The sequence below is a fragment of the Thalia democratica genome, chromosome 6, assembly GCF_965202585.1.
Source record: "Thalia democratica chromosome 6, ktThaDemo2.hap1.1, whole genome shotgun sequence".
Taxonomy (NCBI): Eukaryota; Metazoa; Chordata; class Thaliacea; order Salpida; family Salpidae; genus Thalia; species Thalia democratica.
The window spans coordinates 13,631,109-13,768,349 of NC_139170.1; the positions used below are offsets into that span (position 1 = coordinate 13,631,109).

Consider the following 137,241-nt stretch of genomic DNA (forward strand, 5'->3'; position numbering starts at 1 on the left):
TAAGCATCGACATGATATTTTTTAAGCATTTGCCTAAGTAAAGTACAACTTTGTACACGACTTTAAGATCTTTGTACACGACTTTAGGGTTGTAGCATGGTAATAGGGTAAAACTTCGGGATAGGTAGATAGGTATAATTGTATTAAAACTTATATGTTTCGGTTTTATTTAGTGTTCAAGTAGAATTTTCTTAGCAAAGCTTATTATCAATTATGGGATTTAGTTAATATTTTAAGTTTGAAATTATTAAACTTAATATTCAGAAGTCTTTATACAAATCATAAGGGTTCAACTAAACTTTACCTTAAAAAAAATATTTCTATACCGAGAGGACATAGAGAAAGTTAAAATTTTTTTGTTTATTTAAAAACATAAGTAGGCAAAATAAAACGAGTCGATAAGATGTGAAAAATTACTACTATATTGTTGTTGTTTTTTATTCATATTGTTTGCATAAAATAATTGAAGATTTTATAAAGTTTGTAATTTTCTGTTTGACACAACATTACGACAAAGTTTCACAAAACTACTCTAAAATTAACTAGCAACTTAACCTTAAGCTATAAACACAGACTAATTAAATTGATAACCTTAAGAAAAAAAATTAAAATCACATTTATTTTTTAATTCTCCTGCAAAGCTATGGAGAAAAGAAAGTAATTTACCTTCAAAGTTTTGTATCATAGAAAGGTTTGCAAAACTAACTACGTATTTTTAAGATACTAGATATACTTTAATTGATATAAGATTCAAAAGCTTTATAGCTCAAATTCAAATAAAGTGTAGTTATTTGATTAAGAAAGAGAACATATTTACAGACTTTTCGGGCGCTAAACACCTTACAAACTTTTAAAAATAGAGAACGTTTTTTTTTTCTGTTTTCCCACAATAGCTAAAAAGTTTTATACGAGTATTAAAATCATTTAGATTATTTTAAATCTTTATTTTAGTTAACCTTTTTTTTTAACCTTATATGTTTTTTTATAATAATATTTTAATTACGCTTTGAAGTGATTATCGTTTTATTATAATCTGATGTCTTATTTTAAAATAAATTACGCAGAATTTAATTACTTGGGAAATAAATAATAACTTGAAAAATTCATTACTGGTTTTAACCATATAACAAATATTACTTGTACATACTAACTTTTATTACTTAAAAGAACTTTTTAGTACTTTTAATAAACTTTTTTAACAAACTATATTGAAACTGTTATTACAAACTAATAAATTAAATTAGTTTACTTCAAACTGCATTAAACAATTATAAACAATTATCCTAATTAAAAATATATATATGTAAATAAACATGATAAGCGTCTAAGGATTAAAAGTTTACTTAAGCACCTATAAGACAATAAGATACAGCTTAAAATATCAAACCCAACACTAATTAATTAAATTAGTCTTATCACAAGTATATACGCAATTTTCGGATGACTCAAATGTACAATTAAAATCAGGACTTGTACGATGTACATACACTATGAGTTTCAAGTTCACATATTTGAAACTTTTGAGGTTTATTATACTTGTTCAATTCTAAGGAAAAATAAAAATTAGTCCAGGTTTTTAGTTTTTTTTAGTTGTGTTAATTATGGCTTCTAACACGCATATTTTTTTGATGCTCGCTGTGACTATTTTTTTACATAAAAATTTTATAAAGGAAGATTTTTTATAAATCTAGTGGTATTAAGTTAATGAGCTTTTTGAATGTATTTTGTTTTTATTTGTTAGACATATGAAGTTTGTTGTTTTAAAGATATTCATTTTTAGAACTAAAAAAAATTATATTAATATCAGTTACGGTAAATGTTTATATTAATAAACAATAAATGAGTCAAAGTATTAAAGTTTACTTGAACTCATTTAAGCCCCTAGTAACACAATACGCTACAACTTATAAGATAAAATTTAACACTAAACTAGTTGTATTGGTCTTATCTCAAGTATAACCAAGTCTGATGAAACTCGTTAACATTGTGTAAGAATGTAAGGTAACTTGAGTATGCAAGTGGAAAACCAATCAAGTAGAGTTAATAAGCACTGATGTAATGTTTTATAAGTAGCATAAACCTTATATATATCTTACCAAAAAAGTGGTAGGAGTTATTTGAGTAAACACTTTTTGCAGACAGTTGTAATGTTCTTGTTAAGTTCTAGTGATTTAGTTTATTGTTAGTTTGTGGATGTTTAAAATATTTTTATAAATAAAATCACCATAAAAACTTCCTTTTTTTTTGATATTTATATGTATTGATTTTTAGAAAACAAATAAAGAGATCCCAACTACTAGAGGAGAAATAAAGAATTTATTCTTTCAAGACTTTATTTGACAAACTAAGTTTCGGTCAAAGATCTCGTCAGTGCTTAAAAAAATCTAAAAAGATATGTAACAGTCATGGAAAATATCATTTAAACAATTAAATAAAAACAGTTTTTTACTTAAAATGTTTACTTGAAAACAAAACAAGTTTTAATACTAAGATTGAAACATAGTAAAGTTTAAATTTTTGTCAAGTTTCAAAATCAATATAACATTAAGTATAATAATAAAAGCTGTATGTAGCTTTCTTTTTTTTTTTAGTTAATTTTCAAAGTAAACATTGCTTAAAGCATGTTTGAGATGCATCTCAACTTAAAGCTCGCTTAAAGCACCATTAACTACATTTTTACTTAAGCAATGTTTACTTTGAAAATTAACTAGAAGAAAAAAGAAAGCTACATACAACGTTGAAACATAGTAAAGTTTAAATTTTTGTAAAGTTTCAAAATAAATATAACATTAAGTATAATAATAAAAGCTGTATGTAGCTTTCTTTTTTTTCCAGTTAATTTTTAAAGTAAACATTGCTTAAAGCATGTTTGAGATGCATCTCAACTTAAAGCTCGCTTAGTACCATTAACTACATTTTTACTTAAGCAATGTTTACTTTGAAAATTAACTAGAAGAAAAAAGAAAGCTACATACAGCTATTATTATTATACTTGATGTTATATTGATTTCGAAACTTAACTAAAGTTTAAACTTTACCATAAATTTAATCTTAATAGTAAAACTTGTTTTTTCTATAAGTAAAATTTTTGAGTAAAAATTTGTTTTTATTTAATTGTTTAAATGCTAATTTCCATGACTGTTACATACCTTTTTAGATTTATTTAACAGGGTTGCCACTTTACCTGGAACCATTGAAAAACCTGGAATTTGACAATTTAGGCAAAAAGAACCTGGAATTTGGGAAATTAAAAAAAAAAAATCTGGAAATACTTGAAATTTTGAATAAAAATAATTTTAAAAACCTGGAATTTTTTCAATTTTTTTATGTTCGGTAGTAAAATTTCGATTTGACTCAAAAAATCTATCATATGAATAAAAAAAATTTGTAATCATCAAAATTTTTTTTTATTAAAAAACATATTTAAAGTAGCTTTACAGCATCTTTTCAATGTTTTTAAACTATTTAACGCAGTTTCTTATCTTAAACTTAACTTTTAAATAAAAATGAACCCAAAAATGTGTACTTTTAGAACCTGGAAAAGTTTTTGAAAAAACGAGTGGCAACCCTGATTTAAGCACTAACAAGGTCCTTAACCGAAATTTTATTTTGTACAAACAAGTCTTGAAAGAATTTTTTTTTTTTGAAGTATAAAAATTAAGTACAGTTTAAATAATAATTTTTAAGTCATTACTACACACATTTTGGCTTTAAAAAATTATTATTTTAAGTTGAATATGAAATAACATTATTGATAAAATATGTTTAGATATTTATACAGAATATGGACTAAAATATTATATTTTGTCATAGAGTTATTCAAACATAACTTTCAAGGTTGTAACAGCACTATGATGAAATTTAACAATTTTAGCCTAATTAGCTGTTATATATCTTTAAAAATAAAAAATACTAGCTTATAGTTCAATCCATATACCCTAGTTATTACAAAAGTTAAATGTAACAGTAAATATGTTTCAAACATGACACAAACTTTTTTTTTTGTTTTTGTATAAAAACTCAGGCAAACATAGTTTGAATATTCTTTAAACCATTTAAGTAACTTTCAAATTTTTCTTAAATATGTCAGATTATTTTCATTTTTTTAAAATAATTTATATAATTTATGAATTATAAAATAATAGTGAAGCTTTTGGAAAATTTACTAATTAAAGACTTGCCACACACCCAGGCCAAATCAGGCTAGTTTGAATTTGTGATGCTCTATAAAAGTCAAGGTTGACAAAAGTTTTTTTGCAAATCCGAGACGATTTTTTTTTTTTGACTACTTTTATTTTAAACTTTACTTTTTGTTCTTCAATTTAAATTCCTTTCTTTTTATTAAAATATCTTTAGGTTATTAAGTATTTTTAAATGTAATTATTTCATATTTTATGCTGTTACTTTTACTTTTGTTAAACTCAGGCTGACTTAAACTTGTTTAACTAATTAAGTAATTCGGGCTAGATTCAAGTTACTTAGGCTGTTTTTTTTCTTTAAAGAACGGCAACCCTTAGTTATTTTTAACCTTTTCATTCAGTAATATATTTAATTAAATTGCTAGCCTAGTAGAAAAAGTAAGTTAAAATGTTAAAAAAATAATCAATATATTTTATACAGCTGTATAAGTCAATCAAAAAATGACTATACTAAGGTAGATTTTCGCTCACATAACATTATAGTTTTTTTTAAATTAAACTGTTTAAGATATCATACAAAAAAAAATATATTGAAATTTTTACTGGAAAAAGTTTTGTCACTTGAACTTTTATTTTTAATGACAGCTAAATTACTAAAAAGTTTTTAGTTTTTTTTTTTTGAACTTTTTATATATCAGTTAAAAGACTCAATTGAAACTAACATTGTCTGATACTGATTAAAATAAGAGATTTTAGTTTTGTTTTGATTTATAAAGGTATATTGTTAGTTTCAAAATTACTCAAAATTGTAATGAGACTTCACTCTTGAGTAATTTGACTCTTTTAGTTTTTAATTTGTTGAAAAAAGATTGAGTTTAAATAAATACATAAAAACTAGAAATTAGTATTTAAAAAATAAATACTAAAATGAGAATAATATACAGATGATTTATAACGGATGTTTTAGCCAAAAATATAATATTTTTATTGTTATTTTATTTTAATATCCTTACTTTGCTGTATTCTCAAGGGTGGTTGTTTTTTTTTTGATACTTTTATAATATATACAAATATGCGTGATTGTAAATTTCAAAAACCTTCAATTTTCTAACGGTCACTGTAGCAAAAAAAATTTTTTTTTTTTTTTTATTCACTTAATTATGACTATTTTAAATGGTCCGTGGTTTTTTTTATCTAAACTGTTTTTATGTAAGACATAACACATGTACATTTTACTAAAGTTATGATTAATTGAACATAAAATCACTTACATTTCTTTTATGAGGGATTTTATGTTCAATTAATGATAATTTTAGTAAAACATACATGGGTCATGTCTTACATAAAAAAGATTGGATAAAAAAAGCGTAAACCTTTTAAAATAGTATTAATTATGTGTATAAAATAAGTTTAAACAAAAATTCTGCTACATTGACCGTTAGAAAATTAAAAATTTTTGAAACTTACTATCGAGCATATTTGTATATATTATTAAAATATTAGAAATTAGGACAAAAAACCACGACCCTCGAGAACACAGCAAAGTAAAAACATTAAAATAAAACAAAAATAATCACTATTTGTCTGAAACTTAAAATTCCAAAAAAAAAACATTTTTTAAAGGGACCCCATTCAAAAATTCGAATCGCTATCCAATGGATTTTTTAAATTAAAGGCAAAGGAGCGTTCTATAGAATAAAAAACAAACTTAGTTAGCTTTGAAGATAAGGAAAATAATTTGATCTAAAGCTTGAACATTTTTTAGATTTGCTAAAAATGCTAATCGAGCTAAGTTAACGCTCGTAACTAATTAAACTTTCTGACTAAAATATACCGTATTTCGGAAGCTTCTTTAGTTTTTAGAAAGCGGTAAAGGCAAATTGTTACTTGTTAAAAAACTTTTTACTCAAGTAAAGATTTTCCCTCTCTAACTTTACTATTAGCTTAAATGTTTAGTTTCTTTTGATAACTAGAAAGTGGCCTAAGGAAATAGAACATTGTTGTTGTTTTTGATAAGTAAGTGTCTAAATGGCAAAAAAAAAAACGGTTTAAACATAAAAACAGTCAATCGCTCTTGTAATTTGTTTAAAATTTTTGTTTCTTTTTATTTTGTGTTTCTACCAATAGTTATTAACTGTAACTATAAAAAAGTAAGCTAAACATTTAAAGTTTTCAGGCGTATTTTAAAAGATATGAAAAAGTTACTACTTGTGTGTTTGATGCTAGTTGCACTAGCGACGTGCAAACCAATCCAAATAGCCAACAGAAATGTTGATTACGCGTTTGCAGATCCAGAAAATGTAGGAGAAGGTGTAAATGCTCCTAAAAAGCTTCCAAAAGAGTTCCATCATCTTTACAATGTTGAGGATTTCAGTGTACCATCCAGTCCTCCTAAAAATCTTCCAAAAGAACTGCATCATTTTTACAATGTTGAGGATTTCAGTGTACCAGCCAGTCCTCCTAAAGATCTTCCAAAAGAGTTGCACCATTTTTACAATGTTGAGGACTTCAGTGTACCAGCCAGTCCTCCTAAAAATCTTCCAAAAGAACTGCATCATCTTTACAATGTAGAGGATTTCAGTGTACCATCCAGTCCTCCTAAAAATCTTTCAAAAGAGTTTCATCATCTTTACAATGTTGAGGATTTCAGTGAACCAGCCAGTCCTCCAAAAAATCTTCCAAAAGAGTTCCATCATTTTTACAATGATGAGGATTTCAGTGTACCAGCCAGTCCTCCTAAAGATCTTCCAAAAGAGTTCCATCATCTTTACAATGTTGAGGATTTCAGTGTACCAGCTAGTCCTCCTAAAGATCTTCCAAAATAGTTGCACCATCTTTACAATGTTGAGGATTTCAGTGTACCAGCTAGTCCTCCTAAAGATCTTCCAAAAGAGTTCCACCATCTTTCCAATGTTGAGGATTTCAGTGTACCAGCTAGTCCTCCTAAAAATCTTCCAAAAGAGTTCCACCATCTTTACAATGTTGAGGATTTCAGTGTACCATCCAGTCCTCCTAAAAATCTTCCAAAAGAGTTGCACCATCTTTACAATGTAGAAGATTTCAGTGTACCATCCAGTCCTCCTAAAGATCTTCCAAAAGAGTTGCATCATCTTTACAATGTTGAGGATTTCAGTGTACCATCCAGTCCTCCTAAAGATCTTCCAAAAGAGTTGCACCATCTTTACAATGTTGAGGATTTCAGTGTACCAGCCAGTCATCCTAAAAATCTTCCAAAAGAACTGCATCATCTTTACAATGTTGAGGATTTCAGTGTACCAGCTAGTCCTCCTAAAGATCTTCCAAAAGAGTTTCACCATCTTTACAATGTTGAGGATTTCAGTGTACCAGCTAGTCCTCCTAAAGATCTTCCAAAAGAGTTCCACCATCTTTACAATGTTGAGGATTTCAGTGTACCAGCTAGTCCTCCTAAAAATCTTCCAAAAGAGTTCCACCATCTTTACAATGTTGAGGATTTCAGTGTACCAGCTAGTCCTCCTAAAGATCTTCCAAAAGAGTTGCACCATCTTTACAATGTAGAAGATTTCAGTGTACCATCCAGTTCTCCTAAAGATCTTCCAAAAGAGTTCCATCATCTTTACAATGTTGAGGATTTCAGTGTACCATCCAGTCCTCCTAAATATCTTCCAAAAGAGTTGCACCATCTTTACAATGTTGAGGATTTCAGTGTACCAGCCAGTCCTCCTAAAAATCTTCCAAAAGAGTTGCACCATCTTTACAATGTTGAGGATTTCAGTGTACCAGCTAGTCCTCCTAAAGATCTTCCAAAAGAGTTCCACCATCTTTACAATGTTGAGGATTTCAGTGTACCATCCAGTCCTCCTAAAAATCTTCCAAAAGAGTTGCACCATCTTTACAATGTTGAGGATTTCAGTGTACCAGCTAGTCCTCCTAAAGATCTTCCAAAAGAGTTCCATCATCTTTACAATGTTGAGGATTTCAGTGTACCATCCAGTCCTCCTAAAAATCTTCCAAAAGAGTTCCACCATCTTTACAATGTTGAGGATTTCAGTGTACCAGCTAGTCCTCCTAAAGATCTTCCAAAAGAGTTGCACCATCTTTACAATGTAGAAGATTTCAGTGTACCATCCAGTCCTCCTAAAGATCTTCCAAAAGAGTTCCATCATCTTTACAATGTTGAGGATTTCAGTGTACCATCCAGTCCTCCTAAAGATCTTCCAAAAGAGTTGCACCATCTTTACAATGTTGAGGATTTCAGTGTACCAGCTAGTCCTCCTAAAAATCTTCCAAAAGAGTTGCACCATCTTTACAATGTAGAGGATTTCAGTGTACCAGCTAGTCCTCCTAAAAATCTTCCAAAAGAGTTGCATCATCTTTACAATGTTGAGGACTTCAGTGTACCATCCAGTCCTCCTAAAAATCTTCCAAAAGAGTTCCACCATCTTTACAATGTTGAAGACTTCAGTGTGCCAGCCAGTCCTCCTAAAAATCTTCCAAAAGAGTTCAACCATCTTTACAATGTTGAGGATTTCAGTGAACCAGCCAGTCCTCCTAAAAATCTTCCAAAAGAGTTGCACCATCTTTACAATGTAGAGGATTTCAGTGTACTAGCCAGTCCTCCTAAAGATCTTCCAAAAGAGTTCCACCATCTTTACAATGTTAAAGATTTCAGTGTGCCAGCCAGTCCTCCTAAAGATCTTCCAAAAAAGTTTCACCATCTTTACAATGTCGAGGATTTCAGTGAACCAGCCAGTCCTCCTAAAAATCTTCCAAAAGAGTTCCACCATCTTTACAATGTTGAGGACTTCAGTGTGCCAGCCAGTCCTCCTAAAAATCTTCCAAAAGAGTTCCACCATCTTTACAATGTTGAGGATTTCAGTGAACCAGCCAGTCCTCCTAAAGATCTTCCAAAAGAGTTACATCATCTTTACAATGTTGAGGACTTCAGTGTACCAGCCAGTCCTCCTAAAGATCTTCCAAAAGAGTTCCATCATCTTTACAATGTCGAGGATTTCAGTGAACCTGCAAGTCCTCCTAAAAATCTTCCAAAAGAGTTCCACCATCTTTACAATGTTGAAGACTTCAGTGTGCCAGCCAGTCCTCCTAAAAATCTTCCAAAAGAGTTCCTCCATCTTTACAATGTCGAGGATTTTAGTGAACCTGCAAGTCCTCCTAAAAATCTTCCAAAAGAGTTTCATCATCTTTACAATGTTGAGGACTTTAGTGAGCTTGTAAAAGATTATGTACCGCACAATGATCAACCTTCCATTGATGTTAACGAACCTGAAGCAGATGAGATGGTACAGCCAACAGGTAAGAGTAAAGCTTCTTAAATTTAAAATTTATCAGTTTAAAGTTTTAAACTAAGTTGTAAAAAATATACATGTTGTTAAAAATAGAGTTAAGTTCAAAAATTTTAGATTTTATTAAAACTAAAAGTATAGCAAAATTTTCCTAGTCTTTAGTAAACTTAATAATTTAAAGTATTAGTGAAAGTTTCTATATGTTTGTAAACTTAAAACTGTTGTGAAAATTTTTACATGTTAATGAAATTAAAGTTATTTTTAAAGTTCCTAGATGTTAGTAAACTTTAATTTTTTGCAAAACGTTCTTGTAGTTGGTAAACTAAATAAAGATGTTAAATTTTTAGATGAACCTGAGATTGATGCTTCAATGAATTTTGAAGTTCACGTTGTTGAGTAGAAGAACGCCATCAACTCTTTAAAAAACAACTGTTGTTTTAATAGAAGCGTAAAAATCTTGAATGATGACTAGTTTTAATTTTGATGTAAAATAAACATTATTGACTACTTCTTTGTCTTTATTATGTAAATAGCACTAACATGTTTTTATTTGCACGCTAATCTTATCAGTTAAAGTAAACTTTAGAAATAAAATTAAGCTTATTAAATGTGTTTTAAATAGTTTTATTTATTTATTTAATAACTTTAAAAATAATTTTATTTAAGTCTATATACTTCTATGGAAACTAAAAAAAAGTTTATCTAGCTTTTAAAGTATGAAATTGTTTCTATAAAGATTTTAAGTAGTTTTAATATAATATCAAGCAAGGAATGGACTATATTTATTCCGGCGGTCAGTTTTACCAACAAAAGTTGCGGAGTGGACTTGGTGAAAAAATATCAAAAACGTATAGTAAGAAAATATTATACTCCACCTCCTATTTAAGTAAAAAAGTGTAGTTTTTAAGTATAAGTTATAGAAAATTCAAAATAGTATGCCATTAATAAAACTCAAAGCAAAAGTACGAGTACTTATATTCTTGATCGGTCTAGGAAAAAACTAACTTGAAGTAAATTTTTGGGTATATTAATCAGCAAAGAATAACAATTTCCAACAATGTTTTCTAAATCTATTTATAATTTGTAATGTTGGAGTATCGTTTTTCATAATTTTAGAAAATTTTTCTACTGAAGCTGATTATATCATTAAATTTAACTATACTTCAGACTAAGTATCTTAGTACATTTACCTTTATGACAAAGAAACTTCATTTAATCACATACAGTTATAAATAGTCATTAATTGACCATTCAAACATTACTAAACAAAGCATGAAGATATTGACCAACTAATATGAATAAGTTTTATTATTTACCCTTATATTTAGGTAGTAATGTTTGACAGATCAGTTCATAAAAGTTTTATATTTTATTGTAATGATTCATTACTAAGAAAAAAAAAACATTTCATTTCGATTACTGGTTAAAATAAAACAGTCATGCTGATTAACAAAAACTTTGGCGAAACTCGCAGAGCAGAATCCTGGACTTTCGTATGCCGTGAGAAAAGTTCAATAAAATATTTTTAAGGTTTCTCGGTTGTGACTGACTGATGAGTCCTTATCAGGACGAAATTTAGTATACCGTAGGCTTGTGTTCTGATGATCGAATTAATATGATCAAAATTTTGTCAAGCTAGTTTACTTTCAATAAACTAAATTATTTTCATAGTTGAAGTTCAAATATAGTCATAAGAATGAAATTCTTTTAAATTAAACACAATCTTGAAATATTAACGTATCTAACTGATAATAAATACAACGAACCCATTTTTACCAAAGTGTTTAGAAACTTCAACAAGCAGCTATAATGTGTTTAAGTAGACTTATTTTTGTCTGTTGTTTATTATCTTGGAAAATATCAATTTACTCAAAAACAAAAACGTTAACATAAACAAAACGTACATTTATAAAGGCAGTTTTGTCTTAGAAAAGTATAGTCACTTTCCGCACCTTGCTCAAAATCCAAAAGTGCTTTTTTCAAAAGTACTTGTCTAAAGTTTTGATATTATTTTTCAACGTTTTAATCACGAAATATCAATTCTTTATTGATACTTGTTTTACATATCATTATTAAAATTATCCTTAAAATTATTTCATGTTTTAATGAGCAAACTGACTCACTCTAGTTTTATGTGTAAAAAAGTGAGCAAATAGCTTGACCTTTAGTTTGAGAGAGAAGTATTTGTAAACCGTACTTAAGTATCAATAACATAGTACTAGTTAAATAACACAGTATTTACACTTAGTTTATTAACAACCGAAGTACTTTGTGATTATTTAGTAGAATTTTTTTTTTCTTTTGCTTTAAAATGTCTTTTGTAGTTATTATGCTTTCTGATATTAATGCATATTTTTGATAACTGATAATAAACTTTTTATCTCGTTTCCTTGTTCTAGAGTCTCGATTAGTCTTAATTTAAACTCATGATTAGCTTTTAATGTTAGAACAAAAAACGTGAAAGACTATACAATTCACTAAAAGTAACTACAGTAGAGACATCGATTAATACACTCCTTAAATACAGGCAAAGGTAAGTGCCTAATAGAAAATTAGTCTTTGATGTGATAGGTTATATATTTTTTTAAAGATAAAGTTACAGTGTACCTTAGAGCTATCAGATTGTTTTTATTATTTGCATAATCATGTTAAAGTTATGTTTTCATGAATTTAAACTTATTCGTTTGAAATCGTGCTTTAATACGTTTTCTTAAATTTCTTGATTTTGATCAGATTTTATATTTCGTATGTATTTTTTAAAGCGCGTACCTTATAGATGTCCCTACTTTATATACTAGCTGCTACATACGTACCTTTTAGAAAAGTAGTTTAAACTTATCTATATATGTCTACTTTTTTTTTGGGTTTTAAGCTTTGAAATGCTTAACAACAATGTTTTGCAAGAACTAATGAACCCATACTAATCTTAACCTCACAAACAAATAACAAAATACTACTTCCACTTTGTTTAATTGTTCTCACTAAATGTAATATAATAGGGACAAACTTAAGTACTGATCAATTAATGATTCTCCCTTCATTTTATTGTGCCATTATTTAAACCTTAAGAATCATTGAACAAAACAAACCAAGTAATAAAAATTAAAAACATTTGATGCAAAAAAAACGTGATTTAAGCAGAATGCTAAACCAGTTCGATAGTTTTACTAACCGTCATGTTGTATGAATGTAGGGCAGTGGTTTTTAATCTTTTTTTCATGTTTTACCTCCTTTTTGGAAATTTTTTACAATATTTACATAAAATATACAAAAAAGTATTTCATTTTTAAGGAATAAAATTAATTTTTTTGAACTTTAAGGCTATTAGATATAAAAAATTGTAACATTTAAAGAGTTTTTTTAACTTTTAAAAAGTACAGTTGTTTATTAGTTTATAAATCTAAAAGAAAAAATTAATTTACATAACTGTAATAAAGATAATTTATCCCCTAAAACAAGTAAATCTACCCCAAGAGGTAAATTTATGCGGATTAAAAATCACTGATGTAGGGTAATACATTCGAAATTGCTGCTTGACTTGATCGAACAAACTTATCAATTTATCCAGAGTGTTTAAAATGTAAGACTTGATTCACGCTATAACAGTTACAAGAGAAACTGAAAGAGTTTAGCCGTGTAAAAAGGTAGATATAGTAGTACACAAACAAGCTATCGAAATACAAGACATGAGGAATGTAAGTTCCAGTGATCAAGGTAATAAAAACGGTCATAAAAAACCAGTCGATGACTGAAGGTTGTGTGTTGATTTGCAATCCGCTGAAGGGTATCAATCTTTTCAATAACAGTCGGGTAAATACTTTTATGTTTTACATAGCTTATATTTTGTTTGCTTTTAAGAAATTTTTACAGCTAGTTGTTAAATACAAACTGACCAAGTACAGTTGTCTTTAATATGATAACTTTTTAATAAAAAAAATACTATCATAAGCATTTAGATACTTTTAAAATTAGATAACTTTAATATGTACTTAATTAGAGTTGTTGTTTTGTACATACTCTATTATAAAAGCTTTAAGACTTTATTAATAATAACAACTAATACTACAACATGATTTGTACTTGTATTTTTTTCCATATTGCTTTACAGTATATTTTAAAATTAGGTGTAAACTTGCTTTTTGAAGATCTTTAAACAAGACTGTTTATTTGTTTAAAAACTTTTATTTAAAACCTAAGTAAGAATAGTTTTAAGAAATCGATGCCTTCTGACAATCTCTAGTTATTTATAAATTGTGCAAAAATATTCCTTATGTTACTTATTTTTGCTAATAGATAAATTGCTGCTATAAGTGATAGAACTAAAGTTAAAAAATTGTAATTTTGAAATACTGTAACGATATAAGCGATGTTACTTTACAAATTTTATATATTTTGAAAACATATTTTAGCATTACTATTATTTGTAATAAACTTATGTTGATAGCGTCTTACTTAATACTTGTCTTTAAAATAATACCTAAGATCTGTTTTTTGGTTATAATGGCTTATACTTTAGTTGGTTGTTAAAAAAATTGTGTTTTATGAATATAAAAACCAGCAAAGTTGTGATAGCAAAAAAAGTTCTTTGCATATATTTTGTTACTAAAGGACTTAATAAGCATTATTAAGTACTATTTATTAAAATTTTATTTAGAAAATCTACTTTGAAGTAGTATTTTAAACTATTTTTTGTTTTATCTATACAGATTGGTTTTTATGTTGGGAAAAGATTGCTAAAAAAAATGTTAAATTTTATAAGTTTTATATCTCCAGCTAATAATTTAAAATGTGTTAGAATATTTTATACTTTTCTTTTAAACAGTCTCAAAATAAGTAAATACTATAAACCGTGATTAATTCAATTGAAAATCTAACTTTGTTTTTATAAGAAAAGCGAAGATTAAAGGTTTTACTAAAATAAGTGATTATTGTTAAAGATATTAAGAAAACTTTAACTTAAAATTTGACATTTGAAAGTTATAGTATTGTTTATTGAACGATGAAAAAGCGCTAAAAAACTTAGTCTAAGGACCTAGTGTATAAAGGAACCTTACGGTCATCGAGTCGTACACCACATGCTTATAAAGTTTCTTACGAACTATTACACATAATTTTTTTTGTCATTTAAGTATTTAAATCTCTAGTAATAAAACAATCAATTAAAAGAAAAGAAAATAAAACTAGACGATAATTAACTGAATTTTGTATTTAAAAATGTTATAAATACTTGTTTAGTAACATAACAACTGAAAAAAAATTTTTTAATTAACTTATAAAAGGAGATAAACAATATTTATAGCAAACATTTGAATACTTGAAATATAGGTTACAAACAACCTGTTTAAAAAAATTAAAAATTAAACACGCTGAAATACGTATATTTTTACGTTAAACTTTATCAGTATTTTGTACTAAAAGTGAATTTTAATTTTATTTAATAATTTCACTTCAACAGTAAAAATAACTTTACTTTTGAATAGATAAATAAGCTATTTTATAATTTTCAAATAATTTTAAAGAAGTAATTCTACCATAACTGAACTTAAATTTTATAAGGAAAATATAAAGATAAGTACTGTAAAATTTTTGCTTTTAATAAGAAATAAAAAGAATAATAAAAATAAAAATGACAATTTTTTTTCTTTTTTAAAATATACTTTTTTATATTTAGAATATTTGTCTAAGTCTAAAAATGTTATGTTAGAAAGCAAACATAAAAAAAAAGAGTTTTTTTTTTGATTTCGACAGAAAAAAAAGATTTTTCAACATAAGTTTGCATGAAACAGTTATCTCAGCTAAATATTCAAATACTTAATTTTATGTTAAAGTATATACATATAAAACTTTTTTTTTACATATGCATGCTAAAAAAATAATGAACAAAAAAGTTATCGTCTTATTTACTATACTACTAAATCTTTTTTAATCAATATTTTTTTCTTTAGAGAGTTTTGAAAGTACTAAGATGTAAAAAAATGTTTTTATGCCTCGTAATGTAAGTTTTTTGACCCACTCTATAAAATTTTATTAAAAAAAACAATTATATAAAATGTTAAAAGAGTCTTCAGGAGCTCTTTAATTAGATAAACTAAGACGCTTGCCATACAACATTCTACAGTTAATCAAGTTATTATTGACTAAAGGTGTTTTTAAGTCGCTTCATTGTATGTATTTCTTGTTGATAATTCACTTATGTTTTAAAAACAGTTGTTTAATATTAAGCTAAAAATATTTCAAATAAAAAAGTGGTGAGCAGCTTGATGGCCGAAAGTAATTTTTTACACTCTTCAATCATCTTATAACGCGGCGATGAGAGCATATAAAAAAAGGTACTTGAGCTTGATTTTAAAGAAAAAAACAGACTTTTTTTTGATGTTTAGTTTCAAATTTTTTTCTATGGAAATCTTTGGAAGCATGATGGCTCTTTGACTTAAATGCTGAAAATGAATCGATTACAGTGCGTAAAAAAACTTAACTTTCTTTAGATTAAAATCATACTTTTCTTCAGGACGGATATATGGATCACTACTTGATACTAGCTTAGTATAAATTCATCTCTCTCCTGATTTGCGGTACAACATTAGTTTACTAAAACAAACTTGTTTGTGTTTTGGCTTAGGTGGTTTCATGTTTGTAGAAAACTTATTACATGTGATAATCAATGAATGCTACAAACAAAATCTATGACATAACACTAGAAGTATTATATAAGACATATACTACAAACAATTTTATATTCTAAAACATGTGAAAGTAAATATTAAGTTAACTACAGTTATATCTTTATACATTTATATCTTACACCTATTATATTTATATGTATGTAGTTTAAAAAACTGCATATTTTTACTTATAAAAACATTTGAGGTACTTTAAACTGTTCAACACCCTCTATGATATTGTCATGCCACTACTGCTTTAAATTTATTTAATCAGTTCATTTATTGTCATTTTAGGCTTTCTCAAAGTTTAACATATACATTACGAAATTGTCAGGTATAAAAAGATTAAAAACAAATGTTTTCAAAAAGATTCTATATACTTTGATTTGGTTCCTGTAACTTTCTTTCATATTTATAAACTTGAAATACATATTGTTTATTGAATAACAAAGATAAAATTGCTCAAAATAATTGGTCCTAGGACATGGTGCACAAAAAAACCTTTTGGTTATTGAGTCAAACACCACTTGGATACCTTTTAATGTCTTGTCCAGGAAATAGTATGAGACTTAATATCTCTCTAAAGTATATGTAAAATATTAAAAAGTTTAGGAATCTTTTTGAATATGTTTGTTTTTAATGTTTTTATATTTGACAGTTTTGTATTCTGTAACAATGTTTTACAAACTTAATTATGAACACATACACAGTCCTTAAACTATTTAATTAACAAATTTTTACTAGCAAAATGGAAAAAATAACTGACTGAAACTAAAGACTGAAAAGTGAAGAGTTTTTATTTTAAAGTTAGTGATAAACTGCAACTTGGTACTTTTTACCATGTAGTTTTTTTTATTGACAAAAAAGTTTTTAATTTTAATTTTTATCTGGTATTCAAGTATAAATTTATATATGTTATTTTTTTATAAAACATCCATTTAAGTTTATAAAGTGTCTTTTCATACTAGTTAATTTATGTTTATGAAGGAACAATTGTAGTCCTATCACCGCTGTTAAAAAGAAAAAAATAATTAAAACTATTATCATATTAAAAGTAGGTTTATAACTAAGATAAAACTAAAGTTAGAAAGATATATTTGTAACAAGCAACTTGTACATTCTTGTAACATAATCCTTGAGTTTCTAAAAATATCTTAAATTGCATGGTGGTTGTTCAGACTGTTCACTTTTCCATAAAATAAATAGTTAAACTACAAAAGGTAAATTTTGCATTAATTTATATAACTTGAATTTAATTTAAAGAAAAGTTTATGCTATTCAAGTGATTTTTATAAAGTAAATGCTCTATAATTATTATTTGCGAAATGCTCTTAAGTTTTTACTTATAGTGCACAAATTTTAAATTTAAATTTTTAATGTTAGAAATAAGATTAAGCTTTTTAAAACTTTACTTAGAAAAAAAAAATTTGACTCAGGATTTTTTAATAAATTTGTTGAGTACCATGTCTTTAGAAATTTTACATATGATGTAAGTTTTATACATTTCTTTGTTAAAATTTATGTTTTTTTGAAATAAATATAAATAATTTCATAGTATAAATTTTGTGTATATATTTCTTTGTAAACTGTTGAGATCACAATTGTCAGTTGCAAATCTTCATGCATTTGTCAGTCTGTTTATAAAGTAGAGTTGTTATAATACTGTTTCTCTAACGGTAGCAGCTTAAAAACTTTTTTCTTATCTTATTATTATTTACTAAATGCCTAGTTATAGATCTAAGTGAAAAAAACACAACATTTACATACATTATATTTACAAAAAGTCAACTTATAGCAATTTTTATTTGAAGTACAGTAGTCAATGTTTTATTAATATTAGTTGTGGATAATTGTTTAGAGCAGTGGTAACATAGCAGCAAAAGTTATAAAAATATCTCTAAGTAGATTTAAGTCCTAAATCTTTATCCTGATGTAAAATTACTATGAAAAAACAAATAATTGTGTTTAACAGTCTGGAATAGTTCCAAAACTACTGAACTAAAGTTTTCAAAAACAAGAAAATATATCTGAAAAAAAACAAGTATAATAGTTTAATAAAATACTATAAAGCATTTATTTCACTACAAAGGTTTATCATAAAAACTTAAGTGTTTATATCTTGGAGTCTATTAGTTATACAAATTTTACTTTACTTTTTTTGATCCACATAGATTTTAGTTCTTAAGTTTAACAAAATCAGAAATAATTAAAATACTGTGCACAAAAAGCTCTACTATAAATTGACTTAACTTTACCAATTTCATTTTAGTCAAATCTCATTGTAAGATCTGTTTTAATTTTTTTTTTATTAGTCTTTTAATATTATTGTGCATTAAAAATATGCAAAGTTCAGCTTATCTCTAATAGTTTAAACTTTTTTCCTTATATTTTTTGTTTAAAAAAAGAGTTCAAGATGTTTTCTTGAGTTACTAATACATAATTTAAACTCACATATTGGAATGCTCTTCAAGAAGCATTTTGGAAAGTTGATAATACATTTTGTCTTATTTTTAAATATGAGTTGAAAATGCATTTTCTATACTAAATATGCATAACTAATATATATTTAATGTGAAAATAATTATATGGCAAAATAAGGTTTGTTCTAAAAAGACAAAACCTGAAAACTTGTTTTTCGAAAACTTAACAACAAGTTTAAACTATAAATTAATCACTTAGTACTGTTTTTCACATTTAAAAAACAGCTTATCAAACTTAATTTATATTTTGTAACAGGTTTAAGATAAAGTTGCATAATGGAAATAAGTATATAAAGTGAAAATTTATGGAATTTTGCAACTAACATTTCATTTTATTTCAAGCAGCAACATTTAAGTTTACATTATAAAGTAAGTTTTGTTTAAAATTATAAATTAATGCTTAATTGTTATAGATATTTTAAATGATGTTTAATTAACTACTTGCAAACTTTATATAAGCTTATATTTTTTACTAAATATTTATTAACCTAAAATTTTAAGGCATATTTTAAACTCTATTCTTTGAAAAATTTTAAATATTTAAATTATTTATTTTGAATTATAGTGACAAGTGTATAAAAATAAAACTTTGAATTTAGTACTCTATACTTCTTTTCCCTCATAACTGAAGCGTTTTTGTTACAGTTTATCCACATAGTTTTTTTAGAGCATAACACAGTAGACTGAGGATTAAAACGGACAAAGACTTTTTTGTTGACCTGAAAATAAAATCAAGTGTTACACATAGTTCCATTAAAAAAACATTATTTTTAAAAGGGTTTTGTTTCTTATCTCTTTTAAGTATTTCAAAATATATGTAGGTTTGAATGCAACTAGTTTTTCCGTTAAATAATACTTAAAAATTTTAATAGATTTTGTTAAAAATTGGTTCCAAAAGCTCCACAAAAATACCAGAAATACTTATTGAAAATATTTTTTATCAATCATGTAAAATTTGGTATTGTGTTTATTGAAGACTATATCTTACTCATGTAAATACTTTAAAATATAATTTAAAATATAACAATGAAAAATATAAATACACTAAAATGAGTTACAGTTGAATAATGGTACTTCAAAAAATATTAAATGTAAATCATAATTCAAAAAACAATAAATGTTCTTTGAAAACTCAAATTTTATTAGGATAGTTTTTGAAATATTTTATTGCTTTTTTCCAAACAAAAAATAAGTTGGCTTCAAAATAAAAACAAAAAACATGGTTCATAAAAACAAAATAATCTGTGAATTTATGCAAAATCTCCCTAATAATACTGCTCTAACCTGGTTTTACGTTTTGAACTTATATTTATTTCGCAAAATATTTAATTTGTTGATTTAAAAATTGAAATGATTTATAAACTGAAAATAAAAAGTTTATAAGCACATTTTCACTTTTTTAGGAACTTCATCTTATACTTAAGAAAAATAGTAAAAAAGGAATTTTTGCTTTTGTGTAGTTTAATAAAGTCATGGTTTTGAAGTAAAGTTAGGAAATATTTTGTGGATAATTTTTAAATAGAAAAAAACAAAGATAGACCACACTTCAGCTAACTTCTAAAATCCTTGGAGCAAAAATAATCAGTCTAGATAACAAAAAATCATTTCTATCTAACTTTGAACACTTGTATTGATTTTCTAGTCACCAAAAAAGTCAATTAGGGCTTGCAAGCCCATTGTGAAAAAGTTTGTCCCACATTTAAACAAATGATAAATTAAATTGAGTTTTATTAATTTAAAATTCAATGCTTAGTCATATGCACAGAACTTATGGAATAATATTCTTAAAATTTTCTTTTATACAAAAGTTTTTTATGTAACAGAGTTTGGTTATGTGCCTTAATATATTTGAACTTTAGTCAAACAATTAAGTTAAACAAAGCTTCTCAATTAATTCTTTAATAGTTTCTTCAATTGCTGTTTTCACATTTTGCAATACTTTATGATTAAGATATAATTTTACTTTTTTATATTTTTTTTGAAAGAGGTTAGATATTTTTAGTTTTTGAAAATAATTGTTTAAGTAGCTTACCACCATAAACTAAATACAGGGCTTCCTTGCTTAATGATTATCTGCTTCAATGATTAGCTTGATTAATGAAGTGAATTCACATGATAGTGATTTGACTGACGAATCACTTCTAATTGCTTCATTGAGAAATGAAGTATGCCATTCAATGGTAATCACTTGGGAGGAAATTGTAGAAGAGACACTAAATGACAAAGTTCTTTCAAGAGTATCCAGGTGTGTTGAAGAAGGTCGAAGCTTGAAATATGATGAATCTTTGTCAGTGTATTTTAGATACAATGATGTATTGTACTTAAGTGATGGGGTTATACTTTACAAGGACAGAGTAGTAATCCCCGTCAGTTTACAGTATCGGGTCATCAACAAGTTACACTTGGCGCACCAAGGAGTCACATCAATGCATAATCGTGCCCAACAGATTGTCTTCTGGCCTGGTATTACACAAGACTTTGTAGCAATTCAGGCCAATTGTCAAAACTGCAACCGCAATTCACCTTCTCAACCATCATTGCCACAAGAAGCATCTGGTCCTCCTACAAACCCTTTTGAAAAAATATTCAGTGATTTTTTTCAGTTTGCCAAAAACAATTTTTTGGTAGTCGGTGACAGGTTGTTGGGCTGGTCAGAAATATTTTCCACACCCAGCGGATCCGAGTTTTGTTTTCCAGGTTTGGAGTACCCGAGGAAATATCAAGTGATGGTGGACCAGAATTTGCAATCAGTGCAACAAAGGAATTCCTTAAAACCTGGGATGTTACGCATCGAATATCTTCAGCTTACTATCCAAGATCAAACAGTAGAGCGGAAGTAGCCGTCAAACAGGCAAAAAGGTTGCTAAGATCAAATGTTGATGCTTCAGGAAGTCTGGACAATGACAAGTTTTTAAGTGCAATGCTCCATTTGAGAAATACTCCTGATAGCGATTGTCAAGTGTCTCCAGCCAAGATCATATATGGACGCAGCTGCAAGATAGTTTCTCATTCCTGAACAAACATGACAAATTCTCCAGTCCTAATGTGCGATCCATTTGGAGAAAAGTATGGAAGCTTAAAGAAGAGGCGCTCCGTACAAGATTTGTTAAGAATTCCAAAGTACTTAACCAGAGAGCCAGGGATTTGCGACCTCTCTATGTTGGCAGTAGGTGTCTACTACAGAACCAGAGTGGCACTCATCCACGTAAATGGGACAGAAGCGGAGTTGTAATGGAGGTGCTTCCACATGATCAGTATGTAGTCAGAGTTGACGGTTCACGGAGACTTAGTCGGAGGAACAGAAAATTTTTAAGGATGTACAACCCAGCCTCAACAAACATTGAAGCAAAAACTTCCCAAGGTTGGAGCAGTAATCTACCAAGCTCATATGAGTGCAATGTTGATCATCAACGTTCTGATTCTTCTGTAAAGATTACAGAGGATTCCAACGGTGCCAATACTGGTAAAACCAGTGAGGTTGAAGCGGATCATGAAGAGGTTGAGGGAGAGTACATTCCTGCTTCTGCCAATGAATTGGCACGTGAGCTAGTGTGTGACAAGTACGTGGTTTAGCATCATTCTTCAAATGTATCTCAAGTGGAGGCCCATTCATTTGCTGGAGTAGTTTATGTGGACATACATTAAATGTTGAAGCTGCGTACCTATGTAAGAGCCAATCACGCATTTTGCTCACATTTGTATTTGTTGCCTCAAATGGAAGTTTGTTTGGTCGGTCTGGCACTCTACTCCTTGGCGGGCAATCACAGGTCACATCTTTATGCGAGTCCAGTCTATTCGGATCATTTTCATTTGAACTTACAGCAACTTCAGAATGCTGATGAGGCAGTTGAGATCCAATGGTGGGAAAATCCTTATTAATAATCAGGAGGTCAACCATGGTTTCATAGGAGAGAAAGAATCCAGTCACTGAATTGCTTACATAAACAATTCTATCACATCTGATAACCTCCTTCTTTGGAGACATTCCGCTAAAAGTTGCTTTGAAAGCCCCTAGAATGTTAATAAGAATTTTATTGGCAGCCCGAATTGTGATGGATACAGGCATTAAATCCTTCTTACAAAAACCAGCCTCCTGAAAGTTTTTCACCCCCAAAGGTTCGACTGTGCTCCAGTATCAGCTAAAGCACTTACCCATGCAAACTTGTTTGTGCCATGTCTAGCAATCTTGACTGATGCACAAGGATGATCAGTTGTTGCCTTGGCTTTACTCAAGGACTTCTTGCTGAATATGGTGTTATTCAACATGATTCTTTTACTTGCGTGTAGTGACATTATTTGGGTATCTTGTTGCATAAAGTCAGAACGATCAGCTTGGATTTGTAAAGCATTAATTTTTTTTTAAACGCCTACGCCAACATAATAAACAGTGTCTGAAAGGCTTTTTATTTTGGTTACCTTTTTTGCTGAAAAATAGAAAAGCTTTTTACAGTTCTGGCAAGAAACATGTTGGGACTTATCTCCTATGTTGACACGTCCCTTCATCTGACGTTGAAAGGAAGAGACTGCAGATATAGTCCGCAAATTCTCAGTTGCATGGCTTCCCATTTCTTTACTTTCAATAAATAAAATTATATCAAATGATGACCTGGATAAGATATCTTCAGTACTAGGAACTTCTCTTCTTATGTCATTGTCCCCAACGCCAGCGAGCATCACGTCTTTTATTGCTTCTTCTGTGTAACTTGTCACATTGCTTTTCTCACAGTCACACCCACTGATTGTAGTGAAATTGCAGGTTTCTGCTTTGCTTCGTACACGTGTGGCAAACGTTCTAAACGGTTCATCATGATCCTGATGTAGGTTCATAAGTTCTGCTCTCTTTACACCAATAGCAACTTTTATGACTGCAATCGATTCCATCAGTTTAGCAATGTAACTTTCTGATTTGGCCATCAGTCGAGGATCACTTGCTAACATAAGATCGCCAAGCTTGTCCTGCGCACACTGAAAAAGCTGTATGCTTGCATTTTGGTTGCTTATATTCAAACCAATCTTGAATGCCTCCCAACTCCGAATGAAAGCAAGCCATGTCTCTTGGCTGATCCCCCAGTCAACCTTTGGTCGAATCAATTGAGGTGCATTTGGCATTACTCCATTATTGGATAACCCAGAATCTTGCTGATGCTCCACTTTGTGGAGGTTGAGAAGGCTACTCACTACATCACTGGATAGATGGCGTCTGGAACTCGCATCCACAGATTGGGCACTTTACTACAACCATTTTACTTTCTCAGATTGTTGATAAGATTTTACATGAAGAATAACTCCTTGTCAATTTAGTTTAATAATTTATTAACAAAGTAAAATCTGAAATGAAAACAAGTATAAACATAAACACTAAAATGAGCTATAGTCTAATTATTCTACATGGTCCTTACTAATCCAGATCCTTACTAATCCGACCAGTTTTAGTTGAGAAGTAGGTTTATTTAATTCAGCTAAAATCAATGTTTTACTATAAGTATATGTTTAGTTTTGTTTCTATATTTAAGCAAGCAGTTTATACTTATGTCATAGTTCAAGTCTTGTTCAGCATCAAAGTTTTGTTTCGTTTTATTTTTGTCTGTTTTAATTGCTTGTTTCATTAAAAGACTAAAACAAGCTAAAAGAAAATTCATTGTTTGTGTTATTGTATGCGTCGCATAATATAAAAGGGTAAATAGATTATTAAAACAAAAAACAATGTTTTGTTCCTACACAGCCAAAGGCTAATCCTCCATGATTAAAAAAAACTTGCTAAACATGGCCAGATAAGCGAGTAAGCACTGACTGTACAAAAAAATGCTATAAACTTTATGGCACAAAATTATTTGCAGATCTGTAAAATGAACACAAGTGAGAACAAGCTGACTTTTTTCGCAACTCTTCCAGAGGAAAACTCAAATCAGCGCAAAGGCAGCATCTTTAATTCGTTTTTGAAATTATTTTCTGCAAACTCTGGTTGGTATACGTCAATGAATAAATAAATTAGTTTGCTTCTTTCTTTTAAGTTGATGAAAAAGTTTCTAAATATTATCTTAAGATCTACTTAGTTATTTTTTGTAAGCAGTAAAAATTAAAAGTATTTAAAGTATTAGATTTGTATTTGTTTACAGGTTCATTTTAAAAATTTCGGGTCGGTTTGAAATCCTAACTTTGTGTTTATACATATTTATACTAATATTTTTTTTATTATACATTTATTTACTTTGTAAATTATAACTTTAATATTTAATAATAACCCTACTTCATTTTTGTAGTTTTTCCAAAAAGTTTCAACAACCTATTAATAAATTTAGCCTAATGGATATGATAATAAAAGATGTTAAATTAGAGTTATTTTCTTAATACTGACTAGAATGTTTTTACAAAATTTTTTCAAAGTTCAGACAGTTAAAAGGTTTAAAATTTTAGTTAAATTAACATTAAATAAATTTATAAACTATACAGTTGTATAAAGTTGAAAAAAAGCTGCTCTCTTGTATGATTTTATTCAAGTTTACAGAAACTTTTATAGCATAGAATATTTATGCTACACTCAATTTTAATAGAAGTTTAATTGTAATATGCTTAGATCGACTTAAGAAAAGTTTATTGAAATAAGTGAAATTAGTGGTATTTATTTAAATTAACACTTATGTAATATATTTCTTCTCACAACTAAACTAAATTTTTATATTTCGTTAAAAAAAAATCTATATTTTATGTATAGAAGGTTTATTAAATTTTAAATATACTAGTCATGAAATTTTTTTTTTGCTTTTTAAATAATAGTTTTAGTTTTCTTTACAAAATTTCTGTATAACACAGTAACTTAAAAAAATTATCAACAGCAAATCAAAACGAGGAAAGTTCAGCAAGCCAAGATCTTTCAGCTGGTAACTTTTATATTTTGAAGTTAAATTTTATTTATTTTTAATCTGAATTCACGATTGCTTAAAAAGCAGTTTTTAATACAAAAAGTGTTGTTTCAAGTAGACTTGAGAAATTATTTTTACTTTAATTGAAAAAAAAGTTAATATTTTTTTCTGTTTTGTATGCAAGCACAACAATGTATAAACAACGTTTATAAGTGAAAGATGATACAACATATTTTTTTAGTAGAATTTTTGTATAGAAATAAACGGTTGAACACATACAGGTTTCATTTTTTTAAATGTAAAATATATTTTTTTTTTTTTTATTAACTCTACTACTATTTGATGTTATTAGTTCTTTGATATATATACACTATTTCATTTAGACATACAAAAACTTTGACATCTTAGTTTTTTTGTATTATGAAAACTTTCTGGTTTTTCTTAAACTAAGTATTGTTTCGATTTGTTAAATATGATTTTTTTCAATGTAAAACTCTTTGGTTAATATTTTTATAAGTTGTTTTTAATATGGTTTCAAGGTGTTGAATAAAAAACACTATTAATATTATTTATAATTTTTGTGGCAACGTTTTAAAAAGCGCAACAAAAAATTAACAAGTACTTATATATATATATATATATATATATATATATATATATAACACGGATACATAGGAGTTTTACAATTAAAAAAATAAATAAATAGATTACATTGGAGAGGGTTTGGATGACATACCACAAGATGCCTTTTTATCTGGAAGTATTAACGTTAGTGGAAAATGTGTTTAACTTATATTAACACAACTTTAAAAAAGTTGTTTTATTGTTTTGAGAAATTTATAAGCGTTGTGATTTGTAAACAGTTTATTTAGCTATTAGTTTTAGGTGTGATTTTTTGGGTGATAAGTTTTTGATAAACAATTAAGTAGCTAAACTTTTATAAACAAATTAAATAGTTTTGTAAATTGTTCCAAAAAAATTATTATACAATTTACAGAATTTCTGGTTATTGTTTATGAAATTTTTAACTAAAAAACATATTTAAAGCATGTTTAGCTCGGTTAGATTAAACATTTAGTAGCTAACAGCTTTGAAATGTCTTGCTAAATGTTATTTTTTAGAGAAAATTTTAACTATGCAGTTTAAGATATTTTGTTGAAAAAAAAAGTTTTTGTGTTTAGAATTATTTCATACAAGTATTTAAAGTCACAGGTAGTCATATCATTTGAATACATTCACTGTTTTAAGTTAAATTAGGTATGGTACATGCTTAGATAAAGGAACGGATTTGGTACACAGTAAGTAAGGAAATATAAACTTTTAGATATAATTAATTTCATCTTATTATAAACTGTAACCTTAATAATATGAAGAATAACTCCTTGTTGAATAAAGTGAATTTAATAACAATGTAAATATCTGAAAAAAAAACAAGTATAAACACATAAACTAAAATGAGCTACAGCTTAATAGTTCTACAAATAATCTAAGTTTTTAATGAGTGTTAAATAACTTTGATTTTAGGATTTACACTAGGGTAAATTACACAGTTTAAAAAAAAATCTTTGCGTATAAGTAAAACTTGGATCAAACATATCAAAATGATTGCTATAAGTATGAATCGATACATTTATTTATTGTTTAATTTTAAATTAATGTTACTTCTTAAACCTTTTAATTTTTGAACCCTCCTTTTGGTAAGTCAACTAAATTTATGGTTATGTATATTTTCGTGGGATTTGGTATATTTATAAATCTGGTCATCTCATAGTAAGCTCTGTATACTGTTATTGGAATATTTAATTGTTTATTCAATTTAATTTTAATGTGAACAAATGTAATAAAAATAGTTTAACAATCTGTTTTAGGTTTTGTCTAAACGAGAAAATAAAATATTCTAGTTTTTAAGAAGTACTAGAATTTACAAGTTAGTATTTTTTGAAGACCAGTAAGAATACTTTACTCAATATAAATGCTAAGCCTTAAAAATACTTATAGCTCACAAGTTTTATTAGAATTAAGTTTGTATTATTAATTTTTTAATTTTGAAACATTTCTACTTGTTTTCAGTTTAGTGAATACAATTGTAAATATATTTAGCTTGTGCTGTTTACTGCATGCATTTTTCTGACTTTACCAGCATGTAGCCATGTTTTTTTGCAGTCTTACACCAAACCCCCGTCAATTGAATATGAAGAAAAAGTCACAACACTTGACAACTCAGTAAAAACGCGAGTAGACAGTGAGAAAAGCCGAAAAGTTTGTGCTCTGCTTGAGTAGTTTTATTTGGCTGTAGAATGGTTTTGTGCTGCTTATGGTACAGTATGGACTTTTAATGCTTGAATTTAATATTTTATTAAAAGTTTGTTACAATTTTTTGTGACTATCTTGGAAATAAACATAGATAGTTATACTTATCAAGTTGAAGCTACTATAAAAGCCAACAAAACAAGTTTTAATTATTTTTTTAAAAGAAAATTTCATAAACACTTGTAGCAAAATGACAAGTTGTTTAAAAACGACAGTAGACTCACAATTAGTTTTAACACCTTCCACCAGAGCAGCGTGGCGTTGTCGCAGCAAGACATGCGCAAGTACTGGATGCCGGACAAGCAGTGCAAGGAGTGCTATGAGTGCGGGGTGGGCTTCACCACTTGGAGGCGACGCCACCACTGCAGGGTGTGCGGGCACATATTCTGCAGCAAGTGTTGCAAGGAGCAGATCAGAGGATGCACCGTGGGGATGGCTGGTTCGTTTGCGGGTTGTTGTGTTCCGTACTTGGTGCTTGTAAAATTTTGTGTTTTGTGGTGATAATTTTTGCAAGTGTAGATACTTAATTCCAAAGTGAATTAATTACAATTTTTATATTATTTTCTTTACTTTTACAAAATAAGAAGATGTATGCTGTTTAACAGTAGAAAATTAACAACTTTAATAAAAAGTTAAAACGCAATTTTCACGGTAGCTTCATTATTAATGTTAATTATGTTTGTAGGCATTTTGTTAAAAGAACTTTGCTTTTATACAAGTCTTTTGTTAGTAACTAGTTTTTTGTAAATATTGTTTCAGGTATGGTAAGGTCATGTAAATACTGTTTTGATTTGATGTCTTCAAATTCTTACATAAAACCAAGAAGCTCAATACAAACGACTACGAATAATCATCAAAATGGTGAAATGTCTAACACTGTAAGTCTTTGTTTATAGTTTTATATTTTAAGCACCTTTTTTATAATGATTTAAAAGTATTTTTAATTAAACTCTGATATGTTAGTATTACTTTATTATCAAACTTTATTCAATAGTTAAAACTTAAAGCTAAAAGTTTTTACTAATTTATTAATTACTCTACTGATTAAGAAAGTCTGAAATATAAGCTACCAAAATAAAATTAAAAATTCATATTCATGTTATACAATTTAGTTTATAAACTATTTAAATTTTTGATATTTTAAAGTCATAGCTACCATGTTAAAAAAAAAAAAAGTTAATAGAAATTTTACATTTATGTATATATATTTTTTTTGTTCATCACTATTTTTTAGAGGAGCAAACAATATATTAAATTAAAGAGTTATAAGGTGTCTGTTTGAATAATAAAATGTATTTCTTAGCCGCTAAGAAAAAATTCATCTGGACTAACTTTGACACTACCTTCAGACACAAGTTTGATAAGGAATAATAAAAGGTTTGTTTAGTTTCCTCTGTATATTTTTAATTTAAATATATACTTATTATTCTGCAATAGAAATCTTCTGCAATAAGAGTAAGTTTAATGTAATGAATTTGTTATGTAAAACCAAGAACATAAATCAAAAGTATAAATTGCAGCTTGCTTCAGATGTCAATGACTTCTGAAGATTCCAATCCATCAACCTCTGTACCCTCCTCCCCTCTCATGGTTAATTTTAATTATTCGTATTTATTTTGCATTGAAAGTTTTTTACGAATGTGCACATGAAAAAAAAAACAGTCTTTAGGTCAGTATATCTCAAAGTGTGCATATGTGATATTTTACTGTACTCTAAAAATTGTTTAAAGTTAAAAAAATGTTGAAACAAGTCTATGAATTATGAAATACAAGTTTAATTATTTTTCGTTAATTCTAAATGAAAAAAAAAGTTTAAATTAAACAACAAAGGTAGTTTTTTTGGCTACAATAACATGTTTTATTATGATCTAGTATGTACGACTTTTTTCTTCGATGATTTATTTTGCACAGTGTTATTACAGTTTGATAACCACTGCTTTAGGTGGTTTTAGTTTTATAACTTCCTTAAAATCATTAAAGTATTTAAATTTAATGATGATATTGTTTGTTAATTTCTGATTTAAATATTAATATCATAGTTTGATAACCACTGATTTAGATTATTTTGTTTTTATACCATGCTTAAAATTTCTAAAAAATTTAAATTTAATGTTGTTATTGTTTTTTAGTTTGTGTTCTAACTATTATTTATAAAACTTTAAACTCTACCTAACCTTAAAACGTTTTGAGAGCTGTTAATATAATATTAAGCTTTTTTATTTAATATATTTCCTTATGTAAAGTTTTAAATAAACCTTTTAATTGTTGTTAACTTTAAGATTTAGTTTTTAGAATATCAAACATTTGTTTAACAATAACTAGTTCAAATGTGTTTTCCTTGCTAGTATAGTAAATGTAATGTTTTAATATATAACTTGTCTTTTAAAAAGTTTGAAAATAAATAAAGTATTGTAAACATACAGCCAATCTTAACTTCGTAGCATTTCATAAGACATTTCATATCAATTTATATGTAAGTTATACATATTTTTTTGTATATTTACATGCATCTTATAATTCTTGATATGTTTTTCTAATTTTTTTTTTAATTTTAGCATTTTTAATCCATTATCTTGTACTAATATTTTAACAAACCAAAAAAAAACTTTAAAGATGTTTTCAAAATACTTCAATAAAATATCTTATTAAGGCATTAAAACCCTTTCAGTGTTTAATACGATGTAAAATATTTATTAACAGTAATGCAGTTAAGTTTTTGTAAATAATTTTTTTTATTTTAAATAACTTCAAAGTTTCAAAAAAAAATCAATTTAAGTAAAGTTTTACAGTAAGTTTAGTTATTTGTGAATTAGTAGTCATAAGTACTACGCTTAACTTGATAGTTTATTTATTATACTGAATCATCGGAAAAAATTTAAACTTTAGTGTTATAATTTTAGTTTTTAATTACAACTTTAAACCTAAACTTATTTGTTTTGAAATAAAAAAAACATTTCTAATTAATTTTTTTTTGCAAAAAACAATACTGTTAAGTAGTTGAAAAAATTTAAACAGTAAACATTTTAAATTTATAACTATTAGAAAAGTACCTTAGTTTTAAAACATATATCATAAATTATATACCTACATGAGTTTAATAAAATACAACAAGTTCTAAAAGTTTTCCTGTATAAAAAGTTATTAACAGTTTATATATAAATAAATAAGAGATTTTATTATGTCCTGAAGTTTAATCATTGAAATAATTAAGTAAACAGAAATTTAAAACATTATTGCACTGAATTTTGATTAAAAAAAATATTTTTTCAACCAAATTACATGTAGTATTAGTATTATGCTAATATTTAGTATAAATACTAATTTTAGTTTACGACTTAGTTTTTTTAAAGTCTTGTAATATCTATTAGTGTGTTTATTTTATATAGCTAAATTTTTTCAGATTAACTTTGGACACGTTGTTTTCAAATAAAGAGTAGTGTTTTAATTCTAAAACTAACTTTCGATAACTGTAAAACAAGTTTACATAAAATGTTAGTATAAACTAATTGATTATGCTATATTATAATTTACTATAAAATAAATAGAAAAATTGATCACTATAAAAATAAGTATTTTTGACCAGTTAAAAACTTTACACTTAAAGTGTTAATTTATGTAGTTTATTTAAACTAATTTTTTAAACTATTGTTTTAACTTTGTTTAAAATAAAATTTCATGATAAATATTAAAATTAGTGTCTTATGCTTGTCGGTTTAAATTTCTCAAGTATTTATACATTTTACTGAATTTATACTGTCTAATTTACTGAACGAACTAATAGTTTAACAATATACTTCATGTGTATATTCTATCAGCAAACAATTAATACTTAACAAAAATAATATTTAATTTCTAAACCAAATATTTCTGTGTTTCGTTTTAAGATTAAACAATAGAGTTCAAAATGTAAATCGATTACAACTTTTTTAAATGACATTTTGTATTTTTTGATTCACATCATCATATTTTGTTACGTCACAAAACAGATGAAGTCACCGATGGACGTGTTCGATGGTGAGTTGCCAAGCAACAACATGGACCAATTGGAAGACGTTGATGCGCAACTCATGTTGCCGCTCAGAGAAGTTTGGAACAAAATTTGTGGGAAAAACGGTGTCAATTTCAGAGATTACAGATTTAGGTTTAACAGATTGTTTAAAAAAGTTTTAATTCATTAACTTTTAAAGTATTCTTTTTTTTACTTTTTGTTCTAAAGTTTTTCATGTATAGGCTATATTTGTTTTAATTTAGTATCATTTTTTCATAAAAGTTTTACTTGTTAACTCACAAAAGACAAAACATCATTTTTCTTAACTTTTATTAGAGGCTGATGAAAAATGTAGCAATACTATTACTTTTTTAAAAAGCCAATATAGCACAATTTTAAAGCGAATGCAGTTTGTTAGCATTTGTCAAGTTAAAGTTATTGCTTTTCATTACCTAAATCATTTTGTTCTAAGAATAACAACAAGTTAGAAAAAAAAAAGTTTTAGTATTAGAGTAAGATTTTTCAACTTACAGACATGACTTATTATATAACATTACAATCTTATTTGACATTAAGTTAAACAACTGTATAAGTTGGTTAGAGCAGTATTAGAATCCTTTGTTTAAAATATTTTCATATACAAATCGCTTTAAAAATTAATGTAGTTTAAGTTGAAATTCTCAAGCAAGTGTTCTAAAAATTTTCCAGCAAGTTTAATTTGAGTAGGTTCAATACATATAAAATATACATGTTTTTAAATGTGATCCGTAAAACTACAATATTTTTGTAGTTTCAAGTGCGGGCGGCAAACCTTGTTGTAACCCATAATATTTCTAAAATAGTTTCTTGGAAACCTTTCAGAAGTCTAACTTCTACTTTTAAAGTCAAGCAAGTTTCTTCATAGTTTAAAAGATAGTTGTTTTGAAGCAATGACGTAAGTTATTATGAAAAATTTATTTAAAATTTTTATATTGTTTTATTATCGTTTACAGGCTGAGGAAGATAGCAAACACTTGCACAGGTGTCGATCTAGTAGACTGGTTGGTAGAAAACCACCAGTGCAAGAACAGGGGTCAGGCCAGAGAAATGTGCCAGGCGTTGTTGGATCAGAAGTTTATCAGCAGCATAAACAATGACTTTGTGAGTTGGCTTTGTTTGTTAACATAGTGTTAAACTTTGTTAACATACTGTAAAAATTACACAGTATGTAGTTGTTATTCTTTAAAGTTTTCTTAGGCATTCTTAAGCTACCGGACAAAGATACTTACAGTTTAATTTAGCTGTAATTTTAAACCTTAAAGTTCTTGGAATAATAATAAGTTTACAGAGTAGTGAGAATATCAGGATTGCCACAAGGTCAGGAAAATTAAAGAAAAACTAAAAAAATGACAAAAGACAGGAAAAAATGGGGGTTTTTGAAAAAAGTCAGGAAATTTGACAAAGTTTAATAAAAAGTCAGATTTTGTCAGTTTAAATTTACAAAATTCCTTATTTCCAAAGCCTTCAAATGGTAAAAAAATGGTTAAAAAGTTTTAAAAGTCAGATTAAAATTTAAAAATTTTCTTAGAAATTTACAAAATTATTTAATTCCAATGCCTTCATCTGGTATAATTAATAAAATATCCTTTATCAAACTGAAAAGTTTTTCTATCAAAATATTGAACAACTACCATAATATTAACAAATTATTCAATTTTAAACAGTTGTAACTTATTAAAATTATCGTGTAAACAAGTCCGAATGAAAAGTTTTTAGCTTAACTTGGTCAATTTTCTAAGTAGATAAGCAATAATAGATTGCTTATTTTTTCATAAAAAAAATTAAAATAATCATTAAAGCACTAATTATTTATGAATACTTTTTTAATCAAAACATATTTTAAAACTAAATAAAGTACTATAAACTTACTAAAAGAATATTTAAAAAGTTTGTTTTAAGTTTTATTCTAACATGCTACCAACTAAAATAACCAGATGATCAAATAAAATTAATAATAATCTTTTTTTTTATGGTAAAAGTAGTTATAAACAGATAGAATACTTGATAACTAATAAAACTTTTGATTACTTTAGTATTTTATTAGAAGTTTACTCAGGAAAAAGACATAACCTGACAATTATGCACAAAACCTTAGTTTAATGCACTATTTTAGTAGTCCAAAAAGAAAATTAAAAGCGTAATGAACCATTAAATGTAAAAAAATGCTAACGAGCTGATTAGCAAGTTGCTATGGCGATAAAAGGGAGTAACAAGGGCATGTATAAAACAAGGGGCGTGATGCAAATAGGTGTGTTAGGGGCACGTATAAAAGGTTGTAATCGAGATTTATTGGCGTTTTTTCTAATTAAGAGGCGTTTTTAGGGTCGAATGTTTAACTACAAGGTGTTTTAGAGGCTTGATTTTTGTAGTCATGCATAAATTGTTCGTATTTTGTGCCCTTATCCATCATTTATTTTATGAACCATTAAACTCGAATGACTCTTAAATTCTGTTATATAAAAATAAATCTAAAGAGATCAAAATAATAGCTGTACTCTTAAATGAATTGAAATAAAATAATTTAGCATGTCTAAAATACACCAACCGTCTTAGATAAAAAACTAGTAACAACTAAGTTAACAAGTAAAAAAAAAAAAGAAAAGTCTTAACTATTATACCACTTAAACATTCAAGCTTGTTGTAGTAAAAGGGAGTAATAAGTACACAAGTGTGTTTAGGGGCGAGATATACAAGAGCTGTGTTAGGGGAAGATATAAAAAGGTGTGGTAAAGTTTATGGGCGTATTGTAGGCTTTGTTTTGATAAGGGGGCGTAATTAGGGTTGAATGTTTTAATCAAGGGTGGTTTAGGGGCCCGGTTTTTGGTTGAGATAAAAAGTTTTAGTTGGTTGGATTCCTGTTTTCTATAGTCAAGTATGAACAGTATTGTTAAAAAAATAAGTTTATCTGTTCCGTTAAATAAAGACAGGTAATGTTTTTCTTATAAATGTAGTTAAAGTCTAGGTTGAGTATAAGTCACCCATAAAAGTTGTTCTAATAACTTAGTATTGCTGTTTTTGATAAGTTTTCGTTAATTACATCAGTTTCAATTTATTGTATGGATGATTAAAAGTATAGTAAAAAATGTTCAAACTTAATTATTATTTAAACTATTGATTTTTAAAAAAGATTAAAAGGACTTAAAGTAAATGAATTTGGTGTGAGATAGGAAGGTTAAAACAATAAAGTAGGCGTTTGGTAGATTTACAAGGGACTGGTGTTATCTGATAGTTTCTACAAGGCATGTTAACATAAAAGCAGTTTGAAACATTTAAATTTGGTTTTCAAGCTTGACTTATCACGATTGTTTTTATTATAATGCCAAAAAAAGTTTGTATATTTAAATAGTTTTTTTTTCAAAATGTTTCAGCATAACTTTGTATTACTTGCTCGAACAATTTGTTTGTTTTTATATTACGGAATTCAAGAATCATTTTAATTGCTTTAAGTTTAAGGGTTCATAAAATAAATGATGGATAAAGGGCACAAAATACGAACAGTTTATGCTTGACTACAAAAATCAAGCCTTTTAAACACCTTGTAGTTAAACATTCGACCCTAAAAACGCCTCTTAATTAGAAAAAACGCCCATAAATCTAGATTACAACCTTTTTATACGTGCCCCTAACACACCTATTTACATCTCACCCCTTGTTTTATACATGCCCTTGTTACACCCTTTTATCGCTATAGCAACTTGCTAATCAGCTCGTTAGCATTTTTTTACATTTAATGGTTCATTTAGCTTTTAGTTTTATTTTTGGACTGACAAAATAATGTACTTAGTTAAAGTTTTGTGCATGATAGTCTGGTTATGTGTTTTGTACGAGTATTGTTTATAAAAAAAAACATGGCTAAAACTTACCAAAGTGTTTCTCTTTATTAACTATTTTATCTGTTTCTAATGACTTCATCATTCAAAGTAATAAGAGCAATAAGTTTTGAACATTAACTTTATTTAATATATTTTAGATATTATTTTAGATATAAACTTGATGTAAACTTTTTGAAATAATTTCTTTGAAGTTTGTGAAACTTAGTTTACTTCCAAAAAAATTGTATTTTCTTGAATACCTTTATTTCAAGGAAATGAACAATATTATGAAAATTGTCTCTAAACTTTTCTTGTTTGAATTAAAAGCTTAAAGTTTATAAAAAAAACTTCTGTAGTAATAAATTGGTAGTAGCCTTATAAAAACAATATGTATCTTATAAAAGTCATAAAAAAAGTTAGGTATGATTTAAATATGCTGTGAACACTTTTTCACTTTTCAGATCTATAAAAATTTAATACTTTTTATTAACGTATTTCCTTATTAAGATAAGAAAGTTTCTCAAGTATACAAGTGAAACCATTTTAGGTTTAAACAAAAAAAAAATTTTTTAAGTATAAATAATAAGATAAAATAATAATAGGAATTCAAAGATGATTTCGATTGTTGGTATCAAGGAACGTTTTCTCCCAAAAATTCTCAACAAAAAACCTCCCCTAGCGAGCTTCAAATTCCGTTTGTTTTAGGGGAATCCCCAATTACACGGAAAATATCTCAATGGGGTGCCTCCATAAGAAAATCAGCAAGTAGCAATAATTTATCCAGGTTTGTGTACTAAACTTAAATTGTGTAATATACTTAGTTGTAGTATTTTTTATGTACTTTTACTCATTAAATTTTATTCAGTTTTATTTTCTACAATTTTTATCTTCTAGTTGCCTCTTCCCACTTAAAACTTTTTTTTTTCAATATTTTCTGAAAAAAGTGAGTATTAATTGCTTTTATAAGCTTAGTTTGATTTCACATAGCTACTTTTTATAAGTAAGTTATGAAATACATTTTTTTAACCTGAACTCAATTTAAAGAAAAAAAATCTGGTGTTTACTTTGCAAAATCCGTAGAACTGTCTATTTTCACGGAAAAAGTGTTAGACAACTAAAATACTAGTAGCTCTAAGTAAGTTTTCGCTATCATACAATAAGCACTAAATTGTATCGTACGACCATCAACAACAGTCTAGCGACATTTTGTCCTCGTTAGGACCCATGAGACTAATATGGTCGCTATGAAAAGTTTTACTCAATCGGTTAAATAAACGTTAGTAAGTACACTAGTACTTAAACGTCTGCTTGTTGCTAGATTCAAAAAATTCCAATAATATTTTATAAAATAAAATTACATATTAGCTGAAAGATTGTTTATCTATTAATATTCAACCTACCAAAGTTAATAAAAAATATTTTTAGGGAACTTTTTGGTTCCGTTACCAGGCAACAAAGGTGGAGGAGCACGACTGACGATGAAGCTTGTGATGACGTCACAATACGTAACAGTGACGTGACAAACAGCGAGGACCCGTTGTGGGTGCAGAGGTTGAAGGATGACAGTTTGCTCAGCGACACGGACACAGTTACTAGTTTCGGTTGGTTTTTATTTTATTTTATTTATGAAATTTTATTGATGGATTTTAGTAATGCTTCTTTGTATAGACGTTATTTGTTTCTACTTTTATTAGTTTAAACATAGAGTACAATTGTTCAAATTTATTAAATTCTTTTCCACTTTGAAATAAAATGCTGGATTTTATTTCAATGGTTTATTTTATATCTCAAAAACATATAACTTCATTTTATCTATTTTTATTACTAAGGAGAAGTATACTAAACTTAGTAAAAGATTTTGTATATTTAGATCTAAGTAGAATAAGAAGTTTAATGCATTTCCTAAAATGTTATTAGCAATTTTTTTACAACCAAGAGAAATAAAATTTATATAAGTTGTTCGTTGTTCTACGGGTATTCTTCTTGCTTTAGGTGCGGGAGGTCCTGAGATTTATTATAATAAATTTTATTAATTGTTAGGCTATAAGTTTCAGTGCCAGTTGATAAAAGATTCTACAATTGAATAAAAATATTCTTAGTCGTATGTTTAATTTGTTGTTTTTTACTGTTTTTAATTGATTCCGCATAACTGTAAGTTAGTACCGGTGTAGTAAAAGTTGTCTCCGAAAAGGCGATGTTCATTGTAGAGTATTGATAATGTTGTACAATTTGTTTGTAAACCTTCAAGTTTTACTTTTTTTTTTGATTAATTTTTATGAAGTAACTTATAACCCTAAGTAAAGCCTTTTACAGTCACTGTTGAAAGAAACTTCCGTTTATCTTGAAAACTTTATACTATTCAATTTGTTTGATACCTTTCAAAAATGAATTGAATTTTTGTTCCAAATTACCGAACTGCTTATAGATTAAAAAAAAACATTATATTTCTAAAAAAAACTTAATAATATCAGGCATCACTGGACTGGAGAGGTCGGCATCGCATGATCATGGCCATTTCAACAAAATGGAGCGTGCTGATTGGTTGTTCAGATCACGTGAGTCTTCCACAAGCCAGTCATCAAGCGTGCAGTCCACCATTGAAATGGACAACAACCAAATAAAGTACCTTAAAAAACCCAAGTTGGCTTTCAATCAGATTTGCTTGTTAATTTGTGATTAGTGTTTGAAAATTAACTTTTCTGGTTCGTTAAGTAACATTAAGAATTATTTTTTAACTAGAATTGCTAAACATTTAAAAATATTGTACAATAGTCTAAAATTCGTTTTTTACTTCTTCAAGTGGTTTACTACTGAAAACTTTAAAAGTCTGCAAAAGTACAAAGTAGAATCTCAGTTTTTATTATGCTCAAGACTTTAAAAAACATAAAAATACAAAGTTTCAGATGTCGTAGTTTATTTGCTTGACGAGATAATATGTTAGTTTAAAAAAAAAAGTTGTATATTTATAGGATACATACTAAAGCTTAGATCAGGGTATCTTGGAGCCCATTACAGATATTTATAGGGCCATAAGCAGCAAAAGGTACAAGGGGGAGTTAATAAAAGGGGCTACAGGAGGGCCATGAAGCCTAAATTTGAAACTTACACTAGACATTCTGGAGTTGTTAATGAAGAGCAAATAAAAAAATAAGGTCTTGGGTGTTTTTAATTGTAGTTTTGAAAGTTACACTAGATATAATGGTAAAATTTTAGAGGTTCTAGAGGCCATAAGCTGCAAAAGGGGCAGCCACAAGGCCATAATTTGAAACTTACACTAGATAATCTGGAGTTGATGATGAAGAACAAAAAAAAGACCTCTGGACTATTTAATGGTAGTTTTTAGAGAACTATTGTCAGAGGGGCCATAGCTTTTTTATTTCTTTAAAGGGGACTTCATAAAAAAAGTTTAGGAAACCCTGGCCTAGATTCAAAAAACATTTACTTATAAATTGTAGTTGTACTTAGCTAGTCGGTGGTTCTTTTGTAGAGTGAACTAAATTTTTTTGTTTTTAGGTTAAGAGTTTTTAATCAAACTCTATTATCTGTTTTTCTAATGAAAAGAATATAACAAATTTTAAAATTTGATCAGTATTAAATATATATCAGCTTCGCTACTAATTTTTTTATAGACATTTGTTAGTAGCAACTTAACACTTTTTTTATAACTTAAAAAAAATTGTTTTATATAATTATAATAGTTAATTTATGATGATATTATTAAATTAAAATAAACCTTAAGATTTACAAAAAGATTCAACTTTAAAGTGTTGTTAAATTAACAAATAAAATTTACTACTTTGTTTAATGTTTATTTAAATTTTAGTTTAGATTAGATACAACTTGTCTTAACTATCCACAGAAGATTTTAACTTAGTTGATTATATAAAACTAAACTATACTACTTAAATTTTAACAACTAGTTATACGTATATTGGTCAAATTACAATTTCAATTTTACTTCCAAATTTAAACTTCAAAAGCAAACTCATTATATTAACAGATGTTTAGATTTGTTTTTATGGAGATTAGCTTAAAACTACGTGAATGACTAGCAAATTTACTCCTAATAAATTTTGATTATAAAAATAAACTTAGACTTACTAACCACTTTTGAATGATTTAAATTTTAGCAAAAATTATTACTAACTGTTTAAGTTATTTACTTAGATTTTAACACGTTTTGATGGAAAACAACTTTAAAGTTAAAACTAAGCTAATAATATTTTTATTGAAAATTAAAGATATAAAATATTATACATAGAAATAATACTTAACTATTTACAAAAATTTTACGAAAAATTTCTGTTGAAAAGTACATTTAAAATAAGCTTTACTTAGTTTTATTTTTAAATTAAGTTTGTTTATTTGTTGATAAAATAGGTTAAAACTTTACTTTGTATATAAGAAACCTAACAAAGCCTCTAAATTATTAATTCAATCAATCTATTTTAAGACTTTCTACTTGAAAACTGATGTTTTTAAACAATTACAGATTATACGAAGGAAAAGTTGTATCTAACAATGATGATTTAATGCCTGGTCATTTTTGTGATGCTGATATCAATGAAATTAATGCTGATTATATCAGAAGTTTGTTAACTAGTATAGTTTTATTGTTCCTTTAAAAGTCTAACATCGAAATCGGTTCAAAACACAGTTTATACTTTTTACCTTTTGTTTAATAAAAATTAGTTGTTTTATATAAAATTAGTTGGAATAAAATTAGATTTAATCCTAGAGTAATAATTAAATGTATTTAAAACTGGTCTAAAAATTAAACATTTTTAAGGGTTTCTTGTATGGAATGGGAATCAGTTGAAAGCTGAAATAAATCGTAGCAATCAAGGATGGCATAATAAAACCATTTCACAAATTCCTTATGAACAAAAACAAGTGTTTCAGCTGTTAGTTTTATTATATCTAACTGAGTAATGATAGTTTTTGAAATATTGTTTTAGCTGTTGTAGTTTGTTTTTGAATAAGCTCTTTAGATCTCTTCTACTATAGAATTTTTTATAAAGAAAACTTGTATGCAAGTGTTAAGCTTATGTTTTAGTTATTTGGTGAATACTAAAAAATACATATTTTACTGAATAAAAATACTTAAACTATATTATAAGTTGCAAAAACACATAAATACAACATATCTGTTTATGAAGTTAGGTTCTTAAAACAATAACGAATTTTATTTTCAAATGATTTAGTTGAAAACATTTTCTAAATTTCTAAAAATATTTACTTGACAGTTTATTAAGTCTGAGTTATGGTAAAATAATTGATTTTCAACGACTTACTTTTTTTGCTCTAGGTTGAAATCGATGCAGTTTGAGCATCTGTTAAGATATTTGAAGCAGCAACTCATAAAAGAAAGCTTGGATCTCGGTTGGGCGCACATTTTAGTTTCACTTATCAAAAAAATATGTGATTTCACACAAATTAATGTGGAAACAAACATCGATGTTTGTCACTACGTGCACGTCAAAAAAGTGCGTTGTAATTGATAATTCAAAGTATTTCAAAAGAAAAGATAGAATGTTTCCTATAAAAAAAGCTATTTCACATTTTTCCGCTATTATTGCTTGCTTTTATTATTGTCTGTTTAAGAATTAATGAGCTAGATTAACATTATAAAAAAAAAGCTATTCTATGTTTGTAAGAAATCAAAAGCAATATAAGAAATACGAGCTAACAAACTCAGGTTTAATGTTGTTAAAACCTTTCAAGCATAAAAGCAAATAAAACAGATAATGGACGACGTGGCGAGCAGCAGCAGCTTGGTGAACGGAGTCGTGTTCACTGGCAACGTGGTGAACAGCAACATGAGGTCGACTGTCGACAACCCGTTCGTCATGCTCTTGTCGGTTCCACTGGAGTACCAGCGCGTTCAGCACAAGTTCTCTTCCATTGATCAAGTTGGTTTTTGCTCAGAAGCATTTTAGTTTAGGAATCCAGTAAGGTTTTAAACACAAAGTAATTTTCAAAGTTTGATTGTTTTCAGAAAGATGATTAATCTAAACAGTGTATCGCATGCAAGAAATTTAGTTATTAATTTATAAAATCTTATTAGTATAATTAAAAAAAATTTTATTATAATAAAATTTTTAATTTTTATTTGTTCATAAAGTTTTTATTATTGTTAAAAAATTACATTTAGTTTCTTTTTGATATTAATTTTTTTTTCTATATACATTTTGAAAATTCACTGTGGATTTATTACAACAACTAGTCAGTAAATAATACATGTTTTTTACATACTTTAATACATAATTAAGTTTTTTTCGAAGAAAGTTTAACTTTTGGTCTTAAAATAGAAAAGTCTCGTGTAGTTTATCTATTTTTATATGAGGATCGTAAAAAGAAAGCATGTAATTTCGGTCTTTTTTTTTTGTAGTGTTTTTAAAGACTTTTGTATGTTAGATGAAATAACTTATTTCTAATTATAATTTTTTTAAATAACAAAAAAGTATTAAGAAGTTAAATATACTTTTGTATATCTGTTAAAACTTATTAAGCTAATATATATACATATAAAAAGACAGTAAAATTTTAAATAAAATAAAATAAACACAGTATTATTCAACAAAATATTAATATTTAAGAAAAACTATTTTGCAGATAGTTCGGCAGGCGCCTGATTTTTTCAAACATTTAGTATCTAGGATTGTAGTTAGAAATCCTGACGTCATAATTACATCAAGTAGCGTTTCTCACATCGCAAGAAAACTACTCATGCAGAACAACATATCACTCGTCATCAACTGCAAACTGGTTTGCTTTTATTAAAGTTCAAAATATCATCAGACCACTAACTTTCGGTAGACTGAGGTCTCAGTCTACCGAAAGCTTGTGGTCTGATAATCGAATTGGTATGATCACCCCTTATGTCAAACTTGAGCTTGTCTACGAAAGTCCAGGCTTCTGCTCTGCAGACTTTAACCGATGTTCTTGTTGATTAGAAATAATTAAGAAACATTTATGTGGCTGTTTGAAAGGGTATTTATAAAATACCCAACTTTTTAAGTACTATCAAGTTAAATTATTCAAACTAATAGAATGTTTGAGAAGAACATTTTAAAAATACATATGTTTTAAAAAGCTCAATGTTAGTTGTTTGGCACTAGTTTGTTCTCGAAATGAAAACTACGTATCATGCCTAAGGTTTCTGCTTGGCGACCAGCTAATTGGCCGTACGTTGCCCGTTCCTATGCTATGTTCTAGAGTTAATAATTAATTAAAGTTATATAAACATTTTCTGGTTTGTTAATTTTCAGTTCATTTAGCTATGGTATATTTATAACAAGGGTGGAACAACATGCGGCCTGCAGGTAAAATCCGGCTTGTGATTATGTTATTTTTTAATAACAATAATTTTTTTAAATAACAATTAAACAAATATTTGAAAATGTATTCCTGCTTGAACTGAAAACCAATACTTGCAAAAAGAATGATAAAACTACATAGTCGATAAAATTTACAAAAACTTGTCAATTTCATAAAAATCTTAACCGAAACACCATTAGAGTTAATACTCTCTAATTTAGAGTCATTAGCTGCTTAGCCAGTATAAAATTTTGCTACTTTTACTTAACTTGAACAAATAACCCTAAGTTTGAAAGTTTATAATCTCTACAAATCTCTGCAAAACTATTTTCTTTGCTATTAAAGATACTCAGCCAATTTACAAATTTAAAGAGGTCAAGGCATAGTAATTCATGTCTCATGTCAATAAACTCATTAAAAACGTTTAATATACTTGTTTTCCTGCATAAAAAATTCATGAATGTAAAAACATTTTATACAGTACTTTTACGTCTATAAAGTATTCTGTAAATCTTAAAGATTTTTAGTTTACTTTCATATTTTAATTTTGACTGTCACAAACTTCAAACTGTTTTTAATGTTCAAGTAAGATTCGACAATTTATTGACAGATACAATACTGAAGTTTTGTTCAATAATTATTTAAATTAGTTGTTTTAATTGGGTATTTTAGCTTTTGTTTTACTATATCCGGATTTTTTTGAATTAAGATCAAGCCGAATCCGGATGTTTTTTCAAACTAACATCCGGTTGGATCCGGATCCAGAAATTTATTTCATATTAAGATCCGGCTGAATCTGCAAATTATTTTCAAACTTAAATCCGGCCGGATTCAGGTGTAAAGAGACAATATCCGGCAAGATCCAGATCCTGGATCCGGTAGATTACTAATTTAAACACCTCAAACCAACGTTCTTAAATATAACAAAGCAATATATCGCTTTTTGTGATCTCTAAATGTATTTATTAACTTTTTTTAAAATGTTTGACTAACGTTTTGTAACAACACTGAGATGATATTTCATTATTTAAACAGTTCAGTTGAAGTAACAGCTAAATTACATAGTTTTTTTAGCCATTAGCTAACTATCTGGTAAAAATAGAAGTAAACTATACTAATGTGTACTATAAACTTTTTAAAGTAAGTAACTCAAATTTTATCAAAAAATATTGAAGCGATACTTTTATTTTTTTTGTTTCGATGAGATTGTAATTCAAGGCTATAAAAAGTTTAATATTGTTAATGAAATTTTTAAATTATTGAAATCACGAAAAAACTTTTAAACACTGTAAAAGTGTAAGCTAATCAGAGTTGCCAAAAAACATTGAATCCTGGAAAAACCTGGAATTCGACAGTTTATGTAAAAAAACCTGAAAAACTGTTTTTTTTTAGAAATTTCGTAAAAAAATTAAAATTTTAAAGAGTTTATACATGTAAAATAATGAAATTTTGATTAGATACGAAAAATCTATTAAATAGAATAAAAAATTATCTATAAAAAACATATAAAGTAGCATTACAGTATCCTTTAATGTTGTTATACTAATCAAAACAGTATTTTTTATTTTACATCTAATTTTATACTAAAAATGTACCAAAAAAACATGTTCTTAAACTTCTTATTGAATAATTTTAGAATTTGAAGGTGTAAACTAACTGATAATATAAACTGAATAATTGTAAAATGTTTTATTTAAGAAAGTAAAAGCGTTTGTGACATAACTGGTGCTTTCTAATGCATTAGATATTATAATCATAAATTAAATTTGTTAAAAGATTTTAAATGTTTAAGTTTTACTTCTTTTAGTTAAATATTTAAATTTCCTAAAGTTTATAAAATTTATAACCTGTTTTTCTTGTAATTTATTCAAACATAAGTTGTTTTGGTTTTATCCTTTTCTCTGTTTTTTTGTAGTCACAAGTACGTACAAAAACAAGAATTATGATTTTTTATCTTATTGTAAATAGTTATGTAATTACTACACAGTTGAATTATTTTTAATATTTGCTTTCAAACTGCATTTAGTTCACTCAACAAAGTTACCTAAGAACATGAAAAAGTTGTTTCAGCTTGAAATCCCAGTTAAATAGTTGTTAGATATGTACAGTCTTTGGTTGAGAAATTTATTTATCAAAAGCTAAAAAAACGATAAGGTATAAAATATTATTCCTCAAAGAGTATTTGAAAAAGTTTATATTGTCTAGCATTGTTAGTGAGTTTACTTAAAGTTTTTTTTTTAATATTTACTTTCAAAAATCTTTATTTAAGATTTTACAATACGTGTAAACTGCTTTAAATCACTATTTTGATCGAAATCTCTTTGTAACAACAGTCGGTAATGGAGAGGTTGTCGAGATGTACGAACGCGGACATAGTGAGGTCGATCGATCAGCTGCAAACAGCGAGGCTGGGCACTTGCAGCAGCTTTCAAGTTATTCAGCACAAGCACGGCACTAGAAGCTGGTCGCAAAACGACGGAATTCTTCAATATTACAAGTAGTACCTAAAAGTTTTTTTTTCTGAACACGTTACAGCATTAAAAAGCAATATGTTATGAATATTTATGGATTCTAAATATTATAGTTTTTGCAATTACCTTTTTAATACTTAAAGTAATTTATGTTTAAAGTGTAGCAAAAGCCAAAACGTAAATTTCATCTTATCAGAAATGCTGGTAACTTTACGGACAAGTACAAATCGCTCATCCATGTCGAGGGTTGCGACCCTAGCAACGGGTGCACCGTGTTGCTGAGAGACAAGATTCACAGTGACGTCACAGCGAGTTACGAGAAGGCAGCGAAGCGTGACAACCAGGCGCTGCAGAGGCTTGCGAGGGTTAAGAGGGTTTTCATGTTCGCGGTTAAAATGGCGTATCACCAGAGACTTGAGGTTTGAAGATTTTTTTCCAATATGAGGTCTATGATGAAGTTGGGTGGTAGTAATTTTTTTGATAAGTTTTCTTTTAATACAATATTTTCTACTTTTCTTTTAGGATGTTATATCTAACTTATAATTTTCTTACTAAACTAGTAATAAGTATTCGAAAAGAAGTAAAAAGTGCGTGTGTAGGTCTGATTAAAACCTACAAACACATTGATTTTGTAAAACAATAATTTTTTTTGAGGTTTGAATAAAACAAGTTTTGAAATATAGTATTTCAAAAAGATTTAAATTTAATTTAATAACTTTTTTTTTTCTTTTACAAAGAGATTTTTTAATAAGACCTACGTACGTATTTTTATTTTTTTCAAAGATCCATTCCTTATTGAGTTATGGTTGTTTAAACACTTTTTTGAGAGTTAGAAGTGTCGGAATTTAAATATTCATGTGTTCATTTTTTGTTAAGCTATGATTTTTACAAATCATAAAACTTCTTTTGAATATTATGAATTTTATTTATTAGTTGTAATATCACTAACAAAGTCTTTTTAGTTTTTTGTTAATACTTATTATACATTTTTGACTAAATAGACAAGTTTTACAAAGCATAGTTTAGTTAGTGTTAAAAATAGTTTGAAACATTAAAAAGACACGGATTATTCTTATGAAGTTTTCTTTTCGTTAAGATCAAAGTAACTAAAAAAGATTAATTTTTTAATTAAAATTATTTTCTCAGTTTAACCTTTAATTATTCTTTTAGCTCAGTTATTTACTGGATCAACAAGATATGTCGACCTTAAACTTGGAAAATACAAAAGAAAACTTAAGAAAAGGTTGTTACTAAATTAATAAAAGTTGTTATTTAAAGTTTTATTTGTTTTAGTTTACCTAATTTTACAACTAATAATAACTTAAATATTGTTTAAAAAATTTTATCTATGTTTCTAAAAAGTATGAACTACTAACAACTGCTTAAACTGTTCTTGAATTTAAGTTAAACTCTTAGTTTATATGAAGTTAGCTAAATTCGTGGATTATCTACAAAAATGTATAAGTTTTTTCTTTTGGACGTCTTTATTGACCAAAGTTTTTATCTAGGTAATGATTAAGCATATTACTCAAAAGAAATCGAATTTTTTGAACACTTTTTAAATTAATTGTTTTAGCAACAGTTTATAAGTGTTTAAAATTCTAGTTTTTGATTTATTTCATAACTTCTCTGTTAAGATTTTATTTTAAGACTTATAAGGAATGTTCATAAGGTGATAGTTCTATTAAAAGTGATTAATCACTTAATTTGTTTTCAATAAATGTTTGTTTTTTCACAGAATCTTCTGAGAATGATGACATATCTTCAGATTTTGATTCAACAATGAAAGACAATTCAAAATCAACAAATTATCAGTTGGATTTGTTTAATTCTGCTTTCAACAAACTTTGTTTTAGGTAATTTGTATTTTTTAATATAAATTTTAACTACTCTGTATGACAAATTTAATATTTAATAAATTATCAATAAATGGTGACACTTATCAAAAGACTAAAGTTAAATATAAAACAAGTAAAAAGTTGACTGTGCTTTTTTTTTTCTTGTAATATTTTAATAAAACAACTTGTTTTTAAATACTGTACTTTGAAAATGCTTATGTTTCTTTGATACTAGCATGCAATCAAAAACATTTATTAGTGTACAGAAGTTTTGAGTTATGCTTTAATTAAAAAAACAGCACATCGTTTCTCGTAAAACCTCAATTGCCTTTTGTCTTGTCTGAAACAGCTGGGAAATCGGGCATGAACGAATATTTCAGAAAACCGTTTTACTGGTCTGCTAATTTCTCTATCAGTGTTGACGAACAACAGGTAAATTAGTTTTATTTCAACAAGAGTTTTGTTTTTATACTCAAACCATGTTTTTTTTCAGTTTAATGGAAGTATAAGTGACAGTAGCTATCCAACAAGGTTTTTGTTTGTTGTTTTTTTGTTATTAGCTTGTTATATTTACTATTATTCTAGTAACTTTGTAGTTTAGGATGAAAACTTGAAATTTTTTTAATTAATGTCGGTAATTACACTGAAATTTGTATCAAAAGACAAAAAAAATTGATAAAAAAGTTGTTTAAAACAAATAAACTTTGATTTTTTAACGTTTGTATAAAATTATTATTTTCAATCCACCGTTAATGTGGAACTCAAGTTTTTACTCATAAATTTAAAGAGTTTTGTTAAAGGGTTTATTTCTTTAATACTTTTTATATTAATTTCTACGTGAAAAAGTTATATAAAGATTAACTTTCTTTTACTTGCTTTTACTCACTAAAATTTAGGTTTTTATTAAAAAAATGTATTTAACACATACAATATTTTGATAGTGATTCAGCAAAAACAGACAAGGTACAATTAGTCAAGCCTGTTTTTCTACCGATATCTGTTGATCACACTGAAGAAAGAATTCTTTCTACAAATAGTCCAAACAAAACTCCTATTAAAAGAAAAAGTCCAACCATTCAATCTAACTTAGTTTGTTGTATTTTAGAACTGATTGTTAAAAATATAATTAGCATTGAATAAATTTAATTAGTGTTTGTTAACTTAACTACCAGTTTTATAAAAATGCAATAAATTGTTTCAATTTATTATCATTAATATTTTAATCAGATTTAACTTTTTTTTTGTTTTTGATCTATATACAGTTTTATATATTTCTTAATATTTTTAAAGTTTTTTTTTTTAATTTCTATCTACTGTCAAAATCAAGCTCAAATATTTAGCTCATGAGTTTAAATGTCTAAAAATAGACTACAAAAGATTGAATCCCTCTTTCTTAATAAAATACTCTGGTAAGCTTATATACGTAGTCTAATATACACCTATTTTACTTGAATAAATTTTATTTTTATTAAGGTTCTCCAAATTGAAAGTAAATTGGTGAGTAAGCATCAAAGAAAAAGAATAGTACTCCCTTCATCAAATAAAATAAAAAAGCCTATTTTATCGTCAGAAGTTAATACAAATGAATTTGTTTACAATACTGATAAAAAATGTTAGTTATTATTATTTAATGTTAATGAAAATAATATTATTTTTAAAAGGTCAATTTTTTTTTACTAACTATGTATTTAGTTTGTATTCTTATTAACTCTTTTTTTTTGAAATGTGTAGTTGTGACAGTTAAAACTAATTAAAGTGAATGACAATATTAGAACTACATAATATTTATCAAACAATGAACAACTTAACCTGAAAACAGTTCTTAATGAAGTCAATCTCAAACTCTTATTTTTTACTAAATTACTTTGATCAGACAAATGGTTTTGTATAAAAATTATTTTTTTAAAACATAAGTGAATAAAAAAAAGTTTTAGACTTGTTAAATACATTCGAAACTAATAATTACAAAAAAATAGTGTTTGTGTAATAATTATTATTACTATGAAAAAAATTAAAACAAACATATATTGTACAATGTACGTACATATATATCCAACTATACCAGGGTTTCCCAAACTCATTTTCATGAATGCCCCCTTCGCAGAAATTAGAAAAATAAATGCCTAATTTATTATATACAACCTACTAGAAAATTTCCCATCTACTTTTCGTCGCCTTACTAATTACATTTCATGATAGCCAAATTATTGCACACTTTGGAAAACCCTGTGCTATACTTTTTTCAAATTTTAGTTAGAATTAACACAAAAAATTAGGTTTGAGATTTGTATCTTTTAAAATATCTTGTACTAATTACAATTAAAATTATAATTTACTTTAATGATTTAGATGTAAAACAAAAAGGTGATAAAATAATATAAAACCTGTTAGTTGAATTGCTTCTTAAAACTATTCAAATTAAAGCTATTCAAAGGCAAATAGTTCAAACATGGAATAAAATTCCATTGCAGGTTACAGTAGGAAAACAGAGGGGTTGAGCGTGTGGGAGTGCAACCTGATGAAAAGGGTGTTCCGTGAAGTAAGTTACCACGACAACGGCAAAATGCACATGACAAGCATCGACGAGCATCAGAAAGAAAATTCCCCTTTCACGCAACCGGAGGGCGTGTCGAACACGTGTGCGAACGACGACCTGGGGTGGAAACGTGGCAGGAAAATGGACATTGTCAGGGACAAGATTGTCAGGAATGTCAACCACTCTTCTGTCAAGGATGCCCTCGCTGATTTCAGGTTGTTATAGTTTTTTTTTTTGTTTTTAATAATTAATTTGTTAGTTTTGTGAAATACCTTATTAGCTGTTTTTCAAGTAAGAAAATAATAAATAAATTAAATGTGCATTTTTTTATATTTTCCAAATGAAATTACTAATTTTGTATAGTACTCTAGTTTAAGTAAATGTTTATACATAAGAAAATAAGTATAAGTTATTTTGTTCTTATTAATATTATTGTTTATTTTTGCAACTTTATAGTTACTTCTTTACTTACCTAATTTTTTTGAACATTCTGTGCTATATGTCTAGTCTAAAAATACTTTTTAATTCTACTTTGCTTAACTTTATAATAACAAGGGCTTTTAAAATTCAACTATGATAGAAACAAATTAAAAGTAAGTCTTTTTTTTTAAGCACAGCGGAGTTTTTTAGAATCTTTACTGTACAGTTTATTTTTTTCTTTCGTATAAAATTCTATAACCAATTGAATCTTTTTACCGAAAATTAAATAAATAAACTTTGTTAAATACTTAAATGTTATATTTCACTTACTAAGCAAACTTTACGATTAATAATTCACAAATTCGGTTTATAGATTCTGTTTGATTAGTTTTTATACAAATGAAAAAAACTTACAATGATAAATTTAAAAAAAGTAATTGAATATATTTGAACTAAATGTGCATCTTTTTTATACTAAGTGTATAAATACTTATTATGTATGACTAAAGTTAAGCAACTTGTACAGAGCGTTTGGTACGAAAAGACGCAAGCCAGCAAGTGAAGTTAAAATGTCCACAGAAACCCCACCTCTATCGCCATCTAGCAAATCGAAACTGAAACCAGTGCAATTTGTGGCGGGAAATATAAAGGAGTGTGATTGGTTGTTAGATTGCATGGATTCTACAAACCATCAACATGTGCATTTGCTATTTAGCAGGTTTATAAGAAAATTTGTAACTAAATTTATTTTTGTAAATTTTTGAAATGAGATTTTTGTTACCTTTTTTTTTGTATATAAACCTCTTTATGATTACGTTTTTCATTAGCATTTAGTTGGTTTGGTTTTTGTTGCTTAAAGTAATAAACCTTTTTTATACTGTCTTCTAGGTAATTTATTTACACTAGTTACTTTGAAATTTAATTAAGTTTTTTTTTAGCGTTATGTTTCTTTTCTAATTGTTATACAAAATCTTAACTGAATTGTCTACTTACTTTACTGAATCTTACTTATTTTGGTAGTATTATTTTGAAGTTCCATACAGCATGTAATACTTTTAAATTTTTTATTAATTTTTTTTATTAAGCTTAAATTAATTTAAATCATCACTAACAATTGCCAAATTTTTAAAAGTATGTTTACTTTTTAATAATAGTATCAAGTTTACAGACTTATATTTCATTAACATAATTTTATGTATAATTTGAACAGTCACAGTAAAAAATCACCAATCTACCCCTATCATTGTGTGATGCCCTACGTAGTAGACATCGACTTCTACTCTTCAAATGATCTCACTTTAGGGGGATTCCTTGACAGATTCTGCTTCAGAACCAATTATCCGTGCAGATCTTGCAAGAGACCCATGGTAGAACACGTTAGAAGGTTTGTCATCCTCTTTTTTTTTAAATTATTTGTCAGATACTTAATTAAATGAAACAATAATCAATACTTTAAGCAGAGTACTTTACTGTTTTTTATATAAAAACTTTTCATATCCGTTGCTAGTTTTTATCATACGCCTTCTAAATGGCAAACAAGAGATGAGCTAAAAAGCTCTGCAATTATAAAAAAGCAATTAGTATATAAAATGCACACAGTTAACTTTAAAGAAATGCTTAAAAAATGTTTATTGAAAAAATATTTAATACATTTTTTCTCTTAGAATATGAATACATGAAATGATTTAAGGATTTTTTAAATTTAAAATGTAAAATAATGCTTTACTTATACATTATATGCAAGATACTAACTTTTAGTTACTAGTATTAAAAACTTCATTTCAAAACATTTCTATGTGTCTAAGTAAATCAAAATTGCTTTTGTATAAAGAAGTGCGAACAAAAACGTTTAGGAGTTGTAGTTTTCGTTAAAAATATCAAAATTTACTAAGGATAGTTCATGTGCTAAAAAACTGGTCTTACTCATTCTGTAATGTATTTACTACTGAACATATTTTAACCTTTTTCAGTAAAACTAAGTCGTTTTTATTAATTTTATTAAAAATTATATACAATATGATTAGGAATCCAAAGTTTGTTACCAATAGTAATAACTATAGTTTAGGGCATTAGGGGTATAAGCTTTTTTTGGTCAAAAACAGCATATGGACTTATGTTTTTGCAAATCTCATAATCTTTCACATAATGTTTTTGGATTGGAAAAATATCAAGTACTTTTTTAAAAGTTTGTCGAAATGGGTGTCAAAGGCATGTGTATGTTTAGTTATATAATCAGTAGCTTTGATTACCAATATTTCTTTTTTAACTTAAAAGTCAAGTTTAAAATTGAAGAAAACATAGGTAAAATGTTTGATTTTAGCTTTTTATCTATAAAAATAGCCGATTATGTCTACTTTTCTTTTAACTCACGATCATTTCAAGTTTTTCATATCTATCTTGATCGTTTTAACATGGTACGTTTTAACTTAATACTTTCATACTCGATTTATATCTAACTTGATACGTTTCTGAATTATTTCTATATACGTTTTTTCTATTAGTTAAACATTAATAACAGTTTAAAATTAAGTTAGAAATAAGTTTAGACTTAAGAAACGAACCAGGTCAGAAAAGAAAAATTTTTGAAATTAAATCTGTTAAAAAGTACAGTAATGTTAAAAACTTTGAAGTTACAAATGATGGTAAATCTATTAAAACAGCTTGAGTTGATAATAGTTATAATAATAAATAATTATAAATTAGTTTAAGTTTACAAAGTTTATATATTTACAAGATTTATGATCTAGAATCTTTATAAGTGTTAGAATATTTGCCAACACAGTGAGTTACAAGCATTGAACATAGAGATAAAAGCAATTAACAAAAACATAAAAAACTTAAACTATTTTTTATAAAATAGACACACTGGTTTATAAAAATAGCTTTTTTATTTTGTGCTAAAGTATGATAGTGTTAACAAAAATCTGGTTAAAATGTTATTAAAAAAGTAGTTGATCTAGCCTTAATTGTAAGTAAATGCAGATTAAATAATAAAACCATTAAAAAAATAAAAGCATATAATTCAAAATTAAATGCTAATTAGTATTTATTAAGTTTATTTTTCTCTAAAACTAATTGTACTTGTTCTATAAATTAAAAAAAACTGCAGTTCATCAAAAGTTGTTCACTCTAATGTCATACATGTAGATAAATAACATACATACTAGAGTTTATATTTTTAAATACTTAACGCATAATAAGAATAGTTTGTAGAATTAACAAAAAAAAGTAATTAAATTGTTTTATACACTATGGAAGTATAAGTCCACCGTGTAAGTTAAAATCGCTTAAAAAGTTATAAAAAAATATAAAACAACTAAAAGAAGTTTTGGCTTCAAAAATTTAAAAAAGCATCTAGAAAGAGGTTAAAATTATTCCCTATCTTCTTTATCTGTTGAGTAATTCGATGACTCGTAAGACTTCACAACCTCCCTTCTAATCGGCTTACTCATTGATTCTTCGAGAAAATCCTCCATTTTCGTCTTGAACTGCCTGTACGAAGAATCGTCGCATTTTTCTTCCGCTAGGTGAATACACTGCTTGGTGGTGCGAACTTTTCGCTCGCTTATCAACCGCTTCAGCCTGTTCTTTGTCTCCATGTCGTCCAATGACTGTGAAAGATTTTAGGTTTCAGATGATTTATACAGCTTTAAACTTTTTTTTTTTTAAAGTGATGCCTTTGCATTTACCAGTAACAATTAACTACCAAAAGTATTTTCGGAAAAAATAAAAATATCAGCATGATGATAATAGCTAAAAATATTTTTCTGATAAGGGGTGGACAACTGTATGTGTTGATATTATTTGAGTAGTAACTGTTATAAGTTTTCCAAAACAATTTATTTTGTCTTATATCATCTTAGATAAAAAAAAAGTTATTTCGACTTTTCAAGTGTATTTGAGTATTCAGTTTAGTCTTATCGGTAGTTTTTATCTAAACTTTTTTAATTTTACTAATGAATAAGTCAAATATAATACAAAACTTTTAATAATACCTATACATGATCGCCCAAAAATCATATTTATATAACATAAGAGTGATCAAACTTTGTTTAAACAAAGGGAGTTGTAAGTTTATAAATATATTAAATTTGTTTATTTAAAAGTTATAAATTTTGACAACTGAATTTCAATATCAAGTTTTTGTGAAGATTATGAAGTTACAGACAAAAAATTTAAAGCTCCAAATTAAGTTCAGCATAACTAATATTAATTGATCTGTTATGTAAAAGTAAAACTTTAAGTTTTGAAAAATCTATTACAAGTTTATACTTTAATAATAGAAAAAAAGGGTGTTATTTAAAGACTATTAATTGCTATCCGAATAAAATTCAACAAATTACTTTCATAGGGCATTGCAAACATTGATAGGCTTTTGTCAGTTCTTCCAAAGCTTTTGCGTGAAATTCTATTTCTATGTTGATGTATTTTGAAAATATTTCCTCAAATTCTTTAATACTCACTTTACTCATGTTCACATATCTGAAGAACGTTAAAGCCATTAAAGATCACTTTAAATTTTTTCTAACGTTCTAAAGATATTTTTAAACAAATGAAAATATTGAAGTAGATAATGACAAATTTATAAATATATTTCAATAGTTAAAAAAAACCTTTACTTATTACAAGTTTTGAAAATTCATTGCGCTAAACTTAACAGCAAAAAAAGCAAAGTTTTATATAACGGTTGTTACATTCTTACATATTAGACTAGGAGTTAAGTTGGCGGGACATAATTACCAGAGTTTTTTTTTTGCGAGCTGTGAGTTTTCAAAATTTGTTAAATAAAAAAAAATTTAAAGGAAAAAAATCTAATAGTCATTCAGTAAAACTACTGTGTACTGAAAATCAAATTAAGAGCTTGTTTAAAAATATTTGGTTTTCTGATTTTGTAAATTTTATTGATTTGCACAATCGAAAGCTTAAAAATTGGTCTTAGACTAGAGATTTTGTTGGCAGACCGGATTTTGACCGCGGGCCGTATGTTGCCAACTCCTATCTTAGATAATAAGTCATAAAAAAAAACTGTTTACCATTTAAAATATTTAGTCTAAACTAACTATAGTTAAGTGAAAAGGATAATTTCTAAAGCATTGTTTTTGAACAAAAGTCATCCAAGGCTATTTTCTTGTTTATCAAAGAACAGAGCAATTTTAAGTTATTCATAAAACTCAGCAGATTTTTTATAATACTTTAACACCTGACACATAATTTTTGAGTTTTTTTCTATTAATTGTTTTTATAACCACACCCTGAACAAAGGAGCTTAAAAGACTGTAGAAACAATAAAAAAAAATCTTTATTTAGCGCATTATAGAACCATATACAAACAAAACGTTCATGAAAACTACACACTATCCAATGTTATAACTTAATGTGCTAACTTGTTCATGACCGATTGATCTGCTTCCTTCCTCAGTTTCTGCGCTTCATTCAGCTTGGCGCGTTGCGTCGATTCCTTCCAAGTGTTCATGCTCAGTTGCGCTTCTCCAGTGAACTTCCCCTGCGACTTGCGCTTCTGCTTCCTGGCCCGCTGCACGAACCCCGACACCCCTCCTTCCTTGTCTCCTGATAACTCCAACATAACTTGCTTGTACCTGGAAGTTGTAGAAAACAAATCGGTTTAAGATAAGTCTTAGGCAAATACTTTAAAAAACAAAGACTGTTTTAAATGCTGTGGCTATAAACAATTTTTTAGCTTACTCAAAACTATATAAATATTTGAACCTTTTCCTCACTCGTTTTTCCCGCTGTTTGCAAGTGTACGCCTCCTTGGCCACGGCTTTCAATATGGCCCTGTGCATCGCGTTCCTCGCCTCCAGTCCCTGTCTGTACGAGTTGCTGATCTTAGCCACCAGCCTGTCCACTTCAGCCTGCCTGAAGTTCTCCAGCAGATACAAGTGCCTTGCCATGGCCCTGGTCGTTGTCTGGAACAATTCCAGCTCTTCTGCCGGCTGCTCGAACCTGCGCTTCCACAGCGACGTTGACTTGTAGTCCGAATATGCAACGATGTCCTGCAGCATTCCCAGGTTGGCGTCCATTTCGCACCTCTTGGCGCGGATCATCTCGGTAAAGTTATCCATGAAGTCAAGCTCTAGTTTCCGTTCTGCGTCGTAGTTAGCCAGGATGCAGGTTACCCAGTCCTCGTCCTCTTTGCTCATCGTGTCGTCGTAGTCCAGCTTGGAGCTTTCTGCTACTGGGGCAAGCTGGTCTACGATTTGTTGCTCTAGTTCTGTTTCTTTTTCTTGGCTCTTGGTGTTTGAAACTTGGTCTAAAAAGCTGTTAGTTCTCAGGCTCATTTTGTATTTTTTGTCTTTGCTGATTTTTCTAAATTATAAAGTAAAACTTGAACATTAGAATTTTACGTTTTCATATCGGCTTTATAATGTGACGTAATATTTACTTTGCTCTTTTTTTTTTAATTAAAATTTCTTACTGTTACAAAAATCACTATTTTGTACAACACTTAAAATCCTTTCGCTACTTTTAAAATCATTGAACTATAGCTCGAATGTCGTGCCTTTTTTGTAAAACTGAAACTTTACAATAAAGAAAACGGTATTTAAGGTAATTATTAGTCCTTAACACTAGTATAATTGAAAGTTTTGTGTTTAAAATAAAATATATGCCTAGTTATACTAACATACAATAAAATTAGTTTTTAAAATCATAGAAAATGGCTATTTTAACTATTTTAAAAAACGAAAACAACAGATTCAGAGATCGTTTGTTTTATTTTCAATTCTTTTCTAAATAGAATCTTAAAGAATTCTAATAGGATATTTGTTAATAATGTTTGCTAAAAAAAGATCCAACTGAAACAAGTTTGTTGTAACATGACTACAACAGTTTAAAAAATACTTAATTTATTAAAAACTACTTACGTTTTTCTTTGCCATAACTAGCATAGAGAATATTTATTATTTTTTGATAACTTTATTACTAGTTAAACCTGAATTAAACGGTATTTTTAGTTTAGCAATGTTCTGTATCAAAACATAACTTTTGTGTTCTTAAAGTTGTAAGAAAACTAAAAACTACTCATATAATTGCACATTTTGTAAGCAATAAGTGTCATTAAAAAATTTTATTTATTGATGAGAAAAAGTTTATTTTACAAGTCAGGTGTTTAACTATGTAGAGTGTATCAAGCTCCGACTAAGCTCAATCTTAAAATTTCAATGTAATAGTTAAATGAATTTGTTTTCAACTTTAAGATGTAAAGCTTAAAAACGTATCATCAATAACAGAAGTAGAAGGTAAACAGAAATATAACTAATTTTTTCGCTAAATATCAATTTACTTTATATTAAATTGCATGAAGTTTGTTTGTACAACAGCAAGATGTAATAATTTTTTTAAACATATGCTAATGAAATTAAAAGTTAAAACTAACTGTTGATTTTTTTTTTTGGTGTTTGTTAGTTTTTTTATAACTGTTTTACTAATAAGACTAATTAAAAACTTTTAAAACTTGTGTTTTAATAGAAATGAGTTTTTAAAGTCTATAAAACTTATATAAGAAGTGTTTTTATATTACTGATATAAAACAAACTTACTATATTATTAACAAAAAACAAGCGATTAATAACTTAAAATTTACGTTTTTTGGTAGTTTAACATTTTGTCGAAAGCTAAATCTCCATAAACTTACTAAAAACTTAAGTGAAACAAAATATATTATTACTTATACTATTCTAATCATGTAGTTAACTCATTTAAAGTTTCTTTTTTTACTATAGTCAAACAAAAGCTTGTTAGTTTCAACAAAAACTTATCTCAAGGCCATCATAATGTTAAAAGCATCTGTTAAAAAGTAGTCCACTAACAAGTGGCTCGTTGTGGCTATGATTCTTGCTTTGGGTGCGAGAGGTCTCGGGTTCAAATCCCGAACGAGCCCAACCTTTTATTAGTTTTTTTTAATTAAACTCTAGTGAAAATTGAAATTTATTTAGTTTTTATAAATTTTTTGTAATTTAAAAATCCTTAATTTAATAAAACCAAACATTGCACATATATTATCAGGATTCGGCAAACTGCGGCCCGCAATTTTTTCTAGCTAAAATCATCTTTCTAAAAAAATTTTTGTGGTTAAAACTTACAATTAGGATCTTAGTTTAGAAAATAGTACTTTATTGTTGCATATTTTGTAATATTTTTAGTGTAAAACTGAACTTTTATTAATTAGTTCAAATTACTGCGGTTCGCAGAATTTTTTTTATACAGTGCGGCCTGCGAGCATTTTTTTTTAGATAACTGATCCGCTACTTATAAAAAGCTGTAATTTCAAAAAAGTGTAAATAAAAGGATTTCTTTTTGTAATTGTTTTGCTTAACGCGATCAAACATTTAAAATAATTGTTGTATTTTTCAAACCCTTAATATAATTTTCCTAATAAAAATTACAATTTTATAACTATATTCTTAGCTGGTTTCATAAAATGTAAAAAATAACAAAGATATTTACCAACCATATTAAAGAAGAAACTAAAACAGCTTTAGATTTTTTTGTTTCTAATACAACTTAAACTTCTTATTTCCTAACATAAGGTATAAAAATAAATTTTTAAAACATTTGCTGTTGCATGCACATTTTTTATCAAGTAAAGTTAAGCTTTGTATTTTACTAAAATGAACTGTTATTGAGTTAACAATTTTTTCCAACAGTTTTGTTCATAATGGAGTTGTAATGAAACTTACTTTAAAGGAATTATCAAAACCAGTTGAATTATCTGAAGTGATTACATGGTGCTTGGATCCTATTACTGAAAAATCTACTGGTACACTTTTAGATAAAAAAGATCCATTTTAATTCTATAGATTTAAATAGTTTACTACTCTTTCTACGTTTTAAAATCTGACGTAAACATAGTCTATAAAAAAAATTGTAAAATATTAAAACTGCAAAATAATACAGTGTAGGTATGTACAATAAACATATCTTAAAAAAATTTTATTTTACTGCTTTCAAACAAAAAGCATTATTTATTTGTATGTAAAAGTAATTTATGGTTAACAAAAAAAGTTACAATTTATCTATAAGTAAAAAGAGTTTTTTTATATAAAAATTATTCGCAATACAGATATAAAAGTTTTATCAAGAGATGCTTCGAATATTTCATTCGCGAAATTTGTTGAATTGAGACTAAGCAATTTTACTGGTGATCCAGTTGAACAAACTTCTAATAAAAGAAGTGCAAGTTTGGAAGAAACGGCCATAAGTCAGCCTTTCAAGCAGTACCAATATTTCTTACACAAGTTAGTTATATTTTTAACTTATACTTTCAATCGAAATTTTTAAGATTATTTTATGTTAAAGGCTAATATATTTTTTTACTAAAAATGTTTAAGTTGTTACTGCAGAGCTCTTGTTTAAAAGTTACTTATTTAATTTCGATTATTTTGTAACCAAATAAGAGAGCTATGAAATAGAATGAATAAAACTTTATACCTTCTAAATTGTAACTAATATATAATTAAGTGGTATTAATAAGCTTTTATGACTAACGCTGCAAATATTTTATTAGTACGCTGCATTAGTTATAAGCTAGCTTTTTATAGAAGTTTGTTTGTTCTTTTTTTTACATTTTTGTAACTTGTGAACTTAGTTTTTTTCAACAATTTCATATTGACTAAAAACTTATCTTTGTAAAACTAGCACAAATATTTTCTTAAATAATTTACAATTTAAACCAGGAACATGGTAGCATCGTTCAAGTGCAGAGAGGTGAAAGTAAATGAAGTCATGCTACCACCCAGCTGCATCAACATAAGCGGGAGAACTTCGTGGATCAGGAGAAAAGGTGAAGGATCTTCCATGTACGAGATCATCAGTGAAGAGGCAGCCCACGTCTCAGATGTTTGTTGTTTGCCGATTATAAGTCTAAACGGTTTTAAATATTTTACTTTGTATTGTAAATTGGTGATCTTAAGCATTTTTCAAAAGCTACGCACACTAGACTATAAAAATATGAATTAATTACAAATTATTTATAAATGTTATTGTTAGTTTTTTTTCATATGTTTTGAGTGTTTTAATGTATGAATAACGTGCTAAGAATTTTTAACTTGTGTTAAAATTAGATATTGACAATAAAAAATACAAAACAAGCGTCTTTTACTATCATTTTCCCATTTTACAAAGTTTTTAGTCCGCGCAGTAAAACAGTTTCTGCACACACAGGTATTGTACGACACGCTGGAGCAGATAAGCAAGGTGATCAAGGAAACCGAGAAGAACGTTCCTCCTCAGCTCCTCCAGCAACCTGCCAGCAGTCAGGAGGATCCTCCTTCCCAGGATGACGCGGACGGGGTGAAGGAGTCGCGGGCGAGGTGCATGGCGGAGATGAGGAAGGCGTACGATCAGGACTACAACGAGATGAGGAGCGAGATCGACGCGGTGCACCTCAACCTGCAGAAGATCAGGATCGGGTTGGTTGAAGTTTTTGTTTTGTTGTATGTTTTCATTGGTGGTGTTTTCCGTTATGTAGGTTTAGTTGAACATTTATCTAAACTATTTTTGCCTCGTAAATTAAAAAAGTTTTACCAATTAATTAAAAAGAATAATATTTTAATGTTGTTTTCGTAATATTAATTTCTTGGAAACCTAAACTTCTTTAATTGCTTTAATACACGCTTTTTTGGAAATTGTTTTTTTTTTTATTTACGTATGACGATAAAAATAAATTAACATTTTCTATGTAAATAAGTAAATAAAAAAAGACTTTTATGTTCTGAAAATTTTTCTTAAACATACATTTGGAACATTTTGGTATTAACACGCACGCATAAACTCAAACACACTCATTTAAACTCTACTTAACATGGTTTTTAAATATTTTTTAATTTGTTTTAGACACCAGGAAAAAACAAAAAGTGAAGAAGTAGATCTTAGTGAAATCCAAATATCAGAAGAAGAACAAATTAAATTACTTAATATTCTTCTTGTAACCAGATATCATATCTACAAACTAGTATGTCGATGGAAGGATACTTTTAATCACATTAACAATCAGGTTTTCTTTCAATTTTTTTAACTTTAAGGAACAACTAACTTTTTGCTAGTTTTTAATAAAACTTTAATGAAATAAATTTTGTTTAAAATTTTTTGCTTTACCATAACTAAAATTTAAAATCTTCTAAGTTAAAAACTTGTAAATTTATTTATAAACTTATCAACGTAGTAGTTTAAGACTGGTAGCAAAAATTTAGATCTTCGTTTAAAACTTAAGTTTGGTAACTTTTGGTTGTTTTTGTTATTTTCAAAACTAGTTCATGGTGGAAAAATGTATGTATAGTCTCTGTTTAAAACTTACTGACATTTGGTATACTATTTCAAATTACTTCAACAGGATCGTCAATTGAAAAAGAACAACAAACTTAATCATGGTGTTTACACAACATCTAGTAACTATGACGTCCTATCAAGACAAACATCGATCATGACTTCACATAATCACTCCATGGATAGTGTTTGTATGGCATCGCAAACTACTGGTCCTTTGTCAAGTTTGTAAAACAGTTTATGAGTTTTGCTTTTTCCCTTTTGGTCAAAATAAAGTTATTAACTTTTATATGTCTTTTTTTAATTAATGTACTTTTGTTTAACTTCATAGTATTTTTAAGTATTTATATATTTTTTTAGTGAATTCAGCTTCACCAAAACATATACAAGATGACGTTTCATCTTTAAACTTCAACACTGAAAATAGTCAGGTTATTTTTTTTATTTCATTGTACTGTTCCTTCAAAGTTTCAATTTAAGGTTTCCTTTATTGGCTCTGCCTACATTATTTTTTCAATTTGATACCTTCATACATAATGACAAGAAATCTAAGACTTACATAACGCTTTTACAAACATCAAACTTCTACAACTTATCAACTTATTTCAGGCATCGTTGGCAATACCGGAGTCAGTTAGAAATCGCTTGAATTCAGAAAGTGAAAGTGGTTTGTACTGTTTTGACTTTATTACTTTCTTAATTAACTATCATCTTTTTAATTACTACTAAATTAAATAGTTTGTTTCACTGTAACTCAAAAATAAGGTAACGATCATATACCATATTTAGTACAGTTTTTAAAAAAGTATTTGATTCTATAGTTACTTAAAACTTAAATAGCTAGCCTTAAACTTTATTTCAAGCTTTCCATTTAAACAAATGTCTATTCTGTGATAAAATTTGTTTCTTAACTTTGAAAAACTTTTAATCACGTAGATAGTTAAACAAAACTAATGTTACAGTTTTTTTAAATATTATTGATATTTTAGTGTTTACTAGTGGCAATTCCCCTACCTCCATTACAGCTCCTATAACAAACTCAAAATTTCTCAAAAAAGCTTCAGATACATGTAAGTTTGAAGTTACACTACTCAATTAAAACAAAAATATTGTAAAACACAAATTTTATTAAAGTCACTGTTTTTTTAATTTTATAACACTTTACTTTTTAAAGTGAAAGTTGATCTAGGTTGACCTTAAGTTAAAGCTCTGTTTAATTGTAATATCTCACAGATTATAAAATACTTATTTATTTTAAAAATGAAATAAAAGTTAAAAGAAACTTTGAAGTAATTAAAAAGTCATATGTTTACAGTGCAATCTTTAATTCGACCAAATTCGTCCATTGAAACCACATTAGAAAATCCGTTTCCTGTAGAAGAACATTATGAGCTTGATCAGTTTACTAAAACTAACATATTGGTTTGTAATTTAGATTTTTAAAAGAGTATACATATTATTATGAACTATTTATAAAATTTTATAGAGTTTACCAGAAAATTGAATTCATTTATATAGCAGTTTATTAATTAACAAGAAAAGAAGAAGAACTCGAATACATTTTTTTCCTTAATTTAATATACTAATCTTAAAAATAAAAATAATTTTTTTATACTTTATATTTGTTTTTTTTAGAATTCATGTTAAAACAACTTTAGTAATAGTTATCTTAAAATCTTATTTATTAGTAAGCGCTAAACTTAGTAAATACTGATAAAAATCTATGAGTATTTACTCTCAAAGTTATTGAGTATTTACTGATTATGAAAAACAAAGTGTTATAAAAGGTTATCTAGCACTAATCAAAACTTGTAATTAAGTAAAAGTTATTTTATAACCCTATTTTCGTTTTTAGTTTTGTTCCCTAAATTCAAAATAAATATTTTTATCTAAACTCTCGAATCAGACTTTTGAAAATTGAAATTTTTTTTTCAAAGGTTCACGACGACGAACCCTCCTCATTCATCGCTTACACGTTGCGTAGCAACAAGTACCTAAACTACCTCCGCTCCTACTTCGGAGGAACTTCCGTGGATGAGGAGGAGCAAGATGACGATATGACTACTATGACGTCACAAACACTGGATGATGACATCACGATAAGGTCCCAGTCCCCACCACCGTTGTGCCACGATGACGAGATGACAACTTTCGTCAGAGTCGATGACGCGATTGTCGACTGTGTTACGTCACAATCAACTTGCAAAGAGGATTCGACGTCGCGATTGAACGATTTAGACCAATCAGAGCAGCCAAGGCCCAACTCTCCCCACTTGAACTTGGAGTTTCAGGGAAACGATTTCCGATTTTATTGCAAAGTTTACCATGTAATCGGATTCAAAGACCTAAGAAAACTGGTGAGATTTTACTTAAAATTCTTCTACACAACTTTTTTCGATTCAAACTATTTTCTTATCTATAAAATAAGATAATACTACGTGTTAGGTTTGCATGTAAGGCTAAAGCTTTGTATGCATTTTGTATAAAAAAAAATGACAAAATAAAAGACTTTCTAGTCTTTAAAATATTATTTTACACGATATTGTTCTAACGCATAAAAGTACATCTTAACACTATTTAAAAAAAAATCAGATACTGTCATGCGGTGAGGACAAGTTCGTGTCGTCGATATCCAGGTGTCGCAGGTGGGACGCGAAGGGCGGTAAATCGGGAATGTCGTTCTACAAGACGTCGGATGATCGGTTCATACTGAAGCAGATGAGCGAGTCGGACCTGATGACTTTCGAGAAGTTCGCTCCAAGTTACCTTGGATACGTCACTGAAGCTGTGAAGAACAAGGTTGAATTGTTTTTTTTTACAATTAAAAAGTTAATTATTTTTTTTAACAGTTATTTACAAAAATAGAACTTTTTTGTACCTGTTTTATTTTCTAAAACGTGTGGTTGATAAAAATATTAAAAAAAAAGATAAATCTTAAAGTGTTTCGTGATACTATAGAAATAAATGTTCAGAAAAGTAATGAAAACATCAGTTGTCAATTTTTTGAAATAATGAGGTTAAGTGACAATAAGTTAAAGATGAATTTTAAGGCAAAAAAGTATTTAATTTATACTTATCGTAAATAAAATATTTTTTAATGTTTCAAAATCTATAAAAAGTGTAAAAACAACATGGGGATGTTTTTAGTATGTTTGAGTTATGTTATCTACCTCTCAATGTCTTAGTTCAAAGTATATTCTTTAAAAAGTTTAGAATGTTGTATTGTAGATATCAGCAAATTAAATTTCAAAACTTATATAAATCTGATTTTCTAAAGCTTTATTAAAGGACATTTTATCAAACAACAATTTTTGATAATATCAACTTCCTTTTTTATCTAAAGGATTTTAAGTCTATCTTTAGTGGGTGATAGAATTTTACCAATGATGTATAGTGGTTTAGGTTAAAAAACAAACATATAAGATTTTTTTTTCTGTTTTTAACTTTGTCCACGAAGTTTAGTTTTAAAGTTCCAAGCCTAATTCGTAGGCAGCAGAGTTTTAAATTAAATAAAACTTTCGTTCCATGCTTTTATCCAACAAAAGCTTTTTTCAAACTATAATTAAGTTTTAAACACTATTATTTTATTTGTAAACGCATCTATTACATTTTCATAAATAGATAACACTCTTTTTTATATAGAAATTTATAAAACTTTCTTGAGTAATATAGTGTTTAAAATTTTCTAAAATTAAAGTTCCAAAGTGTTGTTAAATTCATTATACCAAGATTAGTGACTTATCGGATCTGGATTATGTTTAAACGAGAATCTGACTTCATTCTGTGTAATTTTCAAAATTTCCTCATAATATCGAGTGTAATTTTCAAACTTATTTTATACTATCTAGTGTAATTTTCAAAACTCTCCTAACATATCCTTTGGAACTTTTTTAAAGCACCCTGTAAAGACCACTGCTATAGATTTTTCTAAGAAATGTAATAATAACTGGAAAGAGTTTAAACGAGTAAATTAAGTTTAGTGATCTACCGGATAAATAAGATTAGGATCCAACAAAATCCAGATGTCATTTTTAATTAGTATCCGGTTTGATCCGGATATTATTTTCAAATTAGAATCCTGCCGGATGTAAAAATGCAATATCCTGTGTGATCCGTTAGATCACTAGCCAAGATTAAAGTAATTTAGTTACTACACCTTTTTATCAGTCAGTTAAAGCTCGTTTAAAAAAAAATTGTAATTTGATTAGCTGTTATAATTGGTTTACTAACATTTCCCACCCGCGAACAAATCCCACCCGCATGATTTACACCCGATCAATTCCCACCTGAATCAATTCCCTCCCAAATCATTTCCCACCTGAATTAATTCCCACCCAAATCATTTCCCACCTAATTAATTCCCACCCAAAACATTTCCCACCTGAATTAATTCCAACCCGAATCATTTCCCATCTGAATCAATTTCCACCCGATCAGTTCCCACCAGGGGCGTAACGTAGGGAGGGACACTGGCGCATGCGTGCCACCCAAAAGAAAAGAAGTAAAAAAAGAATGTTATATCTTTATCCTTTATTGTTAATTTTTCTGCCTAATTTGCCTTTTTTTAACTATGTTTATCTAGTATTCAAAAAGTTAAACGAAATTTTGAATACCAATTAGTGACAAGTTAGGAAATTACCCAATATACTGATTCGGTGCGCAAACGAAAATGCGCACCGATGTTGATGAAAAACTCCATAAGGAAAAATTTTATAACTTCATTAACTTCATAAGAATTTAGACTTAAAAAGTACGCAACTAATTGGTGCACCGCTGTAGTATAACCTTATGGCAGATTTTTCTTCAAAAAGTTTACAAAAATACGTCACGCTTGAAAGAAAATTAAACAATTTTACAATTTTTTTTTATGCTACAATAAATTTTAAGACTACTGCTAGTTTTCTGAACTTTATTTTTGTAAACATACAAGAAAAAGCGTGTCGGCCTATGAGAAATAAACTTTGTTTGTGATTTTTATTTTAAACAAATACAATTAGATGAATTAAGTTTAAAAAGTATACTTTTAACTATTTTACAAAGTTGTAATAAATTGTAATAACAGTTATAAAGTTTGTCTATTTTAACTTCTGTGTAACTTTATTTAAATTATGTGCAATGAGGTGTTGTTATCACTGTTGTATTGTATATTAAAAAGATTGATTTTTTTTTTCGTAAATAAAACAGTTACTTTCGTTTTATTGAATATATTCATTTATAAAGATATAAAGTTTTCTGTAAGTAGTAAAAACAATTTTAATTAAGTAAGTTTACATTTGTGCAAGTATAAGTAATTCTGATGAAATTAAAAATTTTTTTTTTAATTGTTTAAATTTGTAATATATAAGTATTTTTTAAAACAGTTACTTTCAACTTATTTTACTTTATGAATTTTTTTCAATTATATTACCTCTAAAAAGATCTTTTTATAGCTAATTACAAAAGTTTTAACTTACGGAATTTTTTGAGAAAAAAATTTGCGCACCCCCTGACCAAAATACCACGCTACGCCACTGGTTCCCACCCTAATCATTCCTGTGTGATCCGTAGGATCACCAGCCAAGATGAAAGTGATTTAGTTATTACACTTTTTTATCAGTCAGTTAAAGCTCATTTTAAAAACGAATGTAATTTAACTAGCTGTTATAATTGGTATGCTAACATTTCCCACCCGATCAGTTCCCACCCGATCATTCCCACTCGATAACTCCCACCCAAGTTGTTCGTCACTTCTGCAACGATCTTTTTTTTTTTTTTGCAGGGCGTAATTTTTATACGGTTTCATTTTTTCACGAAGCGTCATTTTTGGACGAGTATCCACTTTTGCACAAGTCGTCACTTTTGCACAGATGATATTTTTGCACAGTTTAAAACTTTGTTAATATAAAACTATATTTAAAACAAATTAAACTAAGTCAAATTCGGGTGGGAATTGTGCGCGGGTTGGAACTGAGCGGTTCTCGTTATAATTTTATAAATATTCTTATAGATAAGATTTTTAGATTAATGCAAAGTTTTAAAAGAAAAGTAACGAATTGTTATCTGTAATAAATAACATACTTACACGAAATAGTCGCAGTGACGTAACAACATCGAAAACATTATTGCGCGCTTGCAAAAAGTATAAATACATTTGAAATTGCTATAATACATCTTCCATGCAAATGACGCATTGATCACCAACCTTTTGTGCGAGCAGTAAAGCTTGTCGCACTAATTCATTAGCTTTTAAAAACTTAGTTTAAAAATAAAGTTTAGTTGAATTATCAAAATGCTTTTGATTGACACATAAGTGTATTATTTTTACCCTATAGCTTAACATTTTATTTTGTAATTGTTTCTTTTGTATGTAGCCACAGTTCCTAGTCATATTTCCATGCAAAATTTTGATTAACTTCTATATTAATATTTTTTCTGAAAAATTTTAAAGTATATGTTGTTATCAGTGAATATCTGTTTTGTAATTTTATTCTGGGTAAACTTTTGTTTAGGATTTTTTTAAATTTAAGTCCAACATTTTTTTAACACAATTATTATATGCTTTTATTTGAAGCTCAAATTTTATACTATAAGATACTTTTCATATAGCAACAAAAAAACTCTTATAAGTAAGTTTTGGAAAAGCGTACACAATAGAAATTTTTTATGGCCGTTTTCTAGCAATTAAAAAAAAAGTTTATCTCCTTCGTTTTTCTATCTATTATCTTTTTACTTCTATTTTTCTGAAATTCTTAATTTTTTTTTTTGCAATTTAGTTCAAGTCTTAGCAAATATTTTTTTTAAATTAAAAAAAAACTTTTGGGAAGCGATGTTTCGAAAATTAAAATGAAAAAAATAACAGCATTAAAAAAGTAACAACTATTTTGTTAACTTTTATTTAGAATACTTTTCGTAAAACGTTAAAAATTATGCACTGCAAGTTTTTTTAATTTATTAGAGATTCAAATGAATTTTTTTAAGGCTTCGAAACTGTAAGAGGGTAAATATTTTTAGTGAAATACCCTACTTTCGCCTTTTTAGTTTGCGTCTTTCGCTAGGATGCTGTTGAACTCTTTATTTCGATTGCTTATATCTCAAAAGTAACCTTGAATTATTTAAAAAAAAAAAAAGTAAAAACAACTAGTAAATCAGTTTTTAATGTATTAAATATGACTAATTTTTGAAAAAAGTGGCTTACGCCCCTATGATGCTATTTTTATTTTTAATAATTGCTCATGAAATAATTTCACAGCAACCCACAGCTCTTTCGAAGATATTGGGAGTTTATCAGATCAGTTATCTGAACAAACTAAACGGAAGAACATTCAAACAGTGTTTGCTTGTGATGGAAAACTTGTTTCACAAGAGAAACATCAAGCAGGTTTACTTTTTTGCACTACTTGAAATGATATGTTAAATTCATTTTTATTAGTCATCCACAATTGACTTTTGAGTAGAACCTACTTTAACTGCCTTTAGAGGTAAGATACTGTGATACAAAAATTATTAAGTTAAAAAAATGTATTAAATCACAAGTAAGTGCTGGAGCGTTTAACAGTGCTAAAACATTTTAACTTAAAATATGAAACTGTATAATAATGTTGTTCTCTAGTAATAAGTACTACTATCTTTCTTTTTGAAACCTAAAACTAATTTTTTCATTAAAAATGTTAAAAATTACAACGAAACTGATAGCTTTCTGGCGGAAGTATTTTTTATTAATGCAGTTTGTTTCACATGTATTATATATAGATACAAAATACATAACGTTTATTTAGCTTGTGTAGCTTGTACCACCGGTCAGTAACTTTTCTTTTTTTTCTTTTAGCTTTTTTTTTTGTTTTTTTATATATATTTTTTTCTGTTTTTTTTCAAATCTCGTGCAAAAATGACGCTCTGTGCAAAATTAACCTTTGGTCCAAAATTGTCTTCGTGCAATTTTGATCCGTTTTCATTATATATAGATACAAAATACTTAAGGTTTATTTAGTTTGTGTTGTTCTATAATCTATATGTAGAAAACTTTAACAAATTTGTGTTCATCAAGGTGTACGACCTCAAGGGCTCAGTGAGAAACCGTCACGTGAAAACCGACGACATTATGACGTATGATGACGTGACAATGTTGTCACCTAGCAACAAGACAGTTGTGTTGCAAGATGAAAACTTCCTCTGTGATTCAATTGACAATCCCTTGTATGTTCACGAACATGCTAAAGTTAGTTTATTTTTGTATTTAAATTGTAATTTGTTTTGATTGTTGTAAGTATTACTTATTGAGACTACTTATTAGATCTAGTTAAACTTAATAGAATTCTAAAAATTAGCTAAGATGTTTACAAATTTTAAGTAAGAAAAACAAGTTTTATGCTTACTATTTTATAAACAAAAATGTGGCTACTAACTTTATAAAAGCTTATTTATTACATAAGTAGTGAAATTTATTGACTAACCCCAGTTAAAATTAATAAAGAAGCTTGCATATTTCAATTACTTTTCATGATCATTTTTATTCAAACCGTTTTTTCAAACAATTTTTTTTTTGAAGAGCAATGAATGATATATTAAGTTTTATATAAAATTTTCATTTAAATTAAAATTTTTTTTTTTTGCAAGACAATTTTAAATTCCAAACGTAATTAGTTTTTATACATTTTAAAGTAGTAAATATTTGTCATTAAAAAGACTAATATATTATTCTGCAAGCTTGTTAGCGAACACTTTCTAAATTAAATATTCAAGTTAAACAGATTGCTTCAATGCTTTTATATTTAAAACTATTTTATATTTACTCAGTACAACATCTTACTTACTTAATGTTTATGTATGCACAGATATTAATAACATCGGCCTTCAAAAGAGACGCAGAATTTTTGTCAAGACACGAAATAATAGACTATTCGTTGCTAGTTGGAATTGATGTGGATAGTAATCAAGTTGTTATCGGAATAATTGGTTGGTTTATCAGTGTGTATTTTAACGTGTATGCTTGCTTTAAAATTACTTTTTACAAGACAAACTTTAATAACAGTATAAAAGTGTTTCACCTTTTAGCAAAATTTACTTAATTTTTTATATCTTTTTTAATGAAATTATGACTAAAATTTTCAAGTTGCTAGTGTTTTTTTAGCAAGGTAAATACTAATAGTTTTTGATTTACTTTATGCTAATATGAAAGAAAACAAAATTTTAGAAAAAAGTCGTACTTTTTCTTATATTTTATAAAATTTGATTAATGATTTTTTTGTAGATTAAGAAATATGTGGAGAAATTTTATAACAATTAGCTTATTGTGTATTATTTCATTTGTAATATTTTATTTCAAGCAAGCTTGTTTATCACAAACCACTAGAATGCCACTATAAAACTGTCCTAGCTTTATTATAATATTATTTTTATAACTGTGTTTTTTCTTAAGATTACTAGTTAAATAAAAATATAAAATATACTTTTTGTTTTCATCTGTAAAAAGTACTAGTATTTAAAATTAGTATAAAATAAATTGAATAAAAAAAGTTATATGCTTATGTATATAAGTCAAAAATTTTAAAGTTTACACAGTCATGGAATTATTGGGTGTTACCGGTTTTAACTCGTTATAAAAATTAGATAACTGGTATTTTTACACCATCCATCAAAAGGTTCAAATTATAAAGTTTCTACAAATTTTGTTTAAGTTTAAAGTACTCTGGAGTTTAATCTCGTCGTCAGTAAACTTCTAATAATTTAAATACTGAAAGTATTTTACAATTTGAACAAAATAAGGAAAAAAAAGTATGAATTAGTACTTCAAAATTAATATACATTTAGATTATCACGTAATAAACTTTTTCTGATTTTAAAAACATATTTTACATAAAAGTACTTCTCCGATAATTATGAAAAAATATTTGCAACGACAGACTACATGTGTACTTACACTTGGGAGAAGAAAATGGAAAACATCATCAAGTCCAACCGACTTCTCAGCGGTGGGAAAGTACCGACGGTAGTTCCCCCCGACCGATACAAGACGCGGTTCGTGAAGGCCATGTCCACGTATTTCCAGCTGATGCCGTCACAGTGGCACGAAATGATGAACTCGCTGGATGGCGGTAGCGAGTGATGGTTGCTTCCGTTTCGTAAACGTACAAATTTTTCCACCATATATTTAGAATGAGAATTTTTTTTTTCTTAGCCGATAAGTCGTATTAAATATTTTTAGCTATATTTTTTCTCTCTAATGAGTTATTTTGCATAGCTCATAGTAATCATAAAATATTATAATATTTCACAATTTTGCTTTAAACTGTACATTTTTTGGTCACTGAAGAACTGCTGTGTTCTTTTTAAAACTTATGTCTACTTATATCATTTTTATATTTTGTAATTTTACTTGTAGTTAGTTTTTTTATGGCATTACAAGTTTAGTGCAAGTTTTAAACAATTTTAAGAAAGGTTTTGGAACAATTAATAAATTTTAGACGAAAGTTGATGCCCTTAATTTTAGAAAAAACGAGTGCAAAAGTAAATAATTAATTACTGTTTGCTATAGTTAAATCACTTTTCTTGTTGTTTTTCTATATTTATTTTAAGTTGATTTACAGTTTTTAATGAGTTTTTAAATTTTATGGCTGTGCAATAAACAACTTTATAAAAGCATAATTTGTATAACATGGAAAATTATTTTTTTACTACTCAAACTTTTTGTGTTCTTAATTTTTTTTGTAAAGTCTTCAAGTTTTTTGAAAGTCAAATTTTTTATTACGTTGTCTTTAAATTTTATACATTTGAATCAAAAATACTGTTGTCTTAAAAACTTTTACCTAATTTGTTTACTTTACTTGATTTTATTTCCGTAGCTGTTTTTAATTTAAAAAATTTATATGACAACTTAAAAGTGCCAACAGTGTAATTTTTATATTAAGAAAACTTTCAAAATATAATATTTTTAATTTTTTAGTTTCATATGGACAACAGTATATGCTCTATTTTTTTTGGTATTATATTCTGATTTTATATTAACTTAAAAATTTTACTTAAAAAGTCAAATTATTTTTTATTTATTAATTAAATTTTAAATTATTAATATTTAAGCTAAAAAATATATTTCCGAAGTTCTTACATTCCTGTTTCTTATATCTCTAACGTTTATAACAACTATAATTTGCTTAAAATTTTTTGCTTTAATTCTAAAAAAGGTTTTTTAATATAAGTTAAAGATTATCCGAACTTTTTATATTAAATTCTAGCCACAGTTTTAGGCGTGATTGCTAAAAGGTGCAATATTAAAGTTTTATAATAAAGCTTTTTAAGTGTTTTTACGTGTGTATGATATTGAAATAATGTAAGAATGTAATAAAATAACTCGTTTTAAGTTATTTTTCAATATCTTGTCTAAAACTTAAGCACTACATTGTTTTAAGTAGTATATTATCGGACAAAAAACTATATTCACAGTACTTAATTTTCTTAGCATATACTAAATTTAAATCAACAAGTCTAAATATTTTTTTCCAACAACCATTTTTTAATATTAAATTTACAAAAATTTTATTTACATAGTTGAAAAATAGTAGATGGTATCGAATTTATACAATACTATGAAGTTTTTTTTACTCCCATAACTAGTAAGATATTTTGGCTGTTTTTAAACTTTAGTTGACTACTTTTTAAGATAGTTCAATTCATACACAAAATAACACCAAGTTATAAAGTTCTTTTAAAAGTAATTGGTTTTTGAAAGAGTTATATTTGTAAAATGAACTGTTTTTTATATTTTTAGTTAATAAAATATTTTTTCAAAGAATACATTTTATTATAACTTTCCAGTTGTTATACAATTTTTTAAATAATTACTTATTTTATTTGTTGATTTATGCAGGGTTGCCAAAAAATTTTGAATCTAAAAACAAACCTAGATTTTGACAATTAAAGCAAAAAAAAACTGGAATTTGAGAAATTTTGAAAAAGACTAGAAAAACTTGAAATTTTTAACTACTTTTACATTTAATTTCGATTAGATACAAAAGTTTTATCATATTGATAAGTTATTTTTTGAATCAGTAATTTTTTTTTATAAATAAAAAACAAACTTGATGTAGCTTTAAGAATCTTTTCAACTTTTTTTTGCTGATTATGACAGTTTCTTACCTTAAATTTTTTTTTTTTACTAAAAATAGACCATGAAATTTGTTTTTTTTTTATTGGAAATTTAGGAAAGAAAAACGTTCGCGGTTTTAGTTTTTAATCTTTACAACAGAATACCTAGTGTAAGTTTCAAATTTTTATAAAACTTTTTTTCCCTTATTTATAACCCCAAAAATATCTCGTGTAAGTTTAAAACCTGTCTTTTGCAGGTCAAATTTTCGCATGTCGCAGACTTTACCTTTCATAGGCTCATTCATTAAAAAAAGGCGAACCAAATTTTGCCAAATCCTACTCGATATTTTGGAAAACTATGATCCACAGTCAACTATATGCTTAAAAGAATATTACATACAACCAAAAGTTAGTTTTTTGTACTAAAAATTTACAGTAAAATACGATTTCAATTTGGTTACGAGTAAACAGTAGTGCTGATTTATTAACTAGTTGTTATCATTTTAATTTTTTATTCTGATGTATAGTAACAGAAAAACATAGTCAACTGCTAACAAACATTTATTTCGTAACATGTAAGGAAAACTAGTAAAACGCTTATAAGTTTTCTACTAGTTTGCTACTTGAAAACATAAAAGTTTTTTTTTTTCTTTAAACATAGTTTTTGTACAAGTTTTTCACACTACATATACACCATTGAGGCTGATATGAAAGTATAGACCAGAGTTAGGTAGGGTTTTACAAGTCACGGTCGAACTTCCTAAAAAAGTTGTTTATGGGCCGCACTGTGTAGAAAAATTCTTTCGCTAGTTATTTGTAATAGCTGTAGTATTCAATTAAATATAAAAGCAATATTTTTGATTAGAAAACTGATTAAATAACCAGCAATAAAGTACTCACACTTGATAATTTTTAAATTAAAAGCTTAATTTGAAGATTTTACCACAGTATATTTTTTCAAGTATTTTTATCTAAAAACTACTTAACGGCCCGCAATTTGCCGACCCCTGTTTCAGACCATTTTCATAGCATTCTTAAGTTTTTCGAGGCAATAGACAAACAAGTCACCGACTAACGATTTTTCTGCATTTAAATGATCAAATATTTTGAGTTTCAGACTATTGAAGAGTTGTCAAAAATTTCTCAACTGTATATGATAGTGTTCACAATGTTTATTATATTTTTTCTACCATTTAAATGTGCAAATAGTTTTTTTTTTCTTTACAAAAATTTACAAATGAAAAATGTACGTGAAACAAGGATCGACAGCCTTATATGAGAAACGGACCCAGTTTACCAAAAAAATGTTTTTTTTGGGCCATTTTAAATCGAAAATTTTACAAACTTTAGTTTAATCAATCATATTAGTACAAACTAAGTATTTTATTCTCTACCAGGTTTCGGTGGCAAAAAAATACGACCTTGTAGAATATTATAAAATACCGTTCAAGTATAATAAAATTTAATAAATATTTTTTGCCACCGAAACCTAATAGTAAATAAAATGTTTAATTTGCACTAATATTATTACCTAAACAAGCTCTTTACATCACAGTAAATTAAGTAAAAAACATAGTTGAGACAAATAACTATGTTGCAAACTTTAGTATAAATTCCTAAAAATACATAACAGGCTACATAAAAGTAACTTATATTTTAATTCAATCTTTACTGCGTTTTATTTTCTTTAGTATTTTTAACTAATTAAATATTACACACCTATTCAAGGCAACAGTTAATGTGTGTTTGCTTTAAAAGTGTTATAAAAATAAAAAACTTATATAACAGTCTATATTAGATCCAAGTATCCGGATACGGCCGGATCTTAATTTGAAATTATTATCAGGATCTGGTAGGTCACTAGACTTTTTATACCGAAGTTACTATTTTATGACTTAGAAAACTCCTAAAGAGGACCTCATAAAAGAAATTTAGGGGGCCATTAGCAGAAATTGGGCATATTATTATTGCATATAAAAAGAGTTCAATGCACAATTCTTATTAAGATAAGTATTTTAACAACTCAAAGTACGTTCTAGAAAGCAGTGGTCTTCACAATAACTTAAATATGTTCACACTAAATAAAAATAAAACAAATCTGCCCATCCCGATCTCAAAAACTACCAAAGTGTTCAAAACTAACTTGTAATATCTAATATAAGTTTCAAAACACTCCTAAAATATGCCTAAGACATTTTTTCTATCAGAAACTCAGGAGTATCTAGCGTTAGTTTCAAAATAAACTTCGTGCACCCTAAAATAAATTTTGAGCACACTAGTGTACATTGATTTGCCCTACTTAGAAAACTGCTAGAAAGTATAAGAGCTAGTATTTTATTTGCTTATGTAGCAAAATGATTTTTAAAAAACTGTTGTTTTGTTTACGCTATCCTTTTAATCCTAATAGTACGCTTATGACGCCGCCTGAAAAAATTCAACAACAAAGCTTTTTAAAAATGTTTGAAATCAGTAACAGTAACAGGACTTTTTTTTTAAAGCTCAAACGTTATTCTTATTATGAATCGGTTCATAAGGCTACTTAAATGATAAAATTTTTTAAATTAGTCTTATAGCGGTAATTAAAGTTTAAACGATCACTCCTATTTGAGTTTTATCATTAAAATTATCCATAATATTATCTATAACAAGTATCAAGTTCAAGTTCAACACTTTTGTTTGAAAAGTTTACTTTTTTATGAATTATACGAAGAAAAACCGTTTAGACTTTTCAAACTAATGCACTTAAAACAAAAAAGTAAATACTTAGCTTAACATAAAATCAAAATAACAAACAATTTAAAAAAAGTAAAAAAAAAGTTATAGCCGTCTTGTTCTTGTAAATTCACCATAACATTGTTTTCCTCCGTTTTGTCGCCTGAAAATAAAAAATAAACTATTTACGTATAGAGTTTCATGTGTGAAAAACAAACAGTTTTAAATTTAGACAGAATACATTTTTAAAAATATATATATAAGCTCTGTATGTTTTTTAAGTAATATTTTTGAACTAAACACGCAACGCTAGATTGATTTTAGAATTTATTTTAGAAAAACAAACTAACAATGGTTTGTTGCAAAATCTTGTTTCTTTCACATAATTTGCACCTGATTTTATTGGTACCCAATCAGACCAGCCTCCGTCGAGTAAAAGATCAGAACTTATTTTGTTCCTACAATACCCGTTCACACACACCTATAAAATTATGTTTTAAAAATGTGCTTACTGCTCTATAAGTGCCTTAGTCTAAACAAAATTCATGTTACAACTACCCAACAACCAGTATATATACAATACACTAATTAATAATTCAACAAAAGAAATCTACTAAAACAGCACAAAATTAAAAAAAAATATATATTGTCTTTAACATTTTTTCATGAGTATCTAATATTAATAAAAATACCCACAGATTTATGTCCACACGTTGTACCTTCCAATGGAATGATTTCTTTCGCCTCAGTAACATTTGCTACGTTTTCACAAGTTACCACCCTACAACGGTCTGGCTGCCGTAAAACAGTTTAAGTTGAAATACGAATTAAAAGGACTTTTGTACACTATTAGTGAGCTAAACTAACTTTACTCGCGTACCACTTTAGAGAGTATTCAATTTCAGGCTGTTTGTTTTTAAAAATAGATCGGCATTGCTGTTCGAAACTCAACGATGTTTTTGCAGGTTCCATTCTCAACGGCGAGGAATCAACCATCAAGCTCTCGTGGAATCTGTAACAAAAAGTTTAATCTTCTCATGCACACTCTAAAGTTATGTTTTAAACTTCCTGCAAGCATAGTCACCATTATGGCTATAAATGTTTCGCCACAACTGGGTCTGTTTTAAAGCAAGGAAGTTATAGATAAGACTTTATTAAATCTAGCGGTGCTGTACTTTATATCATTTTACGCTCAATTTGTTAACAATAAGTTTATGACAATGTAACGTTTAAGAAGGCAAGCTACTGCAAAGGCTAGATTTACAAAACTTTATAGCAACTCTGCCTGCAAGCAAAAATATCGAACTGAAGATACCTGAACGCTTGAAGAGTTTGATTTTGAGTGCCGGTACTCCAGTCCACCTGCTTGTTTGCGTCCACGTTTTTGTACTGTCTGTTTCCAGTCATTATGTACTGCACGTTGGGACTCGCTGTGTATTCTTTTCCGTGCTTTTGCCGAATGTTCTCAATTCCCAGTCTAACAGTTGTAAGGTATGTTTAGTAGTATGACGTTTATTTTTCAAAAAAAAAGAGCAATAAACACTTTAAAAGACCAATTAAGTAAGAGTTTTAGCAAATTAAATGTTAAGCTTAAAACTACTGTGGTAATTTAGACTCGTAACCATTTTATACTTTCAATAAAATTAGTTATTTCAGTATTAAAACCTCAACCTTGTAGTTACTTTTTCGTTTGTGTCTATTATCAACATCTCATTGATTAAAAATTTCAAAAAGCAAAAAAAAAAATTGTGTAACTTAGAATTCAAATAATTTACTTACAAATGAGACACTTCTCTGGCAAGTAATCTGGAAGACTCTTCAATATTTTCAAACCCAACAACCAACATCGACTTATCTTTGTTATAGATTTTTCCGAAGTACGAGTGAGCTGTCGTTTAAAAACTTTTTTAGTTTCATATCAACATTAAGTTGTACAGTAAAAGAATTTAAAGAATTACCAAATTGGTTTCTTATTCTGTCTCGCAGAAGAACAGTAATGTCTGTTGATTTCGTATCTGATGTTTTTCTAAACTCCTTGTTTGTTTTGGAAAATTGTTTAAGCAAAACAAGAGCTCTTCTATCATTCGTGTTTCTTAATTTCTTCGACTGTGTTTTTTAGTTTTAATATTAGCAAGAATAACTAAGTTGATAAACTTAAAAACTTTAAAAACAAAATTTACTATCATATCTAGATGATCTTACTGTATTTCTAAGAACATTACAAAATTTTTCAATTAAGGATAAAAAATTTGGAAACACGCAATGCAATGTTAATAAAACTTATATTTATCATTTTTACAACAAAAGATCTTGGTTTGAACAATTAATGCACACATTAAGCTAATTTCTGTGAAGAAATAAAAAACGAACAATTAATGTTCGTAACAGAATCTAACATTTTTGTCGTCTAAAGTTTGAATTCCATTGACGAACAGTTCAAACTTGTGACCTCGACTAAATCTTGGAAGAGAAAAGTAGTAATTTGCCTATAAATAAATAATCAATAAAAATGGTAATTACAATTGCTTTGCTTATAATTATTATATTCTATAAAAAACACTTTTTGTCCTATTTTTGATTTAATGTTACTATAAAAACAGTAAAAAACTTAGTTTCATAAAAAATAATATTTTTATGGATGCTGACTTGAAGTTAAACAAAATAACTGTGTTTCAAATTGCAATTATGCATGCATGTACTTGTTTACTATTATCACATACCTGTTTAACAATTGAGTGTACAAAAGTCTTATATGTTGGTCCTAAACGCTCTACTAAGTTTTGATCAACAACAAAAGTCACATCCAAACTGAGATTTATTCTATCACTAGTATGAACGGAATTAGCCAACACTGATTTTGGTATTGCTGTTGCATAATAAATTTATGTTAAATACATGTTTAAAGAAAATAAAGCGAAGCATCAAGGTGTAAGTTTTAACGTATTAGATGTTAAAAGCTCAGCTAAGTCATAAAAATTACAGTAATATATAGTTACATACTTAGTCTATTTAAAGTTAATACGATTATTTCTATTTTTTATCAAAAAACTTAGTTTTTAGTTAGAACTTTAAACACATATACAACAAACTTATTATCCTGAAAATACAAATTGACTTATTAATTAGCTTTTTTTGAAAAATTTTGAAAACTAATTGATTTTTTTTCAAATATTGACAATAAAATTTATTTAAATAGGTATTTATATTGTCAATTTGTATCAAATTACCAGGTAAGTTTTCGTCCTCTCTAGTCCGGTAGTTTGAGTCAACAAAAATGCGTTTGAAATTGTTTCGCACTAGGTAAACCACCTATTTGAAAAAAAAAAGTTTTTTGTTTTAGTTTTGATAAAATAGAGGTTACAAGTGCGTTTTAATTTAAAGTTAGTAAAAGCCTTAAACATCAACGCAAAAACGAAAAATTCTAAATACTTAATTCATAAAACATTTTTTATAGTAAGTGTACTTATGTCGATAGGAAGTAAAATAAAAATTTTTAATACACTCTAACTTTAAGCTTGTATAAACAAAATTCTTTGTTGTTTCAAAGTTTCAAGCCAAAACAGAAATCATATAAGTTATAATATTTAATGAAATTAAGTTTTTCGATTATCTTCTATTAACAATACAGTAAAAAATATTAAACCTCAAAGTTAAAATACGTTTAACTCAAGGAAAACTTAAGCTTTTGGGTTTTTTTTATTTCGAGCAACAGAGAAACCATTTACTGTTACTTTTAAACTTAAGAACCGTAAATTTTTATAAATTTCACTACAATAAGAAATTAAATTTAAAAAATAAAAACAAGTTCAAACTCACCAAAAACCTGCAAACCTCCAGTCTCACTTTCAACCCTTTCTCGTACGCGAGCCGTCCCGTGTACTTGCAAGATTGCTGGTCGAGTCGCTTGTACTGGTCGGACCTGTTGTCGGGCCAGTCCACCTGGTACACGTGTACGGTGCCCTGCCCCCTACCGGACAGATGTTGCACTTTTATGTACAAGTACTGTTTGAAATTAATGGTAATAAATGCGTTATTTTAACATGTTGAGCTAAATAAGTTTGAATTTTTTTTTTAATTTTTTTCTTAGTTTGTGTCAGTTAACTACTTGTAAATACTGAGCTTCACCACACGAGTATTCACGAATGCTGTTGTTGATGGTCGTGCGGAGAAGATCATTATTTATTTTTGATGGCGCGAAACATCTCAAACTTGTTTTATTATGGCTGTAATAAGTACTGGTTAGAACTGTAACTATCAATTCTTATGGGGTAATATTTGTATAGTTTAGTTTAGTCAAACTAATTTTAAATTCACTTGTACAATATTTTTTACCTCCTAAGCTTGCAAGTAATGTTTTTTTTTTGTAGTTTAGAATGTATATATAAATATATATATATATGTGTTTAAGCAAAACTTAAGCTGGTACAAATATATTTATTACGATTAAGTTTAAATATTTTATCATAGAACTAAGTTTATTATATTAGCATAATGCGTGAATGCTTACTTAATCCTTTATTCAAAAACTGTTTTAAAAAAGTTCCCTTTTTGTTTTTTGAAAATTTTTAAATGTATTCGTGTTTTTCTTAAAGCCTCAATAAAAATTCAAATTTTGTTTTTTTATTATTCTTAACTTTAGTTTTAGAAAATCAATACATTAAAAATGTAATGGTTTTTTCTTAAAATAACTTGATTTCTATTCAGTAGTTAAGATGCTGTAAAAATTTTTAACCTTGTTGATTTTTTTCATCACACAACTATAATTTTATGTTTCAAAATTAAATGTTTTAAACTTACTTTAGGATTCGGCAATTTCAGGTTTTGGTAATATTTTTGAGTTTCTATTGGCGCTTTGACTAAATCTTCTGAAATTTTCTCTCCGTTTTTAGTCACTACCGAAGCCCTAATATGGCAATTGTTTATCCTTATATCTCCTTTGGTTTTCCAGTCGCCTACGTGAAAATGTTAGTTAACTTATTTAAAATATAGTGAATAATTTGTTAATTGTTTAAAGTTGTTACCTGAAAGTTTCATTAAATAAGCAATTTGATTTCTGTCAAAAAAATCGGAATCTTCAAATGCTAATGTGAGATTTTTCGATTTGATGTTTAAAACCACCATCTACGAATAAAAATAAGCAATAAAAAAAAAGTATTATAAACTTATATAAAATTATTAACTTACAACTGTTTTTTGGTCTCTGTAAAAAAACGCAAAACGACCGAATATACCGTTAGCTTCGAAAAACTGTTGGCTTTTTAAATTGAGGAAGTTGGTTGTGTTTGTTTTCATTTTTATTGTTTCGGTGGTTATAACTGGTGAGTTGATTTTGAAGTGTATGAGCTACAAACGAGTTTATTTAGAATAAAAAATTTTTAAAGAAATTTAAAATTAAAAAGGTTGTTCAACATAATTAGTTAGTTATTTAATCCTTGAAAGAAAATACCAAAATTCATGCTTAGTTTAAAGCTAAATGTCTTTAAATAACATATCTCAAAAACTAAGTAAAAGAAAATTAAAACTATTTTGATTTTAGAATATTAGAGTCTAAAGTTACTTTAGGGATTGTTTGGTTTCTATTGCAATAAAATGCTGTGATGTCATCGGAAACTGTCAGCAAATTTCTACTGATGACGTCGTTTTCTTTCGAAAAAATGGCAACATCAAGTGGTAGCTTTATGTTTTTGATAACCTTAAAATTAATTTTCATTAAAACTGCACCTAAGTATAACAAAAATAATAAAGAATATAACAAAGTGTATGCGATGTTCATTATTGTTAATGTTAAAACGAACGAAAAACTTTAAAATAGACAGTCAAATAGATTTAGGTTAAGAAAAAACTTTCTCTTATTTCTGTATAACTAAAAAACATTTTCGAATTAAGTATTAACTCACATTTGCTGAACTCAAAATGAAATTTGCAAAAATGCAAAACAATACTCTCATTGCAATTGTTTATTGTTGCTTCTTTAAAAATGTTTCTATAGAAAAGTATAATATTAAAAGTTGTTTTTAAAAGTTAAATATTATCAACTAAAGTATTAAAAAGAAACTATGGCAGAAATAATAATGATAGCTTCAGGTTTTAATAGATGTTTTATATAAATGGATTAATAAACTATTTAAAACGAGATTATTAAGTTATTTTGCAATAACTTAATTAGATAGTTTAGTCACTTAAAATGATATGATTAATGCTTAATAAAATAAGAAGAATTTAACTAGAATATAAGTATGATGTAAACCACTCTTGAAAAACAGCTTAAAGTTTAAAATTTTTAACAGTATGGTTTAATTTTTTTAGTGATCAAATTTAATTTGAACAATAAGTTTCAATGAGCTAAAATAACAAAAAAAGTCTTAAAGTTATTAAAAAAGCAAAAATTAAATTAAATACACATTTTAAATGATAGTTGAACTTTCAGTTTATACTTCCGTGAAAACTAAAATTTGACTTTTTTGTTTATACTACACTTAAAATAACAAAATTAAATAGCTTAGTTTGGTTATTCGAACAGTATAAAGAAACTTAAATTGATTAAGATTGCAGGAAATTTAGAATGCAACACTAGTTTACATAACTGTAAACTATATAAAGCACTTGATCATGCTATAAGATGAGACGAAACGCTTTTTACTTAATAAAAATCCCAAAAAAGACTTGAATAATACAACTATTTCTTTTCTTTAACAAGTATGTATTTATATACAATCTTTGAAATTAATCCGATTAATTCTTTTATTTAGTAATCAGTTGAATTTTGTATAAAAGTTTGTTAAACAAAAACTTAATCAGCTTTAAAACAAATAATTATTGTTTAATACGTTGAAGTGAATATTAAATTAAATACGATAAGCAATGCAACTTTTATGTTTAAAACCAAGAATTTATAAGGAAATAATATTTTACAAAACATATTTTAATCAGAATTAGTTATATTATATGCGTACTAGTTTAAATTTGTACTAAAAAAAAGATAGGTTTAAACATTAATGTAAACATTTTATATTAACCAAATAAGTTTAAACTCAATAATAAGTTCTTTATAAATTTAACTTTGTTTATTTATTTGTTTATGTTTATTTTTGTATGTTAAATTGTTGAATAAAAGTTTATTTTTTTTTTTTGTTTGTCCTGTTTCAGTTGCTCAGGTCTGGAGCCTGATTCCAACAATATGATGATATAAGTAATCAATGTAATAAGCTTCAGCTTTGCTTTTATTAAAACATTTCGTATGTCAAAGAGAATATGAGCTTTATTTTTGTTTACTTATTCAGGCTTTAATTTGTTTTGTGTATATATATTTTCCGTATTTATACTAGCTAACTAGCTTTATTATATGTTATGTGTATTTGTGTTTTTGTTGCTATTATTTAATTTAGCAAATTAACTCATTTACTATCATCATTACACTCTGTACATATATATTTTTGTAAACTAAATGTAAATATACTACATAAATGTTTATTACAAATTATTTAACAACTATTTCAGAATTATGAAAATTAATAAAATATAACAACCATAAACTTTATTTTCATACAAATTGCTCATAAACTTTTAGTAGCTTAGCCAATTGGATCGACTTTAGTAATGTAGGTAGAAAACTTAGCAAATCCCTTTATTTCAGGAGTCGACAGCCTTTAACTTGCAGGCCAATTTTCTTTAAAAAAGTTGCTCGCGGGCCGCATCGTATAAAAAAAAGTCTTGGCGGGCCGCTGTTATTTTGAAATAATTGTAGTAAGCTGTATAGAAGTACTGTTTTAAAGCTAAAATGTATTATACAATAGCAGAGTATAAATAAAGAGTAATGATTAAATTAAGTGTCAAATTGTAAGCTTTTGCCACAAAACATTTTTTATTGGTTAAAAAAGTATGTTTTCATCTAAAAAGTAACTCGTGGGCCGCAGATTTCGTCTTTAAGGGCCGAATTTGGTCCGCGGGCCGCAGTTTGCCGAGCCATGCGTTAGTTGCAAGAAGTTTAAAAACTTACTCAAGAATTTAAAGCTAATGAAACCTAAAAAAGTAAGTATAAACATTTAACTTTAAAAAGATCAAGTTTTCTTTCATGATTTTGTTTGTACATATAGTTAAAACAGTGTTGACAATTTCTATTTAGTTTGCTTCTTTAATTACCGTATAAAATTATTTTATAATATTTTTAATAGATCATACCAGTTAATCAAAGTTATTTTTTACTTGAACAACTTTTAATATGCTTAACTCATCGTGTATTTAAAAGTTATGTTGTCATTATCTTATTAGAAGTTTACTTCACAATATTCTCAAACTGTCGAAGTATAGTTTATTGAATGACAAAAAATACACTCAAAATGTTTGGTCTTAGGACCTGGTGCACGAAGGACCTGCTGCTTAAAAGTTGCATGATTATTCAAGTTATGCCTGTTTAAATTATAACAGTTCAAATTAAAACAAGTTGAGGGGTCATAAATAAAAAAGTAATATATATTTTAAAATAAAAAAAAACAGTTATTAGAATCAAATAATAAGACTAAAACGGAAAACACAATAAAATAAAAAAATATTAACCGACTATATCCAAAATTGCTTAAGTATTCTTACATGAAACCAAGTTTTAAAATTTATTTTAGAAATAAATAAAAAAGACGGTATGTTTAAAAACACAAAAAAAAAATACATAGGTCTAATTAATACTACAATAACGGTCGTTTTTCTAGTTTCTTATTAATTATTAACCAATATCTACTTCGGCAATCATCAACATAGTTGAGATGTTCGCGCCATCTGCAATAAATTACGAACTTCACACGACCAACAACAACAGCATCCGAGACAACCTACGACCGGTTTCGTCCTAATTAGGACTCATCAGGCAGGAATAGTCGCGAGAATCCGCTGTTGTGATCTTACCAAGCGGGCTTAAGTACAAAGTACTGAAGCGACCGTTTTTAAGTAAAATTGAAAAAAAAATTACCACTTTTCACAACAGTTAAAACTGATTAAACGAGGATAGACTATTATCTCACAATAAGCTGACAATGTCTGTGACGTTGGGCTGTGAATTATTTAGCTGTGTCAATTTTTCAACTGTACTCACAAACGGTCGCTTCAGTACTCAACCCCGCTTGGTAAGATCACAACAGCGGATTCTCGCGACTATTCCTGCCTGATGAGTCCTAATTAGGACGAAACCGGTCGTTGGTTGTCTCGGATGCTGTTGTTGTTGATCGTGTGAAGTTCATTATTTATTATTAAAAAGATACCTAACAACGACTTAGACTTTTTAGAACTTAAGTTGTCCGAACTTGAATTTTGGGAACTAAGTAAGTCGCACCCGTACTAACAAAACATAAAACCAAAGCTTCAGCATGATGAAGTAAGGTTTTAACTTTAGTCTGCTTTTTTTCGTTAAAGATTTTTTTGTTACTCAATCAGTTTTTTTGTTAACACTTTATTAAAATCGAATCTTGTTTTCTTTTTCTTAAATGTAGTATTGTGAAAGTACTTTTTCTAGATTATTAGTTATTCAAAATACTTGTTAGTAATTTAAAAACTTTCAAACTGTAAAAATTACTCAAACTAAATCAGAAAAAATTATAAGAATTACTCAAAAAGACATAAGTAATTTAAAACTACATGTTCAGTACAAATTAGAATTTTGTATAAAAACTAAAAAACAACGATTTTAAGAAATATAAATGTTGTTTTTAAAAAAGTGGTAAACTTTGTAATTACTCTATAACTCCTTAATTAAGTGTATAACAATGTTTAAATTTTTTAAACATTTTTTTTATTAACTAGAGTTTCTCGAAATGCGAACTTTAAAGCAAACAACCAACCTGAGTAACCAAAAAATAATCTAAAAAAGAAAAAAAAAACATTAGAAAGTTATTAGTATAAAATCAACTATGAGCTTAATTTCTTTAAGTAGCGAAATTTATGCAGAGTGAAGTCATATTTGCTATCAACTGTACTGATGAACTAAGAAAACAGAGACTATTTATCTCAATACATCGGTGGTTACTATGACAAAGAAAGTATTTTCTTAAGTATAGTTGTTAATACTATCTGTTAATATATTTTTTCACCTAGTTTTCAAACAAGTATAGACTTTAAATGATAATTTTTACACAGTAAATAGTATAACAACGAAAGTATACATTTAAATATGCTTTAATAAAATATTTTTTATTCCAGGAGTGTTTATAAATTGCATCTACAAATAAAACTTGTAGCAACTTTAATTTACAAACATCGTAATTCTTTTATATATAATAATTAAATGAACTGACAAAATTGATAAACGAAGATTTTTGTTTTCACGTTGCAAAAACATCTTACTGTTTTTTTTTGTGAAATACTGCTGAAATTAATAAGCAATTTAAACTTAAACTATTTTCGAAGTCAAATTTAATAAAAATATGTTCTTTTCACCTGCAACTATAAATTATTAATTACGGTAGGTTTTCGAAGCAAAATACATTTATTACACAGAAGTAAAAAAATAAAATACAGTTTTTGTCGGCTTTCATTATTTAGAAAAAGATAAAAATCTAAAGGAATGATGGAATAAATTAAAAACGAAATATTTTTAAAAGTTTTTATAATAAAAGAACAGAAAATATAATATTATAAACATAATATGTATCAAAATTTAAAGTAAAACCTGTTTAATTTTATCAAAATAAATATTTAAAAAAAACTGAAAAACATTAAAATTCAGAAAAAAAATATCAAAAAAAACATTTCAAGATCAACTTTTAAGAAATAAAAAGAAAAATTAAAGCAAAAAAAATTCACCAAAAAAAAAACCATCAGTAGGGAATTTCGTTAAAACATTAAAAGTAGAATAAAATTAAGAAAATTATTTTTATTAGAAAAATTACAGCAAAAAAACTATCAGTAGGGAATCTCGTTCTGGTACCACTGAATCATGTCGTAGGTCGCGGACCACTTGGACAGGTAGCAGTCCCTTATCACCTTGCACATGTACTGGGCCGCTTCCCGCGGGCTCGACCACGGCTGGAACCTGCCCCGGAGCAGCTTGATGGTGTTGCCGCGGAAGCAGGGGAGGCCGGTGTCGAGCATGAGGGCGACCAGGGCGACGATGTCCTCCCTATAGGGCCGCACAGCCAGGTAAGCTTGGACGGTCAGTTCTATGAACCACTGTTGGATTGTGTTTGGTTTTTTAACTTCAAATAGTTGTACAACAGTAACAATTACAAAATATTATATAAAAAGCGATTATTTGAACAGTAGCAATATAAAGATTAAAAATCATATCAGTGAAATTGAAATGTTTAACAATTTTTAATTTTGACAAAGGTGTAAAAAAAAAAAAAAAATTGTATAGATAAATTTGAAAAGAACTTGAAAACTTATTGAAATTGCTAGTTACTTGGAATGCGGGCGAGTCCTGCTTGGCTCCCATGATCATGACCATTTCCTGGGTGAGTTTTATGTTGGGTTCCCACCCCAGGTTATTACCCGGAGATGATTCGAACATGAAGCCGAAGTCGATGTGGAGGAGATGGCCCTCCTTGTCCAGCATTATGTTGCCGTTGTGGCGATCCTAACATTTGTTACACTTAACAACTTTTCAAGCAAAACTTAACATTAATTATACTGAGCTGCAACTCATTATAAACTAACTCTAGAAAATATTTTTAAAAGCCTAGAAAAATCAGAAATCTTTTTTAGATTTTAAACACGTTTGTTACAAACTGGAGAGTTTTTTTTTTTATTATACATTTACATCAAAAACCGATTATGTCAGTAAAATACTTAGGGAGTGGAAAAGTTCAAGAGTTATATTTACTTTAGCTTTGTACCAAACTCATTACCTCTAAAACAGCAGAATATTTTAAGTAAAAAATATATCTGAAGAGAGGAATAGATGAGTAAAATTATAGAATAGCATTTATTCTATGTTCGATTTTGCATAAATATTTGAATATTTTTCATAATAATAGAAAGGTCTGTAAGACAGTTTAGCATACTCGAACAAATTAAAGACATTTAGAGAGAAAAAAACTTTTTAAAACGTTTTAGCATCGAATTAAAATTACGAAAACGTTAAACACCTTTATTTGCAGAAGGAAAAGCACAAGACTGTAGGCAGCCATACTTTTAATGAAGTTTCTTCTTGCTTTTTGAAAGGCTGGGCTGTTAACATCACCATAGGTATTTAGAAAGTAGTCGTACCTGTTAAATATTCGTAATAAGACTGAATATAATAAAAAGCAATATAAATATTAGTAACCAAAATATAAATTTTAATAGTTACAAACACTGTTTTAGGTTTCGGATTGAATTGAAAATTACAGCTCTTTTAATCATCCGAAAATTGTCAAATTATCACTCTGGTGTCAAAAAGTTTAACAAACGATTTCAAAAAAATGTTTCTGAGCTTTGATAACAAAAACAAACATTCCAGTATCAGTTTGCCTTCCAAGTTGGTCACGTGACTTGGAATTAGGAATGCACTCGATGACACCGCATCCGGGACTGGTGGCCACAACTCGGTACGGAAACAAGTACAACTCCATGCCACACTGTCCAATGTTAACATTTTATTATTTGTGTTGAAAATTTTGCGCTTTAAGCTGACATCAATTTTGTCTAAGACAACTTTCATTAACTGCTTTACCATAAAACAAAGCTGAACCCATTTTTGTAAAGTAGTTATTTGTTTTGTGCATAAATAAAAAAGATAAACGTACGTTTTTTAATAGCATTTAACAATACAGGTACTTAAAAACACAACTTGTTTCAGTCTCACTAAATAAGACTTCAAGTATATATTTTAAGTATATAAAATTAAGCTATATAAAGTGTTTAACTCTATAAAAACAATTGGCAATTTACAGTCTCCTACATAAATTTTAGGAAAACTTTTTAATATTGCTATCTTAAATAACCAGCAAAAAGTAATGAACATAAATTTCTGCATAGTACTTAGAATACATTTGTAACAAGCATTCAATCTAGTTGTAAATACTTATCAGTATTTAAAAAGAATTTGATAATTACATATACGACTAATAAAAGATTAAATATATTTACTACCAGTAATTTCAAGTGTAAAAAACAAATATAATCAAACAAAAAGTGAATTTACTTGAGCAAATATGTTTTTGAACAACTGTATGAGTTGTAATGCCAGCATATCCTGCCTGCAGTCGTCTCCCACTTTGAATATGACAGCTTGCCAGATATCCAGCTTCATACTTCGTTCCTCATTTGCTACATCATCCTCCTAAAATTTTAAACGTTCGTGCAACTTAGCTACATTGTTTACAGCGCTACTTTAATTATGTGGAGCTTACTTTTGAATGTTCTAAAAGAAAGTATAAAAAAATATTTTTCAAATTTTAGTATTAATTAATCTAAAATTTTCATTAAAAATAACTTGTTGATAAAAATAAGTAACTGTAATATTTAAAAATCATAGCAATGAACTGAATATTAATTTCAAACCGATTTTCTTCCGAGAGCTTCGACTTCACTGATGCCGCACGGCGCAACTTTGAATTTGGCCAAATAAGGCGCTTTGGCGGCACTTTGTAGGGGAATCCCGCTGTTCCGGTCGATGTCCTGCACAGCTGAATCGGGACTTGTCGGCAGATAACATCCTTTTCGAAGCTGCAAAATTTATAAGAAAAGCTATTCAATGTGTAACAACAAAAACATAAACCACAAATAAAGTTGCAACACAGTTTTATTTCTTTATCTAATTTATATTTCAATTAAAAACTAAAATCAGTAGCAAATAGTATAATATGTCTTGAAACACTAAAACAATATAATAAAATAAATAAAAACATAATTTTTAAGTAGATTACATCTAGTTTCATTTTAAAACCTTGATTTCCGAAAGTGCGTTGTTGCAAGCAACTTTGCGGTCTTCTTTAGGAAACGGCTTGATAATTCCAGACACGTTCGTCACATCCTTGAAAAAATCGAATTGCCTTTCGTAGAAGTTCTTGGCAGGCCCGTTCAAATTGCTCACTATTTCGTCTATCAAGTACAACAACTTGTCTCCTATGTCTGGATCCTGGTAAAAATAAAAATCTCTATTTGAATTTCCTTGCTTTTTTTAAGTATTTAAAACAAGAACATTTTTATTTTATATTTAACTAAGCGATACAAAGGATATTATGATGTTTAAAAATAACATTCAATCTTTATGACAAAGAGATTAAGGTGTTAAATTTAAATACACTAATGACCATAAAACACTACCGATACCAAATTAAATTACTCTTAAAGCATGAAATAATTGTAAAACCACAAACCTTAAGCTAGCAAAACGCTAATTCAATCTAAAATAACACTTACAAAACAAAACACTGTACTTATCTTTATACTAATTCAATCGAAAATCCCCCAACCTTGTGAAGGCCCTCTTCGTCGGTGAACACGTTGGTCTTCATGTTCCAGATGATCTGGTGGGCGAGAAGTTGGGAGGACTGCGCGGCCCACACCAGGTAGCTTGCCACGTACCCCATCGTATCGTACCTGGTGGCCTGCACCAGCTGCGGTATGTAGAACAGAATGGCTTCGGGGGGGAACTTTCTCAGCACCTTCACCGCGTACTGCGCCGTCAGCGGGTGCGGCGAGAACAGCCTTTGTGACGTAATTATCATTGAAATCGGTTTATATTTTCACTTTATTAAATTATAATTTAATGATGATGCATAGTAAAGTTTTGTCAACAAAGAGATAAACATTTATTCCCATGATGTAAACTAAACATTAAGGGCATAGGGGGGTCCGATATTTTTTTTTCACTAAAAATAACATTGGATCTTATATGAAAGCATAAAGTACAAACTACAAGCAAGTTTTTATAGAATAAAAAAATATTATTTAACTTTTGAGGTATTGTAATTTATATATAAAGTTTCCGATACCAACGTATAGACCGCAAATTTTTCAGGGTCAATTTTCTCGGAAATTTAAAAAATCACTAAAAACCTATTTTCTCCTTCATTTTTCGAGCTAGATACCTCAAACTTTAAGGAAACTTTTTCTTTTATAGTTTATAAGACTTTGAATGTTGGAATTTTAAAAATATTAAAAAAAAAAAATTCAGATAAAAAAAACAATAAAAATAGGTGGTTTTTTTCTAATATATTTTTTTCTTTTTAATTAAAAAAAAATCCTTCATTCAATATTTTTTAAATTTAATAATACACTTTCAGTAAAAATTTGAAGAAGATTGCTTAAAAAATTAAGGAGGAGATAAATTTTTAGTTAAATGGTCTTTTTTCGCGTTTTTAGTTTGTGCCTTCGATTAGGAACCTATTGAGGTCACCGAGTTTGATCTCTTATATTTCAAAAAATACTATGAATTTTTCAAGCAGTAAAAATGTCTGATAGCTCAGATAAAACTCTATAAAATAAGATCAACTTGTAAAAATCAAGGTGGACCCCCCCCCCTTAATATTATTGTTTTGCTTCTATTTGTTAGATGAAAGTTATAGTTCTAAAAACAACTTTAAAAATAAGAAACAGTGTGAAGAATGAAACCTGGAGAAATAAGACAGCGCAGTGCTCGGGCTTCCTAATTGCCACGTGGTGAGACTGTCCAACTCACAAATGTCAGACTCCACGCTTTTCGATGTTACTATGTACTTCAATGCGTCAGCGTTGTGCGACACTATCTGTTTGTTGTAGTTTACACAAAATTATAAGTTTATATATTATGAAATTATAAAATTAAAGCGTTAAGGGAATTTTTAACGAACCTTAAAATTGGTTATCACACATTTAAAGTTATACTTATCATTTTTTTATTTTTCAACAATGATAATAAAAATAAGCAGCAAAGTGAGAATATATTCAAACTTACTTGATAATTATTTCTGATTAGTTTTGATAATTCTTGTGACATGACTTCACTACTGTGCAGCCTATCAGGCAGATACACCGCAAGTATTGGTGAAATTTTCCACGCCAAATTTATCGTGTCACGTACACTTTTGTCGTTCATTTCCTAATATAAAGTATAAAAAAAAAGTTTATTAACTATAAAACTCAGAAAATGAAACGACCAATATACTAGTTGATTATTTAATTAAATAACGAAACATTATTAATTTTACTTTAGATACCAATAACTTTCATTAAGTATAACTATTTATCACAATATTTATTAAATTAATATTAAAATGAGAAGAAATAAACTCTTTATTATTGCGGTGAAACTGAGTAATTGTTTATTCTCAAAAATAATAAATTATTAATTATCAATCTCCTATTAGTGTATAGATTACTGTGTCCTATTTATTTGTTCTAAACTCTATAGTTAAAGAAATAAACTCTTCAACAAACATGAGATTTCTTGGCGGATATTGCAACTTCCAGTTCTTTCATAATTTCCTTATCATTGGGATTGTACCAGGCAAGTAAGTGTTCAATTTCTCCGGCAAGCAGGAAGATCATCAGCTGACATCTCTTGCAGTGCTCCTTGTTGAACGGGTTGTCTTGAGTGTACTGAAAAAATGTCACTAGTAGAATTGTCTACTAAAAATACATTTCAAATATTATTTTCAAGCAAACACATTAACAATAAATACATCAGTTACTTTAGTTGATTAAGAAGTTAACTTTACTGCTAACAAGTACGCAACTAAACATAGCTTTAAGTTGATAAAATTTCTAACTGATATACTACAGATATTGATTCGTATACATACTGATTATTTTCGCACACAACTTAGAACAATATTTCTTTGCCTCTGAAACTCACAAATACAAACACCAAACTAAAAATTTATTTTAATCCACAATAGGTCAAAAAATATAACTTTACATATCAAATACCTTGCTACCCTTTGCACTGGTCTTGGTGCTGGGCGCGGAGGACCTCGCATACACGACGCTTCTGCTGCCCATCGTGTTCATCCAATTACCGTTGAGTTCGGTGTTTGCAACCGAACGACGCTCCCAATCGTTGTTCATCACGCTTCCCGGCGCCACTGTGAAGATCGTTTAGTTTGTATTTTTATTAGTTATCCGAATCATGGTTAGTACTTAAAAACGATTTTTAGAATGAGTAAATATTTTAAGTAATGTTTTTTTAATACTGCTACCTATAAAGCTTTACGATTGTAAAAAAGCTGGTTCAAATATAAACTACTGATTTAACTTTTTCGTAATGTTTTGTATGTAAGTATCGTAATAAAATTATGTTCAAAAATAAAAAATCACACTTGTAACACTTAACACCACTAGTGTTATTCTTATCGCAACCATCAATATGCCTATTTAAATGTGTTATTAAATCTATAATCAGTAAACCAATAGAAAACCAGCAATACTCTTGTTAGTCTTAAAAAATTTCAAACACTTATAATATTTCAAATATTACATTTGAACTGATCGCTATCAACTTTATAAACATGAGAGTAGTGTTTGAACTATAGAAACTTCACTGTTAACTATTTCATGCAAATCGCTTTGTCGTAACAACATCTAACTAACGCTTCACTGATAAAAATTGTTCCAACTGTCTCGTTCTACTTTCTTCGGTAGTGCAATTTTCGTAGCTTGTATAAACGCACTCGTTCGTGTACTCGTAAGTGAGCTGTCTAACTGAGCCATTTGTCTCACTGCTGTAGTAAGCCTTAAACACGTCGCTGTTAAACAGCCTTACTTCTCTTTCTAACTGACTTTTTTCGCCTTCTGCTCTCAAACTCTTACTTCTACGGAACGTGGCCCGTAACCTCATTTTAACTGACTTTGACTTGTTAACTGCAATTATAGAATTACCAGTAAACTTTGTTATTTCAAATAAAAAAGAAACCTTTAAGTATGTTCAAACAAACTAGAACAACTACCAAAATCAAAAGACTAAAGCTCTGCACGAAAACGATGAAAAAAACAACAAAATCAAAACAAACATGATGATCCGGCCCGCATAGATTTTGGATGGAAGGACTTGGATGACTTGACCGACTGCGGAGGACTGCTTTCTCGCTGAATAAGCAACCTTTGAATATGATGCACGTTAAACACAAATTATTAATAACTAAACTTGGTTTTCCTTAAGTTAGAAAAAAAGGTTAATTGTTAAACAAGATAAGAATACTCAATAAAATTTATTTACTACATTGTTTCAACATACAAGCGCTTATCAAGTAAAAAAACCCTTACTTGAATTACATATGAAGATAATGCAATTATAAAACAAATAAACAACCTGGCGCTTTCGCTCAACTTCTTGTTATCCTGAGAAGACGAGTATCCTCCCAACTTTCTTGAGTTCTTCATCTTTCCGAAATCGTTGTTCAGCAACTTCCACAGCTTCTGCGTGGATTTCAACGACTTTTCAAGCTGCAGCCTCGATTCGGACACGTGAGAAGGAAACTTCCTTTTGCAACTGAAAATATCAAGTTTTTACACAAAATTATTTTATGAGCTTTTTAAACCGTTTAAGTTCTTAAAATTTTACTAACAATGAAGTGATTTTTAATAACTTAGATAATTTTTTATGTACTAACAATATTAAATATTGAGATTTAAATCTGTAAAAAACAAAAAAAACAAAGTTTGTGTTCATATTCTAACCAAAACTAATTAATTTCAAACTTGTTATGTAAATCTAACTTCAAAAAAAAACTTAAAATTAGTCGTTTGAAAAACTACAAACATATTCTAGATCAAAATTACCGTTAAAACCAACCAGAAATAGTCGAACATGAAATCGTACAACCGTTCTCGCAAGATGCTGAACTTCAGGCTCGCCATTTCCTTCTTGTAAGTGTGCAGCACCGTTATTCCCAAGCTCGCAAGTTCGAACCTCGCCCCTACCGCTTCCACGTGTCTGGTGTCAGATTTTCATTTTAAACCATTTTTAATTAATAAACTAATACTGTTTTTCAAAGTAAGCGTTTGTGCACAGTATTTCGTGAAACAATATTGTGTTTGCTATAAATATTTGAAACTACTGGTACAAATGTAAGCTAGAATCAGTTTGGAATTCTGAAAAGTATTTACCTGGAAATCTCATCTCCTTGACCGGGTTGTTCAATTTTAAATATTTGATGAAGAAATAAAATAATTAATCTCGATTGGCTCTCACAACTGAACTTGACTGCATCAAATCTTTGTTGGAAAAACTGTAAAAATAAATCTATTAAAAACAAGTTACAATTCAGCAAGTATATCCTTACTGCGTTATTATTTAGGAATGTAGTATATGCAAGTAGTATAAAATGTACAAAAATATTTCCTAAAGTTACTTGAACAAAAAAACTTTAACTCAAGTAAACAAAAACTTCGAACAAAAGTTTTCTTTGAAACATAACAAACAATAATTACTGACAAATGCATTATTTAAGAGCGAAGTTGCTGACAAAAAAAACTGTACAACATCTTTTTCTTTAAATTGCTTGAAAAGAATGTTTAATTTAAGCTTAGAGAAAGTGACAATTTTTTAGGTAACAAATGTTTTGTTTTTGTTTTAATACAACAAAAACACAAACCTTGATCCAGGCGAGGTGGGGCTTGACCACTGGAGGTCGCGGTTGCGGGGCGTCGTGCTCGCTGACGGCGAGCGGGTCCCCTTCGTTCGCCGTGGGCGAGTAGATGCCCAGGTTGCTGTGGCGACTGCTGTGCCACGCCTGTATGATGTGACCGAGCAGGTTGATTGAGAGCCGGCTGCGGCAGGATATGAGCCAGTTCCAGCATTCCACCGCCGTTTCGACCATGGTGCTCGTGTGTCTGAGATTATTTTATGATAAAAATGTATGAATGAAATATTATGATCTAGAATTTTCGTTTGTAAAATAAAAACTTTGGCTGTAAAATTGAACAACGAAAAAACACAAATTAAATACAATGTTTTCAAAGTCTAAATAAACTTATGTTAGTTATAGCTGTTACTTAAGTTAATTACATTGGTCTTCATCTTAAGTATGCTCATTGAACGAAGTCTAAAGATGCGTGCTCAACAGAACAATGTCTAATTAGATAGAGATCACTGTACTTGTTTTTCAATTAAGACAGAAAAAAAAAAAAAAAACTAACAAATCAACACAACATTGAGTGATGATGGACAGAATTGGTCCGTAGTCTTTCACTTGATCGAGCGTGAGAAGGGCGGTGGCCCTGTAAACGCAATCGAGAACTCTCTGTTCCTCACCCGACTCTATCGCCTGCTTGTACTGGCCCATTATGAACGAGTTCATCGATTGCTGGCCCGTTGAATTGTTGAACATTATCATCCCTTTCACCTGTCACCAGTCGAACTTGAATAAGTAAGATGATGTTTTAAATGATTATATAGTGATTTGGTTCAGTTTTATTTGTAAATACTTTTTATGGCACATAGATTGTCTATAAATATCCAAAGTTAAAACACAATTTTTTAGCTCTGAAATTTTTATAGTTAAACTTTTTTTGTCCTTATAAATTGTAAATATACATACATGTTTTTAAAAAAAAATGTTACTTATTGTCTATTCAAATAAACAACACTTTTATACTGCAAAATAATGTGTCAATATCCAAACAAACCTCGCCAATACACTTTACTCTCCTGTTCATTGATGATATGTTCTTTGATGAATGTCTTGATGAAAAATTGAAAGATCCGACTGCCAGCTTGTATCCTTCGTGGTTTGATGCGGATCCCTTTGAGTTTCCCTCAAATTGCAACGCGTAATTCTGTTATTTTTTACCTTGGTTAGAATCATTCGTAGTAAATTAAATTTTTTCTGTCATTTTTTAGTTTTATTAGAAAAATAAAACAAATGATCATCTTTTTTCGATAAAGATTTTCGATAAAAAAAAAATTGAGGCTGTTCTGCAGTTAAGAACTATATATATTTTATAAAACTAAAATTAAAAAACTAGTTCACAAAAACAACTGGCGAATCTAAGATAAACTTTGAATTAAAACACAATGTTTATTTCGGTTGAAAAAATAAAACCAAAAACAATTGTTACAACCTAACACACATTAAAAAAAATCCACATCGAACCTGAAGGTGGCTGCCGGCGATGTTGGGCGCCCACTTGACCGCCTCGCTTATAATGTACTGGCACCTCTTCCGGTAAGCGTCCACCACCTTCTCCCGCAACTTCACCGAATCCTGCAGCTGAAGTTGCAGCGCCTTGCCGCTCGCAGTTCGCACTTCCACGTTCTTCACTTCGGAAAACAAGTTCTGAAAAAAATTAGATTTAAAATACTTCTAAAGGCGGGTGCGGTAGTGTAGTTGTAGGTAATTTTTCGAGTCGGTGGGCCATTTGAACAGAAGAAATCTTTCGCAGGCCAGACTTGTTTAACAAAATTTTAGCAGGCAACAAAGCTTTGTAAAGTTGTACGTTGGAAGTTCACGAAAACAATTTAAACAAAATTTAAATGAGTAGATAACTGTGATAAAAAAAATTAAAAGATTAGTTTAAGTGCTTCTTATAAAAAAAAAAAATTTTCGCATTTTTTTTACACTAGATAAAGAGTAATACAATATTAATATAAAATAGTATACAGTAAACCTGTCGGGTAGTTTTGCACTTTGACTTCGAAGTAAATAATTTTAAGATATACTGCATGTATGAGGTACCTTGGTAGTTGGCAGGTTCAGACTTAAACTTTGAGTACAACATGCTTATTTGTTAGATAATTTATTTAACACGTTTGATAAGTCAAAACCATAACATTAGTAATAAATTTACAAAACAAGTTCGAAATAGTTTTTTACATAAAAAGTAAACCGAAACTAAAAGCTGCAAAACTTTAAGCTATTAAACTTCATGACATAAAAGTTTATCAATTTAAATTTAAAACAAATTTACCTCCTTAGTTTATACAGTTACTAACTTACAAAAGAAAAATACAATTTGTAATTTAAACTATTTGTTGAAATGCTAAGTTGAAAAAGAACTACAAATTAATGTGATTAGATAAGAACCAACTTAATATTTATAAGTACAATGAACAATAAAAATTAGTATAGAATTTTTAGTTACTCGCAATAAGCATATTGTATTGAATAACAAAATTATATTATTACATACATTATATATATACATATATAATTACATTACAAACTACTTTTCACGGAAAAAACTCAATAATCTAATATGAACTAGTTTTTCCGTGACCATCTGATCACCAATTTAAAACACTAAATAGTATTACAGTATAAGTACTCCTGTCAAACTTTATTTATGTAACTCCGTTACACTAAAATATCAACTAGTAAAGCTTAGTTTTGAGTATGAGGAGCTGTTTTTCACCAAAACAGCGTTACATATATAAAGTTAAACAGAAGTAGTTATAGAAAATTTTAATGAATATTTGAAAAAATCATAAAATTCTTATGTAAATCAGTTTTGTGCAAATCCTAAAACTGTTTGTCCTTGTTACTTAGACTTATACTTGCTTAACCAAAACAAAACATACTTTAAATAGTTTTAATAGTAAATACATCCTATAATCTAACCGGAGATATTGTTTTGTGGAGTAAGTCAAGCAAGTTGAGTGAAAAATTGATGTGGCTGTAGTTCCACAAGATGTAAGGAAAACTGTTCAGCATGCTGTTCAGAAATCTGTTAACAATTATTTTGTATTTAGTTAGACATACTTTAATACTTCGTGAGTTAATCATGTATAAGTTGAAAAACGCTTTAAAAATGTAATAATTTAATCTCTAAGAAGACCACTTACTATTAAGAACCTAACAGCTGACAATAGTTGAAAAAAAAAGCTTTATTAAAACTCAAATTAAAATGTCTCAAAAACTAACTACATGTTAAAAGATTTTACTGATTAGTCGCATAATAGTATAAAAACAATCAATGTTTAATCATTGACAATTTTTAAAAACATTACGACGAGAAAACAAAAAAATTGTTTTGATTGATATTAGCTTGCAGCTAGTTTTGTTTTACAATTCTTTTAAATTGTTATAAAAGAACAAGTTTAGAAAAAAACTTATTTAAAAATTAGTTTATAAAACTGATACAATTAATACATATATTTAATTGTGTATATAACTGATACAACTTTTCATCATGAATATGTCTGCCTAATTAGTCTTAACGAGGACGAAACCAGGTTGCAGAATGTCACATGGATTGTTGTTGATGGTTGTGCAGTTCAGTTATTGCTACTTATTTTTTACAAATTCATTTAAGGCAAATTTCATTTAGCTTTCTTAGCTAATACCTAAAATAGATGAAAACCAAATATAAATTTACAAATTTTGAAACAAAATACGTACTTATCTGCGCGCTCACGTATCCTGTTTCTAACTGAATTGAACTTGACATGAAGGTACTGACATTCAGCTACTATGGACATCTCCAGTTTTCGACATTTTGTCTGTAATTGTGAAATTAAGAGTTAAATAACAAAAAATAATGTTTTAAATTATATTCACTACTTTTTAAAAGTGATTTTTAGTTTTTCTACTTAATAAAAGCAAAATTAGAATTATTTAAATAGAAAAGTTCTTAATAGATCACACTGATAATTCCGATTTTAAACTTTAACTTTTGTATTTCTTATGACTACAATTTAATACTTTGATTCTCAAGCGAAAAGTTTGTGCTGTTTTCAAGTTTTATTAAAATTTATAAAGAAAATTAAGACAGCATTTTTCTTAAAAGACATTCAGTTTTCTTTGAGAGTATAATATTTTTAATAGTAAATTCATTTTCAATGTCAAGTTTTTTACTTCTTTTCTTGAAAGTTTAACTTGGTAGATACATTCTTACCGCTTTAACTATTTATAACTTTTAGTTTTGTTTTTATTAAATAAGTAAGTTTTTACTGAAAGTTCATAACTTTGCAATACAGTCAACAGTATAGAATATAGAAGAACGTATAATCAGTTAGCTAAAAATTTAGTATACACATGAGAATTTTTAATTTATTACTCAATTAAGCAAACTTAATAGATAGTTAAACAGTAGTAGGAAAATGTTTATGTATAGTACAAGTTCTATTTAATTTATGATTTTAAATACAACTTTCTAAAAACTAACACTTGAAACTATTAAATTAGTTGTTGCTTTAAATTTGCAGTAGAAGTATAAAAAAAAAGTTTAAACTTTATGAGACGCTTACTAACTCGTAGCTTTTGCTTATCAATGTAATTGTTGATGATATTAGTAGCTAATATTCTGAAGCACTTCCAAATTTGTGACTTATCTTTTAAAATTAAAGAATCTTCTAAGTAGTAAAATACATTTTTCATTTGCCAATCTTCATCATTCTCTACCCTATAAAACAAATTAAAAATTATCTAAACTCAATTCATGTAAAAAATTCATAAAATATTTATACATTTAGCGATAGAAAGTTTAAAATCAAACTACTTAAAAAAACGTAAGAACAAACTCGTTTTTTAAGTTCTTTTTATGCCTTTTAGGATTTAAAGAAAATCAAGAAAAAAACAAACTTACATGGTTTATATGACTAAATCAACGAAAGCAGATATTTTAATTTCTAAAACTTGCAAGAAAACAAACCTCATGTACTCCAATCTGACAACAGATAGCAGATAAGCACACAGAGCGAAGTCGAGATTGTAAACAATACTGCTCGCTTCACTTTTACTGCCAAAATAACCAACCAATACTTGCCGAACCGAGTTTAATTCGGCCTGTAAAATTGTAGGTAAACGGATTGATAAAAACTTGTATTTTACATGGTTATAAAAAATTTAACTCATGGTTGCCACTGATCATGCTGAGAAAAATTTCCCAACTTTTCCTGACTTTTTACCAAAATTTTCCTGACTTTTCTAAATCAAACTCTTAAATTAAACTTATTATAAAATACATGACCTACACTTAAAACTATATAAAGCTTTCAACCTAATCTTAATACAGGTTAAAAACAACAGTTTTTTGCTGAATTCTATCATCAAACTTCCAGTACATCACTTAAACCATCTGTGTATGATTGATATTTGTAAAAAACAGCTCTATCAGCATTGTATTATTACCTTATAAACACAGCTTGTCTGAAAAAAGTTTAGTATTTCCTAGCATAAATGTATCTAGATAAACAAACGACGTATTAGGAACTTTCATATAAGAATTCTTAAAATATGTAAACTTAGGCATAATTAAAATATAAAAAAAACAATTAAATACTGATCTGATAAAAATAACAATGGTTAGTCTGAGTTTGAAAACCCTATACATAAAGTAATAGTTCTCTGTACAAATAATTCTAATCTAACACCTTAATACGAAAAATAATTTACTCTTTACCAGTAATAAGCTATTTATCTAACTAAAAAAGTAAACTTTAGTCAGACTTAGCATATAAGTTGTAAAATAACCTAGAATTTAAAAATATCTAACAATAAAAAGTATTTACTTAAAACATGTTTTACTTATATAAATTGTTCACTTAGTTTAATAAAATACTACCCAAACTATTTAATATGAAATCTTTAAATTAAAAATCAATTAAAAAAGAATATACTTAATCAACTGTAAAAACAAGACATAAAAAAGTAAACTATATATCTGTTGTATAAAATATTTTTCTTATCATTTAGTACAAAATTTGTAACATACAAATATACTATTATTTACTTTAAAAACTTAAGTTACTCTAGAAAAAATACAAACAATAAGTAAACTTAGTTTTGGCATATACCTCTCTTATACTTATTTTATAAATTTAAACAACTTTAAAAAAAAATTATAAAGAGGTAAAGTATACATATTTTTTTGTTACATAAAATACTAAACTAACTGCTTAGTTATAAAGAACTCAATTATTTACAGTAACCTCTCGGATCTTTACGCACTCGTGACGTTACGCACTCTCGTTTAGTTACGCATTTCAGAATTCTATAAAATTCAAAAAACAAAAGTTTTATTTTTTTTAATATTGCACAAATTAGGTTCAATGTATATTTTTATATTAAAATATGTTTTTGAATGCTAACACACCTCTCTATATCTTTAGACTTTGTAAATTTATGTTCCTTGACTAATTGATAAACATTTAGTTATACCTCAGTATATCAGAAATTTTGTAAACAATAAGAGATTAAATCAAAATTCTGAAAAAATATGACTGTTTTTAATAATGATTGTATAATGAAATAATGAGAGTTTAAAACACAAAGAAATAATACAGCAGTCTTGCATTATATATTAAAAAACACCATTTTATAATTGTAAAGAAATGCTTAATTATAAATTGAATTTGCTAAGTAGAATAGAATATAAATGTCACATATAAATAAAGATAAAGATAATTTCTACTTAATATTAAAATAGTAAAATTATTTCTACTCGTATTATTATTTTATAAAAATTCAAATCCTTTTTTTAATATATGTATAGTTTTATCTGTTGTTTTCATATTTAAAAATAAAGTAAACAAATAGTTAAAAGTGGGAAAGTGCCCAGTCTGCTTTTAACTAGAAGCAATATTAAAAAACAGCCATTTTAGTGAGTATATTTGGTACCTCTCGTTTCTTTACGATCTCTCATATCTTTACGTACTTTTTCTGTGGACACAATGTGCGTAAATAAGCGAGAGGTTACTGTACTTAAACAAAAAACACTTTGATTCTAAAATTATGCTAGATAAATTTTTTTATATATATCAAAGTTTCACCATGGAAGTGTCTTTGCTACAGATCATCAATACTAAAAAGCTTACAAAATCTGCTTGTTCAAGTAGGGTACTTGTTCAATATGAAAATAGAAAAATTTTGCAGTTTTATAAAGGATATTTTACTAATTTACACTAGATGAAGGCATTGGAAATAAAATTTTATATTTTTGTAAATTTCTGGAAAAATTTTGAAATTTTTTTTTGACTTTTTAGGACTTTTAATTTATTTTTTACCACAGGGTTCGTGCGCGAATTTTTTTTCATTTAGCCTGACTTTGACCAATTTAGCCTGACATTTTTTCAAAGTAAGGAAAATCCCCTTAAGAAGTCATTTTAGATATTGGTGGGTCTTAATTAGTACTATTGTAGTCTCCGACTTCAACTAGCTTTATCTCAAAAATATTTAGAGCTTTAAAAATCTGCAAAAAGCAACTCATAGCTAGTTACAACTCAAGAAATAAGACTCAATAAATTGTGAAAAAAGTGATTGACCCTCTATGCCCTTAACATAACAAATTCAGTGATAAGTTTTAAAATAAGTTATATCTAATCTATCAACAGTGTAAAAATTTAATATATATTACTTAACACAATTCTTCAAATTAATTATAATAGATTTATAATAAAACGACGTGCATTGTCGTGTTTTATTAAAACTTAAAAAGAAACGCTTATACGAGTATTAAAATTCAAACAAACGGCTAAGTTGTTGAACTAAACTGTAATGTTTAAACTGTATTTTTTAATGAATTTTCATAGTTATGACGAATATAATCTACTCAAAACAAAATAATGAAGATTCTTATATTTTTTTAGAGATTCAACAAAAGGTTTTGGGCATTTATTTTTACAAGTACTGACTGATTTTGTCTTTAATAACTAAATCATTATTTAGAAATAAATTCACATCTCAATTTAACCTTAAAAAGATTTCTCAACTTTTTTTAATCAAAAATTTTGAAGCATTTGAACTAAGAAAAACTGAGATTCTCAAATTTTTAAATAAAAAAAACTGATTTAGCCTGACGTTTTTTAACTTTTTTCAAAAAAACTGATTTAGCCTGACTTAGCCTGATTTAGCCTGACGCGCACGAACCCTGTTACCATTTGAAGGCTTTTGAAAACAAGAAGTTTTGTAAATTTAAACTGACAAAATCTGACTTTTCTTTTAATTTTATCAAATTTCCTGACTTTTCCTGACTTTTTTTCAAAACCCCCCCATTTTTTCCTGACTTTTCCTGACTTTTGTAATTTTTTAAAAATTTTCCTGACTTTTCCTGATTTCCTGACTTTTCCTGACCGAGTGGCAACCCTGTTAACTAAAATAAACGTGAATTTTTAGTTTAAAGTTAAGACTATATTTTTAAATATACTTTATTTTTCCTACAAAACATTTAATTTCTTTTATTTGCATAAAAGTTCCCCTTTACTTAAGTTAAAATTAGTTCTGTTTTTAAAGTAGAATATAATCTTTAGTATATTTTGAATTCTGCAAGGCCTTTAATCTTGAAAAAGTTTAAGTAAAATACAAACTCCAACTTTTCGTTTTAAGTCATTACCCATATAGTGGAACAATACAACTTTGAACGTACAGAGTTGACTTCGTCGTTTTTCATGGCGGACTCGTACTTGAGCCCGTGCCTGAGCACGTCACCGCTGCTGAACACGAGCGCCGGTGACTTCACTGCAATCACGCACAAGTCGTCGTACCACGCTTGTGGCCACAAACCTACTCATAATAAATTATTAATTAGACTTAACAAAAAACGTATTGCTTCAACTTTGAATTAGCACCAATAATAAATTTTGTATAAAATAAGATTGAGAAAAATATATAAATAACTAGTATAAATTCATTTATGGAAAAAAAAATTCAAAATTGTTCGGTAGAACATGTCAGGTATTTACAAACCTGAATTTATTGTGCAATAAAAGTTTTTAATTGTTGTAAATAAGTGTATACATTTCATAAAAAATTAAATAAGTATAGTTTATTACAAGAACTAACAAAAATTGTGTAAAGCTGTTCAAGTTTAAGTTGAGTACTTTTAAGCGTTGAAGAAAATAACTTTCATAAACTATACTAAACTTAATTATAACACATACATAACTGCTTTTTAGTAAATATATTAAACACTTATACAAACCATCAGTATTACAGAACCCATAGACAACACAATAAAGCCAGAAGTCGCGGAAAAGTTTTCTTAATCTGTGCGATGTGGTCTTTATACGCGGTAGTCTCTTCATTAACTGTTACAAAAAGATGCAACTTTGAAATTATAATAAAAAATATTTAAGTAAAATAATAACTAGCTGTATTAAAAAACATCCAGTGGCAAACACATAAATTTTCAACATCTTATTAACAACTTTATTGGATAAATTAGTTAGTTTTAATAATTTAACATACTCTAAGCAGGAATCATTATTTTTTAAAAATAAAGAAATTAAACAAACTTTTGCAATTATGGGCAGCAAAACGCCGAGATTTCCAGCGCTGTTCGAAGCTTTGAATATCTGGTTCGCGCTTCCCTGCGTGCTCTTGTTCTTGTTCTCGCTCGCCGACCTCTTCCCTTCGAGGCCCAGCTGAACGAACAACTCCACCAACTTGACGAGCAGCTCGTGCAACCTGTCGCTCCCGTTCGCTGATTCGTCGTTGTCCGGTGCGGCCTTGAATGATATTCAAAAAAATTTGAGTACAACAAGTGTAGCTTTTCAATGCGAGTGAGTAAGTAGAAAAATAAAGTTATAACAAAAATTATACACAACTGTTTAAACCTTAATCATCAGATTACAATGATGTATTTAAAATAAATTTGTATCTAGCTATAAACAAACGTTTTGCACGTTATGCAATATACTTTCGATTTCTTCACGATCTCCGGCCAAGTTCACTGCAATTTCGGTCAATGCGTTTATAGTTGACAATGAGCAGTGACTACAAAAATATGTCAGTTAATATAATAAAAATTTAAGTAAATTTTTATTTAGTTATTACAATCCTATTTAATACTTTTAAAAATCTAATAATTCTAAGTTTATCAAAAACTATTAGTTGACAATGAGCTATGATTAAAAAAAATTTCAGTTAAATTTATTTTACTGTAAAAAACCAGCATAAAACAACGGTTTTAATTTTAATTTGATTAATTTAATTTAAAAATAAATAAATAAATAAAATAGCTTCAACTTGAAATTTGAAAACAATGTTTCTACTGCTAGGTTTTAATTAAAGGTTTTTTAATAATAATAAATTAAATAAAATGTTAATCATTTGATTTTAATCTTAATTAATACTTTAAAAAATTCATTAGTTCTGAATTCATCAAAAACCATAAGCAGGTTTGTAGATTCAAATACGGCGGAAGTAAAAAAATGCATACTCCAATTAATGATAAAAGTTATAAAAAGCTAACTTGAAATTGCTGATAAACTCGTTGTCTTTTTTCACACCATAAACACCGGATCCGGCAGCCATGCAAACTCTCAACAAGGCATCCAGCGTGTCTTTGTACACTTCGTTCTGTCGTTTACTTTCGTTTACTTTTCTCAAATATTTTTCACAACAAAACTACACAGTCAAATAAATAACAAAATTTAACAACTACTTAAACTGTCCGAGTAAATTATTTTATTTTGAACAGTATTAAGAAATATACATTGTGTTAAAGTCTCAGTTTTGTATTTATTTTATAAAATAAGTTTTCAAAAAAACAAAAATAGTACAATTAAGTGTGTTGAGTCATGTAAAATATACTATTTAATTTAATCTTTCACGTTGACCTACCACAAACAATGTTAACGTTGAGGTTTAATTGTTAAATAAAAATCACATAATTAACTATATTCTAACTTAAATTATACCTTAATATTCTAATAGTGTTATTTACAAATAAGTCTCATCAAACTTGGCAGCTTTTAATTAGTTTGAGATGAAGATATATCTATTAAAATATGATTACATTGTCTTACAAACATTGATGTTCAAATACAAAAAAAGAAAATAGTTATTTTCAAAACTACTAATATTTACTTGTAAAAGATAAACTTGTTTGAAAAGCTTTTTTGTCATTTAAGTATAATAATATAAAGTTTTTTTTTAATTAATTAGTAATAAGTTTGAATATATAAAATATAAAACAATATTAATTTTTGAATTACAGTTTTAGCTTATAGTAATTGCAAGTAATAAAAAACTTAAATTCATTATATTATTAACAGGTATAAATTAATTTAATTGTTTAACTTTTAATACAAGCTTTTGCAGAGTATTTTATGTACATTGTATTTTATGAGTTGTTTATTTGATAGCGCTTTAGTTTTATACTTAAATAAGTGGAATTTTTTTAATTAAAATTTTATAAAAATAAAAACTTCTTACTTTTTTTTAATTATAAGCTTTATCATAAAAACTGACGATATAGTATGTTTATAGCATATTAATAAATAAATTGGTGTAAATTTCCAAGAAATTGAGAATTGTGACTTTGAAAATTACTTTTTTTTTTTTAATAAATTAAATAGTTCTTATGGTTGTTTTAATATATAGTTTGTTGAAGTATAAATAAATAATTCTATTAAGGAATATATAAAATTTTACTTTCATCTCTATTGTATTTCTGCTTTTTGTAACAAGCCGACTAACCGAGCTTTTAACAGCAATTATAGCGAGTTGCTCAACTATCAAATTGTCATACACTTTAACTTTAGAATACAACTTTTGCTTGAATATTGTTGTAACCTGAAAAAAATTATAGTTATACTATGATATTAATTTTTAGCAACAAAGAAAATTTTTTTGTAGTTTCCTCATTTTTAAACAATGCGCATGATGATTTATAAGGAAACTTAAAAGCATATGATATTATTATTTATGATTGATGCTTAACTATTTTCATGTTATTGAAAAAAGACCGGTTTTTTTAGGATAAAATAATTTTAATTAAACTATTATGATAACAATTAAACGACTATTATGATAATAATATTATTATTTATGATTGATGCTTAACTATTTTCATGTTATTGAAAAAAGACCGGTTTTTTTAGGATAAAATAATTTTAATTAAACTATTATGATAACAAAAACAAACTTGTTTTAGCAAATTTTCGCTAGAGACTCCTTTTGCAAGGCTCGAGTAAGTTAACAACTCGATTGAATGTTTCAGTGAAGTTGTCAATGTTTTCTCTCTGTTTTACAGCAACTATTAGTAAGACTTGTTCGAAACTAAAATGCTAAAAATCATAAAATTAACAAACTAAAATGAATATAAAACGTCATAAAATTATTTTTAGTCAACCGATAAAGTATTTGATCTGCATTTAATAAATAAGATTACAATTATTTTTCTATGGATCTTTAAAGCAACAAACTACCTAAGTTCAATATTTACTTAGAGCTTAGAACTACATCATATAAATAAATAACTTCAAAACAAGTTTTTAGTGAACTAATTAGTAAACACGAAGTTAAACAACAAAACCGACTCTTCAAGTCTTGAAATTTCATTACTGATTGACGAAATGAACGCAGCTAAACTTTCCTTGTCCGTCTTGCTTCTCATCATGACAGCTCTGAAAAGTTATTTTGTCTTATATTTGTCAGAAGAACATTGTGGTAATAATAAATACACTTTTGAACATAAAAACTTTAACTTCACAGTGCAAAAACGGAATTAACATCTAGCACTCAAATTTTTTTTATGAACATTTTTACCTTGTCAAACTGTTCATAGCAGCCGTTTTGACGTGGTTGTAAACTGTCACCCCGTCATTCACTTCACTGAAAAAGTGCTTCAAAGTAAAGTATACTTCATCTGTCAAAATTTTGATAAAGGAATGTGTTTGAACTTAACGCAAAATTTGGAACAATAAATTACGACACTTCATATTATTATTTACAAAATTTATGTTTTTTTTTCTTAAGGTTTTTTTAATTCAGTTTATATGTACCTATAGTTTTTTTAAACTTAATTATACCTATTTTATCTATGCAAGTATCAGACACGACTTTTGAAACGTCTATACTCATCAATTGCTCAAGATGGGGAAATTTAGTTGGATTTAACAAAAAGTCTCTCAAAAAACTTATGACGCGTCCAATTAAAAGTGGAGTCCTGCAAGCAAGGTCGCCCAAGTTCTGTTAAAATAATTTATAAAACAACTCAACAAATAATTACACCATTAAAAGTTTTTAAACAAAGATATCATGAAACTAAAGAAAATAAAGATAAATACAAGTAGGAAATAAAATTAGAATTTTATTTAATTTTAAACCAAAAGTTCATTAAACTGAGCAAAATTAATAAGTTAAAATTTTTTTTCACTTAAATAAAAAATTATTTTTCAAATCTCGTACGAACCAGCATGCAGGAGTGGAGGTAGGGAAATAGGGCGATGGTGGTGAGGTCTCCCTCCTCCTTGCTGCAGTGAGCGATCGTGTCGGTGATCTTGTTGAACAGCTGGGTGGCCTCCTCCTCATCCCGCATCGTGCACATCATCATGTCCATGCACACTCCGCACAACTTGCCCTTTGAAATATACAAAATTAAAACCAGCGTACTTTTCGGACTCAACTTGCTACAAGAAGACATTCGTTATTACTACGCCGTAATGCTTATAAAATTTTCAAATTCTAAACTTCTGTTAATCTTTTTAATAAACTTTAGCTTTACTGGGGAGTGTATGGGATGTTATATCTCAAATACGAAACGGTCGTATCTATTTGTTTACTAATATTCTATATAATCTATTTGTTTATTATACAATCTAATAAATAATTAGCTCAAATTTAACTTGTCGTGCAATATCAAAGAACTATTAATATATATATATACTTGTTGTGAAGTCTGTGAATGGAAAGAGAGGCTCTCTACTTTATGTAGGTGCAAATTATAAAATTAAGATACACAAAAAAAAAATTTTTGTGTATCTTAAAAACAATGTACATTGAGTTATAACTGGAAAAAACTAAAATGGAGTAAAAAAAGTTCTTTCGTTGAAACAAACGCCACAAAGAGCCTCTCTGTTAGCCTAAATGGTCAATTTAAAAACTGTATAAAACTGTTTGATTTAACTGTTGAAGAAGCAATTTTTATTAAACTTAACATCGTGATGTTAATAAAGTTAAGCTTAACACAGGTTTTTCTTTATTTGAGCCCAGAATGTTAGTTTAAGTGACAAAAAACTACCCCGCGTCAGCATATTATTATATAAAAATTAAATTAATGAAGTAGTAAAAGCATAAAAATAACTATTATTTGAGATTGAAAACTTAAAAAGTCATAACAGAAGCAAAAAAAAAACATTAAAAGAAAAAAATATTCATAAAAACTAGTCAAAGTGTGCAAAAAAAAATTTGAAAAATGCTTAACTTTTAAAAACATCCTTTAAAAAATTAAAAATAATGTGTGTGTGTGTGTTTTTGTGGCAACCCCTCAAAAATAAAAAATGTATGATGTTAAGAAGTATATTTCATTAAACTTTTTTAAATGCGTTTGATGAAACTTTTACTACCTTATAAAAAAGTATCGGTAAATAGGTCGTAAGTAACGTCATATTTTTTTTCCTAAAATTAAATACGTTTAAATATAACAATAAAACTAGATTTTTTTGAGTTTGAACATTTTAAGACAAAAATAATGTATTGTTAAAGCACCTCCCACATAAACTTTTTCAAATCGTTTTCCATTACACCGTGCTTAAATTGATTCTTTTTTCGCTGAATTCCAATTTTGAGTCGTGACAATGCTTGTTTCCAAACGTTTTCACGAAATTCAGCTAAAGTTTTTGATCAATATATAAAAATGTCCTACAAAAAAAAATATTTTAAATGCTCTTAAAACGTAATGAAACTAAACATTATTTTTTAATAAATTTTTTTTATGTTAAAAATCAAGCAAAAAAGCTTTTAGTTACCACTAAGAATATTCATGTCAAAAACATCACGACAAAATGTGACGATGACAATTGAAATCCAATCCGAGAAAACAGTGTAAGGGTACATTTTAAAATCTTCTTCGGACAAGTTTTGTATCCAGTTCTTTAAAACTTCATCCAACTTTTGCTGTAACGGCTTTTCCATCAAAACTTTAAGCTGTATATTAAAGAAAAAATTAATAATATACTAATATATACAACTTTAACAGTTTATTTAAAAAGAGTTTGTTCTTAATATTTATTTAAAGGTTTTAAATTTAGAAGGAAAAATGAGTTATTTAAGTACTTCTAACTCATTCTTATAATTCTCTCAAGCAGTGGTATTCACGGTGTGCATAGAAATTATTCTAGTGTCTCCAGAAAAACTTGCAAATGAAAAAAAAATATTCTAATGATATTTTTCATCTTTTATAATTATAAAAAGTATAATAAATAATGAACTTCACTACACGACCATCAACAACAGTATCCGGTTTTGTTCTTATTAAGACTCATCAGATAGGCAAAGTCGCAAGAAAAAGATATTGTATAAGCTTACTATTATAAAAAACGTTCTAAACACGTTATTTATATATTTAGAACAGGTTTTCCCAAAATGGGCAATATCATTCCTTTAGGTATGATTTTGGCTATCAGGAGGCGTTAATTAGTAAGGTGGCAAAAAAGTAAATGGAAAGATTTTTCTCTGACAAAGGGGCAAGCCTTTAGGAAAATTAGATTCGAAAACCAAGACTTAGACACTCAAAACATAAAATAATATATAGTGTTTTTTAATAGTATTGCAATTAACTACAGTTTAGTGTGCATAGAACTTATTTACCAGCAATTTTGCGTGCACATATTTTTAAAAGGTTGAAGAACACTGCTCTAAAGTATAAGCATACTACAGTTATAAATCTAACAATGTATTAATAAATGAAAATTTTAGCAACTCTAATTTTAGTAAAAACAATCTTACTTTTGTGTAAATTTCTTCCATTTGATTTTTATTCAACCACGAGATCTCGTTTTTTTCTGATGGTTTTTCTTTGAAGTAGCCAACAGATTGACCAGAACTCACAACACCTTCTATTTGGTGATTGTAAAAGTTATTCACAGAAAAAGATGTTGCAATATTTTGAAGGTACAGGCTTTCATCTGAATAATATTGAACATTAGTTGCTTTGTTAATCTTTATTTTTTTCTATAATACCATTACATAAAAATTTTTGTTAGACTATGACTTCAAAGAAGTAATTTATAATTTTATTACTCTGATTGTATAGTATCATTTAAAAAAACATCAGATTATACTCTTAAGCAAATATTGCAAACATTACTTTAGTGTTTTTTATCACCAATACATAGAACATCTTTAAAAAAGATACGTATAAACGCAAAAAGCAGAAAAAAACTTATAAAGCACTATTTCAAGTTACTTGAATTAGCTGTGAGTATGTCGTTTGCTTTTTCATTTTTAAATCTATCCCACATATTTTGATTGTCATTTTTGCTTACATCTGTTTCTGTCAGCCTAATTACTTTCTTATCCTTTTTTTCTTCGTCAGTACAAAACATTTTCAAGATTTTAGATTTTCCTTTGATGTTACTTCTCCCATATCCACGCAAAAATCCCAAAAAAGAAGGAACTAGCGACATGCAAACAACTTCTGTGGAAAAAAAAAATATTAATAGTATATTTTATAAATTTTTGATCTAAATAGTTTCAAAACTTAACTTATTATTGTGTTTTTAAAAACATACAAGCTTTAATTAGCAAAAGCTATATGCTGACATATACTTTAGCTATAAATATAAGCTTTAAAACCAAAACGTTAAAAATTAAAAACTAAAAACCACAAGTTTACAAAAACTTACTATCAGGCAAGCTTTGAAAGGATGAAGTCATCAGATCTGTATACTCAGAGGCAACATTTACAAATGTGCTTCTAATAATATCGTGGAACTCACTGAATTCATCCATTGTTATGACATCACTCAAAAATGTTGATATTACAAAAGTATACTTCTCACTTACTGGTAAACCTGTCAACAGTAAAAGCCTTAATAAAAAAACTCTAAAGCGTAAAGTAGAAAATTCACGAAAAAAAATTTTAATTTAAACCTAAAAAAAAACTGAAGATTACATTTACACTCTTCAAATTAAAGTATAAAAATTTACATAATTATATAATAACTTGATAATTCAATTAAATATTGTTATTAATATATAGTTTTAACAACACATAATGTTCAACAACATTCAAAAATAATATTTTAAATATTCAACATAACTTGTTTATACATTACCTCTGTATAACTGATATTCTAAGAAACATTAATAATGCTTATTTTTACAGCTCAGATATATTATTGTTTCCATACTAAAAGTAATGTAAAAAAAATCTATCCTCTAATTAAAACAGTTTCTTATCTTAAAAAATCACTCACATTTATAAAAGAAATAAAGTATTTTAAAATTATTTAGTTACCTTTAAACATACTATTTAAGTAATATATTACAAATTATTTTACAGGGTTACTTAGTCTAAACTCTTAAAACATATAAAACTTACACTTAAGCTTATTTTTATTTTTTCTCAACTTCTACCGCTTTTAAAACGTTTATTTATTTTAAACTAAAAACTACATAACACATATTTATAATAATCTATAGAATTTTTTAAAACTAACCTAAAGTTTGAAGTGTACAATCCCAAACAGCGTTAGGCAGGTTCTTCATCAGCTTTATAAAAAAAGAAACAACTTCTTTTCGTACCTAAAAGGATTTATAGTATTTAAAATAACCTGTTATCAAAATTTATTTATCAAAATGAGCAGCAGCTTTCATTCTGTTTTAAATTTTTGAAAACAGTAACAGTATTCATATCTAAGTGAAATAAACGTATATGATTATAAAATGCTCTTCTAACTTGTGTTTTTTATTAAACAAGTTATTCTAATCCAAACTCTATCAAGTGTATTTTTAAATGAAATATAAATAAGCTTAATTAAACATTGTTTGTAACATCGTTCTAATTTGAATTACTATAAAAAACATTTTGTTTAATATAAAAATCCTGATTTACATTTATACAACACAGCTTATTACAAAACTAAGCTACGCCGTACTGATTAAAAAAACAAGAACTTTGTTTGAATTAAATAAAGCTCATAAAAATGTTTTTTTTTTTGTTTATCAAAAAATAATTGTAATAAAAAAACAATACTAGAAACACTGAATTTAATATATTTTTGTAAATGTTAATTATATATTACATCTACGTACTTTAAGAAGGATTTTTAGTTTTTTTGTAAAATGTTGCTTAAGCTATAATAAACATTGTATTTTTTACCTCTGTTGTGGCTTTCATAACATACACAGCAAGAGCAACAGTGACATTGTATTTCCTCACATCCATTTGGTATGGTTTTTCATCATCCACTTTTGCACACTTTTTGATAAAATTTCTTACCTAAAATAAAAGTAATTAAGTTTTATACAATTTATCTGTTTATTCAAAAAGGGAATAATTACGTGTTTGGTGCAAGACCATTCAAACTCTAAAAATTCAATTAACAAAATTTCAAATATTATAATGATAATTCTGAATTATTCAGGTTACATGGTTTACTTTTTCAAATTTTATTACTAATATCATAATCTATTGGACCTTTCTTGAACATTATTTGTTTTCTTCTATTTCAAATAACTTTTAAAAATTAAGTGTTATAAATATTTTAATTTTAAAATAAATAATTGACTACTTTTAAACATTTTGAATATCTTTAATTTTCAACCAAATATTATTATCAAACCGTTTTAATTAAACCAAATGTTAGATTTCTATATTATAAATATAAGTTTTTTTTTGAGATATAGACCCTTAATTGAAATGTTTATAAAAATTGTAGTTTGAATATTTTCTATTAAAAAATTTAAATTGTCAAAATTAAAATTGTTGTATAACTAAAAACTATAACAATTTAAAAAAAATACTTTAAACAGTGATCTATTGGCAATTATTTTAATTATAAATTAACTTTTAGAACAAAAGTAGAAACTAATTACTAGTGAAAGATTAACAAACACAAATCAAACTTAAAAAATTTGAAAATAAGATTATTTTTACTAGAAATATTTTTTTAAAGTATGTATGCGTTTTACTTTTTAACATTCTTTATTACATTAAGAAGTATAAGTTGATAGTATACAAATCTTAAGCACTGATTTTATTTTTCCTAATAACATACAAAACTTTTACATTCTTTTACCAACAATAAAAATTTAGTCAATATATATTAAAAAAATACATATATTTAACTTGTGAACAGTATTCTTTTGAGTCTTTTAAATACTTCTAAAAAAAAGCTTACACAAATCATAAACATTGTTTGGTCTTAAACAGTTTTCAAATAATCACACAAAGTAAAGGCTTATTTAAAACTAATAAAACAACTTACTTTACCATCTCTGTTAGAAAGTTTAGATATGGTGTCAATATAAGTGAGCAGATACCTTAGATGTGTATTATCCATATTAGTACACTACTGCTTGTTCATTATAGAAATAAAAATCTAAAACTAAAACACAATTAGTTTTTTTTTACTTAAAGATGCTTTTTCTTACATTTTAAAATATTGTATGCTTTTTATGACTTTGACGTTTAGATAACTTTTGATCACTCAACTTCAGACCACAAGCTCTTGGTAGACTGAGACCTATTTTATTGAATTTTGTCAATCAGTTACAACCAAAGAAACATGCATACATTGATCTACAAACGTTTTATCTCATTTTACCATGAAGCTACCGTTTGCTTGTATGATCAGTCATCTCAGCCTGGTCTAATTACCATGCAACATTTAAGAGCTTATGGTCTATCTAATGATCTAAGTGGTATGTTTAATACGTATGTTAACTTTAATTTTTCTCAAGTTTTCTACTCTTTTTTAACTTTTGTTGATGTTTTTTTGATTCAACCTTATACAACAAAATTTTGCAAAATTATAGTCTTTTGAAAAAAACTCAAGGTTCATTATTTTTTCAATACATAATTTAATACATAAGAAACTTGTGTAATGATGTACAATTTTTTTGAGTCTAAAAGTTTAGAAAAATAGTTTAATTATGAAATATAACTTAAAAAAGCTAGTCTTGAAACATAAATAAAACTATTTCAGAAACTTAAAAAAATTAAAACAAAAGATTATAAATGAAACAGTCAGTAGAACTAAACAGTTCATTACTAAAATTTTGTCAATTAGCTTTGTTTGAAAAAATTAAAATCAATCAATTGCAAATTTTAATCCTACACATACCTCCTATGAAACAAAAAGTAATTTAATAATATCTAATACGCTATAAGGTTATATAACTTTTTAAAGATTACTTAGCAACTCTGTTGACTTTTTACTATCATAGTAAACTAACTAGCGGATTGTTAGTTTATTAGTTTGTTTTATAATTAAGACTTTAGTCATATTTTTTTACTTTTTTATTATGACAAATGAAAAGAGGTCTATTAAAGTGTAGGTATCAAAATTTAGAATTTTTTTTTCTACTAGTCTTATATTTAGAAAAAATAAAATGTTCATGTCGCTAATAAAATATAGAAACTTGAAAACAAAAGTATATAACTTTTAAACTTATTGTTTTTACTTCAAAACTCAATAAAATAAAATAAAATAAATTTTTACCAAGAATACATTAGTTTTTTACACATTTTATACACTCAGATCATATTTTTGAAATTTTATGAAATTAATATACTGTTCAAAACAAAAGATTTAAAATTTTTGAACTGTTAAATGTGATTTGAAAGTTTTTAATATTATTTCCTGAAAACATTCCAGTACTTCTATTAATAAAAAAAACAGTGATATTAGGTATTTAAAAAAGTCATTCCCAATTTTTTTTTTATTAAAACATTCCTCGGTATTTTAAAAATAAACTGAAATACTTTTTCTTATCAAACTTTAAAATAAACTTTACCGTTTGCGTTTAATAAAATTCATACAAATTAGGTGTTTCTTAATTAAGATTTAGATAACAACAAAAGTGAATTCCAATAAATTAGTAAACAATTTCAATGTTTAAATTTTTATTGCCACATGCTTTTCTGAAACTATGACCTTTAAATATTTGTATTTCATTAAAAATTAAAAAACTTAAACTCAGATAAAAGTTACTCACTACAGGGTAGCCATTTTTTTAATCAAATATACTGCCCTGAGTAACCTGAAATTGACTGTTTTTTTTTCAATGCTAAAAACATTTTATTTGTTTCTATCACAAACTAATTAATACTTTTTATTTTTGGGTTTAGTTGTACATTATAAGGCATGATTTTTTTAATTTTATACACTTTAATAAGGTTTTAAAAATATAAATAATTTGATGCTTTATGGTGTGCCTGCTTTGACTCCAACAAACCCACTGTTTGTGAAAACTGGTCTGCTTAAATTGAATGATGTGTTTAAAATACCTAATATTCAATTTCCATATAATAATTAAAAGGAAGATTTAATGTTTATGATTCTGCTTTAGATGTCCACTAAACTTATCAGAAGTACTGTTTGAATATTCAACATTAAAAGTTTAAATTTACTGAGGTTGAAAAATAAAATATAAAGATAATTTTATGTATGCATGTTAATTTTTATTTTGACATTTTAACTGACTAACTTTAATCTTACCATATAAAGTACTCACATGCATGCATATTTATTATCTTCAATGTTAAAGTCAATTTTAACTAGATAGTTTAAGATAAATTCCAACCAGGTTAGTATTTAATTCAGATTTGAAACAAAAACTACAATGTTATTTCTAAGAATGGTAAAGAACTAGCCGCAAGGCTAAAAATAAATAAATAAGCATTTCAAAATCAAAAAAAATCATGTTGTTGAACAAAATTGGTTATATAAAAAAAGAAAGTTTTGAAAATGGATAAACTAAATCTAATTCTAGATCAAAAAAGAAATGTCCGGATATTTTTTCAAAATATTAAAACTATCCTAAGATTTTTATAAAAAGTCAATACAATTTGAGTCATCCTGTGTTAAAAAAGTTAAAACATCCTGAGTTAACCTGAGCACCCTGTCTTTATATTAGATACTTATAAGAATTGATTTAGTACTGATTTCCAGCCGTATAAACAATTAAAAAAGATATTTAGTTCACTTTACTTCTTTAAAAACTATTATTCAGTTTTTAATACAGATAACATTTTTAGTAAAGTAAGTTTCCATGAATAAAAATAAATTTTAAGCAAATTTATTAGCACAACAATTCATCCACCTTTTTATGTCCAACTTCCAACGCAACTCTTTTCAACTAGACCATTGTTTTTTAACAACTTAAATAACAAAATATATTTAGTTTTAATTTTTTTTTACTTAATTTTGTTTTATAGTAATCTTTTATAATTGTTTATAATAAGTAGTTTTTTTATTAAGATTGAAAAGGCTGCAATAAATGTTTTGTAAGGCTTTGACAAGTGGTTTACATCGCATAAGTTTTAAAATATAACTAATCAACAGTAAAAATTATCACTGTTGTTAGAGAAAGCTTAAAAAAAATGAGTTAAAAAAAGCCAGGCAATGCAGAAAGATACAAAACTAATAATAATTCTAGTTTTTTATCAAATTTTATAAGTTAAAGAAAATGGCTTTTATCAACTTTATTTAACTGACTTTTAGATTTTTAGCTTTCATTCTACCTGTTTTTCAGATTAAAGCAAACCTATAAACTAGTCTGCAATTTGAATTGAATAGTTTGTAAAACAGTCTTTGCAAATTGCTTTTATTTAATTAATCACTTACATTTAATTTTCTTTTTGAGGTGCATTTTGAAATTAAAAAAAAAACAGGTAAATTAACTTATATTTATACTTTTTATTTTTATTTTGCAGGTTTAATGCTGTTGGAATGCATATGTTCTTTAAGTTGACTTTTTGCAACTTGTTAGATATAACACTCAAGTGACTATAATTCAGTTGCATATTTTCTAATCCATTTTTAATTATTTACTCAGTTATTTTAAATTACAAAGACAACCCATGTCACAGACTAAAGAATGTCTATTTTTCTTTAAAGATTGCAATATAATTTATATCTTAAAAAATTATCCAAAGTGTATACTTTTTATTTTTGGGTTTAGTTGTACATTATAAGGCATGATTTTTTTAATTTTGTACACTTTAATAAGGTTTTAAAAATATAAATAATTTGATACTTTATCGTGTGCCTGCTTTGACTCCAACAAACCCACTGTTTGTGAAAACTGGTCTGCTTAAATTGAATGATGTGTTTAAATTGCAAGTTTGTAAATTGATGCAGAATAGTATGACTGGATTTGATGTTGAGCATAAAAGTTTTACTCTTGCTAGTTCTCTTCACTCACATAATACAAGATTTTCAAAAAAATTAAATTTCATAACTGAAAGACCTAGAAAAAGACTTGGCCTAAACTCCATTAGGTACTTGAAATTTAAAAAAAATAAAAAAAGATAAGTTTAAATGCGGTTATAAAAATTTTCTATTAACTTGCTACAAGAAGTGAAACTTTAGTGCTTATAATCACATGCCTGAGTATATTGTTTTATTGTCTTTTTTTTTTTGTGCATTTGTGTATAAACTAGATTAATTATATATTTTGTTTTCCTCGTTGATTTCTGTATAAATTTAAGTTCAAATATTTTATGTTATTTAACTTATTTATAATATATAAAGGAACATTTCTGTTGAGATTTTTTACTTTTTCTAATACAAGTTTCTTAAGAGAGAAATTATTTGTCAAGTTTTTAAATATTGATCAAGATTTGTGTTAACTTAATGCTAGCAATAAATTACATAAGATTTTCTTTTAGAGTTTGTTGTTTTGTAGCTATCGTTTTTAAATTACACTGCTTAATGGTATATTGCTGCTTAAATTTTCAACGGCTAATTGTGGAATCACTTGGTGACAGTGATATCATAATTGGATTGTTGCTATTGTTGTTTTGTTCAGAACGTCGGCAGCACTTGCTTGGGGATTTGAGCTTCAGGATTTTCCCACACTTTGTGGTTTATAGTGTTGAGATTTCAAGCTTATGAGTTTTTGCCAAATGACAGGTCACCAGGGTTTTTTTCAATTAAGGGTTAGGATTAGTTTTTTTTTTTTTTGGTTATTTAAAAGTTCTACTTTTTTTTTGTTTATAGATTTAGTTTTATTTTTTAATTAAATGGTAAATTTTTTTCTCAGTAAATTTAAAGATAGGGCAGGTGGAATAACACGTGTTGAGCTCAAACTCACTTGCATGACCTTCAGAAAACGTTTATCGTTGTAGAGGGGAGAGTGAGTTAATTCTGATGTTTTTCTACCTTAAAAAAATAGATTAATCAAAATATCAATAAAAATCCAAGCAAATTTTGAATAATTCAACTTTTGACATACTTAAAAGAAGATATAATAAACAATTATAAACACAACTTAAAATTTATTGTGCTTATACTGTTTTTGTTTATACCAAACATCTTCTCTACAGTGACATTGTTACTTCTATAATAGCCATTTATTTAAAATATACTTATATTGCATGTTTACTGTTATTCTGTATAAAGGGCAACAGGAAAAATAGAAATGATCGTTTTATCAAAATCAAAGGGAAAAGACAGTGTAGACTTTATTTTTTATGGTAAATATTTGCAGTAATAGGTTTAAAAAGAGCACTTACAATCTTTATAACTGTTTTTTCATGGTAGAAAAACCCAGTCTTACTCATAACATATATTTTGAAAAAATTGAAAAGTTGATAAATTAATTAAATAATTTTATAATCTTAAAGGTTTTTTCATTACAATATTGAAATTAAAATAGCTTGAAACTTAGTTTATTAATCAAATAGTTGTAGATGACTGATATGTCTTTCTCTTCATGAATTCATTTACATCTTGCTTTTCTATAAATGGTTTACTATACAAAGACAGATTTTTAAGGGTGATTTCCCAGTAAAACTACGTTTTATAAACTTTCTTAAAACTAATGTTTTATGTCAGGGTCCGCATTGTAAAACTGCTGAAAGCAAAAGTTTTTGGATTTTGACGTGATTTATAAGAAAAAACAGTAAAAGTTAGTAAAAAACGAATTAAAACATGTGCTCTTTATTAGAATGACTCTTTTTTTAATTACGTTTATTACAAATTTTAATTTCATTGTAGTAAAAATAAAAGATAAAAGTTTTTATACTTTAAAGACATTAAAAAACAAAAATTAAATTAATATTAAATAAACTAATTTACTTTTGTTTTAACTAAAGTTTTATATAAACAAACCTAAATATACAAAAAATTAAAATAATCGAAAACGGTCGGTCTCGCTCGGTTCATACTTGAACTTTTACTTAAAGATTTTTAAAACATTGCCTCTTGCGCAATGCAGAGTGTCATAAGTTATGACTCATACTAGCGAGCAGGATTGCCATATTTTGGTTATGCTCACATGTATGACTTTTTTTTAACTTTGCATTTTTAAACTTTAAAATGTAATGCACGAGTAACTTTAGGCGGTACACTTTATGATTTCTATATTTTATAATATTACTTTGTTCAATATAGGATTTTCTTTTGACGTAGATTCAGAGCTCTTTAATTAAAGTCTTTAATTGAAGAAAGGTTAAATTAATATTTAGCTTATAGCCTCTTTATGTTATACTAAAAACGCTCGGTTAAGTTAACTATCAATAATTAAAAACAAGTACAAAGTAGAATTTAAAAAAATTAGATTTAAGTAAACAATTTTTTTCAGTCATACCGTATTTATATATATGTATGTTTGTGTCAAAAAATGGTATTTTGGTACTTGTATTTTTTTCTAATAGCTCTTTAGCTTTTATATTTCACATACTTGAGTATTACGCTCTTAGTTTTTAAGCAAATGTATTTAAATTATATTGTAAGGTTATAGCGTAGTGTACAACCACACTAAATACTTTAACTTAATTTAATTAATTTATAACTAAATGAACTTAAAAGTAATCTTTTTGACTTAAACAAACTAGGCATGGCTTTTGGCGTTAAGAACATATCAAACACAAAAAATTAAAGATTATCATACTTCAGAAAGTACTTTAAAATGTGGTCAAAACTTTTAAACAAGAAAAAAATCTAACAGAATATACCATAGGAATGTACAATTAAATTAAGAATGAACTGGTTGTAATTAAAATAAAAAAATAATTATAAGTAATAAGCATTATTTAAAATGAACTTTACAACAAACAACATAATAACAATTAACTTCAGTTCTGGAACTACACCTTAAAGGTCTTGAGCTTATGACTAGAATATCACTGCAATCACTATGTGGCTGGTTTATATAGCTGTTTCTTGAAAATGCTTCAGATCAACTTGCTTTCTGGTTGACTGATTTATAATATTTTATAAATAATATAAATATAGACAGTAGTGAAACTGGTTTACAATTAAAGTATACTTTTATTAACTTTTGTTTTATGATATTTTAAATTACTTTATAGTAATGGAAAAGTTAATTTCACTCAAAAACAAGTTAAATAAGATGCCAAAAACATTAAATTCACTTTAATGAAAATGTAAATGATTGCTAAAACAAAACAGTTTTTTATTAGTTATAGGTCATGAATAACTAAAAGGCGATTGAGTTTTTAAGTTAACGATGGTAAACAAAAAGAGAAGAATTCTGATGTAATATGTTATAAAACTTAAGTACTTAATTGAATTATAACTTAACAAAAAAAAGATTTCAAGTATTTTTTTATGTAAGTTAAAAAAAAAATATTTTTAACATTTAACATTACTTATTAAAAAAATTGTACGAAGTTTATTTTTAGTACTATTCGTTTTGTTTTATACATTTCTATATAAACCCGCAGTATTATTTTTTACTTTATACAAAATAAACTTTTGCTGCTAATTTTATTTTTGTCTCTTTACGCGTTACTTCCTGTTTTAATTTCTCAGGTTTTGATTCCTAGGTCCAGCATTGGACAATAAACTAACAATAACAATAAAAAAAGTAAACTGATTGTAATTGTTACCAGTTCTGTAAACTATTTTTAGAGTTAAAAGTACCTTTTCTAAATAAAGTTAAACTTTATGTGACTGAACTGAAGAAAATATACAGTGAGTATTCTTAAAAAATTTAAACAGTGTTTTATCGTCTATTTTTACATTTAAATATACTCAGAGAACAAGCTGGGCTTAGAAATGAAAATTAACAATTATAACTGTAAAATATTAAATTGATTTTTTATGCTATACTGTCTCAAGCTACTAATAATTGAAAACTACTAAATACCGATATTTATCAAAAAGTAGATTTGTTTATAAAGTTCTTACTGATTTTTTTTTTTAACTTTAATAGTTATTTTTACCACCGAAAACTGATAGTAAACAAAATGTTTAAGTTACAATTATTATTTAAATAGGCTCTTTACAAATCAGTAAATCGAGCAATCTTTTTTTAGTTAAGACAAATAACTATAAGCTTCGATAGTATAAATTTTTTAAACTACTAGATTATGTAGAGATGTTCTTATTTTATCGCGAGAAATTACCTTTAGTGGAATAAAGTGTCTGCCAAGAACTATAGTTGTTCTGATATTCTCTTAAGTATTGCTTGTCTGCACTTTTAAATTATAGTGCGTTATTAAGTTAAATCTAATTAATGTTACTATGATATAGAAAAATTTTGTCGCACCTATAGTGAATAAGTTTCAAAGTAACTACGCGTGATAAAAAATAATCTTTTATTAATATTTTTATAATGTATTTGTCTAAATTTTATTTATATAAATTTTAAAATTGTTGTAAAACATGTTAGTTTTAGTTTTTTGCATGTTTTAGTACAGCGCATTCATTATTTCTTTACAAAATATACATAGTAATATCATTAATAGTGATTTAAACTGTATGCTTCCTACATGCATCCCTTTTTCAACTAGTTAATGTTTAAAGTACCTAACCCATATTTGTTTTATGTACAGATTTCCAACCGATTACGAAAACATGTACAACACTGCAGATAGACTTTTGATTTGCATAGAAACTTTTTATTACGTATTGTGTTAATAATTTCATTTCCGTTCAAAAAATACTTTGTTTTCTAACATTTAACTAAAAATCTAATACAACAATGATTTTTTTTTGTTGGCATAAAAAAACCATTTGTTCAATCACATAACAAAAAGTTACCACCAAATAAATGTATACTACAAATTTTAAGATACCCGAGAATAATAAAAATCAAACACTAAATTGTTATACATGCACTTATTCAAAAACATACTAAAAATTTTTTAGTGGATGCTTATATCTACAATAAATCTTAAACACTATTTGTTTTTTTTAACAAATTAAAAGTCAATTAAGGGTAAAGAAATATATTTTAAATTATTGAAAATAAAGTTTGACCTTAAATTAATCAAACTTAATAATTAAGAACTTTTATGTATACTATAGTGTATAAGTGGACAATTTGTAATTCACTAATGTGAGAGTTAAGCATTAAAATCTATCACTCTTTTCCATTATGTATAAATCTCTACTGTAAGTTCATTCAATTTACTTGGATTTTGTTCAGGTGACTCCATATCTATATCTGTTAATTTTAAAAGTACATTAAGTATTATATGTTATCATTTTTAGAAAACAAATAAAGAGATCTCCAACTACTAGAGGAAAAGTTTATTTTGCATAATAAAGTTTTGAATGAATAAATATGTATTTTATATTTTAAATGTAGTGCATTAACTAAAATTAGCAGTTTTTTTTAATTTGTTAACTTGTTTAATAATTTTTTACGATTTAGCAGATAGATTTTATTCATATTTAACTTAATAAAAATACATTTAAAACTTTTATATTCTCAGTTTTTAATTTTTACGTGTTTTTTATTAAAATAGTTAGTTTTCTACTAGCCTGTGAATTCAACAACTACTTTTTCCACGCTATAAGGGTTATTTAAAATCGGTTGATGTTCATAATAGTTGAAAATTTGATCATTATTTGAATAATCCATCACTGCGTAAACTCCATCCTGCTGTTGGGAACTATAGAGTTGTTGCATTGTTGGAGAATGGTAGATAAACTGACCCGTTTCTGCTTCTTCATTTACTATAGTAAAACTAAGCAGTTACTTTATAGGCAAAAAAAGATATTTATAAACTATTATTAATAAATTTTTTATAACCATTTACAACATATGTTAGTTTATGTTATATGCTGTGTTAACAAATTGTTAGTTTGTTCTTTAAAAACATTAAATATTTTTATTGGACTTTATTATTACATTAGTTTAAAGCAGGAATTTTGATGTCGCGGGCAAAATTTTGAAAGTAAAATTGTTTGTGGGCAGCAGTCTTAGTTTTTGTTTTTTCTCTTTATAGTAAAACCAAAATGTGTAAGTTTTGAATTTCTTTGGAATTTTACCTAGGACCTGTTTTTGCTGATTACTTCTAATCTCATAAACATCTTGTGTAAGTTTCTAACTTTTTATCAAACTTTATCTAAAACCTTCCTATTTTCTAAAAGCATATTATCTAGTGTAGGTTTCGACATTTTTTTACTCGTTGGCCACTTTTGCATGCTCATGGGCCACAGTTTATAATTTTTATGGGTCACATACCATTCAAAATAAAAACATGCTTTTGGCCTGCAGTTTCCTTGTATACTATCAAAATTCACCCGCATTCGAAATTCACCCGATTTTTTTTATCATTTTATAAATTTTTGTTGTATATTTTTTGCATTTTTTTACTTTTTATATATTTATTTTTTACTATCACTATTATCCCTAACCCTTACCCTCGATCGGTAAGCGCTTCTCGAATTTAACTGGGTGGATTTTGATCGCGGGTGGATTTTAAACGTGTGAATTTCTGACCCCTGGTTTTACGCAATATGTTACTTTTCAACATAATTTGTGGTTGCTGACTTTTATAGTTTGTTATATGGATTTTTTTGTTTTATATCACCTAAAATAAACCAAAAAAACAAGTTTTCATTATACTGTTTTCTACAACTAAACAAATAACAAAAGAGCGAATTATGAGGAAAGCTTAAATCTACCCATGTCCTAAAATAACAACCAATCATTAAAGTATTTGTTTTTTAAATAAACTAGAAACTACTTAATGTATCAACAATTACTACTAAAACTTACGTCTTATATATTCTTCCTTATAGGGTTCAATTATTTTTATTGTTGAATCCTGTTGTTGGTAATTGTAGAGTTGTTGCATTGATTGAGTGCGGTAGATATCCTGCTCCGTTTCTGTTTCTTCATTTTCTTTAGTAAAACTAAGTGGTTACTTTATAGGCGAATTAAATATTTCTAAATTATTATTAATAAACTTTTTATAACCGTTTACAAGATATGTTAATATATTAAATATTTAAACCAATATTATAACATATTTATTTCTACAATAATTAGTAAATTAGTTGCTAGTGTATCAACAAATATTAAAAAAAACTTACCACTTATATTTTCTTCCTTACTAAGTAAGGGGGCAATAATTGGAACTGTTGAATCAGCTTTTGATCTCTCATATTTTATATTCTTGATCAAATTGCGTCTTTCATTTGCATTTAGTATAATGTCTTGGTTTTCGAGTTCTGATATACTTAGCTCGATGATCTTTATAGTATAAAAATTAGTTATAAACAATAACAGTAATAATAAACTATCAAGAAATTAATAAAATGTATGTTGACTATTTTTGATGATGAGTTAAATAACTGATAGACAGCTTAAAGATTAATCAACATTAAAAATCATTAGTTTAGAATATAGTTAGATTTATATTACTTAAAAAAAATAATGTTAAACGAGCTACCATTTATTTTACTATTTTTGTAAAAATAGTGATAAACACGTCGATATATAAAAATTACCAAGTTGTATGCTTTAAATAAAAGTTTCAGAATTTTCTTTATTTTATACAATGAACAGAAAAAAAAAAGTTTCTATGGTAAATGTAGTTTCATATTAATTACTATTTTAAAAAGTAAAGTACAACATAAAAAAAAAAACTTATTTAAGTACGTTTAAAGTTTAATATTTTACAACTAAAGTTATACAAGTAAGACTTTTTGAATAGTTGACAACTCTGTGTTGTAATAAAAATGATTTTCAAGGCTATTAGGTTATTAAATATGCTGTACATCATGTTTGTAACAAAGTTTTTGTTTTTAATTAAAAAGATAAACGTATTTATTTTAAAATTAGAATCTTTGTATGCCTTTGGTGTATTATATTTTACTTGAAATTATTTAATGGTAATGAATGTATATAAATAGTTTTTCGTTTCTTAAAAGGTTTTAGTTTAGTATATTTATTAAAGTTTACAGTTATTTTCGTAACGAACTTATATACAAATTAGTTTGTTTTCCGATAAATTTAAAAAAATAAATATATGTACTTTTACTGTACCTGTTTTGGACTTTCATTGTACTGCAAAGCTCTTACTTTTACGATAGCTTTCAATTTTTTCAACATTACTCTTCTAGGATTGCTGTCATGGTTGTGGTCATTTGTAGTTTTAACTACCTGAAATTAAATATAAAACAATTCTATTTTCAGGATTTCGTGCATCAAACAAATAAAACTTTTTAAAATACATATGAACTATAAACATATAAACTAAAGTTGAAAACTATGATAATGTGCTGTTGTGTAAAGTTATTTATTTTATATATTTGTTAAAATATAAAACTAAAGAACTTTTCTAAGACTTTTATATCTACATACATTAAATACTTATTTAACTGTATAAAAAACTTTTCTTCTTATAGTTTTTTTAGATTTTATAAATTTTAATTTAACAAAAAAATCTATAAAAAGCTTTGTTTTGGTGTACAAATTAAATTTAATATACTTTCAAATTTCATTAAGACTTTAAAAAGCTTAAATAATCAATAAACTATAGTTTTAAAGCCAGTGAATGAAAACTTTACTAAGAATGTCTGCTTAATAACAAACTTTTTTAAATATTCAATTTCTTACATATTGCATGAATGCTTTATTTTTTTTACCTAAGTTTAATGACATACTTTAAAATCAAGGAAAAAAAAATAGAAATTAGAAAACAGCAATATTTTTAAATTACGGTTTTAGCTATCATCTTCCAAACTAACTTAATTTAAATAAAATAAATAACCAAGCCGCATAATGTGTGTATAATGTACCTTGTTAGTTCGTGCATCTGTGTGAATCCAAACTTTGCATCCTGTAGCGCGCTGGTCGCATCTCCAAATCTTTCTTTTTTTATCTTTACTAAAGTGCAGAAAGTTGTACATACAACCTTTGTGAGTAAATTTTTCTGGCGGCAGTTTGCGAAACCTTGTACATGTTTCTACTATATCATAAAATTGTTCCATATTGTATTGTTGTGCACCTAAAAAAATTATTAGTATTTTATCACAGTTGTTTCTGAAGAAAAGCATAAAGGTTTTATTTCAAAATTAACTTAAAATTAACCTTTATTACTGAGTAAATGAACTTGAATTAAGCATATTTAGTTTCTTAATTATAGAAAGGTTATATATAAGTAAATTAATATGTCTGAATTGGAAATAAAAAGTATCATTGAAAACTGCAAAGTTAGTAAAGCAACAAAGGAAAGTTTGCTACAACTAGGAAGAAAGAATGATGCAAAATTTCAGTCAATGGAAAAAGAAATCAATAACTTGAAAAGTCAGTATGAAACAAAAATCAAGGAACTTGAAATCAGTATCCAGAGTACACAAAAAACTCATGAGGAGGTCTACAAGAAACAAACTACAGAAAAGTCTCTTGATCACAAAATCAGTTCATTAAATGAGAGTTTTATGAAATTTAAAACAGAGTTCTGCAAAAAGTTTGATAATTTTGAAAAGAAACTTTCAATGTATGCAGAAGCATCAACAAACTCCTTTCAAAAACAACCAGATTTTATTAGTAACATTGACAGTAAATTGTCACTAGTAACACATCAAATAAATGCTGAAACTGAGAGGAAATTGAAAGAAAAAAAATCTTTGAATGTAATAGTATTTAATATTCCAGAAAACATTAGCAATACATCGGTTTATACGGTAGAAAATGCAAAAAATGACCTGAATAAAATACAAAGTTCTCTAGGTTCCAACAAGATAGCAGAAACTGAATTAGATACAATATACCGTATCGGTAAATACAACGGCAATAAAACGAGACCAATAATTTTGAAGCTACTGACACAATCTAGCAGAAAACGACTGTTGAGTCTAAAAAACCTTAAAATACAGCATCTGGGAAAACAAATTAGTATCTACATTAATATTGATCGAACAAAATCAGAGATGGAACATTTTAGAAAATTGAGATTTGAACTAAAACAAAAACAAGCAGAAGCTGAAAGTAAAAATTTGAACATAAGATACGTTATAAAACAAAACAAAATAGTTGAAAGTTCTCAACTGCCCTTTCGGTTTAACGCCCAGGATCTCTGGGCCTAATAAGTCTAGCTTAAACACTGACTTGCATCTTAAGTCATCTAGTTTAATCTTTAATTGTTCTAATACTAAGGCCTCAGGCACTGTTTTTTCTAATAGTTTAACCTCTAGTAGAGATTTATTTTTAAACATTTCATATACTAATATAAGATCTATTTTAAACAAAATAAGCTTCATTGAATGTTATATGTGTACACAAAATTTAGATTTTTTTTTTTTTACTGAAACATGGTTAAATTCAAATGTTATTGATTCAAATTTTTGTCCTCTAGGGTATAATATAATTCGTAATGACAGAATAGGCAGGGGAGGAGGCGTTGCTGTTATATTTAAAAACTTTTTAAAATTAATTGAAGTAAAAACTAATTTTGTTTCATCTGATGGTTTTGAATTTTTGTGTTTTGATTTGATTCTTAAAGGACTCAGATTGAGATTTTTATGTGTCTACATCCCTCCAAATTCTTCTAAATCTCTAGCTGTTGTTTCAAACATGATCGACTTAATCAGAAACCTTATTCCAAAACAGTCTCCTTTTTACATTTTAGGTGACTTTAATTTGCCAAATATAGACTGGAATATCCCAAGCACAACCTACAATGACTGTCACAAATGTTTTATTAAATTTTGTTCAGATAATCTCCTTACACAACTTATTGACTCACCTACCCATAAGAACGGTAATATCCTCGATTTACTGCTTTGTAATTATATGGCATTAGATAGAGTTAAGTTTCATTTGGTTGATTCACCTTTAACAAATATAAATGATCACAATGTTATTTTGTTTGGGATAAGTGTTCACAAAAGTAAAAAACCATCTCCTAAATCACTCTATCCAGATTTTCGTAGAGCAAATTTTGAGAATATTAATAAATTTTTATCAGATATAAATTGGAAAGTTCTTTTTTAACAACTCAAAAAATCTACAAATGTTTTATGATAAATTTATCAAAACAATAAACTTTTCAATCAAACAATTTGTGCCTTTGATTAAACAAGACAGAAAAATGAAAACATATCCTTCTGATATAAAAAAGTTGTTAAGAGAAAAACTAAAACTCTACAAACAATGTAAGTTAGATAAGCAGATGATAGAAAAATACAAAACTGTATCAAAAAAATATGAAAAAGCAGTGAAAGTGTTCAACATAGAACATGAAAAACGTTTTTGCCAAAACACAAACTCAAAAAAATTCTACAGCTATGTAAAATCAAAGCTCAAGTTAACACCTTCTTTACCTGTATTAATTAATGAAAATAATATTCCAATAATATCAGAACTTGATAAAGCCTCTTTTTTTAACAGGTCCTTTCAAAAGGTATTTATTAAAGATTGTGATGACAAAAATTTTACACTTGTTAGTAAAAAGTGTCTGGAAATGAAAAATTTCTTCATAAGCAATGATGAAATAATAAAGTCTGTTAATCATTTAAAAGATAAAATAATCAGAACGCCTGAAAACATTCCTTCATATTTTATTAAACGTACTATTCATTCTCTAATTCTCCCAATTTCACTAATTTTTAATTGTTCACTAGCTACATCCTCTGTACCAAACCAGTGGAAAGTCTCATATGTCATACCAGTGCACAAAAAAGGTAGTAAGTACAACCCTTTAAACTACAGACCCATTTCTTTAACAAGCAGTTTTTGTAGAATTTTCGAACATATAATTTCTCTAAAAATACTTGATCACCTTTTTTTAAATAAGCTAATTTCACATAAACAGTTTGGTTTTCTACCTAATCGATCATCTAGTTATCAACTGTTGAATTGCTTACACTCATGGCTGGTTTCATTTCTAAGCAATAAGTCAACTAAAGTTATTTACACAGACATTCAAAAGGCTTTTGACTCTGTATCCCATTTTAAACTAATAAAGACTTTAACTCAATACAAAATTCATAAAAGTTTAGTTAGCTGGTTCAAAGAGTTCCTTGAAAACAGAACCCAAAAAGTAGTTATTGGTAACACTTTTTCAGAGTCTTTACCTGTTTTCAGTGGAGTGCCTCAAGGAGGGGTTATTGGCCCACTTTTATTTATAATTTATATCAATGATATAGCTTTAGAAGTAGATGTCGATAGCAACATAAATCTCTTTGCAGACGATACAAAAATTTTTAGCCATTCTAACACAATTCTACAAAAATCTTTGGATAAAATTTATCATTGGCTAAAAGAAAGAAAACTAGTTTTAAATCCTAGTAAATTTCAGGTTCTAAACATTCAAAAAAATACATCTAGTATCACTTCTGAATTTAGAATAAACAACATAAGGTTACCTTCAACTAAAGTATTTAAAGATCTGGGAATTTTTATTGCTGAAAACCTAAAATGGAACCACCACATCAATTACGTTTATCAAATTGCATCAACTATTTCTTTTCAAGTTTTAAAGAGTTTTAAATCTACAGATATAAACATTCTCAAAAAAATTTATCTCGTTTACATTCGTCCTAAGTTAGAATACAACACACCAATTTGGTCTCCATACCTGAAGAAAGATATTAACCATCTTGAATCCATTCAAAGAAAATATACAAGAATAGTCTTCAACCGTTGTAACATCTCATACACATCTTATTTTGATAGACTCTCAAAACTTGGTATTAAGTCTTTAGAGTATAGAAGGATTGAGTTTGACTTAATTACTTTTTTCAAACTGATTAATAGTGAAACTACAATTAATTTACAGTCTATTTTTGAACCTCATAAATGTACTTATTTACTGAGAGGTAACAGCAGAAAATTTACATGCAGACATAGTTTCAATAATAATGTTTGGCATAATTCTTTTTTTATCGTTCAGTTGAATTATGGAACAAGCTTCCAAACGAATTAGTTTCTTGTAAAAAAGTTGAGCATTTTCGGTTAAGGTTGAAAAAGTTTGATTTAAATAAATTTTTTGTTAGCAAAATTCATAAGTGATATTTTTTTTTCGTTTGTTCTTATTTCTTCATTAACCACTGATTGTATTTGTCTAATTTGGTTTAACCTATAGCTTTATTTTATTGGCGGCGCCTTTCCTCTGTGTATAACAAAACCTGTTCCTTAATACATAGTTTATTGGGCTATTAAAGTGCTAGAGGCCTTGGGTTCTTAAGTTTTGTTTATAGTCAGTGTTCTCAATATTTATCAGCTACTACGAAAGTCCAACAAACGCTGAGTTATCTGAGTATTAAAGATTTGAAAGTAAATATGAAGCAGGCTCTCCTAAGAAAAAAGAAAAACGTTGTTCATATAAAAGCGGTTCTACTTATACGAATAAAAGTGAAACAAGTTGTATGGATAAAAGTTAAGCCGGTTACTCAAATGAAAGCTGAACCAGTTGTTCAAATAATGTGAAGCCAGTCGTTCGAATGAAAGTGAAACCAGTTTTGGAGTGAAACCATCTGTTCGGGTGAAGTTGAAGTAGGATATTGTTGTTCTTTTTTCGGAAGCACCGGAATTATAAATTTTGTGTTATAATTTTTGGTGTTTTTATGTTAATTTTTAAACTTTAATTAGTTAAACTCAGTTTTTGTTTTTCATTTTTAATGTACAATTTTGGTTTATTTTTGTCTTTTTGTTGTATGTCTTTCTGTATAAGTGGCCTAAGTTTTGACGCCTGGGTCCATTGCATGACAATAAACTTACAATAATAACTAGTGTTTGCTATTAAAACAGAAATATTATTAAAGTAAATTAAAATATAAATTAATGTGTAATTTTTTTTTTCATGAATGAATTACAATATTTTGTCTAGATTTAAATTTTTATTATTGACAAGTTTAAGATTAAGTAATCTAATTAAAAATAAAAATAAAACTACTTTGGAATGTGTATTAAGCAACAGCTTAAATAAAACCATATTTTTAAGTACTATGTTTTTGAAAGAACTAACGATTGATTATAAATAAAAAAAATAAAACATTCAACTTAAATAGTTTACCAGCTAAAGAATTGCCTAACTAAAATAAAAACAGTATGAAACGCAGAAAAATTTAATCTTAGAGTTTTGAATTTTCACACTATAGACTGGATTTATCATATGATCATTGAGTACTTCTAACACAATAAAACAACTTTTTTTCTGAACGCATATATATTTCAACAGTTTTCTTCAATGTTTATACAAATGTTGTAATAACCACGACTTTACTTATATAGATTTTTGTATAATCAACAAAAAAGAAAATTATTCAAATTAAACCGAGCGTAAACAATTAATCTAGGTAAAGATGTGTTATAACTACAATTAAAAAAATAAATTATATAAACAGATGACGAAACTGAGTAATCAAATTCTTTCTTGTTGCGTAAAGTTGGTTTCAAATGTATATACCATAGTTTAAATTTGACTAGATCAAAAACATCATAACATTCTTTCAATTTACTAAAACTTGTTCACCAAAACTTTTTGCCCAGTTTGGATTCTTAATTAAGTGTCGTGCTATTTATGATTTTTTAAAGTGTGTACAATAAAATCTTACTTGAAAAAGTTTGGACGCAAAATATAAATACAACATACTATTACTAAATTCTAAATATTCTAAATATTAATTTTAAACTTTAGAAACAACTAGAATTTATTTTTAGAACATTTTAAATGTGTTTTTGTGTAAGAGAACAAGTAGGGTAGCTATAGTTAACAAGTTATTAGAAATTAAATTTGTTTATAAGTTTTTAACGTAATACCTGTGTAGTGTTTTAACAATAATCAGGATTTTGAACATTTACAATAAGCATTAGTTAAATGAAAAACTTTATAAATTAACGGTAGTAAATGTTATTTTAAACACATATAAAAAATTTAAATGGCTGTTAACATCGAGGTCAAGAAAGAAGCTTTTTTAAATATAACACTGATTTTTATCAAGCCTAGCCTGGTCACAAACCAACTTTCCTAATAAAAATTACTCGCGGTAACGCGGGACTCGTGTTTTAAAAAAAAAGTTATTTTTTTGCCGCTCTTTTTTAAATAACTGTTGAAATTAACAATAATAAACATGTATTAATAAACAACATTATAAGTATTTATATAAAATAGCACTGCATTAAACCATAAGTGACAAACAAGGAATAATAGTACACTAGCTATGTACTAATTTAAAACTAATACTTAACTTTAACTTTTTATAGCCAGAGTTATTTTATATTGGTATAAAATATTTTTTTTTGCTAAAAAGTACATCGTGAAATTACTTTCTACTGTAAAAATACTTCAAACTTACACGAGGTTTAATAGCTACAAAGCAAAAATATTTATCTTAGCTTACAAAAATTTTTCAAGTTTTGGTTTTAAACAAATTTTTAGTTCTTACGTTTAAACTTTCTTTTAGTATACGTTATAAAAACTTGTTTCTATCCTCCATAACTTTATTATGCTTGATTTGTGGCTTTAATTACAAACGCGCTAAAAATTTATGTTGAATAGTGAATCCACATTAGAATCAAGGCTGTCAAAATAAAATTTTGATTTACACAAATAAAAAAAAGCTCATTTTCTTCAGTGGCTTTTAAGCACATTTGTATGAAATTAAATTCTATCACTGCTGATTAAATGAAATGTAAAAGTGAAGTTTTATTTAACAACTTATACCCAGTGATCAACACATAAAAAAAAAGGTAACTACCTTGCTTGTTGTGGCACCAATATCAAGCCAAGATTGTATAGTCAGCCTTATAATCACAAATTATACACTAATCTTTCTTTATTGTACCAACATATGTTTCTGTGTGTTAACGAATCAACACACTTAAACTGGGTTCTGTAAAAAAATAAATACTGTAATGAAACTTCAAATAACATTTAAAATTTATAATTGAGTAATGAAAGAATAGAAGCTAAAGTTGAAGTGTATTGATTTGTTAACACACAGAAACATATGTTGGTACAATAAAGGAATATTACTTTATAATTTGTTTTTATTTATAATCCAGTGAACTTGTTTCACTAGGATCTTTTGTTAGCAAACACTTAAATCTATATTTTGAACAGATATAGCCTTATAATCATAATTTTTTCAATGTCTTTTTTAATGATTTGGTGATTAATTAGGATGATGTTGCACTGATATCAAATTGAAAATATATAATGTTTGATGTATTTTTAACCCTAATTATATGCTAAAAATCAATCTTTTAATTCTTATATGTTTAATCTAAAACGATAAATTTAAAAAAGCTATGTGAATACATAGTAAGATATAAATTTATTTATGACTAACTAAAATATTTAATTGACATTATTTTACAATATCATAATCGATATAAATTGTTAAATTGACATAAAGGCTTTATATTGTAAAATATTAGCGATTAAATATTTAAGTTTTATTAGTTTATGATAAATAAGTCCTATTTTATTTATGTATTTGTAAAGTATAAATTTTTAGCCAAAAAGTATGGTTAAAAATGACATCCAATATAATATATTTCAGTTTGATATTGGCAGGGTTGCCACTCTTTGAGTCAAAAAATCTTCCCTAAGTAACCTTAAACTTTCCTGAGTTTCCCTGAGTTTTTTCCAAATCCTTAAATCTTTTTTTATTTATTAAAAAATTACCATGTTAATTCTACTAATGTTAAAGAAATTGCCACAAGGCTAAAAAATTCTATATAAGCACTTAAAAATGAATAAAATTAACTTCTTTGAACAAATATTAAAACTGGATCAACTAAATCTCATTCTATATCTAGAAAAAAACTTCCCTGAGATTTTTTTAAAAATCTTAGAATTTCCCTGTAATTTTTAGCAAAAACCAAAACTGCCCTGAGTTTCCCTGAGTTAAAAAAGAGAATCAAAATTCCCTGAGTTTCCCTGAATTCCTTAAGTTCCCTGAGATGTGGCAACCCTGTATTGGTGCGACATCATCCTAGGTAATTACCCATAATTTAAGACCAAAAATCAATATTATTAGCCTAATATGTTTACTCTAAAAAGGTACTTTGATATAATACATAAAAAAAACTTGATATTTATTCTATTTTGTTTTACAATATCATATTATTATGTTGTTAATTGAGCAATGTTGGACTCTAGAATCAAAACCTAAGCCACATATAATAACAATTTTTAATCAATGTTTAACTGTATACCAACAAGCTGAATGCAAAAAACTTAAATCAATTTTAAGTTGTTAAATAAAAGTATATAAGTATTTAATTTTTATTAATTTATGATAAATAAATTTAGTTCTATATATGTGTTTATTGTAACGTGTTTAGATAATTATCTTTTTAGACTAAAAATATTTGGCTAAGACATCAATGTTTAGCCTACAATTATGGTTAAAATTACATTGAATATAAGTATGAATATAAGGCTAACTATATATTAGATACGTGTAAAACGTTTAAACTTAGTGAACAATACAAAAATTAGTTGTTATTTTTGTATTACAAAACATAAGACTAACTATATAGTTTTAGTTGATATTGGTGCAACATCATGCTAGGTAGTTACTAAAGATATTTTTGGGTTTGTGGCTTTTTTTATTATAACTACATGCAGGGTTGCCACTCTATGATTCAAAAAAAGTGTGCACAAACTGTAGGCGTGGCCTTAAACTGTCCTAGGTTATCCTGAGTTTATTAGGTAACCATTAATTAAAAGATAATTTTCTAATTCAATAAAAGTTGAGTTCTACAAAGTAATTGGCTATAAACAGGGTTGCCAAAAACCTGGAAAACCTAGAATTCAAGAAATTTTGAAAAAAACATGTAATTTTAAACAATTTATACTTGTTAAGTTTTAAAGTTTTTGTTTGACACAAAAAATCTAACATGTAGATAAATAGTCTATGTCATTAACAAAATATTTTTTATCAAAAACACATTTAAAGTAGCTTCACATTATCTTTTCAAATTTGTTATACTGCTTAGCACAGTTTTTTACCTTAAACTTAGCTTTAAACTAAAAATAGACAATAAAATGTGTACTATTAAAACCTGGGAGATATTCAGAAAACCTAGAAGAAATTTCTCAAAAAATTTTGCAACCCTGTGTAAATTGACAAAATATTAAGAATAAAAAAAG

General features: G+C 27.1%; 2 protein-coding genes across 5 annotated transcripts; one reads left to right on the forward strand and one right to left on the reverse strand.

Annotated features, from left to right (window-relative positions):
• The first annotated feature begins 18,819 nt into the window (after nt 1–18,819).
• LOC145837844 (1-phosphatidylinositol 3-phosphate 5-kinase-like) lies at nt 18,820–71,712 on the forward strand. 3 transcript variants are annotated; one of them, XM_082945302.1, is made up of 46 exons: nt 18,820–18,932; nt 24,401–24,524; nt 25,397–25,441; nt 26,130–26,191; nt 27,587–27,682; nt 27,983–28,172; nt 28,493–28,611; nt 29,037–29,110; nt 29,254–29,323; nt 31,720–31,874; nt 32,714–32,861; nt 36,175–36,356; nt 36,998–37,173; nt 38,044–38,212; nt 40,065–40,162; nt 40,362–40,476; nt 40,881–41,058; nt 41,317–41,484; nt 42,188–42,340; nt 45,226–45,389; nt 45,560–45,782; nt 46,534–46,606; nt 47,102–47,219; nt 47,501–47,633; nt 47,695–47,732; nt 48,143–48,290; nt 48,675–48,813; nt 49,673–49,952; nt 50,684–50,875; nt 51,368–51,541; nt 58,824–58,936; nt 59,240–59,414; nt 59,853–60,015; nt 60,340–60,587; nt 61,012–61,171; nt 61,508–61,664; nt 61,801–61,871; nt 62,050–62,107; nt 62,430–62,510; nt 62,756–62,862; nt 63,378–63,797; nt 64,033–64,239; nt 68,669–68,797; nt 69,464–69,634; nt 70,251–70,371; nt 71,319–71,712. In XM_082945302.1, the coding sequence occupies exons 2-46, from the start codon at nt 24,410–24,412 to the stop codon at nt 71,519–71,521; spliced, it is 6,579 nt and encodes a 2,192-aa protein (XP_082801428.1). In that variant the 5' UTR covers nt 18,820–18,932; nt 24,401–24,409; the 3' UTR covers nt 71,522–71,712. The 3 variants fall into 3 exon arrangements, with proteins under 3 accessions (XP_082801428.1, XP_082801429.1, XP_082801430.1); XM_082945303.1 differs by having other exon boundaries at nt 38,044–38,194; XM_082945304.1 differs by lacking the exon at nt 27,587–27,682.
• Nucleotides 71,713–87,024: 15,312 nt separating this feature from the next.
• Nucleotides 87,025–115,307, reverse strand: LOC145839413 (phosphatidylinositol 4-kinase alpha-like). Of its 2 annotated transcripts, none has more exons than XM_082946986.1 (43): nt 115,187–115,307; nt 114,079–114,198; nt 113,417–113,501; nt 112,601–112,768; nt 112,162–112,392; nt 111,702–111,880; nt 110,723–110,900; nt 110,463–110,584; nt 109,168–109,335; nt 108,785–108,944; nt 108,522–108,621; nt 108,293–108,379; nt 107,899–107,995; nt 107,451–107,546; nt 106,222–106,328; nt 105,644–105,743; nt 105,263–105,475; nt 104,950–105,055; nt 104,395–104,531; nt 100,684–100,817; nt 100,284–100,434; nt 99,432–99,532; nt 98,652–98,757; nt 97,188–97,370; nt 96,721–96,870; nt 96,232–96,437; nt 95,688–95,925; nt 95,200–95,321; nt 94,886–95,026; nt 94,403–94,582; nt 94,104–94,192; nt 93,025–93,179; nt 92,533–92,694; nt 92,051–92,194; nt 91,729–91,862; nt 90,588–90,822; nt 90,059–90,250; nt 89,674–89,838; nt 89,315–89,452; nt 88,624–88,748; nt 88,278–88,398; nt 87,593–87,766; nt 87,025–87,360 (listed from the first exon to the last, which is right to left on the reverse strand). In XM_082946986.1, exons 1-43 carry the CDS (start codon nt 115,259–115,261, stop codon nt 87,094–87,096), a joined length of 6,342 nt encoding a protein of 2,113 aa, XP_082803112.1. In that variant the 5' UTR covers nt 115,262–115,307; the 3' UTR covers nt 87,025–87,093. The 2 variants fall into 2 exon arrangements, with proteins under 2 accessions (XP_082803112.1, XP_082803111.1); XM_082946985.1 differs by having other exon boundaries at nt 104,395–104,534.
• Between the last annotated feature and the right edge of the window lie 21,934 nt (nt 115,308–137,241).

Bases quoted from the DNA above. Each gene is read 5' to 3' on its own strand.
- LOC145839413 (XM_082946985.1), bottom strand. From the start codon at position 115,261: ATGGATAATACACATCTAAGGTATCTGCTCACTTATATTGACACCATA. The intron at 110,585-110,722 runs GTAACTAAAAGC...CAAAAACTTTAG, and splicing joins TGACATGAATATTCTTAGTG to CTGAATTTCGTGAAAACGTT. The intron at 96,871-97,187 runs GTTCGATGTGGA...AAAAAATAACAG, and splicing joins TCGCCGGCAGCCACCTTCAG to AATTACGCGTTGCAATTTGA.
- LOC145837844 (XM_082945302.1), top strand. From the start codon at position 24,410: ATGAACACAAGTGAGAACAAGCTGACTTTTTTCGCAACTCTTCCAGAG. The intron at 37,174-38,043 runs GTTGGTTTTTAT...TAATAATATCAG, and splicing joins GGACACAGTTACTAGTTTCG to GCATCACTGGACTGGAGAGG. The intron at 68,798-69,463 runs GTTTACTTTTTT...GTGTTCATCAAG, and splicing joins ACAAGAGAAACATCAAGCAG to GTGTACGACCTCAAGGGCTC.